We start from the raw sequence: 144,179 nt of genomic DNA, 5'->3' as shown, positions 1-144,179 counted from the left end.
TTCATGTAATATCAAATATTGAGATGACTCACAAGAAAACCAGGATGCATGTCACTGCCACATTGGTATACATTTTAACATTTAATCTAAATGAAATCAATGTCTCAACCAACTGGATAGAACTTAATAAAACAGACTATAAGTACATAAATACCAAATCAAACTCTCTTAAGGCATGCCTCTTTTTTTATTACCAATACATAAAGCACATTGTCATGACTCATGGCCATGATCATTAGGTTATGATTGATCAAGTTTTAGCGGGAGCATCAGGAGTACTTCTTTAGCACTAATGCCAGAGATAGTTATTGTAGAATTAGTGCCTAGCTGGTAGAAGTAGTTATGGGAAGGAATAATTCTGTTGGAGATGTAATTACTTGCGCAATCAATAAGTCAAGTAATTGTATAAATAGGCAAGTGAATGTAGGAAGATGTAGCTGAAGTTGATTGCAATTCTTCTTTTTTCAATAATATTATACCTCTCTAGTTTCTTCCTTCAAAACCTCTCATATCTGTTCTTCTCTTCCTTTCCTTTGTTTCAATTTTCTATGATTCTTCCTTTAATAGTTACAACCAATACATTTGATATCAAAGCTTCTGATCCTTGGACTGGGAATCTTGATCCAAAAAACATGGCAGAAGGAACAAGGATGACATATTTTAAGGAGCAGCTATGCAAACAAGAATCAAGAATACAGGTGATTCTTGACTCTACTGCTGAGGACAAGCAAGCCTTGAAGGACAAAATGGAGACCAATTATCAAGACATGAAGGCACTTCTGGAGGCTAATCAATCAGAAATGAAGGCATTCATGGCTGATATGAACCTTTATGAGGAGCATGCATAGTGATGGAGGAATATTACGAAATCTTGGCTCTTCTGTAGAAAGGACTTCAGCGAATTAAAGTCAAGGATATCTCCAAGGAAAGAATGGATAATTTAGAAATTCTCCTAAGGAGAGAAGCATCACTTATCAATGGGTACTTCTAAGCTCGATTTTCTAGGTTTCAATAGGAATAACCCCAAGGAGTAGGTATGAAAATGTGATAAGTTCTTTCAGTTGTTTCAAACTTCTAAGGAAAATCGAATGGACTTGGCTGAATTACATCTTGAGAAAGGGCTAATCTCTAGTACCGAAACTTCAAAAGGGATAAAGAGGTGATTTCTTGGAAGGAGTTCAAGATAGAAGTATGCAGGAGATTTCATGAAGTGGGAGAGGAAGATGCAGTTGAGAAATTTAGTAAATTGCATCAGTCTTCTTATGTATTGGCTTACCAATAGAGATTTGGGGAGTTAAGAGCTTTGGTGATGTTAAAAGTGCCAGAATTGTCAAAATCTTACCACATGTTTTGTTTCTTGAATGGACTGAAGGAAGAAATCAAATCAACATTAAAAATACATGGACGAGATACCTTGCAATCTGCCTTTGAGATGGTCAGATGGCAAGAACATCTCCCGGGTATAATGTCCAAACAAATTAAATCTGCCTTCAAGAGCACATTGCCTTCATTTTCTAGGTCAACTTTTGGTGGGAGTACAAGGTGGGCATCCAGTAGTTAGGATATTGCCAAGAAACCGGTTACTCAGTGTGAGGACTCATGTTTTTATTCATAAAATAGTATTTTTATAATTATTTACTCTAAAATTAGTTAATTATATTATCGTTACATGAATTGTATTTAAATTTCGCTTTATCGCGCGCGAGTCGAAAGTTCACATATTGCGCGTAGGAACGACTAAGTGGAGATTTGAAAAAGTTATACTAGACTCATAAGAGTGAGTAAATACAGTGTTAAAAGAATACATTGGAGGATTAGTGCACAAGTGAATCAAACAAGAGAGAAAAGTGATAGTACGAAACACTATTCGAGCACTATTCAAAGTTGACTTTGGCTAGCTTTTATTTCATTTTTCCCTCCAATCTTCCAAGGGAAGCTTCACACAAATAAACACTCTCTCTCTCTTCTCTCCTTGCTCCGCCGAACCTCAAGAGGAAAAGGAAGAAGATAACTCCATTTCCTTTGGCTCCAATCTTGTTCCAAAACTTCATCTAATCTTCTAGTTCTTGGAGATTCATCTTAACTTGAAGAAAGACAACTTCTTGTGGTGTTTCTTGGAGAGTTTTTGGGTGAAAATTTCTGGTTTCATCAAGGGTTAGGAGGTAACCTTTCATCACCTTTAATCTTTTCATTTTCTTTAAGATTCATGGTTAGTTTTGCATGGGTTTGAAACACTAAGCAAGAAATAGGCTAGAGGACTTGAGGGGTTTCATTTCTTGCTTTAATCTCTAGGCTAGTGGTCTTGAGGTGAATTATAGGTAGCTGACTTAAGGATTAAAATGCTTGATTGTTGTGGTTATGTGTTAGATGAAAGGATTACGGTTGGAAAATGGAAAAAAAAGTTGAGAAAAGTGTGAGGGTAGAGCTGGCCGAAACTGTCCTGTTGTTGTCTTGCTTGTATTTCGAATATTCGATGCTTGTTTCCCTGTGAAATTGAGTAATATATGTTGTATATTATGTGTAGAATGTGCCTTTCAAAAATTGTTTCAATTGGTTGCTTAAAACTAGGGTTTTCGAAAATGGAAGAAATCTGGAATTTGTGATCAGGATGTCCGGACAGTAGCTCTTTGTTTGAACGTAACTCTTTGTACAGAGTCAAAATCGAGTGCCATTTGAGAAATTTGAAACTAGACATTTTTACCTTTTTAACGATATAAAAATCACCTGTTAGTTCATTTTGAATCAACCGTAATGATTCGGCAAAGTTGACTGCCCTGTTGTGACTGTCTGTCCGAGAGGAATGGAGAAGCTGCATCTTGTGGCTTTTTTTTCTCTCACTTGTGAATTAATTTTGGAAACATTTTCTTCTGATGAAAAGTGGCATTTTGAACCTAGTTTCCAACGCCATAAACCATTCTTAATTTGAACTTGTATTGAGTGAGATGTTGTCTAATTTTGAAAGTGCGACAAAACTAGAAACTGAAAAGTTTTTCCCTTCTTGCTGGCCGAATGGTCAGGTTTGTTGTGGGATGTTTTGCTTCAAAAATTTTGATGTCAATTACCCACCAATTGCTTATTAGATGTTTATAGGACCCTGGTTTCAAAAATGGATAGAATTGGGGCTGATTTCATTGTGCAAAACGTTTGAAAAAGAAAGAAAGGCAAGAGGGCAGATTAGCCTTAAAACATTTCACGAACTTTAGTCATTTTGTTAACTGCTTTTCCACGTGATTTTTTGGGTGCAATTTGATAAAGAGGTAGTCCACCTAAGGAAGTTTAAGTGTACCAAATTTGGTGTAATTTCAATACCATTTCGATACCCAAATGATATCCCAAATATTACTCGTTAAATCTGGAAATTTCTGATCAGTGTACAAAATCCAGCCGATTTTCCACTGTTATATCTTGATGCTCAAAACTCCGAATTTAATTTTGCTTGTTATGTTTGAAACCTCGTTTGGAACTCTTATTGTGTTACAAATTTCAGAGCATGATTCGCTTTCTATGAATTATGCCGAATTCCCAAAATTGCTGAAAAACCAAGATTGGTCCAAACCTGTCTTCTTGGAACTGAAATTTTGAGTTGAAAATCGAATGCTTTCCGTTTAGAATCTTGGAAAAGTATCTTCTAGGAACTTTTAGTACTTTGGATCTAGTTTTCAACGGTTAGAGTTTTCCATTTTTGGACCTACTGAGTGCAAGATCTGATTTTTCTAAGTTTGACGCGCAAAACTGAAATTTTTTTGATTTCTTAGAAAATGAATTTTTAGAACTGGTCACTCTCTCTCAATATCGATAGACTATTTTAAACCTCGATTGCATGGAAGAGGCAAGTCTCTCTTGGGACTCTAAACCCTCACTTTTGAACCCCGATTTCGAGAGATCTACAGTTCTCTTTCATGACATTGTCTTACTATTGCAAGTGTACATTCTTCCTTGTTAGCAAGGAGTTTGTAAGTAATTGTGAGTGATAGTCAATTATTATTTCTTCAGGCGCTCGAGAGGATCTTCAAGAGAATCTCGGGGCAGACGTCTAAAAACTTACTTGCTCATTTACTCACTTTTGACTTGGTGAGTGTCAAGTATATGAATAGTTGCCAATATGCGAATTGCTTCTTATAGATTAAATTATTTATGAATGTCGAGTCGAGTGTGTACATTAGCGCACTCGTTCTCTTTTAATTGATTGTATAACCGAACTACTCATAATTGAATTGTATGTGGTTGATTGAATGCCGAGTGGAGCGAATCTCATCGGTCTATAACAGTATTAGTCGATTAGAGTGAATTTCATCGACTCATAACGGTAACTGGGGGATGCCCAAATCTCAATTGACCGACCTGCGACTCGAGCCAGCAAGGACTTAGTCAAGAAGCTCGGTGAACCATGAGATAATAAAAAACTTGATCTATTAAGAGATCTCGCTTGGTCTACTCGAGAAGTAGTACCTTTTATAGAAGAGCGGGTCTGGAACTGAGGATTGTAACGGTGAACGGGAACTGTGAAATAAGTGGAGTTCTACGGATCTAATACCGACCCGGTTGACGGAGTGTCATCGCGGGGAAGTATGTGATCGAGTTTTGACGAAGCAAGTGGAACCTAACTCCTGAGAGCTCCTGTATCCTTATTGAGTGTATTTTATTTTAAATTGTGAATTATTTGAATATTATAGATTTATTTCCTGCATAAGTGATATTACTACTTGTACTATGTGCTTGCATGTTTTTTTTTTCCTCACTGAGTATTAGCTCAACCCATTAGCTTTGTTTTCCTTAACAGGAGCTGAAATGGGATGAATTATGGAGAAGCCAACTTGATGGACTTTTGATTAGGATTTTGAATGTAATGATTTAGACGACTTTTTGGAGGTTGTATATTTTGAGAATGGTGATGTATTTTGGATAACTTGTGATGCAAGATTGAACATTTTGGATAATTTTGGATAACTTTTCTTCACTCTGACTTTTATTTACTCGGTCATTTATCCTTAAATTTGAATTAAAATTGGATCGAGTCCTGGCGAGAGTTTGGCAGGCGTCCCGTCAATACCCTTTGGTTTGCCTTAGGGAGAAGTGGGGGCGTCACAGTTGGTATCAAAACACTAAATTTAGAGATCTTTTTGGAAGATATATTAGAGACTTTACCCTCAAAAATAGGAATGAGATAACTTTGTTATATCTTAAGTGATGTTTGAGCGAGTTAGTGACTTTAAGTTTATAACCCGAAAATTGTGATTGTTTTGTAGGGATGGAGAATGGTAATGGGAGTCACCCTGCTAATGGTAATGGTCACGCTAATGGTCACGTGGAGTCTCTTAGACCTATCTACTATCGAGCACTTGGTGGAGGAGCTCGCGTTCGATTCTCGCCCGCTTCTAGGTTTTCCTGTTGTCCTTGTAGGGCAACGCACGCGTACCCTAATGACTTGGTACTATCCCTTGACGATGAGTGTCGTCAGTTGGTGCATACAAACCGAGCTTTACTCCAGGAGATAGAGGAGTTGAGCGCCATGGTTGATGCTTAGGGTGCTAGGATTGAGGAGTTGGAGGGGACGGTAGTGGACGAGTTGGCTAGAACTGAGGCCGTTCGTGATGAGTTTCAGAGGGTTAGGGCCCGACTCACTAGGATAGGTGAGGAGGTCCGGGATCGAGTTTCTGGGATTCTGGCTGACACCACTATATTAATCGAGGAGGTGATGGATGTTGTTCAGATTCCGGTTCCTGAGAGCACTCCTGATGAGGAGCCTTTCGAGGAGGATCTGGAGGAGAGGTCTTGCCTGATAGTCCTACTGAAAATTAGACTAGAAGTGATAAATCTTTTGACTTTTGTTGTTGGAATTAGTTGGGGTGGTACTAGTTCAAAGGCCATTGTATTTTGCTTAACTGTGTGGCCTACTTTTGAGACACTTGGATCTACTTTTGACGTGCATGACTAATTGCACTTTTGTGACGCCTGTGTGCTATATTTTTGTAAATGCCCCATGACTTGTTAATTGTATGAACCTTAAAGCGTTAATATATACTAGTTATTGTTATTTCTAATGTTTTCATGTTGGCTCTTATTTTAAGTATTTTCTGGCATAATTATTTTATTTCTTGCATTAGACATAACTAGGATTATGGATGGACGAAAGAGTGGTAGAGGTCGTGGGTATGGGATTAGGTAAACCCAATCTCAAGAGGATGATCAAGGATCAGCAACTGGGCCAACCCAGGGACAAGAAAATATATAGGGTAACCAAGTGGCTACTGCCATTAATCGGAGGACTGATATCCTAAAACGATTAGCAGAGCGACAGGGTCCAGTGCGAATTAACCAACCCGGAGCTCAGGATAAAGGGGAGGATACAGCCTTGGAGAGGGTTTTGAAATTTGCTCCGCTAAATTCACTGGAAAACCTGATCCCGAATTAGCGGAGAATTGGTTGGAGAGAATGACCAACATATTCGCCGCCTTAGATTATATCGAAAATAGGCGAGTGAACTTTGCTGCCTTTCAATTTGAGGGCGTTGCACGTGTTTGGTGAGACGGGATAAGGGAAAAGTGGGAAAGAGCGCAGACCCCTTGGATTTGAAAAAACTTCACGAGGGAATTCAATGAGAAGTTTCTTCTACCCTTAATTTAGGAGAAACGGGAGAACGAATTCATAAATTTGAGACAAGGAACTTCTAGTATAGCCGAATATGAAGGGAAGTTCACTAAACTTTCTGAATACGCTCCATAATTGGTGATTAATGAGCGAAAAAGGATAAGACGTTTTGTGCAAAGATTTAATGTGGAGATTTAGGAGGGGTTGGCAACAGCCCAAATCTCTACGTTCACTGAAACTCTGGAGAAAGCGCAGAGAGTTGAAAGTGCAAGGCTGCATGTTAGGAATTTTCATACTAAGAAAAGGAACATTTCTAGTTATTTCTCTGGACAAGCCAATAAAAGTGCCCCACCTCATAAGATGGGTAGAGGAACGGGAGAAGTAAGGACCGCTGAAACTCCAAGAGGGGTTTTATCAAGAGGAGATCATAGTGGACAAGGTCAAGTGAGAGGAATACCTTCCAGTGGTCAGGCCGTAACTCCTCAAATTAGTTGTGGCTACTATGACAAGTCAAATCACTTGGAGAATGATTGTTGGAGAAAGTCAAAAAAGTGCTTGTACTGTGGCAGTGCCGAGCACCAACTTGCGAGTTGTCCAAGTAAGCCGAAGGTAGGAGGTAGCACTCAAAGGCCAGAAAAGTCAACCTCTAAGCAGACTAGTGCTGGAGGGAGTCGACCTAAAGTACCTGTTAGGGTTTACGCATTGAATTATCAGCAGATTCCCGATACTACTGAAGTTGTTGAAAGTACGATCCCTATTTTCCACTGTTTAGCTAAAGTTTTGATTGATTCAGGTACAACACATTCTTTTGTGAATTCTAACTTTATAAGTGGAATAGATGTGAAGCCAATTAAATTACCTTATGATTTGAAGGTTAGAACACCTATTGGAGAACAAACTTTAATCGCTAAGTTGGTGTATAAGGATTGCGAGATATGGGTCGGAGAACGAAAATTAATGACCGATTTGATGAGTTTAGCTCTTAAGGGGTATGATGTCATCCTAGAAATGGACTGGTTAGCACGCTACCATGCTCAGCTGAATTGTAAGACGAAAACGGTAGAATTGTGCATTCAGGAGAGGCAACCCTAAAATTGGATGTAAGGGGTAGATTAGTCTCATCTGCTCTTATTTCGGGAATTCGAACTAGAAAAATGTTGAGTAAGGGAGATCAAGGATATTTGACTTTTCTTATAAATATTCCTAGTGATAAAGTAAAATTGGAAGATATGCCTGTAGTGAAGGAGTATCCGAATGTTTTTACTGAAAAATTAGAGTCATTGTCTCCGGAAAGGAAGATAACTTTTAAGATTGATGTGATTCCAGGGGTAGCATCTATCTCTAAGACGCCGTATAGAATGGCTCCGACTGAATTGAAAGAGTTAAAATTACAATTATAAGACCTTCTAGAGCGAGGTTTTATAAAGGAAAGTGATTCACCGTGGGGAGCACCGGTGTTATTTGTCAAAAAGAAGAATGGGAGTTTAAGCTTGTGTATAGACTACCGAGACTTGAACGATGTTACTATTAAGAACAAGTACCCTTTGCACCACATTTATGAGTTATTTGATCAATTGCAAGGGGCGATAATATTTTCAAAATTAGACTTAAGACAGGGTTATTATCAGTTGAGGATTTTGAAAAAAAATATACATAAAACTGCCTTTAACTCGAGGTACGGACACTTTGAGTTTGCAGTAATGCCGTTCGGATTGACTAATGTACTTGAGGCTTTTATGGATTTAATGCATAGAATCTTTAAGTCTTATCTGGACCAGTTTGTAGTGGTATTCATTGATGATATACTGGTATATTCCAAAATCTGGAGGATTATGAGAAACATTTGAGAGTTATTTTACAAAATTTGAGGGAACATCAGTTATATGTTAAGTTTAACAAATATGAGTTTTGGTTAAAGGAAGTAACTTTCTTAGGTCATATAATTTTCAAGGAAGGAATTAAGGTGGATCCGACCAAAGTGGAAGCAGTTTCTAAGTGGAAACAACCGAAAAATTCTACTGAAGTTCAAAATTTTATAAGGTTAGCTGGGTACTATCGGAGGTTTATCAAATATTTTTCTAAGATTGCGGGACCCATGACTGAATTGACTAAGAAAAGTGAGAAATTTATATGGAACCCGAAATGTGAAAATTTTTTTCAGGAGTTAAAGAAACGGTTGACGAGAGCACATGTATTGACTTTACTTAATGAAAAGGATAACTTTGTAGTATATACAGATGCTTCCAAAGAAGGTTTGGGGTGTGTATTGATGCAAAATGATAACGTGATAGCGTATGCCTTTAGGAAATTAAAACCGTACGAGAGAAACTACCCAACTCATGATTTGGAGTTAGCGGCTGCAGTGTTTGCATTGAAGAAGTGGATGCATTACCTCTATGGAGTAGCATTTGAGATTTTCACGGACCACATGAGTCTTAAATATTTGTTTTCTCAAAAGGAGTAAAATTTGAGGCAACGTAGATGGATGAAATTTTTAGAGGACTATGATTGCACGTTAAATTATCATCCGGAAAAAGCCAATGTAGTGGCTGATGCTTTAAGTCGTCGTGCAGGTGGGGGGATTGATGATTAAAGAATTGCACTTGTTGGAAGAGCTCAGTTGTTAGAATTCTCGTCTCGAACCGAAAAAAGTGATTCTTGAAAATACTGTCGTGAAATCCACTTTATTGGAACATATCAAGGAAGTATAAGGAAAGGATCCTGAAGTGCAAAAGTGGTTGGAAAAAGTCAAAAAGGGGGAAAAGTCAAATTTTAACTTGAGAACAAACAGTATATTAAAATTTCGGAATCATATAGTTGTGCCAAAAAATGAAGGGCTTAAGAAGGAAATCTTGGAAGAAACACACTGATCTAAGTATACGGTATATCGTGGTGGGAATAAAATGTACCAAAATTTTAAAAATTTGTACTGGTGGGAGAACATGAAAAAGTAAATTATTCGGTTCGTTCAAACTTGTTTGGTTTGCCAGCGAGTTAAAGCCGAACATCAGAAACCATCTGAACTATTGCAACCCTTATAGGTATCCAAGGGGAAGTGGAAAAATATTATTATGAATTTTGTATCTGGATTGCCAAGAATACAAAGAGGTCATGATGCAATTTGGGTGACAGTAGATAGATTGACCAAATCTGCTCACTTTCTGCCGATTAGTATGCAGTATCCGTTGGAGAAATTGGCTAAGTTATATTTGGATGAAATTATAAGGTTACATGGGATACCAGTAAGTATTGTGTCCGATCGAGATTCTAGGTTTGTCTCTCGGTTCTGGCAAAAAATGCAAGAGATGCTAGGAACCAAGTTGAGTTTTAGTACTACTTACCATTCTCAGACTGATGGACAGTCTGAGAGAACAATTCAGACTCTCGAGAACATGTATTTTGAATTTTGGAGAGGATTGGAGTAAGTATTTGATATTGGTAGAATTTACTTATAATAATAGTTTCCATTCATCCATTCAAATGGCTCCGTATGAAGCACTTTATGACCGAAAGTGTAGATTTCTGATTTGTTGGGATGAAGTAGGTGAAGAAAGATTTTAGACCCAACTACAGTGCCTTGGATTGAAGAGGCACAAGAAAAAGTGATGTTAATACGCCAGAGAATTCAAACCGCACAGAGTTGTCAGAAGAGCTATGCAGACAATCGAAATAAGGATTTAGAGTTTGCAGTTGGAGACCAAGTTTTTCTTAAGATTACCCCTCTCAAAGCAAGTTTGATGGCAGGAAAGGGAAAGAAGTTGCAACCTAGATTCGTAGGGCCTTATAAAATTCCTCAACGCGTGAGAAACGTGGCCTATAAGTTGGAATTGCCACCAAGTTTATCTCGAATTCACAATATTTTTCACGTATCTATACTCAAGAAATATCATCCAGATCCGTCCCATGTCCTGCAACTAGAGAATATTGAAATTGATGAGGCACTGACTTATGAGGAAAGACCCGTGAAGCTTCTAGATCGTAAGGTGAAAGAACTAAGGAATAAGCGAATCCCATTGGTGAAAGTTCTTTGGAGAAACCACAGACTAGAGGAAGCAACTTGGGAAGTAGAAGAAGAAATTCGAGAAAAATATCCAAATCTATTTCCAAATCAAGGTATGAATTTCGTGGACGAAATTCTCTTAAGGGGGAGAGGATGTGAGGACTCATGTTTTTATTCTTAAAATAGTATTTTTATAATTATTTACTCTAGAATTAGTTAATTATATTATCGTTACATGAACGAGTCAAAAGTTCGCGTATTGCACGTAGAAACGACTAAGTGGAGATTTAAAAAAGTTATACTAGACTGATAAGAGTGAGTAAATATAGTGTTAAAGGAATACATTGGAGGATTAGTGCACAAGTGAATCAAACAAAAGAAAAAAGTGGTAGTACGAAACACTATTTGAGCACTATTCAAAGTTGACTTTGGCTAGCTTTTATTTCCTTTTTTCCTCCAATCTTCCAAAGGAAGGTTCACACAAACAAACTCTCTCTCTCTTCTCCCCTTGCTCGGCCGAACCTCAAGAGGAAAAGGAAGAAGACAACTTCATTTCCTTTGGCTCCAATCTTGTTCCAAAACTTCATCTAATCTTCTAGTTCTTGGAGATTCATCTTAACTTGAAGAAAGACAACTTCTTGTGGTGTTTCTTGGAGAGTTTTTGGGTGAAAATTTCTGGTTTCATCAAGGGTTAGGAGGTAACCTTTCATCACCTTTAATCTTTCCATTTTCTTTAAGATTCATGGTTAGTTTTGCATGGGTTTGAAACCCTAAGCAAGAAATAGGCTAGAGGACTTGAGGGGTTTCATTTCTTGCTTTAATCTCTAGGCTAGCGGTCTTGAGGTGAATTATAGGTAGCTGACTTGAGGATTAAAATGCTTGATTGTTGTGTTTATGTGTTAGACGAATGGATTAAGGTTGGAAAATGGAAAAAAAAGTTGAGAAAAGTGTGAGGGTAGAGCTGGCCGAAACTGTCCTGTTGTTGTCTTGCTTGTATTTCGAATATTCGATGCTTGTTTGGCTGTGAAATTGAGTAATATATGTTGTATATTATGTGTAGAATGTGCCTTCCAAAAATTGTTTCAATTGGTTGTTTAAAACTAGGGTTTTCGAAAATGGAAGAAATCTGGAATTTGTGATCAGGATGTCCGGACAGTAGCTCTTTGTTTGAACGTAACTCTTTGTACAAAAATCAAAATCTAGTACCATTTGCGGCATTTGAAACTAGACATTTGTAGATTTTTAACGGTATAAAAATCACCTGCTAGTTCATTTTGAATCAACTGTAGTGATTTGGCAAAGTTGACTGCCCTGTTGTGACTCTCTGTCCGAGAGGAATGGAGAAGCTGCATATTGTGGCTTTATTTTCTCTCACTTGTGAACTGATTTTGGAAATGTTTCCTTCTGATGAAAAGTGGAATTTTGAACCTAGTTTCCAACGCCATACACCATTCTTAATTTGAACTTGTATTGAGTGAGATGTGGTCTGATTTTAAAAGTGCGACAAAACTGGAAACTGGAAAGTTTTTCCCTTCTTGCTGGCCGAATGGTCAGGTTTGTTGTGGGATGTTTTGCTTCAAAAATTTTGATGTCAATTACCCACAAATTGCTCATTAGATGTTTATAGGACCTTGGTTTCAAAAATGAATCGAATTGGGGCTGATTTTATTGTGCAAAACGTTTGAAAAAGAAAGAAAGGCAAGAGGGCAGATTAGCCTGAAAATATTTCACGAACTTTAGTCGTTTTGTTAACTACCTTCCCACGTGAGTTTAAGGAAGTTTAAGTGTACCAAATTTGGTGTAATTTCAATACCATTTCGATACCCAAATGATGTCCCAAAGATTACTCGTCAAATCTTCTTCATTTCCTTCTTGTGTTGGCCGAAAATTGGGAGAGAAAAAGAGAGAGGAAACCACCAACTACAACCTTGAATCTTGCCTTGTTTGAATTGAAACCACAAAACTAAACCGATTAAACTAGCACGAAGGAGTTAAGGAAGCGTGTTGGAGTGTACAAAATCCAGCCGATTTTCCACTATTATATCTTGATACTCAAAACTCCAAATTTAATTCCGCTTATTGTGTTTGAAACTCTTATTGTGTTACAAATTTCAGAGCATGATTCGCTTTTTGTGAATTGTGTCGAATTCCCAAAGTTGCAGAAAAACCAAAACTGGTCCAAACCTGTCTTTTTCGAACTGAAACTTTGAGCTGAAAATCGAATGCTTTCCGTTTAGAATATTGGAAAAGTATCTTCTAAGAACTTTTAGTATTTTGGATCTAGTTTCCAACGGTACAGAGTTTTCCATTTTTGGATATACTGAGTGTAAGATCTAATTTTTCTAAGTTTGCAATACTGAAATTTTTCCGATTTCTTAGGAAATGAATTTTTAGAACTGGTCACTTTCTCTCGATATCGATAGACTGTTTTAAACCTCGATTGTATGGAAGAGGCAAGTCTCTCTTGGGACTCTAAACCCTCACTTTTGAATCTCGATTTCGAGAGATCTAAGGTTCTCTTTCATGACATTGTCTTATTATTGCAAGTGTACATTCTTTCTTGTTAGCAAGGGATTTATAAGTAATTATGAGTGATAGTCAATTATTATTTCTTCAGGCGCTCAAGAGGATTTTCAAGAGAATCTCGGGATGGACGCCTAAAAATTTACTTGCTCATTTACTCACTTTTGACTTGGTGAGTGTCAAGTGCATGAATAGTTGTCAATTATGTGAATTGTTTCTTATAGATTAAATGATTTATAAATGTCAAGTCGAGTGTATACATTAGCGCACTCGTTCTGTTTTAATTGATTGTATAACCGAACTGCTCATAATTGAATTATGTGTGATTGATTGAATACCGAGTGGAGTGAATCTCATCGGCCTATAATGGTATTAGTCGATTGGAGTGAATCTCATCGACTCATAACAGTAACTGGGGGACACCCAAATCTAAATTGGCCGACCTTGCGATTCGAGCCAGCAAGGGCTTGATCGAGAAGTTCGGTGAACCATGAGATAATCAAAAGCTTGATCTATTAAGAGATCTCGCTTGGTCTACTCAAGAAGTAGTACCTTTTATAGAAGAGCGGGCCTGGGACTGGGGATTGTAACGGTGAACGGGAACTGTAAAATAAGTGGAGTTCTACGGATCTAATACCGATCCGGTTGACGGAGTGTCATCGCGGGGAAGTATGTGATCGAGTTTTGACGAAACAAGTGGAATCTAACTCCTGAGAGCTCCTGTATCTTTATTGAGTGTGTTTTATTTTAAATTGTGAATTATTTGAATATTATAGCTTTATTTCCCGTATAAGTGATATTACTACTTGTACTATGTGCTTGCATGTTTTTCTTGGTCTCACTGAGTATTAACTCATCCCTTTAGTTTTGTTTTTCTTAACAGGAGCCGAAATGGGATGAATTATGGAGAAGCCAACTTGATGGACTTTTGATTAGGATTTTGAATGTAATTGTTTAGACAACTTTTTGGAGGTTGTATATTTTGGGAATGTTGATGTATTTTGGATAACTTGTGATACAAGATTGAACATTCTTAAGGATGCGACTTTTCTTCACTCCGACTTTTATTTACTCGGTCATTTATCCTTAAGTTTGAATTGAAATTGTATCGAGTCCTGGCGAGAGTTGGGCAGGCGTCCCGCCAATACCCTTTGGTTCGCCTTAGGGAGAAGTGAGGGCGTCACACTCAAACTTTAGGGGGGGAACAAGAAATCAAATTCTCAGCAGACCTTTAAGAAGATCACTCTTGAGGAATTTCAGTATAGAAAAGACCACAACTTGTGCTTCATGTTTAGAGACAAGTTCACACCTAGTTATGTCTATAAAAACAAAGAACTTCACTTATTGTTGGTTGAGGAAGAAGAGGCTGTTGAGAGCCCATTGGAGGCTAAGGAACAGGATATCATAGAGTATAAGGGTACCGGTGCAATTCATGATATTATGTTGACTTTACATTCTGTATCTGAAGAGTTATCTACCAATATTATCAAGTTGCTAGGACTTTATAGGAAGCATCAGCTATAAATCCTTCTTGATGGTGGTAGCACTAACTATTTTATCAAGCCTATAATTGCATAATTGTACCTTGAAAAAATCAAGAAGCATAAGCCTTTCAAGGTTAAGATAGTAGATGGGGTGGTTCTGCAATGTGATCAGTGGATATCTAGAATGCAATGGGAGATTCAATGGCACAAGTTTACACACAATACATTCATACTAGAATTGGAGCCCTATGACACGATCATTGGGATTGACTGGATGAAATCTTAGTCCCTTGACCTTTGATTTCAAGGAATTGCACTTGTCTTTTGAGAAAACAGGTAAATGGATAGTGCTCAAAGGAGATTCTCACACTACTCCGGTAAAACTGAAGCAAGGATCAGTTGCTCAGATGTACATCAGACACATGGTCAAGGAAGCTTTGCAATAGTCTTGTATGGTGAAAGTTCACAACTCACATGTAACTTCTGTGCCACAATCTATTACTTAGTTATTGGCCAAGTATGAAAGACTTTTTGATGAACCTAAAATCTGACCCCCATCAAGAATTCAAGACCACCAAATTTCCCTTGAACTAGATGCCAAACCATTCAAAATTGTGCCATACAGATATCTTCACTTACAGAAGACAAATTCATAGACAAGTGCAAGAAATTGTCTTTTGAAATTATACAAAAATGCCACAGTCTTTTGCATCACTAGCTCTTTTAGTCGAAAAGAAAGATGGGAGTTAGAGACTTTGCATTGAACATCAAAGACAAATCTCTCATAAGATTTACTGGATGAACTAGATGGTGCAAAAGTCTTTAAAAAATAGACTTAAGGTCAAGACACCACCAAATAAAAATGTATCTTGTTGACATTCAAAAACTGCATCTAGAACTCATTCTGGTTTATATGAATTTCTTGTTATGCCCTTAGGCTTGATAAATGCACTGCCACCTTTTAAGCTTTTGATGAATTATGTATTTGAGCCATACATCAAAAAATTTGTTCTTGTATTTTTTGATGATATCTTGACCTACAGCTTGATTATCAAACTCATTTGTACCATTTATCCATTATCCTTGAAACTTTTAGAACCCATTCTCTGTAAGCAAAGATGTATAAACGTTCATGTGGCCAAGACAAGGTAGAGCATTTGGGGCATATAGTTACCAGTGCAGGTGTGTGTGTTGATCCAAATAAGACTAAGGCAATGATGACTTGGCCTTCTCCTACAAGTATAAAAACTCTTAGAGGTTTTCTTAGGTTGACTAGTTACTGTAGGAGGTTTGTGAAGCGGCATGGTGTATGTCAAAAACACTTACTAATTTATTGAAAAAGGGGCAATTCAGTTGGGTTTTTGCAGCAGAGATAGCATTTGAGAAACTTAAAGTTACTGATTTACTTAAAGTATGAGGACCAAAAAATGATTCTGTTAAAAAAGTTGAAGGACTATTTCAATAATTTCTTCTTTTGTTTCTTTCTTTAAATGTTACATCAGTGAAAAAACAATGTTCTTGTGAACTATAGTTCGAAAAGATGAATACCTAACTCCTAACTAATCAAATAGTTGTAGAGATACATAGGGCTGTTAAACATAACAAGTAGCTCGAAAGCTCGTTAGAACTCCACTCGATAAGGCTCGAGCTCGGCTCATTAGTTGTGGTAAACGAGCCTAGCTTGAGCTAGAAATGTGCTCATTTAATTAACGAGGCGAGTTGGTATCTAGGTAGCTCGTTAGAACTCGTTAATAAAGGGCATATTTGTCATTTTAGAAGTCAAAATATAACACTTGTGATTAGGGTTCTCACTTCTCCGTCTCTGTATAATTTTTCTTCTTCTTCTTTGATTTCGTGGTTTCGCCTCTGTGCCTCTCCATCACAACCAAGTGGAGGTTCATTTCGTGGCTTTAATTCCACGATCCACCATCTCCTCCTCTCTGCCTCTCCGCCACACCCTACCTCTCCATTAGCAATTTAGCACCATAAAGGCCTTCATTTTTCACTGCTGCATCTTTAGTTCAGTCTATTTGGTTACCTCCAGCTCCAGCCATCTCTGCTCCAGTCATCTCTAACAAAAATCACCGCAAGCATTCAAGCAACCACTGACTAGTCCAATTTGACTGGTTTCTCCAAACCACCGTGAATTTTGGTAAGTAAAAATACCTACTATTACTTCGTTGGCAAGCTGCTTTAATTCTTGATGAATTTCTAAAATCTAATGAAGCAGGTTGGATGGTACTTGCTTAACATATCTTTTTTTTTATCTATAACAACCCCACCACCCACCAAAATTGAAAAAAAAAAAACACTCCCCTTCTTTCTCATTGTTGTCTACTCGTCTGGTTCAAAGGCTCATTTATTAGGATTTCTGAATTCTTCAACTTTGTTTCTTTATCTTAACATCAAGAATCCATTTATGCTCTTCAGATAACTGATGCTATAGTTGTTGCATGGATTCTTAATGCTACTTTAGTTGTACTAAAATTGGATCATCAATCTTTTTGGAAGGATGATAGGTAGGCTGAGATTTCAATTAAATACCATAGCAGGAGAATATGTAATCTAGTCCTTTAGGGGATTTCCATGTGTTTGAATTGCATTGATATTAGTCATGTGAGTATGCTTGTGGTAATGTGTTTATTTGTTAATTGACTTAACATGTAGTGACTTCTTAAATATTTTCGATGTTGACTGGTTCATCTCTTATCTTGGGAATGACACCGGCTACCTAAACTCAACACAAGGGCAGAGAGGGATCTGCCAAACTCAACATCCCCGATTTTTATATGTAGCCATAGGAAGCAAGAATAATAGTAGTGATCAAATTCAATGCCAATAAAAAAAACACAAACATGGAATTATTATAAAAACAATACGGTAATTGCCAATATAGTAATGTAATATTTTCTTTACTAGACTAGTAAATTTCTGATATGGTAATGTTTGCTTTAGTCATCTAGTTTAGTTTTTTGTAGTACCCTTGATACATATTTTTTAGTGTCTAAGTAGCAATAGCAATATACCATACCTTTGTTGTTATGTTCTTCTTTGTATTCTTTTTGTTAGACTTCACGGATGTTGAAGTTTTTGTTGATGTCTTCTTCTTTGAACTTCAAATTTTGGGGCACATGAACTTATCTAAGCTTTAAGGCTATGGCTAGTTAATTAAGTCTTTAAATATTGATATAGAAAGACATAAACAAAGTTATTAATTAAGTTTTAAATTCATATAGCGTATACTCAACTACTGACACTATTAACAATATTTGTGATAGGCTGTTTGACATATATGAGTGCAATTAAATACCTATTTTTATCTGTCTTCTTTTTCATTCTTTTTCTGTCATTTTTTCTTTCTATTTTGGATCATGCTAACAGCAACATTGATTGATTTTTTTCCCTTTCAAAAAACAAGTACGTACAGTCCTCCATTTCATTCATACCAAGGATCATCATCAAGTCCTATTATGGAGGTTGAAAATGAAGTTGTCGATCAAGAACTTGAGGTAGAGGAAAATACTGATGAGATGAGCTAAGAAGAGCTGGATTTAGATATGTTAGAGCAGCCGAATGAAGGAGCAGAAACAGGGCAAAAAAATGATAATGAAGGAGCAAAACCGTTTGAAAAAAAAATAAAAGAAAAAGAAGTCAACAATATGGGAGGATATGAAAATAGTAAAGCAGGCCGATGGAACAATGAAAGTGCAGTGCAATCACTGCAAAGAACTGTTTGCCAAAAGTGCATCTGGAGCCACTTCTCAACACAAGCGTCACCAAAAAAATTGTCTACAAAAGAAGTTGGCTCTTGGGGAAGAAAATAGAAAAAGACAGCAAGTCTTATCCTTCACCGAAAGATTCTCGGATGGTATAATTTATATAACTAATTTTTCCTATGATCATGCCAAGGCCCGAGAGTTAGCAGCTCATATGGTTCTTGTACATGAATATCCTTTCTCTATGTTGGATCATGTTGTTTTTAACAAATTTATGAAATCTGCATACCCGTTTTATAAAAAGATTAACCTACAAACAATAAAGGAAGATTGTGTGACTACTTACATGCTTGACATGAGAAGACTGAGAAATACATCAAAAGGCATCAACATGGTTAGTATAACTACAAATTTGTGAATATCTGATCAAAAAATTCAATACATGGTTGTGACGGGGCATTTTGTTGATAGTGATTGGTATTACAAAAACGGGTCCTAAATTTTTATAATGTCTCACCTCTTCACATAGGAGTAATTATTGCCAATGCTTTAAGTAAGTGTTTTCTTGAGTGGGGGATTGAGAATAAGGTTTCTATTATAACCGTAGACAATGCTTCTTACAATGATGTATGCATTAGGAGTCTTAAAGAGGATTTTTCTCTTAAAAAAGGTTAAACATTGAAGGAAAAATTTTCATGTTAGGTGTTGTGCATATATACTTAATTTGCTTATTCAAGATGGGTTGAATCAAATTATTGATGTGATTGATGTTGTTCGAGAGGGGATTAAGTATTTGAAAAATTCAGAGTCTCGTTTCAATGACTTTGCCAAAATAAAAAACAGCTTTAATTGCCTTCTAAAAAACTTATTTTGGACTGTCCAACGAGGTGGAACAACACCTATTTGATGTTGGCGTCGGCTCTAGAGTTTAGAGATGCATTTCCAAGATATGGGGACACTGATCCGGGGTTTCACTATGTCCCAAGTGAGTATGAGTGGATGAAAGTTGAAGAAGTTTGTAAATTTTTTTGGGTATTTTTTATGAGATCATTAATAGCATTTCTGGATCAGATTACCCAACTGCTAACCTTTTTCTTGTTGAGTTGTATAGGATTAAGGAACTGTTAAATGAAAAAACTCTTGATTTTTCTGATCATATTAGATCTATGGCTGAAAGTATGGCACAAAAATTTGACAAGTATTGGGGAAAAAGTAATGTTTTGATGTCTTTGGGTGCTATTCTTGATCCGAGATATAAAATAGTCCTTGTTAATCATATTTTTCGAGTTATTTATGGCAAGGATACAACCCCTAGGTCTATTGATGAGATTAGACACATTTTTTATGAACTCTATAATGAATATGTAGATGCTCACATCTTATCTCATGGTGAGGAACCACAAAGGGAAGCTGGAAAACGAAAACATGCAGAAATTACAAGTAAATCTACCCAAGGGGCTGCTAAAAATCTTGGAGTTAATGTTCTAATTGGAAAAGAAAATTTTCAAATGATTGTTAGTGAAATTAACAAGGCTCCACTTGAAAAATCATATTTAGATGTCTATTTAAAAGAGGGCATGCATGTTTGTGATGCAAATACAAATCTTGAAGTCTTGAGTTGGTGGAAAGGGGAAAGGTGGAGGTTTCCTGTATTGTCAAGGATGGCAAGTGATGTACTCGCTATTCCAGTTACAACCACGGCTTTCGAATCTACTTTCAGTGTTGGTGGTAGAATAATCGATGATCGGCGTGCTTCTATGTCAGTTGAAATAGTGCAAATGTTGCTTTGTGGCAATGATTGGATCCTCAATTTTCATGGGTAAAAAAACAAGTCTCGTGTAAATAAAATATATCTTTTACTACCGGTTTATTTGGTACCTCATTTTACTTTGTTAGGAGTCGTAACTTTCTTGTTTTCGTTTTGTAGGAACCGCTTGATGTTCCCGAATCATCTACAATTGAAGAAATTGATCTTCCAGACATCTGAAGGCTGTTTTCTGGGATATGTAATGCTGTTTGTTGTTGAATTTGTTTGTGTAAAGATGAAATTTTCTTGTGATTGATTATGGAGCTGGATTTGTGAAGCTGGACCTTTCTACAGATTTGTAAAGCTGGATAAATTTTTAGTTATCTAGCATTGTTTTATATAGTTATTTGGCTGCGGTTTGTGTATTTGTTCAGTTGAATCAAATCCTTGGTCTTATGGTTGTTGTCTCCAATGGAATTTGGTTGGAGTTTGTGTAGTTGTTTACTTTTATTCCTGGAGTTTGTGTTTTCTGGATGTTATGGTCTTGTATGTTTGTCTCGGATGGAATTTGGCATTGCATTTGGCATTCCTAGATGTTATGGCATTGAATTTCGCATTGTATTTGGCTTATACGTTGTCTCAGACTCTCAGTTGAATCACTGTGAATTTGGTTAAGTTTTGTTGAGTCAAGTTTTGTTGAATTTTGGTTCTGGATAGGGTGTAGCATTTGTTTGCATTTGTTCACTGTTTGACAGAAATTTTGTGAGAACCCGTAATTTTTCCCTTTTCTAGGTTTTATTATATTCAATGGCATGTTTTTCTGCATTTTCTTTATTAGGAAAGTTTCTAGATAATTTTTATGAGTAAATATAGTTTTTAGGTGAGTTTTCTAGTATTGGTTAGTTTTTAAGAAATTAAGAGCGTATACCGGACGTGGGATCCACTAAGACGAAAAGTTCGGAAAAATTCGGCCAGTTAGGTTAAGTTTTGGACACTGGATTTAAATTATCGGGTGCTAAGAGATAATTAGAGGTTACCCAAGTGGATTGGTGTGAGAGGAAACAAAGTGATAGCTATGCATTTAATGAAGTGACAAGTGTCACTTAGAGATTGGTTGTACTTTATGACTACTATTCACCTTTTACCATTTGACCAAATAAATCAAAAAAATTACCAAAAACGTACCATTTTCTTCTTCTTCTTGGCCGGTCACTTCAAGCAAAAAGAAGGGGAAAAGCTCTTCAAATACTTGCTTCCATCTTGCTCAAATTCAACAAATCAACCATTTGATCTTGCATTTGTTCCATAAAACCCCTTCACTTAGTGATTGTGAGGTGTTTAGTGGAGTTGTTTGGAAGGCTAAGGTGATTAGTTGCTCCCCCTCTTGTGTTGCTAAGGTGAGTAGTGAAGGAACCCCTCTCCTCCATCTAATGATGTTTAATTCATGATTTGTGGTAGTTTAAGATGTAATTTTATGGATTATATCTTGATTTTGGTTGAATTGGTGAAGTTTTAGAATTATTGGTGATTTTTCTGTTTTTCTATGATTATTATTATGTGGTCATGTATGATGATTGGAAATGATATTTAAGGAAGCTAGAAGGTGGGAAAGGTGGTTAATTACAAGAAATTTCTGCTTTGGAAAGAAATTTGGAAAGTTAGGGTTTCATGTTCTTACATTCTGCCCGGCACTGTACCTCATAGTTAAGGGCTGAATTGGCCTTGGGTTAAAACATAAAAGTTGTAGGCAATGACATTTTAGAGATGTCTGTAAAATTTCAGGTCAATCGGAGCAACGTAACTTGAGAAAAGACTGAAATACCCCTGCTACCCTGGTTCTACCGGAATTTGATAATTGCGTCTGTAATTGGTTAATTTGGTTGGGAATGCTTCTGATTTGATTGTTGGTGCCTTCTGATGAATTGTAGCCTTGTATCGTATCTTTCGGATGGCTTTGGAATCACTTGATTTGGACTTAGGTAGCCTGACTTATGATGTTTGAACCAGAATGCGGTTTGTGAACCTATTTTTGCGATTCTAGTGTAGTATATTGTATTTTTGACCTGGTTACACTCGAAACTGGACAGAATAGCCTTCTTCAACATTGTAGCCCTATCTCTTAGCTTCGAAACAGTGTATCTTGTACCTCCATCCGATAACCGTAGTGCCAATGGTACTAAAACCGCAAAATGATGTCAAAAACTATTTTTTTTTTGGTAGAGCTTAATTCCATTTCCGAATTTTCCTGGTTTACTCTAGTGCTTATGTATTCTTATGGAGCCCTATTTTGGTGGTATTTGGATTTGGTTTATGACCGGTAATCGAGTCTTATTGTGCTTATTTGAATGTTTTAGGACGTGACGGTGGTCCAAGACGCTCTTAGGCGGAAGTGCATGAAATATCATTTGCTTGAGTGGTGAGTGTACTACTCACTTGTTGTTTACAATGTGGCTTTGGTATGTGTGAACTTGATGCCTTGAAGGCTTATTCGCTCCGTTGAACTTAATTGAGTGAGGGTGTACTTGATTGCCCTCACCCATTTGGTATATCATATGACCGTCTACTGTTTTACTGTATTGATTGAATGATACATGAAATACTGAATTGGTTCATGAATTTGGTGTCGCTTGGACGAGTATCCAACGACCATTACTGATACGACTGAGCTCAACCCCATTGGTAGTCGATTGGATCGAACCGGCGAGGGCTTTGTCGAGAAAATTGACGAGCCATGGGGACTGTTATATGGAATCTTGTAGTAGTGAGACTCTTGATTCCGTTATACTCGAGTATTACCAAATTTCTACTGTTTGGAGTTCGGGTCCGGTAGGGGTATGTTGGGTGGAAGGAATGGAAGTAAAGTGGAGCCTACGGTTGGTTACTCTTAAACATTAACGGAGGGTCAATGAGGTTCGATCAAGAATGCAAACGAGGAAAAGGGCTCTTGAGAACCGCCCGTATCCTTTTATCACCACTATTGATGTGTGCATTTGCTTACTTTTGATGAATTGGAATGAAAAACTTTATGCTTATGTGAACTTTCCTGCTTGAGTGGAATTATCTCACTGGGCGTAAGCTCACTCTATTCCCTTTTATTTTCCTTACAGGAAAATAAATACTTTTGGATTGGATTTGATAGTTGGTTGCCGAATTGAGCTAGATAGACATATCTTTGTATAGCTCCTTGATTGAAACCCTAAATGTCCTTTTAGGTCCGTTTCTCTTTTGATTTGGCAAACCGTACATGTATCCACTTTTGAATAACTTTTGTATGCTACTTTGGATTGTATATACTTAATTTCAACATGTAAATATTTGCTTGATGTTTGGTTGGGTTTTGACGTGTCGGTTACTATTCATGGCCGACTCCGGTTTCTTTTTTTTTATTTTGACATTGTTAATTGTTTACACGCGTTTGTATGTTCCAGAACGTATTAGATCGCTCTAAACTGAACCGTTAGTCCTGGCGAGAGTTGGGCAGGCAGTCCGCTAATCCCTTTGGTTCGCCTTAGAGGAAGGTAGGGCTGTCACAGGTGGTATCAGAGCCTAGGTTTGAATTGGCCTGGGCGTATTAGAAAGGCTCGACTTGAGGATTATGTTAAGTATGTTCCTTAAGGTTATTTTCCTTTATTTTTCCTTTTGGTGTAGGATGGACGGACGGGGTGAGCCTAGTGATAGCCCTCCGGGCGAGCGACCTTGTGGAGCGCTCCCAGTGATTCCATACCAGATCCGGTCCAGAGGGGCCATTGTGCGTTGGAGCCCGGCTAACCACCTCCGACGTTGCGAGTGTCGTCACACATACGCCTACCCTAATGCCTTAGTGTGGGCCGTGGCTGAGGAGCGTAAGGACTTGGCCGCGGAGAATACTAGACTTGAGGCCGAGGTGACCCAGCTTAGGGCGGCCAATGAGAAACAGGCTGAGCGCATAAAGGGGCTGGAGTACGACGTGCTTGAGGTAGAGGATAGGATTGATGACCTCTGCACTCAGTTTAGGGAGACACGTGAGCGCGAGTCTAAGCAAGCTCGAAAGGTTAAGGTTCGAGCCGCATCGATCCTAAACCTCTGCGCCGACGTGGTCGAGGGAGTGAGCGACGAGGACTCCTGTGTGGGGCCCGAGGCTGGGGTTGGATCCACCCCGTCAGGTGGGTCTACTAGCCCGTCGACGGACTAGGTCGCGACTCCTAGGATTTTTGGGGATAGTTTTATTTTCTGTATATAGGGTGGATAGGGAGAAGAGCCTTAACTAATCGTTTTGTACGTTTGGGTTAGCTATGTGTATATTTCTTTTGATGGTGCCTTTCCCTCGTGGATTGTCCATGTTTGTACTTGACTTGACTGTACTTGACTTGACTGGTTGTTGATATGTGTGTTGTTGTCTTGTTTGGAATGTATATATATATTTGTAAACGTTTTTGGGTTTTACATACATTGTGCTTATATGGGTTTAGTACATTTGCCTAGACCAAGTAGAGTTCATGGAAGGTACACATAGTGGACGGGGACGTGGGCGCGGAAATAGACAACCTACACCGGACAGGGGTACTGGGGAACCCTCATCTGGACCTAATCCTGACCCCAACGTGCAAATCACTGCTGCTATGCAGCAAATGACCAATTTGCTGGCACAAGTGGTGCAGCAACAGGGCCAAAACCCAAACCCTAATCCTGGAAACCCTGGCAACCACGTCGAGAGCGAAGACAGAGCTCTCGAACGATTTTAAAAGTTTGCTCCACCCAAGTTCATTGGGGGGCCCGATCCGGATGTCGCTGAAAGGTGGCTCGAGAAGATGGTCGATATTTTTGCGGCCTTGCATTACACCAAAGAACGGCATGTGACTTTTGCCGTTTTTCAGTTGGAAGGGGCGGCCCGTTCCTGGTGAAACGTAATACGGTAAAAATGGGAACGGGAACAAACGCCCAGGAATTGGGTGAATTTCATAAGGGAATTCAACGCGAAATTTTTTCCTCCTCTAGTTCAGGAGAGGAAGGAAGATGAGTTCATCCGACTCCGCCAAGGGACTCAATTTGTGGCGGAATACGAGAGTCAATTTACCTGCCTGTCCAAATTTGCGCCTGAGCTGATCATGACCGAGCAACGGCGGATCAGGCGCTTTATCCAGGGCTTGAATGTCGAAATCCAGAAAGATCTCGCAGTGGCTCAAATCAATGCTTTTAGCGAGGTCGTGGAAAAGGCCCAACGAGTAGAGAGTGCTAGATTGCAAGTCCGGAACTTCCAGGCAAAGAAGCGGGGTTTTCCTGGGAGTAGTTCAGGACAGGGTGAGAAGAGTACCCCCTCCAAGTTTGGACGAGAAATGGGAGGTGGACGACAGTCGGGTACAGGCAGAGGGACTCCGTCTAGGGGTGGCCAAGTTGGGCGAGGCCAAAGAGGAAAATTTCGGGGAGGCTCAGTTTCAGCACCTCGCGGTCCCTGTGGGCATTGTGGGAAGCCAAACCACACGGAAGATAACTGTTGGAGGAAGGAGGGCAAATGTCTGCGATGTGGAAGCGCAGACCACCAGTTGGCTACTTGCCCAATCCTAAAACAAGACGAAAATGGGAGTCAACCACCGTCGAGGACCAATGCTGGACCAACTAAGGGAGATGGGTCCAAACCTAAGGTGCCAGCTAGAGTGTATTCGTTAGAACCCCAACAGGTCTCAGATTCCTCAGAGGTCGTAGAAGGTACGATCCCTATTTTCCACCATTTTGCCAAAGTTTTAATTGATCCTGGTGCCACTCATTCCTTTGTTAACCCTGATTTCATGTGTGGCATCGATATAAAACCTGCTAGTTTACCATACGACCTAGAAGTTAGTACACCTACGGGGAATCAACGTTTGGTTACTAGTATGGTTGATAGGGTAGGAGAGAAGAAATTGTTAGGGGATTTAATTAGTCTGGCCATCAAAGAGTATGATGTAATTTTGGGTATGGACTGGCTAGCCAAATATAATGCCCAACTGGATTGTAAAACGAAAGTGGTAGCATTCCGCATTCCGGGTGAGGCAACCTTAAGGTTGGATATAAGGGGTAGGTTAGCCTCATCTGCTTTGATTTCGGGCATTCGGGCTAGGAAACTGCTAAGTAGAGGGGCGCAAGGATTTTTAGCCTTTCTGATTAACACCCCCTCGGATAAGTTAAAAGTGGAGGACGTGGCCATAGTAAAGGAATTTTTGGATGTATTTCCTGATGAATTAGTAGCCCTACCTCCGGAAAGAAAGATAGAATTCAAGATAGACCTGCTACCTGAAACTTCACCCATCTCAAAAACACCATACCGAATGGCCCCTGCAGAGCTCAAGGAGCTAAAGTTGCAATTACAGGACCTTCTGGAGCGGGGATTCATTCAAGAGAGTGGGTCTCCTTGGAGAGCTCCTGTCCTGTTTGTCAAGAAAAAGAACGGAAGTTTGAGAATATGTATTGATTACCGGGGCCTGAACAACGTCACGGTTAAGAATAAGTATCCATTGCCCCACATTGATGAATTGTTCGACCAGCTGCAAGGAGCAGTGGTCTTCTCGAAATTGGACCTCCGACAAGGGTACTACCAATTGTTGATTAGGATAGAGGATATTTCGAAAACCGCCTTCAACTCGAAATATTGGGCATTACGAGTTTGCAGTTATGCCCTTTGGATTAACCAATGCTCCTGCCGCCTTCATGGACCTAATGCATAGGGTTTATAAGCCCTATTTAGACCAATTCGTCGTTGTTTTTCTTGATGACATTTTGGTCTACTCCAAAACTCGCGAGGAGCATGAGCAGCATCTAAGAGTGGTGTTGCAGACTTTAAGGGAACATCAGCTATACGCCAAGTTCAGTAAGTGCGAGTTTTGGCTGGAGAAAATTTCTTTCCTAGGGCATGTAATCTCCCACGAAAGTATCTCGGTTGACCCAGCGAAAGTAGAGGCCGTGACGAATTGGAAGAGGCCAGGAAACCCTACAGAGATCCGCAGTTTTCTAGGGTTAGCTGGGTATTACCGACGTTTCATTAAAGACTTCTCCAAATTAGCAGGTCCTTTAACTGACCTGACGAAGAAACATGGTCGATTTTTATGGAATGCCCGATGTGAGACGAGTTTTCAAGAATTAAAGAAAAGATTGACCATGACTCCAGTGCTAGTCTTACCAAATGGGGTGGACGGATTTGCTGTGTATATTGACGCGTCACGAGAAGGCCTGGGTTGTGTATTAATGCAGAACCGTAATGTGATCTCTTTTGCCTCTAGGAAGTTGAAACTTCATGAACAAAATTACCCAACGCATGATCTGGAGCTAGCTGCCGTTGTTTTCGCTCTTAAAAAGTGGAGACACTACCTATATGGGGTAACTTTCGAGGTTTACTCCGATCACAAAAGCCTTAGGTATCTCTTCTCACAGAAGGAATTAAACATGAGGCAGCGACGGTGGATGGAATTATTGGAAGATTACAACTGTACTATCAACTACCATCCGGAAAAAGCGAACGTGGTGGCCGATGCCCTAAGTCGTAAAGCTCAGGTAGCAAGCTTAATGATCAAAGAATGGGATATATTAGACTCCGTGTGTGAGTGGAAACCCTGCCTTGGGAGTCATAAAGTGATTTTTGGTAACATTAAGGTAACCTCCACCCTCTTGGAGCGGATTAAAGAAACGCAAAAAGAGGATGCTATGGTATGGAAATGGGGAGAGAAAGTAAAAAAAGGAGAAACGACTGATTTCAATTTTAGTTCTGAGGGTATTTTAAAATACCGAAACCGAATAGTGGTGCCGAAAGATGAAGCGTTGAAAACGGAGATTTTAGCGGAAGCTCATCGGTCCAAGTATACAATCCATCCGGGTAGTAGTAAGATATATCAGAATCTGAAATGAACCTATTGGTGGGATAATATGAAGAAGGAAATCGCTCTGTACGTGCAAAAATGTCTTGTTTGCCAACAGGTTAAGGCGGAACATCAAAAACCATCGGGTTTGTTACAACCCCTTGAGATACCCGAGTGGAAGTGGAAAAATATCACAATGGACTTCGTTTCAGGTTTGCCACGAACGCAACGACGACACGATGCCGTTTGGATGATCGTCGATCGATTAACCAAGTCGGCCAATTTCTTGCTGGTAAACATGAAATATTCCATGGACAAGTTGGCCTAACTGTACATGGACGAGATAGTGAAACTACATGGTGTTCCGATCAGTATATCTCCGATCGAGATCCACTTTTCGTATCTAGGTTTTGACAGAAATTTCAAGAAATGCTAGGGACGAAACTCAACTTGAGCACGACCTATCACCCTCAGACGGATGGACAATCGGAGCGAACCATCCAAACTCTCGAGGATATGCTACGGACTTGCATTCTGGATTTTGGAGGCAACTGAGGTCAACATATGATCTTAGTAGAGTTTGCGTACAACAACAGCTACCATTCGTCGATTCAAATGGACCCATACGAGGCACTATATGGACGAAAATGCCGATCACCGATCTACTGGGACGAAGTTGGCGAGAGAAAGGCATTAGATCCAACCACTATTCCATGGATGGAAGAGGCTCGAGAAAAGGTCAAGTTGATACGGCAACGACTCCAAACAACTCAAAGCCGACAAAAAAGCTACGCAGATAATCGAAGAAAAGACTTGAAATTCGAAGTTGGAGACCATGTGTTTCTCAAGATCACACCCTTACGGAGTGTCACAACAGGCAAAGGAAAGAAGCTCCAACCGAGGTTCGTTGGACCCTACAAGATTCTCCAGAGGGTAGGAACGGTAACGTATCGCTTAGAGCTGCCATCCAGTCTCTCTAAAATTCACAACGTTTTTCACGTTTCGATGCTCAAAAAGTACTATCCCGACCCATCCCATATCTTACAACCAGAGGAGATCGACATAGACGAATCGCTTGCTTACGAAGAAAAACCTGTCCAAGTGTTTGACCGGAAAGTCAAAGAACTAAGAAACAAGCAGATTCCGTTGATTAAAATATTGTGGAGAAACCATGGGGTAGAAAAAGCTACTTGGGAAATGGAAGAAGAAATGCGAAAGAAATACCCTGAACTTTTCGTGAGTTAAGGTGAGAAATTTCGAGGGCGAAATTCTTTTAAGGGGGAGAGAGTGTGAGAACCCGTAATTTTTCCCTTTTCTAGGTTTTATTATATTCAATGGCATGTTTTTCTGCATTTTCTTTATTAGGAAAGTTTCTAGATAATTTTTATGAGTAAATATAGTTTTTAGATGAGTTTTCTAGTATTGGTTAGTTTTTAAGAAATTAAGAGCGTATACCGGACGTGGGACCCACTAAGGCGAAAAGTTTGAAAAAATTCGGCCAGTTAGGTTAAGTTTTGGACATTGGGTTTAAATTATCGGGTGTTAAGAGATAATTAGAGGTTACCCAAGTTGATTGGTGTGAGAGGAAACAAAGTGATAGCTATGCATTTAATGAAGTGACAAGTGTCACTTAGAGATTGGTTGTACTTTATGACTACTATTCACCTTTTACCATTTGACCAAATAAATCAAAAAAATTACCAAAAATGTACCATTTTCTTCTTCTTCTTGGCCGGCCACTTGAAGCAAAAAGAAAGGGAAAAGCTCTTCAAATATTTGCTTCCATCTTATTCAAATTCAACAAATCAACCATTTGATCTTGCATTTGTTCCATAAAACCCCTTCATTTAGTGATTGTGAGGTGTTTAGTGGAGTTGTTTGGAAGGCTAAGGTGATTAGTTGCTCCCCCTCTTGTGTTGCTAAGGTGAGTAGTGAAGGAACCCCTCTCCTCCATCTAATGATGTTTAATTCATGATTTGTGATAGTTTAAGATGTAATTTTATGGATTATATCTTGATTTTGGTTGAATTGGTGAAGTTTTAGAATTATTGGTGATTTTTCTGTTTTCCTATGATTATTATTATGTGGTCATGTATGATGATTGAAAATGATATTTAAGAAAGCTAGAAGGTGGGAAAGGTGGTTAATTACAAGAAATTTCTGCTTTGGAAAGAAATTTGGAAAGTTAGGGTTTCATGTTCTTACATTCTGCCCGGCACTGTACCTCATAGTTAGGGGTCGAATTGATCTTGGGTTAAAACATGAAAGTTGTAGGAAATAATATTTTAGAGATGCCTGCAAAATTTCAGGTCAATCGGAGCAACGTAGCTTGAGAAAAGACTGAAATACCCCTGTTGTCCTGGTTCTACCCGAATTTGATAATTGCGTCTGTAATTGGTTAATTTGGTTGGGAATGCTTTTGATTTGGTTGTTGGTGCCTTCTGATGAATTGTAGCCTTGTATCTTATATTTCGGATGGCTTTGGAATCACTTGGTTTGGACTTAGGTAGCCTAACTTATGATGTTTGAACCAGAATGCGGTTTGTGAACCTGTTTTTGTGGTTCTGGTGTAGTATATTACATTTTTGACCTGGTTACACTAGAAACTGGATAGAGTAGCCTTCTTCAACATTGTATCCCTATCTCTTAGCTTCGCAACGGTGTGTCTTGCACCTCCATCCGATAATCGTAGTGCCAATGGTGTCAAAACCGCAAAATGATGTCAAAAACTATTTTTTTTTTTGTAGAGCTTAATTCCATTTTCGGATTTTGTTGGTTTACTCTAGTGCTTATGTATTCTTATGGAGCCCTATTTTGGTGGTATTTGGACTTTGTTTATGACCGGTAATCGAGTTTTATTGTGCTTATTTGAATGTTTTAGGACGTGACGGTGGTCCAAGACGATCTTAGGCGGAAGTGCATGAAATATCATTTGTTTGAGTGATGAGTGATAGGGTGCACTTTAGTGGGGTATTTTGGGCGTTATTGCACAATTGTATGACGAAATATTTCATTAATTGGGTGGATTCTACTGATATTTCGTTTTGGTGCCAATTGCAGGATTTGATGCTGAAAAGTGTTTAAAATCGAAGTTCAGAAGAGTCGTCGCACGTGGGGCCCGCTTGAGAAGCTGAAGAGACTAATTTGTAATAGACTTTATATTATCTTACTTTTGAGGGAGTCTTGTTGCAAATTCTGAAAAAAATAACATTTGGCGATAGGGAAAAATCCCTTCCCGGAACTTCGGACGAGAACAGAGGGAAGTATTAGACTTCCGTAGGTAGGCAAAACAGAGAGTTTTTTAATTTGTTTAGTTGGCATTTAATTCCAAAAACCCCCTATTCATCTTGAATTGAAAAGAAACAAATTTTTCGCTAGTCCCTGAGGAGACGACCCTGCTTACCACTGTCTACTAATTAGTGAATTCAGTTAAATAATTAATTCAAGTATATCGGATTAAGCAAACTCTTCGGGAACAGGGTGAATCAAGTAACCTATTGCACACCTAGAGTCCCTACTCCAGTACTAGAATTGATTATTGACTGTTTCAGGTGGTATTTAGGTTTTATTTATTATTATTGCACAGGTTCGGCACCTGTCAATTTTTGGCGCCATTGCCGGGGACTTGCGTCTGAATTATTTGTTTCTTTTTGAATTCAATTTTTATTTTATTTTATTTTATTTTTCTTGGTATTTTTGCTAGTTTATGCCCCGTTTTTCTAGCACAAGTGAATTGGTATACGATCCTGAGGTTGAGAAGGCAGCGCGTAGGCGAAGGCAAGAGACCAAGAAACGAAAAGAAGGGCATTTATCTACTGCAAACGATTCAGCAGAAGACGAATTTAGCATGGTCAACACGCAAACATTAAGGGAACTGGCTGCCCCGGAGTTGACTCACCAGCCCTTGTGCATCACATTCCCCACTTTGGCTGAGAATACCGCATTCGAACTGAAGTCGGGGTTGATTCGCCTCCTACCTTCGTTCCACGGTCTTTCTGGGGAAGAACCCCACAAACATGTCAAGGAGTTCGAGGTGGTTTGCTCTAGCATGAAACCTCTTGGGGTCACTGAGGAGCAAATAAGACTTAGAACTTTCCCTTTCTCTCTCAAGGATCCAGCGAAGGATTGGATATACTACCTCCCTGCTGGTAGTATCACCACGTGGGCACAGTTGAAAAAGAAATTCCTAGAGAAATTCTTCCCAGTATCTCGGGCTGCGAGTTTGAGGAAGGAGATCTGCAGCATTAAACAGTATCCCGGTGAGTCCTTGTATGAATACTGGGAAAGGTTTAACAAGTTGTGCACTAGATGCCCGTAGCATCAAATTAGTGAACAACTGTTAATCCAATACTTCTATGAAGGGCTCCAATCAACTGATAGGAGTATCATTGACGCTGCGAGTGGGGGAACACTGGCAAACAAGACACCGAAGGAAGCGTGGGAGCTCATCGAAGCCATGGCAGAGAACTCCCAGCAATTTGGCTTTCGTGAGAGCAACCCCACCCGTAGAGTAACGAGGTAGAGACTTCATCCATACAGCAGCAACTGTCAGAGTTGACGTCTGCTGTTAGGCAATTAGCCATGAGAGACACGCCGCGAGCGAAGGTGTATGGAATCTGCACTAGCATGGACCAATGCACGGACACGTGCCCCATTTTGCAAGAGGACGGGACGGAACAGGTAAATATGGCCGGAGGCGTGCCAGCGCCCCGCAGGCAGTATGACCCGTACTCCAACACATACAACCCCGGTTGGAGAGACCATCCCAATTTCAGTTATGGGAACCGACCGTAAAACTTACTCTCAAATTGTCCACCAGGGTTTCAGCAACCATGGCAACCGAAACCCCAACCTTCATCCTCCAACATAGGGAGTTCTTTGGAGGATATTATCAAAAGTCTGGCTACTACTACCTCCCAGATCCAGCAAGAGACTAGACAGCTTCAGCAGGAGACCAGATTATTGACATCGAATATGGCTCAGTTCCAGCAGGAGACCAGATCAGGCATGAAAGATATGGATGCTCGAATAAGCCAATTGGCAACTGCCATCAATCGCCTGGAGTCCCACGCTCATGAAAAATTGCCATCTCAACCCGAGGTAAATCCCAGAAATGTAAGTGCCATGACACTGAGGAGTGGCAAGGAATTGGATGGGCCTAAAGTGGAAAGTTCAAAAAGCAAAAGTGAGGAGGAGATAGAAAAGAAAATCGAAGAGGAAGGACGTATTCGCGAGGATCCTAAGGTACCATTCACTTCTCCACCCACTATTAAATCTAGCTTACCTCCTTTTCCTTGCAGGTTGGAAAAGACAAGGAAAGTAGAGAAGGAAAAAGAGCTTTTGAATGTGTTCCGAAAAGTGGAGATTAACATCCCCTTACTGGATGCAATCAAGCAAATACCGAAATATGCTAAATTTTTAAAGAATTTGTGCACCCACAAGAGGAAGCTAAGGGGAGATGAATGAATGGCGGTGGGAGAAAACGTGTCCGCTATACTTCAAAGGAAACTCCCACCAAAATGTGGAAACCCAAGTATGTTCACCATCCCTTGCAAGATAGGGGGTACCTCGATTAGGAAAGCAATGTTGGATTTAGGGGCGTTAATCAATGTAATGCCTAAAACAATTTATACGTCCCTTAATCTTGGTCCGTTAAAAGGCACATGCATTATAATCCAACTTGCAGACCGTACCAATGCTTATCCAGAGGGGTTAGTTGAAGATGTTTTGGTACAGGTCAATGAGTTAGTCTTTCATACAGATTTTTATGTCCTAGATATGGGAGATGAAATGGCACTAAATCCGTCACCTATTTTGTTAGGGAGGCCATTTTTAAGCACTGCTAGGACGAAAATAGATGTAAATGAGGGTACCTTGTCAATGGAGTTTGATGGGGAAGTTGTAAATTTTAATATCTTTGATGCGATAAAGTACCCGGATGAGACTAACTCCGTTTTTGCTTTAAGTGTTGTTGAGCCCCTTGTACAGGAAATGTTTGAATTGGATGGGGACGATGCACTTGAGGTGGCATTAGCCAAACATCTTGAGTTGGAAGCAACTTTTGATGTGGAATTAAGTGAGGAGTTATACCGTGCAGTTGAAGCACTGCATTCGCTTCCACCAATTACTCCAAGGTATGAGCTTATTTCTCTTTTTGTACCAGAAACTCAGACGAAATTGTTGCCTTCTATTGTGCAGGCACCTGAGTTGGAACTCAAGCCTCTCCCAAGGCATTTGAAGTATGCTTTTCTCGGAGATAATGAGACGCTACCAGTTATCATATATGCTCATCTATCACCAAGACAAGAAGACAACCTTATTCGTCTTCTTCGAGACCATAAGGAAGCGATTGGGTGGAGCGTAGCAGACATCAAGGGAATTAACCCCTCCTTGTGCATGCATCGGATCCGGCTTGAGGATGATGCAAAGCCGGTTAGGCTGGCGCAACGGAGATTGAATCCACTAATGATGGAAGTGGTGAAGAAAGAGATACTGAAACTCCTAGAAGTGGGAATCATCTTCGCCATCTCGGATAGTCCTTGGGTGAGTCCAGTGCAAGTAGTTCCGAAAAAGGCAGGAGTAACAGTTGAAGAGAACCAAGAGGGTGAGATGGTCCCGGTGAGGAAACCCATAGGATGGCGTCAGTGCATTGATTACCGACGTCTGAATGCTGTAACCAAGAAGGACCACTTCCCTCTACCTTTTATTGATCAGATGATAGAAAGGTTAGCTGGTCGTGTCTATTACTGCTTTCTTGACGGTTTCTCAGGTTACTTCCAGATCGCAATAGCACCGGAGGATCAGGAGAAAACTACCTTCACCTGCCCCTTTGGTACATTTGCCTACCGGAGGATGCCGTTCGGCCTCTGCAATGCTCCGGCGACTTTTCAGAGGTGTATGGTAAGTATATTTTCTGAATATGTAGAAAAGATTATTGAGGTGTTTATGGATGATTTTAGTGTATATGGAGATAGTTTTGATGAATGCCTGGATAATTTAGCTTTAATTTTGAAGAGATGCATTGAGACAAATTTAGTTCTAAATTGGGAAAAATGTCATTTCATGATGGATCATGGCATTGTTTTAGGGCATGTAGTGTTGGCCAAGGGTATAGAAGTGGATAAAGCAAAGGTCGATATTATTTCTGCTTTGCCTTACCCCGTAAGTATACGGGAGGTGCGTTCCTTTTTGGGTCACGCATGGTTCTACAGGAGATTCATCAAAGATTTCTCCAAAATTGGAGCGCCCCTGTTCAAACTGTTGCAGAAGGATGTAGCATTTGACTTCACTGAGGAGTGCAAGGTGGCATTTGACAGGTTGAGGGAGTCATTGACATTACCACCTGTTATCCAACCTCCAAACTGGAACCTCCCATTTGAGATAATGTGTGACGCGAGTGACTATGCAGTGGGAGCGGTGTTGGGGCAACGGATTGGCAGAGCTGCACATGCAATCTATTATGCATCAAAAGCGTTGAATGGAGCTCAGCTCAACTACTCTACAACAGAGAAAGAATTGCTAGCTGTGGTTTTCGTATTAGAAAAATTTAGACCTTATTTGTTAGGTGCGAAAATAACAGTTTTCTCTGATCATGCAGCCTTAAGGTACTTGATGACGAAGAAAGATGCTAAACCAAGACTCATCAGATGGATCCTGCTCCTTCAGGAGTTCAACTTGGAGATTAAAGATAAAAGTGGGGCAGAAAATTTAGTTGCTGATCACTTGAGCTATTTGCTTGCTCATAAGGAGGAGCAACCATTGAGGGAGGCATTTCCAGAGGAGCAACTACTTGCCCTTAACTCGTCTACACCCTGGTATGCTGATATAGTGAATTTTCTAGTGACTAATCAATTGCCTGCAGGGTGGCCAAAGGCTAAGAGGGACAAGTTGAGGAGTGATGCCAAGTACTACATTTGGGAAGACCCCTACTTGTGGAGACAATGCTCGGACCAGATACTAAGAAGATGTGTAAGTGCAGGTGAATTCCACTCCATTTTGAATTTCTGTCATTCGTTTGCATGTGGAGGGCATTTCGGGCCCAAGCGGACAGTTCGCAAAGTGTTGGAGAATGGTTTTTACTGGCCTACCCTTTTTAAAGATGCTTACTTATTTTGCAAATCTTGTGATAGGTGTCAAAGGGTGGGAAATATTTTTCGTAAGGACCAAATGCTTCAAACCCCCATGTTGTTTGTTGAAATTTTTGATGTTTGGGGAATAGATTTTATGGGTCCTTTTCCATCATCTTTTGGTTTCTTATATATCTTGCTCGCGGTTGATTATGTTTCTAAGTGGGTGGAAGCCAAAGCCACCCGTACTAACGATTCCAGGGTGGTTGCAGAGTTCTTAAAATCTAATATCTTTATCCGCTTTGGAATGCCAAGAGCTGTGGTAAGTGATAGAGGGACACATTTCTGTAACAAGACCATCACTGTCTTGTTTCGAAAATACGGCGTGCTCCATAAGGTATCCACACCGTATCACCCGCAGACAAACGGTCAAGCCGAAGTGTCAAACAGGGAAATCAAATCAATCTTGGAGAAGATGGTGCGCCCAGATAGGAAGGATTGGAGTTTAAAGTTAGAAGATGTACTATGGGCGTACCGCACCGCGTATAAGACGCCGATTGGGATGTCCCCGTATAGACTTGTCTTCGGTAAGGCTTGCCATCTTCCCGTGGAGTTCGAACACAAGACGTTTTGGGCAGTGAAACAGTGTAACATGGGATTAGACGAAGCAGAGGTCCAAAGGAAATTGCAACTACAAGAGCAGGAGGAGATAAGAAATGAAGCGTATGAGAATGCCACGATCTATAAGGAAAAGAATAAAATCTTCCATGATCAGCAAGTTGCGAGGAAATTTTTTGTAGTGGGGCAAAAAGTCCTCTTGTATCACTCGAGACTTAAACTCTTTCCTGGTAAGTTACGTTCTTGTTGGATTGGTCCATTTGTCGTTTCTAATGTATTTCATTATGGTGCAGTGGAGATCCAAAGTTTAAAAACGGAGAAAAATTTCGTGGTGAACGGCCATCGTCTCAAGCCTTATTATGAGGGGTTCTCTATTGAAGAAGTAGAAGTTGTTCACCTCCAAGATCCACTTTATCTTGCTTGAGGGTTTCGGCCATGTCTAGCCAAAGACATTAAAGAAAGGCGCTACTTGGGAGGCAACCCAAGACTATTTGTTTCAGTTTTCGTACATTTTTGAAGTTTTAGTTGAGTGTTAGTGTCATTTAATCGTTTGATGTTTGGTGGCAGGAAGTTGGCAGTTAGACGTGCCCACGCCAACTGGTCACGTCTAAGGAATGGAGTTGGAAGGCGACGGCCAGAAAACTCTATAGCAGTTAAGCGTGCCCACGCCAGGTGGTCACATTTAAGGGAAGAAAATTTTCGTCCGCGGACAGAAGACTCTGTAGTAGTTAGGCGTGCTCACGCTAGGTGGTCATGCTGAAGGATAAAAAAAAATTTTCAGAAGGATGGTAAAAAAGCCTAGAGAGCAGTTAGGCGTGCCTACGCCTAAAACAGGGGCCCCTTGTACAAAAAAAAAAAGGGGCGAAAAGACGAAATTGTCCTTGTCAAAAAAAAGAAAGAACAAAAAAAAAATTTTCAAAGAACCCGAAGCCCTACTCTTTTTCTTTCTTCTTCTTCCTTCTTTTCTTTCTTTTTCTTCTTCCCCGCACGCCGCACGATCCGCCGCCACTGCTCGCCGCACGCCGCCGCCCCACGCCACAGCCACGACCTGCGCGCCTGCCATCCCAGCACCAGGATAGCGCGAGCCCAGCAACTCGCGCCCAGCCACAACGCGTTTCTCCGCGCGCGCGCGACCAGAGCAGGGACCACCAGCCGCAACAGCCATCAGCAGCCTGCCGCGTGCAACTCCAACTCCTCTCCAGGCACAACCCACGCAGCACGCGCAGCACCGCGCTCAGTCGTCGCACCAGCCCCGCGCGAGCCACTAGCCGCGCGCGAATCGCCCCTGCGCCGCCTCAGCGCGCCTGTCACTTGCCCATCTCGGGCAAGCAACGCACGACTCCAGTTCGCGCGAACCCAGCTCTAGGCCCAGCAGTAGCTGCACACGGCGCGCAGTCATCCACCAGCCGCACTCACGTGACGCCATCATCTTCATTGGCCATCCGCTGCCAGCGCGCAACCAGCGCGCGACGCCCTCTCCTCCACGGCGTGCGCCAGTAGCGCGAAAGAAAGCCAGTGCGTGTCCCCTTGGTGCAACTCGTAGCAGCAGCCGCCATCTCCATCGCGCCAGCCGTCACCTCTGCTCTAGCGCGTGCGACGCACGCGCGTTGCCTTCCTCCACCTCTTTGCCGCCTCTGCTCCCCACTTCATCCACTGCATACTCCATACCTTCGGTGATTTCTTTCTTTATTTTTTTGTCGCTAATTAGCTGAGGTCAGATTACTAGTTTTTATTAGCTGATGCCAGAATTTTACCTTCTTAGCTGAGGCCAGATTGTCGATTTTCTTACTTGATTTTGGTGCTGCGATATATCTGTGGTTGATTGTTGATTATTTGGTAAATTTTGAGCTCAACCAGTGATATTTGGGGAAATTTTTTATTCTAGTTGCCTGTTTAATTAGTTTTTGGGGAAGTTTGCTGTGTTTGTCTAATTAATTAGTTTTTGGGTTAAATTGGTAGTATTTGGGGAGTATTTTGCTGTCCACAGGATTAATTAGTTTTTGGGATGAGTGTATTGTCCGTTTCTGCACTTGTTTGTGATTGAGAGCTGTGACTGGGGATTATTTGCTTTGTTGGCTGTTTGTTGACATATTTTGGACACCATTACCCCGTCTTTGTCTGGTCTACTGATACCCAATGACTAAACCCAAAAACAAAGGCAAGAGCAAACCTTCCACCTCCACCCCTCAGCCTACAGTCCCCTTAGGGGGACCTGCCCATCGACTGGTCCGGGAGGGCCCCGGACCCGTCTTGGGCGGAATAGGGAGGTTCATATATCCTCTCCGGCCCACTTTGACGGCAATTTGACGTTCACCCGGGCTGCCGACAAGGAGCGGTACGCCTCAGCGTGCACAAGGAAGATAATTCCTTATAAATACATCCACGGCCCTACACTTGATCTCCTGAATCTTAAGGATGAGGTCACACAGCACTTAGCTGACATTGGTTGGACCCGCTATGCTACTATCATACTACCTGCTTTTACTGAACTGACGTGGGAATTTTATGCTACTTTTGAGTTCAATATCCCTGATGAATTCTCCGTTACAACTCCTGGGGTAGTGAGATTTAGGTTAATGGGTAGAGAGCTCAACCAATCTATTACTGAATTTAATTTGGCCCTTGGGTTCATTGATATTCCCTACTCCCAGAGTGAGGAATATATGCACAGTGCGTGCGAGTATACGGAGTCATTTTTCTCTCATAACATTGGTTATTGGAGAGAATTGTCGGTTGACCGGCACAACTATGACCCCAGTCAGTCTAAGGCATCTTATCTTAAGAGCGCCGCCTACCGTTATTTACATAGATTTATGGCCTACAGTTTCTCAGGTAGGAAGGATAGTTCGGGTACTTTGACCAAACCCGAGTTCTTTTTCATTTGGTGCATGGTTACTCGGACTAAGGCCAATTTGGGTAGTTGGTTTGCCCTCCACCTCCGCACTGTGCTAAGTAAGAAAAATAAGCCATTAATCTTAGGCTCATTTATCACTCAATTGGCTGTAAATCTTGGGATTTTGGACTTAAATAATCATAAGTTGCATCGTGCTTGTACTATGGAACCCCTCGATTTGGTTTGTTTGGAGAAAATGGGTCTTGTGCAACAGGTGCATGGCATTTTCCAGTTTGCCCCCCTGGGGCCGATTTCTGTTCCTCCGAAGCGCAGAGCTTCAAAACCCACCGGCCCGGAGGCCGGTGGTCCTTCCACGGATGCCCCCGGACTGTCTTCTTCGGCACCTCCACCGTCTTCCTCTGCCGATAGTCAGTTAACTGCCCTTCGGTTCCAGATGCAGCACATGGACACTCGCATGGAGCGGATGGACCGTCAAATGGCCGGAATGGCTCAGAATTTAGCACAATACCTCCACCACGTGGGTTTCCGCCCACCGTGCCCTCCACAGCCTTAGTTCACCTCTGCCCTCCTCCGTATTAAGGGCAGTGTTGTTGCTCCAATCGCTTTATTTTCATCTTTATCGGCTTCCATTGAGGGCAATGAAAGGTTTAGGTGTGGGGGAGGATTAATTATGCATTAGTTGTGCTTTAAGCTGTTTTATGTGCATTTTCCTTGCCTTAGTAGTTCTCTTCTTTAAACTGTGATGAATGCATTTGAGATATGAGTATAAGTAGCAAGTTCATGCCATGGGGTGCTCTATTTTTCTCGATGGTGAATTGATTGATGAATATGCTGAACTTGACATCAATTTGCTCACTTGTGTAATTTTTTAGCCTAATTTTTCGTTTGTTGAGTGATTAGTGCACATGGTTTGTCATTTTAGAACTTGCTCGGCTATGCATGTCAAGACCATATTTAAATGAGTTTAATGCATTGAAATATAGGGCACCTAGGATTAAGCCATTTTGGACTTATTATTAAAAAACAAAAAAAAAACCCAATCCTTATGTTCATTTACCAATAGGGAGCCAAGTTGAGCCTTAACCCTTATTCTTTGCTTGAGACCCTAGTTTCAGCTGTAAAACCTCTTTTTAGACTTTCTTTTTGAACCCCGTGTGAAGAAGTGCTTTGATTTTAGTACATGAAAATTTGGAGTATTATTTGAGAGGCAATACACATATCTATGGAAAGAAAGAAAAAGAGGGAGAAAAAGAAAAAAAAAAGGTGAACAGAAGACAAAGTGCAAGAAATCAATGAACAAAGTTGACTTTTATGGTGCTGGTTGAAAGAAAAAAAAAGAGGGAAAAAAAAGGAAAAAACGAAAAAAAAAAGAAAAAAGTGAAAAAAAAGGAAAAAAAGAGAGAGGAAGTAGATGAATGAAAAGAGGAGAAAGAGAAAATCGAAGGCTGTGGCAAGTGCTGATCTACTTCACTTGTGTGATGGTCGAGAATGCCTTGAAGTTTCAAATGTGAAAAAACCTGTGTAATGAATTTCTGAGCACTTTCTTTATACTTTTACACCCTTTTGATTCCTTTCTATCCTACCTTCTCACCCTAACCCCATTACAACCTTGAAAAGTCCCTTGATTGTTGCATTTAAATTCATAAGTAAGTGGTGGCGATATGATATATGAGCAAGCTTATGGTAGTGTCATTCTATTGTGTTGATTTGAGAGCCATCCTATATACATATCCTATACACTTGGAGTGAATGAGTGCATTTTAACTGCGAGAATTGTCGATTTGGTATTCTGATTTCGATGAGGTTATTGGGGAATTTGGAATGCCATTTTTGGTATGAACTGCTGTAAAATACTTGGTATCTCGATCGCACTTCTGAGTTGAAGTATGCTTGAGGGCAAGTATAGTTCAGGTGTGGGGGAGATTGATAGGGTGCACTTTAGTGGGGTATTTTGGGCGTTATTGCACAATTGTTTGACTAAATATTTCATTAATTGGGTGGATTCTACTGATATTTCGTTTTGGTGCCAATTGCAGGATTTGATGCTGAAAAGTGCTTAAAATCGAAGTTCAGAAGAGTCGTCGCACGTGGGGCCCGCTTGAGAAGCTGAAGAGACTAATTTGTAATAGACTTTATATTATCTTACTTTTGAGGGAGTCTTGTTGCAAATTCTGAAAAAAATAACAATTGGCAATAGGGAAAAATCCCTTCCCGGAACTTCGGACGAGAACAGAGGGAAGTATTAGACTTCCGTAGGTAGGCAAAACAGAGAGTTTTTTAACTTTTCGTCGGGTTTTCTTTAGGTTTTTTTATGTTTTTCCCTGGCTCTGAAGGGGGTTGCCCGTAGCTTTTGTAAGAGGAACAAAAAGCAAGTGAGCCACCATTGTTGACTTTGTATTGTTCTTTCATCTCTTGTTGACTTTGGAATTCTTTGGTTTTTCCCAATTGCATTGACCGAAGTGGGAAATCAGGCAATTGAAACCCTTTCTCTCGTATGTCGCTTGGCAAATAAAGAAAAAGGAAGCAAGAGAGCCGCCATTGTGGACCAATTGAATTTGCTCTTTCAATTCTGCCTTTGATCGAAAATAGAAAGAGAGCCTCAGACTCTCTGCACGATTCGCCGTGGACAACAGTTTACAGCCATTGACGTCGGTTGACCAATTTGGAAAAAAAAAACAAGGATTGATGGCTCCTGTCAAATACAATCGCTCGGGCCGTCCTCTAATTATGGGGAACTAAACCCCTATTTCTAGTCAAGGGGGCAACTGATGAATTGGTTCAACTAATACTGTGAGATCTAAACCATTTTAATTGTTTTCTTCATTTATTGATATTTATATGTTCCTTGTTTTTAATCGCTATAGCCTTGTGTATGATTGATTAGTGCGCAATAATTAGTTATTCATATAGGCTATTTTGCTAAATAGGGGGAATTGAATCCGTAATTGTTCGTTACCTCTGTGTTAGTAGCAACTGGCGTAATTGGGTTTATGTCAGGGGAACATATGATCTATGTTAAATAAACCCTCGTAGCGTGTTTGTTAGTTAGGATTGGGCCTTTCTAATTATTAATGCAATCTAGAAATTAAATCCTACGGTCGTACCTAGGGTTGTTTTTGGGTTAGAGAAATAGCTAACCGTCGTACCTTAGCTATCGAGAAATTAAGGAAAGGTTGGTTGTTTATCGCGTGCATGACAACTATAACTAATCTGTTGATAAATGTTGGAATTATTTCTGCATCAATGATTAGTGCATGAACCATTTCTGAAGTGTACCCTTGGCTAGAGCTTCTCTTAATTATTTCTTCGAATTAATTACTTTCTGCATTTAATTTGTTTAGTTGGCATTTAATTCCAAAAACCCCCTATTCATCTTGAATTGAAAAGAAACAAATTTTTCGTTAGTCCCTGAGGAGACGACCCTGCTTACCACGGTCTACTAATTAGTGAATTCAGTTAAATAATTAATTCAAGTATATCAGATTAAGCAAACTCTTCGGGAACAGGGTGAATCAAGTAACCCATTGCACACCTAGAGTCCCTGCTCCAGTACTAGAATTGATTATTGACTGCTTCAGGTGGTATTTAGGTTTTATTTATTATTATTGCACAGGTTCGGCACCTGTTAGTGAGTGTACTACTCACTTGTTGTTTACAATGTGGCTTTGGTATGTGTGAACTTGATACCTTGAAGGCTTATTCGCTCCGTTGAACTTAATTGAGTGAGGGTGTACTTGATCGCCCTCACCTATTTGGTATCTCATATGACCGTCTACTGTTTTACTGTATTGATTGAATGATACATAAAATATTGAATTGGTTCATGAATTTGGTGTCGCTTGGACGAGTATCCAACGACCATTACTGATACGACTGAACTCAACCCCATTGGTAGTCGATTGGATCGAGCCGGCGAGGGCTTGGTCGTGAAAATTGACGAGCCATGGGGACTGTTATATGGAATCTTGTAGTAGTGAGACTCTTGATTCCGGTATACTCGAATATTACCAAATTTCTACTGTTTGGAGTTCGGGCCCGGTAGGGGTATGTTGGGTGGAAGGAATGGAAGTAAAGTGGAGCCTACGGTTGGTTACTCTTAAACATTGACGGAGGGTCAATGAGGTTCGATCAAGAATGCAAACGAGGAAAAGGGCTCTTGAGAGCCGCCCGTATCCTTTTATCACCACTATTGATGTGTGCCTTTGCTTACTTTTGATGAATTGGAATGAAAAGCTTTATGCTTATGTGAACTTTGCTGCTTGAGTGGTATTATCTCACTAGGCGTAAGCTCACTCTATTCCCTTTTGTTTTCCTTACAGGAAAATAAATACTTTTGGACTGGATTTGATAGTTGGTTGCCGAATTGAGCTAGATGGACATATCTTTTGTATAGCTCCTTGATTGAAACCCTAAATGTCCTTTTGGGTCCGTTTCTCTTTTGATTTGGCAAACCGTACATGTATCCACTTTTGAATAACTTTTGTATGCTACTTTGGATTGTATATGCTTAATTTCAACATGTAAATATTTGCTTGATGTTGGTTGGGTTTTGACGTGTCGGTTACTATTCATGACCGACTCCTGTTTCATTTTTTTTTTATTTTGACATTGTGAATTGTTTACGCGCGTTTGTATGTTCCGGAACGTATTAGATCGCTCTAAACTGAACCGTTAGTTCTGGCGAGAGTTGGGCAGGCAGTCCGCTAACCCCTTTGGTTCGCCTTAGGGAAAGGTGGGGCTGTCACAAATTTTGAGTTCGAGTTCGAACTTGTGCGAGTTAGATCTCGATCGCTCGATCTCGGCTCGTTTGTGGTAAATGAGTCGAGTACGAGCTCAATCTCGAGTCCCATATCCCCTTGACGAGTCGAGTTTGAGCCCAATTTAAGGCTCGTTTTTGTAGTCGAGCGAGCTCAAGCTAGACTCGAGCTAAGTCTGAGTCGAGTTCACCAGCCCAATACTTGGCTCGACTCGACTTGATTAATAGCTCTAGAAATACAAAATCCATGAACAATTGTTTCATATTTTTAATTATTATTAAGTTTTGTCAAATATCTCACAATCCAAATTTAAACCAAAAACCTATAAACACTTCATGACAAGCATGAGTTTACAATAAATTACAATTTTGTTTAACAGTATTACTGTTACTGTCCTTTCTAGTAAGGGAAAGGGTAGGAATGGTTATGGTTCTAAAGAGTATAACATGTTACATTAATTACTTGTTTTGGTGGCCTTCATGACCACATAAATGTAATACACAAGCAAATCTAACATTGTATATTTCATCTCGCATGTGCGAGAGGACAAATTAAGTACATATATACATAGTCGTGTACCTAATTAATGAATTATATATAATCAAAGTCATCAATCTAAATTAAGTGATTAATGAACTTATCTTTTACATATATGGAAAATTCACATAAATAAAGTATATATATTTTTTATACTATGTACATTTTGAAACAAGTGATTCATGATAAGATTTATCTTATCAAGGAGGAAGATTCAATGAGTTTTTATCAATAATTAATGATGGAAAAGGTCATTTAAACCTCTATAAATAGGTTTTTAGTTCCTCTCTTCACAAGTTTATGCATTATTTCATGATTAGAGCAAACGTAAGTGAGAGTAGAAGAGAGCATAAGGTCTGTTTCAATTACGTATTCATAATTTACAATTCATGGGTGAAAATCTTAACCTTATACGCAACATTGTTTTAATAAATTGTGATATTTTGTAAATATTTATATCCATCTCAGCATAATAAATACATCTTTTTTATGAGATTTTAAAAGTAGTTAACCATAAATTAGAACTTACTAGGCTTGGTGCCCCGCGGGTTCCGCGGGGTGTCCATTATTGACTATCTTAGAGTAATATAAGATTTATTTACTAACATAGACTTAGAGTATTTTGTATGATAATGGAGTTGGAATAGTAGATAGAAGAGTGATATATTGGATTGATTGATTTATAAATAGATATAGTAAAATTGATGTGATTTGTATTGTGTTTTTTAAAATTAATATGATTTGAAAATTTGATGGGTAATATTGGTTTCAAAAAATTTTATTTTTTTATTTTAATTTAGTGATAAGTAAATATTATTTAGATTAATTAATGGAATATACATTATTTTTTAAAGTTGATAGGATGAAAAATTAGGTGGAGAATTACATTAAGAGTGTTATAATTTATTGTACTTTGGGCATTGGTAGTTTATGTATTTTAGGATGATGATATTTTCATAATTTGGATAGCTAGGATGAGAGTGTGCATTGTTGCGGTGGAAAAGTCTATGGAAAGGATATAAAAGAATGATAAGTTTGTTAAAAATTAAATGGATAATAGATTTTTTTTTGGCAAATTTTGATATAGTATTGGTGTTGTGTGATGAGATAAATTAATAATTTGGAATAATTTGATATTATAGCTTGGTAAAATATGTGTTTATTAATTAAGTAGGTTTTTTTCAATAAGTAAAGATGATATTGATTTAGTTATGAATGAATGTGATTGAAATAGATGGAAGTTGTATTTTTTTTTAATTAATAGAATATGAATAAGTAAAGAATAATATTAATTTTGAGAGCTAGGAGATTTTATATTAATAGTTTATTGATATATGGATATTATTGAAAGTAAGGTGATGCGTACAAATTTTTTTTATAAGAAATAGAAATGATTGCACATTAAAATTATAGAGTTTAATCACTGTAATTTGCAGTAGAATTTTTAAATATTTATTGTTTGATGTTTATGTGACTTATTTTAGGTTACTCAAAGTTGTAGTGAATTTTGTATTAATATATAGATATAGGTATACAATATATTTTGTAATATGTATGTGTATATATATATGCATGTGTGTGTGTGTGTTTAGTATTTTATTTTACGTGATATAGTGGTTTAATTTTTTTTTTAGTGTTTATATATTTTGTGGTTTTGTTTGTTTGTTATATTTTTATTATTTATTTATTTATCTGTGTATATATATATATATGTATATTCAATATTTTATTTGTGCTTGTATGATTGTTTAATATTGTTTTAGCGTGTCTATCTTTTCTAGTTTTGTTTGTTTGTTATATTTGTGGCATTCCTATTTGTCTTGTGATTCATGTGTCAATATGATTTTTTTTTTGAGTTGCATCATGTATATTTTGTCTATATATATATAGGGGTGTGGTTTTAAGTATTTGTATGTAAATTTCTAGTAGTTTGGTTATCTTTATTATAGTTTTAGAGAAAAGTTTGTTTTTTTTTATTTTGGTTTAAAGCGGTATATTTTCTAATTTTTTAATTTTTGAAATATTATCGAAGTAACATTTTTGAAATTTACAAAAAAAATCCTATATTTTTAAAAACAATTAGTCGTATTAATGCAAGCTAATACGAAGCGCACAATTGATTTATACTTATAATCAATATTTCTGTAGATATATATATTTTGCAAAAAATGAATATCTATATATATATATATATATATATATATATAAAAGGGCACACAATTAATTATCACTTTGTATTGACCGCATTTATGTTATGTTACTTAATCTTAAAATGTAAAACCTTTAAATTAATAATTCAGTAGTTAACAAATATTATGGAAGTTACATTTTTTAAATAGAGAGGAATTATCCTATATTTTTAAAAACCATTGGTTGTATTAATGGAAGCTAATACAAAGTGGCACAATTGATTTATTTTTATTAGATACACACAAAATTTCTGTCGATATATATTCTCTAGAAAATCATTATTTTTGTCGACATATATATTTTGGAGAAAATGAATATATATATAAAAGGCACACAAATAGGATGCAACAATATATATATAGATTTGTATAGCCCAAAAAATTCGCATCTGCATTAAGGAATGTAAGGTAGCGGCTGCACAGCTGCAACAAACAAAAGCAAAGAATCAATAATTAAGAGAGAATATCATCTAAGCAACATCTATATTTTTTAAAGCAAGCATAGAGGGAAATAGAGGGAAACTATCCTATATTTTTTAAAGCAAGCATCTAATTAATCGTCATTTTTATAGAGAATAAAAGTGATGTCCTAAAGAAATACTGTCAAATTAACATTTTTGAAATAGAGGGAAATTATCCTATATTTTTCAAAATAGGCATGTAATTAATCATCAATTTTATAGAGAAGCATCCATTTTTATTCGTTTATAGACAAGTATCTAATTAACTATCACTTTGTATTCACTACATCTATGTTACATCACTCAATCTTAAAATGTAAAAGCTTTAAGCTAATAATTAAATAATTAACAAATATTGTTGAAGTAGCATTTTTATAACAATGTAAGCAAATACAAAGTGACACAATTGATTTATATTTATTAGACACAGAGGAAATTTTCGTCCATATATTTATTTTGTTGAGAAAATGAATATGTTTATAGACACAAATTTTCGTCCATATATTTATCTTGCCAAGAAAATCAATATTTTTATCGATATATAAATTTTGCAAAAAATTAATATATATAAAAATGGACACAACTAATATATCTAGATTTGTATAGCCAAAAAAATTTGCGCGTTCATCAGGGAATTGAAGGTAGTAGCTGCGGGCCTAACAAACAAAAGCAAAGAAACAATAATAAAGAGATATGACAGGTTAAAGACCACAAAGTGCAAATTTGAGATATTAATTACAAAGAAACCAGGACAAAAGGGCATAATCAGAATATAAGGTGCAGAGAATCAACTCCACAACCGGCTCAAAAGACACAAAAGTTCAAAATCAGCCACACAATTGCATTGAAACCAGGAAAATTAACTGTAGATGGAGCTCTGCAGCTTTATGTGGTTTAAGAAAGATAAGATAACACTTATTATATGTTAATACGAAGCGGTATAGTTGATTTATATTTATTAGATATGCATAGAATTTTTGTTCATTTATATATATTACATACACAGGATTTTCATTTATTTGCATGTTAATACAAAGTAGTACAATTGATTTATATTGATTAGATACACATAGAATTTTCATTGATTTGTATATATCACATTGATTGATCTATAAGGAAAATTTAAATTATGATTATTTGATATGAATAACACTTATTATATGCTAATATGAAGCGGTACAATTGATTTATATTTATTAGCTACACATAGAATTTTGTTCATTTGTATATATTACATACACATAGGATTTTCATTGGTTTGCATGTTAATACAAAGTAGTACAATTGATTTATATTGATTAGATACACATAGAGCTTTCATTAATTTGTATATATTAGATACACACAGAATTTTCACTAATTTGTATATTTTTTAGAAAATTTTAGAAAATCAATATTTTGGTCAATATACACATTTTTGAGAGAGCTAATAAATATAAAAGGATACGGAAAATTATAAACATAAAAACGCAGACAAAGAAAGTGACTGAAAACCACAGAGCTCTAGCTTAGTGGCCACCACCACTCTTGGTGGAGTGCCCTGACCTCCCACCAAATTGCCACTTTAGGTGGCAGTCTTAGTTGGCTCTCTTCGATGGAGTCTCTACTCACATCGAGTCCCCTCCCCTTCCCCACACATTAGAATAGAAAACCGGCACAATTAACTGTAGGTGAGCCTTCGCGGCTTTATGTAATTTAGATTAGTTTAGATTAGACGTCGTAGATAGTATCCCCTGTCCCTTCCGGAAACTGGACTTTACCACTTCTATAGCACTTTCTAGCATTTTTGCCTTGTCCATTCTAAACTTTCCCTCACCCGTATACTTCTCTACACCTCCACGTGTCCCACAAGAAGTCTGCACATTTTAGAACCGGAAAGAAAAAGAGTAGTTACTTTCCCTACCTTGTCTTGATGTCTGCAGAGTTCTCAAACACGGGGACTCTTTCTCAAACGCTCCTTGACTTGTCCAGGCAAAGATGTACTTACAATCATAATGGTTGATAAAAATGTTATCTTTCCGTGCGTAGCTCCACTCGCTGTAACAACCAGCAAGAATCTTTAAACCACGCAAAACATTATGGTACTACTAATTAGTCCATTATCAATTCAAGAAGTTTGCCTTAGCTATTAATCTTTGTGAATTAATTATTATACAGAGTGTAATTATTTATTGGGGAATAAATCCCAGATGGAAAAAGCACTTCTTTTTAGTACTAAAGCAAGTGGGCCATTGTTTTTGTCCCAAAAAAATCAGTACACGTGTGGGCTCTCTACTGCATGTAGTTGGAGTCTCAATTCAAGAATCTTAAATGGGTCAGTGACGAAACCCAAGTTCTTGCATTGCTTCCACCTAGGCATCTTCTCAAACTCAAACAGGTTAGTTGTTCCCATAAAATTTGATGCCAGTTCATCAGTTCCATAACATGAATCTAGTTGATTTCAGTTTAATTATATGCATCTAAGTTTGTTAAATGGATAGTTGCTTTTTTGATTTTTATACCCTTAAATTTCTCGGAAATTCGTAGACTCAGATGGATTTGGTTGATGGACTGAACTCTTAGTACTTGAATGTGTGAATGAATTAATTTTGGATCATTATTCTTGTGCAAGTGTTTCAACATTTAGATATTTTTAAGTTCACCTGTTTATTTTATGTTGGATTGATCAGGTACAAGTAAACTGATCCTGGTCATGATTTGAGGGTAATCATGTAAAGTACTTTGAATTGATTTTAACTTCTCTAATTTGGTCAATCACAGCAAGGGATTTTGTACTTGAATTCTTTGGCCCATAAAAAGGGAGTAAGGTGTTGTAATATTTTACAAATTGCAAGACATCGGCATGGAGTAAGCGCTCAGGCTTAAGTAATGATGAGCAGCTTTCGTTTAATGAAGTCTCAGATTCTACTGCAAATTTCTTCTGCATGCAATCGATAAAATGCAATCCTTTGTCCTGTGGTATTCATGTAATCGTTATATAAGTCGTCATTTTCTGTTTTAATGATTGGTAATCAGTTTCCCATGATGAGAAGGTTTGATCTAATGATGAAATCTCTTCTTTTACTGATATTTTAGCCATTTGTCAAAGTTTTCCTGGAAATATGTTCTGATATTATCTCATGGAATGTAGAGAAAAGGGTGAAAATAAGAGATTTTTTGGTGCAATCTTAGTTTACTCTCAGATGGCTGGATGTGAGCGGACAGCAGTGACTGGTGATATGAGATCGGGGAATATGATTTTTGAGCCTATCCTGGAGGATGGAGTTTTCCGTTTCGATTGTTCCACAGATGACAGAAATGCTGCATTTCCAAGTGTTTCTTTTGTCAACCCTGTGGATAGAGAGACACCAATATCTAGTGATCATAGAGTTCCATCATATGTTCCTACTTTTGAATGTGTTCTTGGACAACAGATTGTTAAGATTGAGGTAAGTTACGTATTGCAAAATCTTCTGTAAGTTTGCCTTTTCATCCGTGCTCTTTCATGTGATAATTATGTCATTATCCAAAAAAATCAAGAATGACCTAAGTGAATCTTTTCATGATTTAGTTTCCATATGGTACATCTTTCTACGGAACAGGAGAGGTTAGTGGTCAGCTTGAACGAACAGGAAAGCGGGTATGTCAATTTATTTGGTTTTCTTCGGGCTATATTTTTAAATGTACTCTAGATGAAAATTAATCCATGACTTCTAGGTATTTTCGTGGAACACTGATGCATGGGGTTATGGAGCTGGAACCACCTCCTTGTACCAATCACATCCTTGGGTGCTTGCTGTCCTTCCCGATGGAGGGGCAGTTGGGGTACTTGCGGATACCACAAGGCGTTGTGAGGTACTTTCCATTTCTGATGTACTTTCTATATCTATTAATGGATCTCAATTTGATGACCTAGACCTGTTGTTTTAACAGATTGATTTGCGCAAAGAATTTAATGTGAAGTTTATCGCTCAACTCTCTTATCCCATTATCACATTCGGACCATTTGCTTCACCAACTGATGTTCTGATATCCTTCTCCCGCGCAATTGGTAATTTTTCTCACTTATCTCACTTTTGTCTTTCTTGCGTAACTCAAAATTTAGGTGACAATTAATGCTGAATCAATCACCTTGTTTTCCCTGTATCATAATGGATGATGTCAGGAGAGGGATTAATGGATGACCATGCAATAACACAAAAAGCAATACTCCAAATTTTGTCCAATTTATGACCACCCTACATCCCTAGTGTAGCACTTCTTTCCTGTAAATTAGTATTTAGGACTGCATTGCCAGATCAGGAACAAATCTGATGCTTAAAATGGCATACCTTAATGTGCTGCTGCCAACTTGAAGTTTTTAAGTATTAATAAATATCACCAATATGATTACCAATACATCAGATTTATCTTGTCACAAAACAAACAGAAATTAAAATATGGGGATGACCTTGACACTCTCAGTTGACTAGAATTCGAAAAAGTTCCTTCTTTTTACTAGAGAAACTGCGTCATTTTTTTACTACACTTTCAAATTTATCTTGGTCTTCCTTCTCATGCTCTCTTTTGTTGCTAGACTTGTAGACATTTTTCCATGAATATAATTAAATCTTTCCGTCTGATATCTGTGATCTGTGTTCCTTCTTTTAATCTCTTTGTGTTGCAAAATCTTGATATCTGTAGCCTGCACTGCATCACTGTGGGTCAGTGACAATGCAACTGAAGCTATAAAATGATAGTGTGTTAGGTACAATTTGAGGGCCTATTGTAAGAATAAACTATGTTGTCCCACCTGATTGATGTTCAGCTGTTGAAGGAGTGATTATCATTGATGTTCAGCTGTTGAAGGAGTGATTATCATAGAAAGTTCTGGAGTAATATTTAGCTCTAAAATCTTTTATTGAATGGTTTGTGATGCTTTCCATCATATAGGAGTTCCTTGGATTTATAATGTGTTACTATTTCTAACTCTCCTGTAAATGCCACCTTTGGATTTGCCTTAACATGCCTAGACTTTTTTCATGATTCCACTTTATTTATCTTATCAGCTTCTCCTTTTTATTCCTGAAGTATTAGTAAATCAAGTATGCATTTTGCTCATAGGTACTGTATTTATGCCCCCAAAATGGTCGTTGGGTTATCACCAATGCCGTTGGAGCTATGCCTCAGATGCAAGAGTTCGTGAGGTTAGTTTGTTTTACTCTTTCCTAAACTACATGGTTTACCTGTTTGTTCTTGTACAATGTCTTATTTAGCACGTTCCAATACATCTATTTATGTTTGTTTTAGGTATTTAATCAGTGGTTTCCTTATGAAGCTTTATAATCAGTGCAGTGCAAGTTCACATCTGCAGATTTCTTTGCTTTAATCAAATTGGAAGTTGTTATTATTGTGCAAGTTAAATAGTTTCAGACAACTCCTGAACTCTATGGTCCTGTCCTCCTGAACTTTGTGCTCTTTTTTTTTTTTTTTTTACAATACAATGCAGATCGCAAGGACATTCCGGGAGAAAAATATTCCTTGTGACGTAATTTGGATGGATATAGACTACATGGATGGTTTTCGCTGTTTCACTTTTGACAAGGCAAGTCCTCCTTCATTGCTTGTTACAAATGATGGATTCACTGTTTGTTATTTACATTCCTTCATGGTCAACTATAACTTTCTAATACTGCTGTAACTCTGAGATGTATAACTTTCTGGACAGTGGATTATAAGATATTCATTAGTCATAAATCTTATGCTGCATCACTTTTTTCTTTCACCTTCTGCTTTGCTAAATTTCATTGTTGTTCTTGGGATTTAATAATCACAGAGTTGGCAATATTTGTAGATCTTCCGCAGTCTAAAGATAGCCAAAACACAGATACCTATGGGTAGATGGGCTTGTATCTTCTGTGATCTTGCAGAAGAGAATAAAAACATAGAAATGAGTAATGCAAATAGTTGTAGTTATGCTTCATCATCCTGACGTGCATAGACTCATTATTTTGTTATCAAATTTTATTGGAGTCTACCTCGTCCTTCTTCCTAAGTTTGAACTATGTGGACTATTTTGATTTTGGTTCAGGAACAATTCCCTGATCCCAAATGTCTGGTTGACAATCTTCATCAGAATGGTTTCAAAGCGATCTGGATGCTTGATCCAGGGATTAAATTTGAGAAAGGTTATTTTGTCTATGATAGTGGTTCAGAAAAAGATATTTGGATTCAGACTGCAGATGGGAAGCCTTTTGTAGGTAAATATATGAATTTCACCTTGGTTCTTCTTGAAGCTATTGTACCTTTGTTTGGTCTCCCAACTATTTTATCTTTTACGTGCTATGTCTGGTTTTAGGTGAAGTATGGCCTGGCCCTTGTGTATTTCCAGATTTCACTCAGTCAAAAGCCCGCTCATGGTGGGCTAATCTTGTTAGAGATTTCACTGCCAATGGTGTAGATGGCATTTGGAATGATATGAATGAACCGGCTATTTTCAAGGTGAAGTTTGTGATCTCTCAGCATGTCTTCTCATCTTTTGCTTGCCTAATATTTTCGCATTGCAGACGGTAACAAAGACAATGCCTGAGAACAACATTCACAGGGGAGATGATGAACTCGGAGGCTGCCAGATTCACTCACATTATCACAATGTATGATTCCTTGTTCTCCTTATTTTACTCCATGTTACATGAGAGAACTATGCTTCAGAGTCTTATTTAACGTGCTAAAGCTGACATATTTTAACAATTGGATAATCTTTTGAATCTTTTTTGCTTTTTGTTGTCGGCTACTGGTTATTCTGAAGTTTTTGGTTATACTCGTTATGCATTTTAGGTTTATGGCATGCTGATGGCAAGGTCCACATATGAAGGCATGAAATTAGCTGATCAAAATAGACGTCCATTTGTTCTTACCAGAGCTGGATTTGCAGGTAGTCAAAGATATGCTGCTACATGGACAGGAGACAATCTTTCCACCTGGGAACACCTTGACATGAGCATCTCCATGGTTCTTCAATTGGTAATTGACTGAGAAAAATAATCAGGCTTTGGATTCTATGTCTGATACACGCCTGTTTCTTTGTTTGTAAGCACTGTCTGGCTATTGATATGTATTTAACGTGTCAACAAAAAGGAAATTAGAAAGAAACATAATGTTTATCTTAGTAAACATTCTAAATGACGTTTTCTGAATCAATTCTTGTCATTCATTTGATCCACTCGATAGCCCATCTCTTAGCAGGGTTAGGCTGGTCACTGATCTCCCTAGAAATATCAAGCTGCCTAGAGATTTCATAGTGGGAAAATGCATTGCACTTTGCTCTCCCTTCTGAGTAAAGGTTTTCGAGTTTTTGCTTAAAAGGAATCCAATAACCCAACTAAAGAGCTGGTAAACTTGTACATTTGATGCCAAGGTAATAGATCTTAATATTTGGAAATTCATTGTCTCACTGCCTACCATTCTATTTTCATACTAGCTAAGTAGAATTAGACATATGCATGCACATATGCGTAATCCTGCAACTTAGTGGTAAACTTAATCCATTCGCCTAGAATATGTGTTCTTATATTTCATTTCCAGTTTAGTGTGAGTTGTATTCTGATTTTTAAAATTTATAAACCATCTGAGTAGACAACCTTTAGATCTGCACCAAGATGTCACTCCTACTAGTTATAGTTTCAAATGACCTTGTATGTTGTAGATTTAACATAAGTTTGTTATTCTTCTAAATGACACTGTTCCATTTCTTTTTACTAGATGAAAGTTCTTTTTTTTTTTTTTTTTTTTTTTTTAAGCTTGTGTCATGGAGTGGTTCTATCTTCAAATGTTCTATTGTTTGCTAGAGAGAAGAAAATATGTACCATTCAATACTGCTACTCCTTTTATGAATACTCATCCTTGAATTAATACATGCATTCAATATGGATACTATGTTAAATAATTCATCAATAGCTGGCTTTATGAATGTATAGGTAATACTTAGTTCCCTTCTCAAACTCAGACTATTGTTTTATCCTTTCTGATTATGGAGTAAAGTTCAAAGAATGTTACTGCCTTTCTCTTTGTCCTGAATTAGCTGATGTTGATTGAAGTTAGATTTTATGGTTTTGCATATCTGTTTAAACCAATTATGTTTTTATATTTCTTTTCAGTGAAAAGTGGTGATATTTACTTGTCTTATCATGTTTAACTGCTATACCTAAGGCAACTTAAAATACAGGGGCTCAGTGGTCAGCCACTTTCAGGGCCAGATATTGGTGGATTTGCTGGTAATGCAACGCCGAAACTCTTTGGAAGGTGGATGGGTGTTGGGTCCTTGTTTCCATTCTGTCGTGGGCATTCTGAGGCTGATACCAACAATCACGAACCTTGGTCTTTTGGTGAAGAGGTTTGTCCTTGCTTGATATCTCCATAACTCTATTTACTTTAGCAAGGCTTACGTGTGAGTATTCATTCAATTTTAGGGCATTTGTGCATTTTTCAGTGCCCTTTGGTCTTTTGGTGAAGTTTGTCCTTGCTTGATATCTTCAGTACTCAATTTACTTTGGCAAGGTTTAGTGTGAGTTTTCATTCAATTTTTAGGGCAATTTTATGCATTTTTCAGTGCCCTATGAATGAATATGTTGTTGAATTTACCATTATTTTCTTCTCATTTGAAGCATTTGACTGCTGGCTTGCTTCTTAGAATGATACTATTGAATCTCTGCCAAAATAAGAATTTTCCTTTTATTCTGTTGTGAAACAAGGGCTCCATTAACTCTTTCAAGACTTCAAGACCATGATTTATTCATTGGTATACTTACTTCTTTCTACATGGGCATTTTTTAATATTTGTTGAATTAGCCCTGGCCCAATTTCTTACATATATTACTGAAAGCACTGATCTTTTCCATATGGTTGTATACACTTTGAATAGGTGGTGTTCCAAAACTGTAAGAATCTTATCATTTTTCAATTGGACATGGATTGCTACCCTGGCTGCAGTAAATATACTAAGCATATATTGTGTAAGAAAAAGATGAAAGATACCAGCATGATAAAAGTAGAAGCTGATTAATGACAGACCTGGTGGTGACCATGTGAAGTTATGTTGACGATGTGATAGACTCTTATTCTTTTGAGGAGTATCCTTCTGTATTCTGGTGGGAGGTGAAATATATTGGGAGCAAAGACTGATTAGAAAAGAAAAGGGATGCATATACTCAGTCTGTTTCTCAGTCCAATTAGATTTGGACTTTTTTTGCCAAGGAGTTAACTTATATGTGGAGAATGGATTTTGAACCTATACAAACACTACTAGCTTGCGAATCCTGAATTCAGTTTGTTTTTTTGATCGTGAGTTTAGGAATCTCTAATGCTTACTGTGTATTCTGGTGAACTTTTTACTCTCACAGTGCGAAGAAGTTTGCCGTCTAGCACTAAAGAGAAGATACCGCCTTTTGCCACACATATACACCTTGTTTTATGTGTCTCATACAAAGGGTATACCTGTGGCAACTCCCATTCTTTTTGCTGGTAAATTCTTGTTATGATCAGTTATTTCGTCCTCATGTTAGTAAAATATTTATTTTCCTAAGTCTTCTGAGTCATAAATTCTTGCTTTCTATGTGCAGATCCAGAAGACCCCAAGCTAAGAACCCGTGAAGATTCATTTATGCTGGGGCCTCTTCTCATATGTGCAAGGTTTTCTTTTAATTACTTCAGAGTTGCTGTACCATGTGGTTGTACAATTGTCTTTACTTTGTGCTAGTCGTTGTGTTTCTCATACTTGGCTCAGCGTATAATTGTATATCCATAACTTCGGAAATTAATGACCGAAGGAACTTATTGGGTGTGTGGAGCTTAGAACTACGAAAACTTCTAATGCTTTCATACCATGCATAAGAGCCTGCTTAGTCAAAACAAAGAAATGGATTGGGAATTATGGGAAAATAGGTTTTGCCTTTGGTAAGGTTGTGAATTAAGCATGTGGTCAGTGAAATAAGGATAAGAGTTGCAACTAGCCTTGGCAATGCTATGGAACTATTAATGAATTCATTACCACTTGGGTTAAGTTGACCCTTCAGGTTTCTTCTTTTTGGAAATACTCTTTAATTATGCTTATCCCTCTAATATTATCTGGCTGAGGCATGCCTTTCTTTCAGTGCTCAGAGTTTACTTTTCTAGGAGGACTGCATTAATATTAATTTTCGATTATTTATCATCCTTTATCTTCTCTTCTTTAACGGTTAGTCTTTATTTGTAATGTTGGTCAATTACACTGTTCTTTAGTCGTAAAAGAATTTCTAATGTTGAAGTTGATCATATGCAGCACTCAGCGTGACCAGGAATTGGATGATACACAGCCGAGGTTGCCTAAAGGCATTTGGTTGAGTTTTGACTTTGAAGATTCACATCCGGTATTTGTTGTTTGTCACTGGAAACATGTCTGGGCTTTTGATAGTCTGTGATGCGTTGACTCACCACTTGTTTCATTACTTTATGATTTTATTAGGACTTACCAGCGTTGTATCTAAAAGGTGGATCAATCATCCCTGTTGGTCCCCCATATCAACATGTTGGCGAAGCTAATCTTACCGATGACTTGTGCCTTCTTGTCGCCTTGGATGAACATGGTAATTTGCAACTTGTGAAAAAGATTTTGCAAAATACAAATCTTAAGAAGTAATTATTTGATTGGTCTATTTTGTTATGCTTTTGTAGATAGTGGTATGCTTGAGATTCAAACTTCTCTTGATTTACCACCTCAAACAAGAGATGCCTCAACATGGATTTTTAATACTGTCCATGCCTAAGTTTCATGTTCTTTATGGAGTTGGAAACTTTGTGAAGTTGAGCAATTTTCTCATTTTGTTTCTCCATCTTGGGTGTCCTGCCAGACTATCCAGCTATTTAGTTGATCCTTGAAGCAGCTTAGATTTTTTTTCCCTGTTCCCTGTTCCTTGGATAAGATAGTTCTTTTAATTGCAGAGCATTGGCTTTTCAAAACCTGGGTTTTTGGAACATATAAAAAATTGGAGATGGATTTATTTCAGGGTTACCGTGGCAAATGCAGTTGTTTATGTATTGCTTCCATTACAAATTCTTAGAGTCTATAAAATTTGGTTATGCTAAGTAGTTTTATGTCCCCTAGGTTTGTCAAAAAAGTAATATAAAGTAGTTTAGCTCAATTGCAAGGGAGGCAATACTTTGGTTCACTTAATTTTGTAGACAATGACTGAACACTGTTCAAATGGATTGCATTTCCGTCCTCTATAGAACAGTCAAGATTTTACCTTTCTTCCATTTAGATTTTTTTTTTGACAATTTTGATTCTTATGCGAGAGATTATTGGCAAAGAATGTGTGGTTGTTTCTTTGCATTGTTACATGCACTTGCGGTCCCCATAATAATGAGAGAAATTTTATGGTCTGATTATCCTTTGATCCGATTTTCTTTCTCTTTGAAGATTCTTATCATATCCTCCTAAATTTTTGATTGAGAAAGAAATATCATGTTTTTTAGTGAGAAAGGCACACCCTCTGTGTTAAAACTAAAGGAAAATTTTGATTAAAAAAAAGTATAGAAGTTATTGGGAATTATAATGAGTTAATGGGTTATCCTTGGTAGATTTGTAGTAATAAACATTTAATGAGGCAAAAATGGAAGTTTAATACTAAAAGCCCCTTACTCTGGCTTTATTTAAAGATATTGCACCTCATTACTACTTTAATAAAGCATGAAAATCACTCCCAGTGTAGCACTTTTTTATACTTTTTACCGATGCCCTTATGGCTAGTATAACTTCCCACAACTTCCTAATGTCGAATTGGTCATTCTATCATTTTCTTCTCAATTTCAGTTTTTAATTGTTTCTCCAAATAGCGGACACTTAGGTTGTGCATGTATCCTTGGCACTAAAATATGGAAATTTATTGAATCTGATGGTAATGTGGATTTCTCCTATGAAGGAAGTAAACTGTTGCTCCTCTAATGAAACTAAGAATTGACATTGAAGCAGAGTTGATGAAAACTTGACAAGCCTAGAATACTTAAAATGTGAACCAATTGACTCATGAATCTAGGCCTAGCACATAGAGGATTGGTGAAAGATGATTTGCCAACTATGTAACAAGGAATGGAATTCCACTAGTGCTTTTCTGAAGGTTTTATTGAAAGAATCTGAAAATTGGGGTTTTGTGGCTTAAGCATTATATGTGCTGGCAATCTTTCAGGAGCTATATCTTCTTCTGGTTGACCACATAAATCTTCTTAGGTTAATAGAATATAACTCTGTCTCAATATTGGATGCTGGGACAAGTGGAATATGCAGCATATACGTGGAACTTATATCTAGTTTTTGAAACTTTCAGGTAAAGCTGAAGGTGTCCTTTTTGAGGATGCTGGAGATGGCTATGAGTATACTAAAGGAGGATATCTTTTAACGACATATGTTGCCAAACTCCAGTCATCAGTTGTCACAGTTAGTGTTTCCAAAACTGATGGCTTGTGGGAACGGCCAAATCGTCGCTTACAAGTGAAGTTATTGCTTGGTACAGGTGCTATGGTGCGTATCCTGCCTGTTGAACTCAAAGTTACTATGTCATGTTGCTAGGATCTCTTCAATCTGGAATGCTCTTAGAAAATTTATTGTGTATTTGCACGTTCAAGCAGCTTGAAGCGTGGGGCACTGATGGAGAAACTATGCAAATTATGTTGCCTTCAGAAAATGAAGTATCAAATATGGTGTTAGCAAGTGAAAAACAGCACAAAAGTCGCATGGGTAATATTTTAATTTTTCATACAAAATGCACAAGTTTGGTGTTCTTTCTTCTTTATATTTATTCATTCATATTCAGGAGTAGTTTTATGGCTTGGACTGCTTGTTTATGTTGTATGATCGATGCATCTGTTATATTTCACTGAGCTATTTTACAACTTTAGTCTTATATTTCATGAAAGAAGTAAAGCAGATTAAAATGACCAATTGTACCACAATAGTTATATTAGCTTTATCACTAACGCTCATGCTGCTGCCTATACATCATTCCAAGCTTTTGACGACTGGATAGCTGCTAGCATGGCCTGAAAATTTGCTGAATGATTCTGCTAATTGCAAGCCTATTTTGACATTTGAAGTTATTATAATTGCCAAGCTTAGGTTTTGAAATTTACAATCCCCTATCATGAGTGCAATCAGCACCTTTACCATTAAGACAACCTCTTTGGTCTCCTCTACCTCTACACTCTTGTCCTTTTGAAACCGCCTCCTTTAGTATAAGAATCTTTGACTAAGGATGACTTGAATACCTGACTAACATCATCCACCACGGAAAATGCTCAGATCAAAGGTTCTAGAAACACAAAAAAGTGCCTCCTCAAAAGCTGGCAGCTTTGCACCGCCTTAACTGTGAGTTCGTACTTTGTCTGTAGGAAATACAAGAAATCAAATGCTTGACATTTTTCATTTTTTTCCTTTTGGCATCATTTTCAGACAGAGATGAATAGGCGTGACAACCGATAATTCTGTATGGACCTTCTTAAAGACCATGCAGTACTCTGTCTGATGTTACTGTCTGTAAAAATGCACACATGGGAAACTTTTTAACTTTTGAATACTTCGGTCAGGAAGTTCTACACAATTTTTGCACCATCACCCCCCCACCCACCCCCCCCCCCCCCCCCCCCTCCAAAAAAAAGAAGCATACCAACAAATATGAAAATTCTTAAGTTGGCATGTATTTGCTGCAACACACTTGCACATCTATATGACATAGGTAATCAAGATGCAAACATATCATGACCAAATCATTACAAGTAATTGTGTATTTGTTAATTACTTTCTGTGATGAAGTGGGTTGTCAGGGTATTGTCATATCTAATGCATCTCTTTCATTTAACATAATAACAATCAGATATCTTATGGCACTTTTCCATATTTTTGGTTTGAGAAGCTGAAATTAATGTTTGCTACACTCTGATTGGCCTGATAGGTGTTGATGCGTAAATTTAAAAATGTTGTGAATATTTTCTACTGCCATGTGATTTCTGAATTGGTTGTTAAATTTGCAGAGTGTGCTAAAATTATACCAGATGTGGATAATGTTCCTGGACACAAAGGTGTAGAGCTGTCAAGGACTCCTATTGTTCTGCAAAGTGGAGACTGGGTTCTTAAAGTTGTTCCTTGGATTGGTGGTAGAATTATTTCAATGGAGCATGATCCTTCAGGTAGGAATGCTATATCTTCTTGGATTGCAGAAACAGTAAGTGTTAGGAGCCTGGTAGGAAACGACTCTGTTAACTTGGATCTGCTGTGCCTATCCATATTGCTCAACTTCAGAGATAATGCCCATGAGTTGTTAGGTGTAAAAATTCAGCCATCTTATTTTGCTTGGGCTTCATGACAGGAACTCAGTGGCTTCACAGTAGGGTTGAGATTAGCGGCTATGAAGAGTATAGTGGCACTGAATACCGATCTGCTGGATGTACTGAGGAGTACTCTGTCATTGAGTGAGTTAATGAATAATTGTGCAACTGCATTTATAGTTGTACGTGCTGTCATCTATAAAGGTTGTTTCTAGTTTTCCAGTATAATTAAATCCAACAAACTCCATTAGGCTGTGACGAATATTAGGTTCTGTGGCAAACCCTTATTACAGTTTGATTACACAGCAAACAACTGGCTTGAATTGAATCAATCCTGTAGGTCAATTTGGTAAAATAAGCAAAAGCAGAACATAGTAGCCAATGATAATCATTTGCTTTCTTAAGAGAGTAAAAATATAGCTTTATTGGAAACGACAGTTTGACCATTTGCTGATTAAAGAACCAAAGTTGTCATTGACATGTTGGTGCAAGAAAAAGGAAACATTGTCTCAAGGGGAATGACATTGCTTCTAGTGTTGTATTCGCTCCAAGTTTACCTCAAAGCTGAGCTCTAAGATATATATTTCTCCTCCTGATTTGCAGTTTTGAGTGAATTTGTTTGGTAGTTTAGTTTGAATGCAAATTCATGATAGTATCTTTTGTGAGGGTATTTACTTGAATCTCATGTTACATAAGAAATTGCAAAGATCCTATGACGCCTTGTACTTCTATGCTATTCAAAGTTTGTATTTGTCCTGGAAACTGTTTTGCAAAGGGCAGTTTACACTGTATCAATGAATGCTATGCAATACTGGGGTCATGTTATTTTCTCTAGTTATTTTCAAAAATGAATTGAACTACCAGTTATTGCATAAATGATTTTTGGAAATATCGTTCTTTTACAGGCGGGATCTGGAGCAGTCTGGGGAAATTGAATCTCTTAAGCTAGAAGGTGACATCGGTGGTGGATTAGTTCTTCAGAGGGAGATATCCTTCTCAAAAGATGACCCTAAAGTTTTCCGAATTGAGTCTGGAATTGTAGCTCGGAAAGTTGGTGCTGGATCGGGAGGATACTCAAGGTTAGATCTGCTTCACCTATTATTGCTGGGAAGGTGTCCTTTAATTGCATGAGATGAACCTCTTGATGTAATTCACAAAATTTCTTCTGGTCTAATTCTTTTAGATACCTTATCTAAAAATAAAAGATTCTACCCATCTATAAAATAGATGGGGTATATCTCGCTGAAGTGGAAGACAATATGTATTTATTATGATCTAAACTATAAATGTGAATGTTGATTCATATCAATTAATTTATACAAGAGGGACTTGTACAAATTATTCATGTGCCAGGAACCAGATTTGAGCTGGTGACATGAGGATTTTCAGTCCTCTGCTCTACCAGCTGAGCTATCCCAACCAGTCCCAATGTAGCAACCTCATCTTATGAGAAAAAGGGGGCTATATCAATTAAAAGAAGGAAAGGGGATTACAAAGTTTTATCTATGTGCATTTGTCTATTGTTGATAGTAGCAATTGATGTTTTTAAAGTCGAAATAAAGTAAAGTATTTTGATTTTTTTTTATTAATTCTTTCTTGATTTGCTTTATTAATGGATTTATCCATAATTTTTTATTGATTCAATAAAATGTTGTGTATTGAGTCTGGTAATATTAATGATACATAAAAATATATCTATGTATGTTCTTTCAACAAAAAATTTTATAAAAGAATCGAATTTAGAGAATAATCGGGCATTTCTCTTTTTTTTTAATATTTGCATAATGTGTTTTGGCAATCCGAATCTTTTAGTATTACAATTTCTTTTATTAGGACTTGTATATATTCTTGGCGTTGGGGTTTTTTTTCTTTTATAATTCTTTCTATTTGATTTATGATTGTGCTTCAGGCTCCTTGACTGTAATAGTATCTCGATTGTCAGTTTTCGAATAGAGAATACAAGGAAAGAAATTCTGTGCACAGCTTGGGATGCTTAATAATGGTTTAAATAGACCACATCCAGATCTAGTTAATGACTACTTGGAACTTAGATCATTATGAAGACTTGATGGTATCCCTTAAATGGACTAATCTTTGAAAATTTAATTAATAGCCAAAAGATCAAGGTTCAATATGAGATTGACCGGAATTAAGGCCAAATAGACACCAAAGCTTAACAAAAAGATACACTTCAGATCTTGTAATGGAGTATGTATTTTGAATGCAAAGTGAATTACGTTATCAGGGCTTGGCTTGGCATGCTGCAAGCTCTATGCAAAGAGTGGGGATGCCTTTTGTAACTGAATTCCTAGAGGGAAGGGCAAAAAGGCACATGATGTGTATTGGCCCAGCAATTTTTCTGAAGCTTCTTCTTGATATCTCTTTTCGAGAAGTGCTATGCAAAATGTCTCTGTCACTAATTGCATGCTAGTTTGAGTATCCTTGAAGCATTGTGATTTGTGAGCTGGTCATTAGTAATCTATTCTGATGGAAACTTTTGATATGTGATTTTAAGATAACCAAGCAGTTTCATGGAATGTGTTTACTACTTTTAATGTTTTGGATAGTGAGCAATAAACTTCAGTACTCTAAGCAGCCTCTAGTTTCATTTTTCAGGGGATGCATGTAGGGGTAGTGATTGTCCTATTCTGGCAATTGTGTTCTCTGATACTATTGATTTAACAAATTGCCGATTCACCAAGCCAAAACGAATTTTAAATACCATGGTGGCTAGTTGTCTATGAACTTTTAATGCTTGTGGTGCATACTTTCTGCATTATGTGAGTTTTGTCGAAGTATTTGGCAATCTTCTTGTTTGATCGACTTAAAAAGCAATCCAAAGTGAAACTTGAAGCTCTCAACCTTTTAGCTTTCACAATGCATTTTTCTTTCTCTTTGTTTTTTAAAATTGTTTGGGCACTGGGGAAGGGTGGTACAGGTGCACTGTGTTTCAGAAGTTTAAAAGTGCTATTTTCGTGCTTGCTACTTTCTTTCCTTTCCCTGTCTCCTCTTTGTGCTTGCCTTTTCGTATTCTTTTCCAATCACTTATAGCATCTGCAATTACTTTTCTGTAGGCTTGTATGCTTGCGAGTGCATCCTACCTTTTCATTGCTCCATCCAACTGAATCATATGTGGAGTTTACCTCCATCGATGGGTCCAAGCATGAAATCTGGCCAGAGTCTGGGGAGCAATATTTTGAGGGGGATCTTCTCCCAAATGGTAAGAACTTCTGTCCTCTCTGTTACATTCAATGCTTGAATATCAAAAAGGTCAAAATATACAGCTTCGTAGTAGCAATACCAAAAGTATCCATGTGACTTTTCATGTGGATCTTTTACTTCTTGTTTCATCGTCGCTTGTATCTTCAAAATTTAGATTTGCATTCTTTGACACTGAGTTGCCGGATTCACACTCTCCAAAATTTCCTTCTTTTATGCCAGCCAACTTTTGCTCAGCAACACATGCAAATCGAACTAGAAAGTGAACCATCTCAAGTTTTGATGGTGTTATGATTGTTTATCAGTGGATAGAATTGGTAAACGTGAGAAGCCTTTAGGTGGCTGTTCACGTATCAACATACAAAATCTCAAAGCAAGTTTTCACCAATGAATAAATGTTGAGACTTTCATGTCATTTTGGTTATCATTACACATAGTGGTATTGGTTCAAGTTTCTTATGTTCCCTTTTTGTTTTCTGATCTTTTATCATCTCAAGTCAAAGAAGTAATTCTTACCAAGTGAAGACCAGGGAAAGTAGATAATAGGGGAAACTTATGTCAGAATGATCCGAGGTCTGACCAAGTATTTAGTTGTGTTTTCATTTGGCTAATTCGTGTGTCAGGAAAGAAATATGGCTGCATTCTAATGAACTTACTGATATAGGAGCTGAATTTTCAAATCTAGCATCATTTCTGAGTGGGTCTGCAAATGTGTTGTCTCTTGATTAAAGTTATATGGGAAGTTTCACAATTTCTTCATCAATAGAAGCATGCTTTTTGAGTGAGCAAACTGTAGCTAGATTGATTAGGCTATTCAGTTTAGTGGAAGTACAGTTATCAGTTCTGCATCTATAACTATCGAAATTCCTGTAGTACTGCTTATAAATCAAGTTTTTCATCAAACCATTTTGGACCAATTTTGCAGGAGAAACCTGTGGAGAAAATATCAAGCTTCTTCTGACCTGTATTCTGTCACCCTTGGTCTATGTCTAATCTGTCTCTATATTATGGTGTACAGGAGAATGGATGCTTGTAGATAAATGCCTCCGCTTGGCATTAGTCAACCGGTTCAACAAGAATGAAGTCTTCAAGTGTCTCGTACATTGGGGTGCTGGAACTGTTAATCTAGAGCTTTGGTCTGAGCAAAGGCCTGTTTCAAATCAATCACCTCTTCAAATAGCTCATGAATACGAGGTGATAAGCATATGAATTGGAACTGGAAAGCCGTCGAGAATTATTAACCTATGTCTCCAATTGTGCACCTTTGTGGTTGTCTTCAAGCTCTACTTGGTCCTCCTTGTAATATAGAAGTCACTTTTTGTGGGTTGAGAATTGGGAATTTTCTCCCCTCAGCAATCAGCTGTTGGCTGGAATGATCAGTAGCCTTAAAACATGTTGGATGCAACAATAAGTCCAGTTTATCAAACATTCAGTTGAGGAAATAATTGTGGGAATCTAATCAAATTGAAATGCATTGGACAGATGCAGATACAATCTTCAATCCCTAGTCCCTACCTAAGGTAGAAATTGCCCGCGTTGGAGGTCTTGCAAGTACATGATATTACAATTAACGTGAAGCGTGCAAATTAAGTTAAAAAACAACTTTGGTTAGATCTGATTAGTTAAATGATTGCGTTTGAGTCTGCAAGAAAAGGAGTCAATGATAGATTTTTTTTCCCTGAAGGGATAGCTTTTGCGTATAATTGTTTACTCAATTAAATGACTAGGGGTGGCAAACAAGCAAGTAATTCGCGAGCAATTCAATCACAATTAGAGTCGAGCTCGAGCTTCTCAAATATGGTCATAGAATCAAGCTCAAGCCTTTATGTATTTGGTGCCCAAATTTAAGTCAAAATTTAAGTTTGGGTTGGCTAACATGATATTTATATTTATGATTTTTTATGTAAAAGATATTTTTATTTATAGAGTGCATTCAGGATGTATTATATTTATTGATAAGGTACTAAACAGGTTTGACGTATCTTTCATAAAATTTACAAGAGAATAGAGTGTATACCATATTTAAACTAACAATTTCTTATTAACAAAAGAAAAGGATCCAACACGCTTTCATATCTTAAATCTGATTTTTGGTCGACAAAATTCTGATTACCTCCCCGAGAACTTCTTACTTGGGCGTTGCAACCTCCAACGACCAGGTGACTTCCTTTAGTTTTGTATCCTATCTCTAAGCGTACTCAGAGGCAAAGCATAAAAAGTTATGAAGAAAACTTCTTCTTTTATTAATGAAGAGATTGTAATATAAGATAGGTTTGACAGACTACTCTCTCTCTCTTTATTCACTAGACATGAGAGAAAATTTTACAACATAATTTGGTTTCTTCACTAAGTTGAGTTGCCAAAGTTGAATTGAAAGTTGAAAGTTGAATTCCCTTCTTTACATGCCATCTACCTATTTATATAGGTTGGCGGACTTCAATGTTGGACTTTACTTGATGTTTTCCACGGACTTGTTCTAGCTTCAATCCCGCGGACCTGAACAAAATATTTTGAATTTCGGAAATGACGTAAGTGCTTACATCTTATTCCATACTTTGACTGCTTGAGACCGTGTTCTTATCTTTTTTTTTTTTCTTCCTTAGTACAAGCCGGACATGTGTTATTTTTGTGCTTTCTCATCCTACACAAAGTTTTGATAGCTTTGTTGCTGGACTTTATTCAACCGCTTTCAAGTAAGTACATGATATTACAACTAACGTGGAGCGTGAAATTAAGTTAAAAACAATTTTGGTTAGATCTGATTAGTTAAATCATTGCATTTGAGTCTGCAAGGAATGGAGTCAATGATAGATATTTTTTTCCTAAAGGATAGCTTTTGCGTATAATTGTTTATCAATTGAAAGGGGTGGCAAACGAGCAAAGTAATTTGGGAGCAACAATTGGATTCATGCTTGAGCTGCTTGAATGTGGTCATCGAATTGAACTCGAGTCTTAAGGTATTCTGCACGAAAGTTCGTCGAGCTTTTCGAGTTTCATATTCTATTATTTTTTTCATAATTGTTAAATTACCTAAAATTCTATATTTTTAAAAAAATTTATATGTCTTACTATTCGAACTTGAGTATAAACTCAATCTCAATTTGCTTCTTGAGCGCATTCGAGTTTAAATTTGAGCTCCCTATACCTTACACGAGCCCAAGTTCGAGTTTCGATATTGAAAATTAATTGACTGCCTAAGGTACCCATTGGATATACACCCTTACCATGAGAAGAGGGAGAGGGGGTACCGTAAGCAAGGTGTCTTCAAACCAGTCTCTAAGCATGAAAGTCTTATGTTTGATAACACTGAAAATTGTCTCTAGTTATATCCATATGTTACATGAAAACGACTTGATCTGCAATAGATTGGGACTTTAACTAAATTTGATTATGTGGTTGTAAATTGCCAATGAAATCAGACTTGCATATAGGCTTACTCAACATCTATAACAATATGAAAACATGGGAATCTCACGTATCAAATAATTGATGCTCGCACGAAATTAAAGATGAAGTGCACGAGCATTAAGCAGAGAACCAAATAATTGATGACTACCCAAAATTGAAGAAGAAATGCAAGATTAAACGGTTCAAAAAAGAAAAAAGAAAAAACGAGTACCTACCTAATTTGTTTACTCAATATTTATGTGCACTTAAACATAAAATGAAAAGGTCAATCTTCCTTTTTTTTTTTAATTTATTTCCTAGTCCAGGAAGGGTGAAATTTAAGAAATGGGAAAGGAAAGAGAAATTTGAACCCAAGAAATCCAAGTCTTGGGTCAATCTTCGTATTGTTGTCATATTTGTAAATTAATAATAATAATAGAATGGACTGGTTTGGGTAATCATTAAATCTTATGTTGGAACAAATATCTTAACGTCACAATAAATTATGCCCAAAATTCGGATCACTTCAATTAAATTGTAGCAATTGATTAATCATTTTAATTTTCTATTAACCTTGATCTTTTTTCATACTAAAACGGAATATATATGTAAAATGGTTAAACTTTTACTTTCCATTGGTAGGACAAATTTTGCAAATCATTTAAAAATTTTACAAATCATTTAGGAGGGGAAATTTTTTAGAGTATTGCCCAAAAATGAAAAATTGAAAAAATGTGGCTACAATATGGGGCATTTCTCAATATATGTTCCTCGAGTGGGTCAAATTATTAGTTTTAACTTCTTTTTTTTTTTAAAAAAAGGGGTACCCGTTCCAATAGTTATAAATTGACCAATTCATAAAAAGAGCCCGGCGTGTTGTATTAAATTTTTCTTTTTAATCTGCTGTGAGACACAACAACTTAATATGTTTAATTTTTTTACCTCTTTTTTTTTAACTTTTTGGAAGACCTTTTGCAACTAATTATTTAGCAAATTTAAACTATCTAAAATCATCAGAAATATGAGATTTAAATTATGAAACTAATTTTGTTATTTGTTTTAGTTATTAATTCTCGATCAAGTTAATTATGTAACTTTAATTATCTAAGTTTAAGTAAGTATTATGAGTGTCTAATTTAAGTTAGAGTTGTGCATAAGAAATAAAATAGTAGTTAATTGTAGAATAAAATTTTTTGGCAAATAATGCAATTATACTAAATAAAAAAAATGTGTTGAACCTAAAACCTTACGTCCTTACCCCCATCAAGAATTCAAGACCACCAAATTCCCCTTAAACTAGATGCCAAACCATTCAAATTTGCTCCATACACATATCTTCATTTAGAGAAGACTAAAATTCACAGACACGTGAAAAACATTATCTTCTAGAATTATACAGAAATGCCACAGTCTTTTGCATCACCAGCTCTTCTAGTCAAAAAGAAAGATGGGAGCTGGAGGCTTTGCATTGACCAATGACAATTAAGCAGTTCAACCATCAAAGACAAATTTCCCATGTGATATTCTAGATGAACAAAATGGTGCAAATGTCTTTTAAGGAATAGACTTAAGGTCAAGATACCACCAAATAAAAACGGATCCTGCTGGCATTCAAAAAAATGCATCGAGAACTCATTCTGGTTTATATGAATTTCTTGTTATGTCCTTTGGCTTGAAAAATGCACTTGCCCCCTTTCAAACTTTTGATGAATTCTGTATTTCAGCCATACATCAAAAAATTTGTTTTGTATTTTTTGATGATATCTTGATCGACAACCGGATTATCAAACTCATTCGCATCATTTATCTATTGTCCTTGAAACTTTTAGAACACACTCTCTCTAAGCAAAGATGTATGAATCTTCATTTGGCCAAGACAAGGTACAGTATTCCGGGCATATAGTTACTAGTGCAGGTGTGTGTGCTGATCCAGATAAGATTAAGGCAATGCCGACTTTGCCTCCTCCTACTAGTATAAAAGCTCTAAGAGGTTTTCTTAGGTGGACTAGTTATTATAGGAGGTTTGTAGAGGGGCATGGTGTATGGCAAAAACACATTGATTTATTTGAAAGAAAAGCTATTCATTTGGGATTTTGCAGCAGATATAGCATTTCAGAAGCTTAAAGTTACTAATTTACTTAAAGTATGAGGACCAAAAATGATTCTATTAAAAAAGTTGAAGGACTATTTCAATCATTTCTTCTTTTGTTTCTTTCTTTAAATGTTACATCAGTGAACAAACAATAATGTTCCTGTGAACTATAGTTTGAATAGATGAATACCTAACTCCTAACTAATCAAATGGTTGTAGAGATACAAAATCCATGAACAATTGATTTATACTTTTAATGATTCTTAAGTTTTATCAAATATCTCACAATCCAAATTTAAACAAAAAACCTGTAAACACCACATGACAAGCAAGAGTTTACAATAAATTACAGTTTCGTTTAACAGGGTTAAGGTTACTGCCCTTTTTAGTAAGGGAAAGGGCAGGAATGGTTATAGTTCTGAATAGTGTAACATGTTAGATTAATTACTTGTTGACCATATAAATGTAATAAAGTACATATACAGATAATCACGAACCTAATTAATGAATTACATATAACTGACGTCATGAATCTAAATTAAGTGATTAATGAACTTATCTTTTACATATATGGAAAACTTCATATATATAAATAAAGTATATACATTTTTTACTATGTAAGTACATTTTTTGAAACAAGTGATTCATGATAAGAGTTATCTTATCAAGGAGCAAGATTCAATGACCTTTATCAATAATCAATGACGAGAATGGTCATTTGTACCTCTACATATAGGCTTTTGAATCAACCAAGTTTGTGCATTATTCCATCATTAGAGCAAACATAAGTGAGAGTAGGAGAGAGCATATGGTCTGTTTCAATTTCGTATTTATAATTTATAATTCATGGTTGAAAATTCTAATCTTATATGCAACATTGTTTCAATAAAATTGTGATATTTCGTCACTATTTATATCCATCTCCACATAATAAGTACATCTTGTTTATGAGATTTTACAAGTAGTTAACCATAAATTAGAACTTATCTTGTAGACACTATCCAGACTTTACCACTTCTGTGGCACTTTCTAAACTTCCCTCACCCATATATTTCTCTACGCCTCCACGTGTCTTACAAGCCATTATCAGTCCGGCAAGAAGTCAGCACTTTTTAAAACCAGACAGAAAGAGTAGGGACGATCCCTTGTCTTGATGTCTGCAGAGTTTTCAAACACCTCTCCACTTGTCCGGACAAATTTGTACTTAACAATCATAATGGTGGATAAATATATGTTATCCTATCGGCGTAGGTCCGCTCGCTGTAACAACAAGCAAGAATCTTTAAGCCCCACAAAACATTATTATGGTACTACTAATTAACACATTGTCAATTCAAGAAGTTTGCCTTAGCTATTAATCTTTGTGAATTAATTATTATACAGAGTGTAATTATTTATTGGTTCATGAATCCCAGACGGAAAAAGCACTTCTTCTTAGTACTAAAGCAAGTCGGCCATTGCTTTTGTCCCCAAAAAAATCAGTACACGTGTGGGCTTTCTACTGCATGTAGTTGGCGTCTCAATTCAAGAATCTTAAATGGGTCAGTGAGGAAACCCAACTTCTTGCATTGCTTCCACCTAGGCATCTTCTCAAACTCAAACAGGTTAGTTGTTCCCATAAAATTTGATGCCAGTTCATCAGTTCCATAACATGAATCTAGTTGATTTCAGTTTAATTACATGCATATAAGTTTGTTAGGTGGATAGTTGCCTTTTTCATTTTTATACCCTTAAATTTTTAGGAAATTTGTAGACTCAGACGAATTTGGTTGATGGACTGAACTCTTAGTACTTGAATGTGTGGATGAATTAATTTTGGATCATTACTCTTGTGCAAGTGTTTCAACATTTAGATACTTTTAAGTTCACCTGTTTATTTTATGTTGGATTGATCAGGTACAAGTAAACTGATCCTGGTCATGTATTTTTGGGTAATCATGTAAAGTACTCTGAATTGATTTTAACTTCTCTAATTTGGTCAAGCACAGTAAGGGATTTTGTTCATGCATTGTAGAGGTAGTATCTTTGTTGAGTTTGAATTCTTTGGCCTATAAAAAGGGAGTAAGGAGTTGTAATATTTCACAAATTGCAAGACATCGGCATGGAGTAAGCGCTAAGGCTTAAGTAAAGATGAGCAGCTCTCCTTTAATGAAGTCTCAGATTCTACTGCAAATTTCTTCTGCATGCAATTGATAAAATGCAATCCTTTGTCCTGTGGTATTCATGTAATCGATATATAAGTAGTCATTTTCTGTTTTAATGATGGGTAATCAGTTTCCCATGATGAGAAGGTTTGATCTAATGTTGAAATCTCTTGTTTTACTGATATTTTAGTCATTTGTCAATGTTTTCCTGGAAATATGTTCTGATATCATCCCGTGGAATGTAGAAGAAAGGATGAAAATAAGAGATTTATTGATGCAATCTTAGTTTACTCTCAGATGGCTGGACGTGAAGGGACAGCAGTGACTGGTGATATAAGATCGGGGAATATGATATTTGAGCCTATCCTGGAGGATGGAGTTTTCCGTTTCGATTGTTCCACAGATGACAGAAATGCTGCATTTCCAAGTGTTTCTTTTGTCAACCCTGTGGGTAGAGAGACACCAATATCTAGTGATCATAGAGTTCCATCATATATTCCTACTTTTGAATGTGTTCTTGGGCAACAGATTGTTAAGATTGAGGTAAATTACGTATTGCAAAATCTTCTGTAAGTTTGCCTTTTCATCCGTGCTCTTTCATGTGATAATTATGTCATTATCCAAAAAAAAAATCAAGAATGACCTAAGTGAATCTTTTCATGATTTAGTTTCCATATGGTACATCTTTCTACGGAACAGGAGAGGTTAGTGGTCAGCTTGAACGAACAGGAAAGCGGGTATGTCAATTTATTTGGTTTTCTTGAGGCTATATTTTTAAATGTACTTTAGACGAAAATTTATCCATGACTTCTAGGTATTTTTGTGGAACACACCAGCATGGGGTTATGGACCTGGAACCAGCACCTTATACCAATCACATCCTTGGGTGCTTGCTGTCCTTCCCGATGGAGGGGCAATTGGGGTGCTTGCGGATACCACAAGGCGTTGTGAGGTAGTTTCCAATTCTGATGTACTTTCTATATCTATTAATGGATCTCAATTTGATGACCTAGACCTGCTGATGTAACAGATTGATTTGCGCAAAGAATTTAATGTGAAGTTTATCGCTCAACCCTCTTATCCCATTATCACATTTGGACCATTTGCTTCACCAACTGATGTTCTGATATCCTTCTCCCGCGCAATTGGTATTTTTCTCACTTATTGTCTTTCTTGCATAACTCAAAATTTAGGTGACAATTAATGCTGAATCAATCACCTTGTTTTCCCCGTGTCATAATGGATGACGTCAGGAGAGGGATTAATGGATGACCATGCAATAACACGAAAAGCAATACTCCAAATTTTATCCAATTTATGACCACCTTATATCTCTAGTGTAGTGCTTCTTTACTGTAAATTAGTATTTAGGATTGCATTGCCAGTTCAGGAACAAATCTGATGCTTAAAATGGCATACCTTAATGTGCTGCTGCCAGCTCGAAGTTTTTAAGCATTAATAAATATCACCAATATGATTACCAATAGATCACATTTATCTTGTTAGAAAACAAACAAATATTAAAATATGGGGATGAACTTGACACTCTCAGTTGACTAGAATTTGAAAAAGTTCCTCCTTTTTAGTAGAGAAATTGCCTGATTTTTTAGTACACTTTCAACCGTATCTTGGTCTTCCTTCTCTTGCTCTCTTTTGTTTTTAGACTAGTAGAAATTATTCCATGAACATAATCTAAATCTTTCCTTCTGATACCGGTGATCTGTGTTCCTTATCTTAATTTTTTTGTGTTGCAAAATCTTGATCTCCGGAACCTGGACTGCATCACTGTGGTTTAGCGACAATGCAACTGAAGCTATAAATTGATAGTGTGTTAGGTGCAATTTGAGGGCCTATTGTAAGAATAAACTATGTTGTCCCACCTGATTGATGTTCAGCTGTTGAAGGAGTGATTATCATAGAAAGTTCTGTAGTAATATTTAGCTCTAAAATCTTTTAGTGAATGGTTTGTGATGCTTTCCATCATATAGGAGTTCCTTGGATTTATAATGTGTTACTATTTCTAAATCTCCTGTAAATGCCACCTTTGGATTTGCCTTAACATGCCTAGACTTTTTCATGATTCCACTTTATTTATCTTATCATATTCTCCTTCTTATTCCTGAAGTATTAGTAATTCAAGTATGCATTTTGCTCATAGGCACTGTATTTATGCCCCCAAAATGGTCATTGGGTTATCACCAATGCCGTTGGAGCTATGCCTCAGATGCAAGAGTTCGTGAGGTTAGTTTATTTTACTCTTTCCTAAACTACATGGTTTACCTGTTTGTTGTTGTACAATGTTCTTATTTAGCACTTTCCTATACATCTATTTATGTTTGTTTTAGGTATTTAATCAGTGGTTTCCTTATGAATCAGTGCAGTGCAAGTTCACATCTGCAGATTTCTTTGCTTTAATCAAATTGGAAGTTGTTATTATTGTGCGAGTTAAATAGTTGCAGACAGCTTCTGAACTCTACGGTCCTGTCCTCCTGAACTTTGTGCTCCTTGTTTTTTTTCCTTTACAATACACTGCAGATCGCAAGGACATTCCGGGAGAAAAATATTCCTTGTGACGTAATTTGGATGGATATAGACTACATGGATGGTTTTCGCTGTTTCACTTTTGACAAGGTATGTCCTCCTTCATTGCTTGTAACAAAGGATGGATTCACTGTTTATTATTTACATTCCTTCACGGTCAACTGTAACTTTCTAATACTGCTGTTAACCTTCTGGACAGCGGATTATAAGATATTCATTAGTGATAAATCTTATGCTGCATCACTTTCTTCTTTCACCTTCAGCTTTGCTAAATTTCTTGGGTGTTCTTGGGATTTAATAATCACAGATTTGGCAATATTTGTTGTTTCACTTTCTGCAGTCTAAAGATAGCCAAAACACAGATGCTTATGGGCAAATGGACTTAAATGTTCTGTGATCTTACAGAAGAGAATGAAAAAATAGAAATGAGTAGTGCAAATAGGTGTAGTTATGCTTCATCATCCTGACATGCATAGGCTCATTATTTGTTATCAAATTTTATTGGGGTCTACCTCGTTATGCTTCTTAAGATTGAACTATGTGGACTATTTTGATTTTGGTTCAGGAGCAATTTCCTGATCCCAAATGTCTGGTTGACGATCTTCACCGGGATGGTTTCAAAGCGATCTGGATGCTGGATCCAGGGATTAAATTTGAAAAAGGTTATTTTGTCTATGATAGCGGTTCAGAAAAAGATATTTGGGTTCAGACTGCAGATGGGAAGCCTTTTGTAGGTAAATATATGAATTTCACCTTGGTTCTTCTTGAAGCTTTTGTACCTTTATTTGGTCTCCCAACCATTTATCTTTTCATGTGCTATGTCTGGTTTTAGGTGATGTATGGCCTGGCCCTTGTGTATTTCCAGATTTCACTCAGTCAAAAGCCCGCTCATGGTGGGCTAATCTTGTTAGAGATTTCACCGCCAATGGTGTAGATGGTATTTGGAATGATATGAATGAACCAGCTATTTTCAAGGTGAAGTTTGTGATCTCTCAGCATGTCCTCTCATCTTTTGCTTGCCTAATAATTTCTCATTGCAGACTGTAACAAAGACAATGCCTGAGAACAACATTCACAGGGGAGACGATGAACTCGGAGGTTGCCAGATTCACTCACATTATCACAATGTATGATTCCTTGTTCTCCTTATTTTGCTCCATGTTACATGAGAGAACTATGCTTCAGAGTCTTATTTAACGTGCCACAGCTGACATATTTTAACAGTTGGATAATCTTTTGAATCTGTTTGCTTTTTGTTGTCGGCTACTGGTTATTCTGATGTGTTTGATTAGACTTGTCATGCATTTTAGGTTTATGGCATGCTGATGGCAAGGTCCACATATGAAGGCATGAAATTAGCTGATCAAAATAGACGTCCATTTGTTCTTACCAGAGCTGGATTTGTAGGTAGTCAAAGATATGCTGCTACATGGACAGGAGACAATCTTTCCACCTGGGAACACCTTGACATGAGCATCTCCATGGTTCTTCAATTGGTAATTGATTGAGAAAAATAATCAGGCTTTGGATTCTATATCTGATAAATTTATTCCACACGCCTGTTTCTTTGTTTGTAAGCAATGTCTGGCTATTGATACAAATTTACCCTGTTAACAAAAATGCAATTAGCAAGAAACATAGTGTTTATCATAGTAAACATTCTAAATGACGTTTTCTGAATCAATTCTTGTCATGCATTTGATCCCACTCGATAGCCTATCTCTTAGCAGGGTTAGGCTGGTGACTGATCTCCCTAGAGATTTCATAGTGGCAAAATGCATTGCACTTTGCTTTCCCTTCTGAGTAAAGGTTTTCGAATTTTTGCTTAAAAGGAATCCAATAACCCAACTAAAGAGCTGGTAAACTTGTACATTTGATGCCAAGGTAATAGATCTTAATATATGGAAATTCATTGTCTCTGAAAACTAAGAAAAAGGGAGAGAAAATACTCTTTTTCATATCTTTGAACTACACAATGTACAAATATATATATATATATATATATATATATATATATATATATATATATATATATATATATACAAGTGTAACCTAATTTAGATCCTAAAATCATGCTAGCCTAAATCAATCCATTACCTAATTAATATCTGATACTATAATCAAAACAAATCAAATCTAATCTTTCCTAATATTTACAATAGCAAATCTTTCTATAATCACATATCTTCAACACTCCCCCTCAAGATGGAGTATAGATGTTAATCATGCTCATCTTGCCACAAATATAATCAATTCTTGGATCATTTAGAAATTTAGTGAAAATATCAACTAACTGCTCTCCAATAGGGTCACCCGCCCCACTTGGGGCTAATGAGGCGGGGGGAATTTTTTCTCCCCGTTTAGAAACGGGGCGGGGGGCAGGGGAGTGTACCCCCTCCCCATCCCCCGCCCTGCCACCCGCTTTAAAAAATAAATATATAAAATATATATGTATATAATTATATATATAATATATAATTTAATTAGTTATAAACTTATAATAATGATATTATTAGTTATATGTATTATATAATGTCTATTAGTATATATAATATAATTGATATTATTAATTATACTAATAATTATATATGTGTACTAATACAAATTATTAATTGGTTATACTAAATTTACTAATACATTTATACTAAATCCCTAATTACACTTAATACAATAATATTTTTTTCTTAAAAAAAGCACAAGCACAATAATGAATTAGTGATTATATTTGTGCCAAAAGTGAAAACTTGACTACTTTAGCTATATTTATTTCATCATGTTGGATTGTATTCAAATAATTTTTATTTGATTGTTTTTATAAGTTTCAATTGTAAAATTACAATGAATAATAATTTAATGATATGTTGATATTTTAGTACTTGATTATTTGCTAAAATTTAATCATAATAAAATTATATAATAATTTTTTATTAGCCCCGCGGGCCGCGGGGAAAGTGGGGCGGGGCGGGGGGAGCGGGGGACGGGGGATGGGGCGGGGGCGGGGGGAGTTTGTAGGTAACTGGGCGGGGGATGGGGGAGGGGTCCCCCGCCCCAACCCCGCCTGTTGCCATCCCTATTCTCCAGTTCTCACATGACTGGTTGAGATCAAGTTTTGCTGAATTTTTTCACGAACAAAGTGGCAATCAATTTCGATATGCTTTGTTCTCTCATGAAAAACTGGATTTGATGCTATATGAAGGGCAACTTGATTGTCACACCATAATTTCATTGGAAGTGAATTATTGATTCCCACCTCACACAATAATTGGCGTATCCATATAAGCTCACAAGTGGATTGTGCCATAGACCGGTATTCAGACTCTGCACTAGAGCGAGATACTACATTTTGTTTCTTACTTTTCCACGATACCAAATTATCTCCAACGAAGACACAATATCCAGTTGTAGATCTTTGATCAATTTTAGAACCTGCCCAATCTGCATCTAAGAAGTATTCAACATGAGAATGACCATGATTGCCATATAGTATACCACGTCCCGGAACTCCTTTAAGATAACATAAGATTTGCTCTAAAACTGCCCAATGGGTGGTTCTTGGTGAGAACATAAATTGACTCACAATACTAACCGGATATGCAATGTCCGGACGAGTCACAGTAAGATAATTCAATTTTCCGACTAACCTCCGGTATATTTCAGGATCTGAGAATAACTCCCCACCATCTGCTGTAAGTTGCATGTTGGGAATCATTGGTACACTACATGGCTTAGCACCTAGCTTTCCTGTTGCTTTCAAAAGATCAAGGACATACTTCCTTTGGCATAAGAAGATATCTTGTTTACACCTTGTAACCTCAATGCCTAAAAAGTATTTCAACATACCCAAATCTTTTGTCTGGAAGCGCGATTGAAGAAAACTTTTAAGGGCTGCAATACCTGCATTGTTACTACCAGTAATAACAATATCATCAACATAAACCACTAATAGGATAATACCAACTTCAGATTGTTGATAAAAGACAGAATGATCAGAATTACACTTCTTCATGCCAAACTCTTGAACCACCTCACTGAATCTCCCAAACCAAACACGAGGACTCTGTTTTAAACCATATAATGACTTTCGGAATCTACAAACCTTACCAAACTCCCCCTGAGCAACAAATCCAGGTGGTTGCTCCATATAAACTTCCTCTTGCAAATCTCCATGAAGGAATGCATTCTTAACATCTAACTGGTACAAAGGCCAATTATTAGTAGCAGCAAAGGAAATAAATAATCGAACAGAGGTAAGTTTTGCTACTGGAGAAAACGTGTCTGAGTAATTCACTCCATATGTCTGAGCATACCCTTTTGCAACAAGACGAGCTTTGAGGCGAGCAACAGAACCATCAGGATTGACTTTAACAGCAAACACTCATTTACAACCAATAGGTTTCTTACCTGTTGGTAGATGAACCAAGTCCCAGGTATCATTATTATTTAGGGCCATCATTTATTCCTCCATAGCAGCCTGCCAACCAGGATGTTCCAAAGCCTCAGATAAGCGTTGAGGAAGAGATATCAAATCTAAAGAAGCAGTGAAACAACGCAAGGAGGGAGACAAATGGTCATATGAAGCAAATGATGAAACTGGGTAAGTGCATTGTCTTTTACCTTTTCTTAAAGCGATAGGCAAATCAAGACTGGAATCTAGAGACTGAGGAAGCAGTGGATTAGGACTCGGATCTGTAGACAGAGAAGATAGTGGAGGATGTGAGTCTATGTGTTGAGAACGACGAGAATACACTTGAGTGATTGGTGGTCTGGTAGGAACAGTTATTGTAACAGTGTAGACTAGAATATCATCTTCCTCCCCCTGACTACTATAGACATTAGATTCAAGAAAAAATGGATGTGTCTCAAAAAATGTAACATCAGCAGAGACTAAATAACGATTTAAACTTAGAGAATAACATTTATACCCTTTTTGAAGACGTGAATAACCAAAAAACACACACTTGAGAGATTTGAGATCTAATTTAGACACTTGAGGACGTGTATCACGAACAAAACAAGTACACCCAAATATACGTGACTCAACGGGGAATAAAGATTGGGTTGAAAACAAAATTGAATAAGGAATCTCACCAGCAAGCACGGAAGATGACATGCGATTAATTAAAAAACAAGCTGTTGAAACAGCATCTGCCCAAAATTGCTTAGGAACCTTCATATGAAATAGAAGGGCTCTAACAACTTCTAATAAGTGCCTATTTTTCCTTTCAACAACACCATTTTGTGGTGGTGTGTCGAAACATGAAGATTGATGAAGGATTCCATTTTCTGACATATATGAATTAAAAGGTTTAGAAAAGTACTTTTTTATATTATCACTTCGCAAAATGCGGACTGGCACATTGAATTGTGTTTTTATTTCAGTACAAAAGGAACAAAAGATACTAAATAAATCTGAACGATTTCTCATTAAATATAACCAAGTAACACGAGAGTAGTCATCAACAAAAGTGACAAAATACTTAAAACCAGATTTAGATACTATTGAACAAGAGCCCCAAATATTAGAGTGCACTAATTCAAAAGGGGATGTAGCCCGTTCATTGACTCTAGGCAAGTAGGACAAACGATAATGTTTGACAAATTGGCATGACTCACAATCTAAATGGGATAAATTCTGAAAACTTGGACACAACTTCTTCAAGGTGGGTAGAGATGGATGGCCCAAACGACAGTGAATTTCAAGAGGAGTCAAGGTAGAGGAACATGCAACAAGTTTCGGCACTTTCGATGAAGGGGTTTCAAGTGTATACAGGCCGTCAGACTCACGTCCTTTACCAATAATTTTTTCCGTCATAAGATCCTGAAAAACACAATATTCAGGAAAGAATGAGACAGAGCACTTGAGAGCTTTTGTAATTTTACTGACTGAGAGTAGATTAAAAGAAAAATTAGGTAAGCATAAGACTGAATATAAGGGGATAGATGACATTGGAATTGCTACACCAGAACCCACAACTGAAGCTTATGACCCATCAGCCAAAGTAACATTCGGATGATCTTTATTAGGATTAAAAGAGGAGAGGATACCTTTATTACCGGTCATATGATCTGTTGTACTGGAATCGATAACCCATTTATTAGAAGATGACACAAGGCATGTAGTAAGTTTACCTGAGTGATCAATAGAAGGAGGATTGGTACTAGAAGATGGGTTAGCAGATTTTTATGAGGCCTGGAACTCAGTAAAGCGGGCAAACTCATCAGCAGAGATGAGTATGGATTTGTCAGAAGGCACATAATTGTTTTCCTGGGTTGCGAAATTTGCAAACGGGGGCTGCTGTTGAGGTCTACCATGAAGGTCCCAACACGTACGTATGGTATGACCTGGTTTCTTACAGTGATAACAGACTCATTGATTTGAGTTGTATTGTCCATGACCAACAACCCCACCAGTCTCATTTTTGCCACCGTTTCTACCATTATTTCCTCAACCATCTCCACTTCAATTCACGAGAGCACTAGTAACATTGAAAGTAGACAAAAATCCCTCGGTTCTCAACACTCGTGTGAAAGTGTCACGGAGGGAAACAATTTCTGGGCTAGAGAGAATTTGTGTTCGAGCAGCATCAAACTCAACTTGTAATCCTGCAAGAAAACTCATTACAGCCATTTGTTCCCGTTGACACTGTTGAGTTTTTACATCAGTATTAAAAGGAAGGAGAGAATTCAATTTTTCATACACATGTTTAAAATTCATAAAATATTCTGTAAGGGATCTCTGCTGTTTTTTCGAACGGTAAAATTCCTTGCGAACATCATATATATGATTTAAATTACCCTTATCAGAATACAAAAAGGCCAAATAATCCATAAGATCTTTAACAAAGTCACAATGATTGATGAGACTAACTATCTCATTATCAATAGAGTTTCGGATCTGCAAAAATAATTTTGCATCTTCCCTTAGCCAAACCTTCTTTTCTTCCCCATGAACGGGTGGACCATTAGTGAAATGATCATCTCTATCAATGTTGCGCAGATATATCCGAATAGTTTTACTCCAATCCAAAAAAAAATTTCCATTCAGTTTGTGTTCAGTAATCTTTGATGTTATAGGAATAACATCAGTGTTAAGAGAATATAAGTATTCTTTTAAATAATAAATTAGTAAGGGTATTCTTGTAAATAGCTTGTTAGGTTTGTACTCCTATAAATACTAGTTGGTCACTCATAATACAGTGACTAGATGTTTTCCTCCCAAAATACCTTTTAACATGGTATCAGAGCAAAAGTCCTAGGGTTAGGATTTCTAATTTTCAAGAGTCTACTCCCTTTCCTCATGTTATTTTAGCTGATGGAGCTACCACTAAAGTTAAAGGACTAGGCACTGTAGAAATTAATCCATCACTTCCGCTGTCTTCTGTTCTTTACGTACCCAATTTGCCCTTTAATCTAATGTCTGTTAGTAAGTTCACTAAATTTCTACAGTGTACAGTTACTTTTTCTCCTGATTCTGTTGTCATTCAGGATTTGAAGACAAAGAGAACGATTGGTGGAGGGCATGAGCATAATGGTCTTTAGTTTCTCAACTTCAATATGTTTTGTCCTGCTACTGTTTCTCCTCTTGAAATTCACAGTCGTTTAGGTCATCCGTCTTTACAAAATTTGAAAAAGTTGGTTCCTACTTTGAATCAATTATCTTCGTTAGAATGTGAGTTTTATCAATTAGGAAAGTATCATCATGTTTCTTTTGCTCCTAGAGTCAATAAACGGGTTTCTGAACCCTTTCTGTTAGTTCATTCTGATGTTTGGGTTCCTAGTCGAGTCACTTCAAAGTTAGGTTTTAAATATTTTGTAGTTTTTGTTGATGATTTTTCCAGAGTTACATGGTTTTATTTAATGAAAGATCGTTCAGAATTATATTCCATTTTTTGTGCATTTGTTACAGAAATAAAGAATCAATTTGGTGTGCCTGTACATATACTTTACAGTGATAATGCGAAAGAATATTTTTTCATTCCTTTTAATACCTTTATGACTAAGTCTGGTATTATTCATCAATCCTTTTGTCCTCACACTCCACAACAGAATGGAGTTGCTGAAAGAAAAATTGGACATTTAATCGAAATTGCTCGAACACTGTTGTTGCACATGAATGTGCCCAAACAATTTTGGAGTGATGCAGTTCTAATTCCATGTTATTTAATTAATCGCATGCCATCTAATATTCTTGGAGGTCAATTACCTCATTTCATTCTTTTTCCTCATGAATCTGTGTTTAAATTGCCTCCTCGTATTTTTGGATGTGTGTGTTTTGTTCATCAGCTTGCTCTCGGGGTGGATAAATTAGATTCTTGTGCTATTAAGTGTATTTTCTTAAGATACGCACAAGCGCAAAAAGGGTATAGATGTTACAGTCCAATTTTAAATCGATTTTTTACTTGTGCTGATGTTACTTTCTTTGAATCCACTCCATATTTTATCAAACAAAGTATGCCTTGTGAGTTAGACTAGTGTTCCTCTTTTTCCTCTCCTGTTTTACCAGTCCCTTCCCCTTTATTACCTAAGTTATCTAGTCCACCAGATTTCATAACTCGATTATCTCATCCTCATCTTCAAGTTTACTCTCGTCGTTCCATGGTTGAGAAAGTTCCTGATATGCCACGCACTTCACCAATTAACTCTCAATTTTCAAATTCAGGTATGACGCCCTCCTCTGAGTTAAATCTTCCTATTGTTTTACGCAAAGGTAAGAGACATTGTACTTCCCATCCTATTTTTAATTTTGTTTCTTATTCTCGTCTCTCTATGTCATATTCTTCTTTTGTTGCTTCTCTTGATTCTATCTCCATTTCTAAGTCTATTACCTATACTCTTAATCATCCTGGTTGGAGATTAGCTATGCAAGAAGAGATGTCTATTTTGGAACAAAATGGTACTTGGGATATTGTCCCTCGTCCTTCAGGTAAGCCTGTTGTTGGTTGTAAATGGGTGTACACTATAAAAGTACAGTCTAATGGTTCTATTGATAGATTGAAGGCTCGTCTGGTAGTTAGAAGATTTACTCAGGTGTATGGAGTAGACTACTTAGAAACATTTTCTCCTGTTGCAAAGATTACCTATGTTCGTCTTCTTATCTCTTTGGCAGCAACTTATAATTGGCCATTGCATCAGTTGGATGTGAAAAATGCATTTCTGCATGGAGATTTGGAAGAAGAGGTATATATGGAACAATTTCCTGGATTTGTTGTTCAGGGGGAGAATCCACGATTGATTTGTCGTTTGAAAAAATCCTTATATGGATTGAAACAGTCTCCGAGGGCTTGGTTTGGCCGGTTTAGTAGTGTTGTCATGGAGTTCGGTCTGACAAGATGTGGAGTAGATCACTTTGTATTTTATCGACATTCTAATGCTGGTAAAATTTTATTAGTTGTTTATGTGGATGATATTGTGATTACATGTGATGATGTTGTAGGGATCCAGAAACTTAAATTCAATCTACAGGCAAACTTTCAGACAAAGGATTTAGGTCATCTACAGTATTTTCTGAGTATTGAGGTAGCTCGATCTAAATATGGAATTTATTTATGTCAAAGAAAATATGTATTCGATATGTTGAGTGAAGTTGAGATGTTAGGTTGCCGACCTGTGGATACTCCTATGGATCCCAATGTGAAATTAACAGGAGATCAAGGTGCATTACTTGATGATCCTAAGCAATATCGAAAACTTGTGGGTAAATTAAATTATCTCACTGTAACGAGACCTGACATTTTGTTTGCAGTGAGTGTTGTGAGTCAATTTCTTGATACCCCTCGTACTAGTCATTGGGATGCTGTTATACGGATTCTCAGGTATCTTAAGAGTGCTCTTGGAAAAGGGTTGCTGTATCAAAATCATGGACACACTGATATTGAAGGATATAGTGATGCAGATTGGGCTGATTCTGCCTCAGATCGAAGATCGATTACAGGATATTGTGTGTTTGTTGGTGGTAATTTAGTGTCGTGGAAGAGTAAGAAGCAAACAGTTGTATCCAGATCAAGTGCAGAATCTGAATACCGCGTTATGGCTCACACTGTGTGTGAGTTGGTTTGGTTGAAGAGCATGTTACTTGAACTTGAGTTTGAGCATAAACAGTCTATGAATTTAGTGTGTGATAATCAGACGGCTGTTCATATTGCGTCTAATCCAGTGTTTCATGAAAGGACAAAACATATTGAAATTGATTGTCATTTCATTCGAGAGAAATTGCTTGACGGGGTCATCAAAACATCTCATGTACCGTTTGTAGATCAAATTGGCTGATGTGTTTACCAAGAGTTTAGGGGGCTCTAGGGTGAAATACATTTGTAACAAGTTGGGTGCTTATGATATATATGCTCCAACTTGAGAAGGAGTGTTAAGAGAATATAAGTATTCTTGTAGATAATAAATTAGTAAGGGTATTCTTGTAAATAGTTTGTTAGGTTTGTACTCTTATAAATACTAGTTGGTCACTCATAATACAGTGACTAGATGTTTTCCTCCCAAAATACTTATTAACAATCAGAAATTACTGTTTTCATCTCTCTACTACTACCTTTCATATCTGCCATTATAATTCACACAAGAAAGAACTAAAGTGACTCAATAGGATCACGTCAAAAAACAAACTGATAACAGAGTCTAAAGCCCTGATACCATGAAAACTAAGGAAAAAGGGAAAGAAAATACTCTTTTTCATATTTTTGGACTACACAATGTACAAATATATATATACACAAGTGTAACCTAATTTAGATCCTAAAATCATGCTAGCCTAAATTAATCTATTACCTAATTAATATCTGATACAATAATCAAAACAAATTAAATCTGATCTTTCCTAATATTTACAATAGCAAATCTTTCTATAATCACATATCTTCAACAGTCTCAGCGCCCTACCATTCTATTCCATTCTAGCTAAGTAGAATTAGACATAGGCATGCACGTATGCATAATCCTGCAACTTAGTGGTCAACTTAATCCATTTGCCAAAGAATATGTGTGCTTATATTTCATTTCCAGTTTAGTGTGAGCTGTATTCTGATTTTTAAAATTTATAAATCATCTGAACTAGACAACCTTTAGATCTGGACCAAGATGTCACTCCTACCAGTTATAGTTTCAAATGACCTTGTATGTTGGAGATTTAACATAAGTTTGTTATTCTTCTAAATGACACTGTTCCATTTTTTTTTACTAGATGAAAGCTCCTTTTGTTTTTTTTATAACTTGTGTCATGGAGTGGTTCTATCTTCAAATGTCCTCTTGTTTGCTGGAGAGAAAAAAATTATGTACCATTCAATACTGCTGCTCCTTTTATGAATACTCATCCTTGAAATAATAACATGTATTCAATACAGATACTATGTTAAATAAATCATCAATAGCTGGCTTTATGAATATATGTGTAATACTTAGTTCCCTTCTAAAACTCAGACTATTGTTTTATCCTTTGTGATTATGGAGTGAAGTTCAAAGAATGTTACTGCCTTTCTCTTTGTTCTGGATTAGCTGATGCTGATTGTATTTTTATATTTCTTTTCAGTCAAAAGTGGTGATATTTATTTGTCTTATTATGTTTAACTGCTATACCTAAGGCAACCTAAAATACAGGGGCTCAGTGGTCAGCCACTTTCAGGGCCAGATATTGGTGGATTTGGTGGTAATGCAACGCCGAAACTCTTTGGAAGGTGGATGGGTGTTGGGTCCTTGTTTCCATTCTGTCGTGGGCATTCTGAGGATGATACCAACAATCACGAACCTTGGTCTTTTGGTGAAGAGGTTTGTCCTTGCTTGATATCTCCAGAACTCTATTTGCTTTAGCAAGGTTTACGTGTGAGTATTCATTCAATTTTTAGGGCATTTGTGCATTTTTCAGTGCCCTTTGGTCTTTTGGTGAAGTTTGTCCTTGCTTGATATTTTCAGTACTCAATTTACTTTGGCAAGGTTTAGTGTGAGTTTTTGTTCAATTTTTAGGTCAATTTTATGCATTTTTCAGTGCCCTATGAATGAATATGTTGTTGAATTTACCATTATTTTCTTCTCATTTGAAGCATTTGACAGCTGGCTTGCTTCTTAGAATGATACTATTGAATCTCTGCCAAAATAAGAATTTTCCTTTTATTCTGTTGTGAAATAAGGGCTCCATTAGCTCTTTTAAGACTTCAGGACTATGATTTATTCATTCTGGTATACTTAGATCTTTCTACATGGGCATTTTTTAATATTTGTTGAATTAGCCCTGGCCTAATTTCTTACATTTATGACTGAGAGCACAGATCTTTTCCATAACGTGGTTGTAGACACTTTGAATAGTTGGTGTTCCAAAACTGTAAGAATCTTATCATTTTTCAATTGGACATGGATTACTACCCCAGCTGCAGTAAATATACCAAGCATATATTATGTAAGAAAAAGATGAAAGATAACGAGCATGATAAAAGTAGAAGCTGATTAATGACAGACCTGGTGGTGACCGTGTGAAATTATGTTGAAGACGTGGTAGACTCTTATTCTTTTGAGGAGTATCCTTCTGTATTCTGGTGGGAAGTGAAATATATTGGGAGCAAAGACTGATTAAAAGAAAAAGGATGCATATACTCAATCTGTTTCTCAGTCCAGTTAGATTTTGACTTTTTTTACCAAGGAGTTAACTTATATGCGGAGAATGCATTTTGAACCTATACAAACGCTACTTGCTTGCCAATCCTGAATTCAGTTTGTTTTTTTTATGTTGAGTTTAGGAATCTCTAATACTTACCGTGTTTTCTGGTGAACTTTTTACTCTCACAGTGCGAAGAAGTTTGCCGTCTAGCATTAAAGAGAAGATACCGCCTTTTGCCACATATTTACACCTTGTTTTATGTGGCTCACACAAAGGGTATACCTGTGGCAACTCCCATTCTTTTTGCTGGTAAATTCTTGTTATGATCAGTTATTTCGTCCTCATGTAAGTAAAATATTTATTCTCCTAAGTCTTCTGAGCCATAAATTCTTGCATTCTATGTGCAGATCCAGAAGACCCCAAGCTAAGAACCCGTGAAGATTCATTTATGCTGGGGCCTCTTCTCATATGTGCAAGGTTTTCTTTTAATTACTTCACAGTTGCTGTACTATGTGGTTGTACAATTGTCTTTACTTTCTTGTAGTCATTGTGTTTCTTGTAATTGGCTCAGCTTATAATTGCATATCCATAACTCTGGAAATTAGTGACTGAAGGAACTTACTGAATGTGTGGAGCTAAAAACTATGAAAACTTCTAATGCTTCATACCATGCATAAGAGCTTGCTTAGTCAAAAAGAAGAAATGGATTGGGAATTATGGGAAAATAGGTTTTGCCTTTGGTAAGGTTGTGAATTAAGCATGTGGTCAGTGAAATAAGGATAAGAGCTGCAACCAGCCTTGGCAATGCTAGAGTTTAAAGGTGGACTTGACTGGTTGGGAAATTAAAATGGAACTACTAATGAATTCATTACCACTTGTTGATCCTTCAGGTTTCTTCTTTTTGGAAATACTGTTTAATTATGCTTATCCCTCTAATAATATCTAGCTGAGGCATGCCTTTCTTTCATTGCTCAAAGTTTACTTCTTTAAGAGAAGGACTGCATTAATAAGTGTTCTATATTCATCGTCCTTTACCTTCTCTTCTTTAATTGTAATGTTTGTCAATTACACTGTTCTTTAGCTTAATTGTAAAACAATTTCTAACGTTGAAGTTGATTTCATGCAGCACTCAACGTGATAATGAATTAGATCATACACAGCCAGGGTTGCCTAAAGGCATTTGGATGAGTTTTGACTTCGAAGATTCACATCCGGTATTTGTTGCTTGTCATCTGAAACATGCTTGGCCTTTTGCTGCTGTGTGATGCTTTGACTCAACACTTGTTTCATTACTTCATGGTTTTATTAGGACTTACCGGCATTGTATCTAAAAGGTGGATCAATCATCCCTGTTGGTCCTCCATATCAACATGTTGGTGAAGCTAATCCTACAGATGACTTGTGCCTTTTTGTCGCCTTAGATGAACATGGTAATGTGCAACGCGTGAAAAAGATTTTGCCAAATACAATTCTTAGAACTAATTATTTAGTTGGTCTATTTTATTATGCTCTTATAGATAGTGGTATACTTGAATTTCAAAATTTCTTGATTTGCCACCTCAAACAAGAGTAGCTTCGACATGGACTTTTAATGCTGTCCATGTCTCAGTTTCACGTTCTTAGTGAAGTTGGAAACTTTGAAAAGTTGAGCAGTTTCTCATTTTGTTCTCCCTCCTGGGTGTTCTCCCAGACTATCCAGCTATTTAGAATGAGCTGTGAAGCAGCTTAGATTTCTTTTCTATTCCTTCAATATGGTAGTTCTTTTAATTGCAGAGAATTGGTTCTTCAAAACCTAGGGTTTTCGAAATTATTGTATGTTAAAAATTGGAGATGGATTTATTTTACGGTTACCTGTGGCAGATGTAATTATTTATCTATTGATTCCATTACAGATTCTTAGAGTCCAGAGTAATGGGTTAAGATAAGTAGTTCTATGTCCCTTAGATTTGTCAGAAAAGTAATATAAAGTAGTTTAGCTCAATTGCAGAGGAGGCAATCTTTGGGTTCATTTATTTTTGTAGACAAGAACTGAACACTGCAAATGGATTGAATTTGTGTCCACTATAAAACAGTCAAGATTCTATCTTTCTCCCATTAAGATTTTTTTTTTTTTGTGACAATTTTTATTCTTATGGGAGAGCTTATTGGTGAAGAACATACATTAAGGACACACTGCAGCATCTTCTAGTTGTGTGGTTGTTCCTTTGCATTGTCCCATTCACTTGTAGTCTTCATGATAATAAGGGAACCTTTTATGGTCTAATTATCCTCTGACCTGATTTTCCTTTTCTCTTTGAAGGTTCTTACCGTATCCGCCAAAATTTTTGATTGAGAAAGAAATATCATGTTTTACTAGTAAGAAAGGCACACCCTGTGTGCAAAAAAGGAAAATTTTGATTAAAAAAAGAAAAAAGTATGGAAGTTATTGGGACTTATTATGAGATAATGGTTTATCCTTGGTAGATTTGCAGTAATAAACATTGACTGAGGCAAAAGTGAAAATCTAAATAATGACACACAATTTGACACTAAATGCCCCTTACTCCCGCTTTATGTATAGTGAAGATATTGCACATCGTTACTACTTAATAAAGGATGAAAATCGCTCCTGGTGTAACACTTGTTCATACTTTTTGCCAATGCGATTATGGCTAGTATAAATTTCCACAACTTCCTAATGTCAACTTGCAAATGGCTTCCAATTTTCTTTCTCACTTTCATTTTCTTCTCAATTTCCTTTTCTTTCCTGTAATTGTTTCTCCAAATTGCAGACACATATTTTGTGCATGTATCACTGGAATTAAATTATGAAAGTTTATTGCATCTGATGGTAATGTGGATTTCTTCTATGAAGGAAGTAAACTGTTGCTCTATTGAAATTGAGAATTGACATTGAAGCAGAAGTTGATGAAACCTTGACAACCCTAGAATCTTTACAATTTGAACTAAATGACTGGTCAATCTAGACCTAGCACATAAAGGATTGGTGAAGGATGATTTGCCAACTACTTAACAAGGAATGGAATCCCATTTTTGCTTTTCTGAAGGTTTTAATCAAAGAATCTGAAAAATGAGGTTTTATAGCTCAAGCACTATATGTGGTGGCGATCTTTCAGGAGCTATATCTTCTTCTGGTCATCCATTTCAATCTTCTTAGATTAATCAAACATAATACTGTCTGTAATAGTGGATGCTGTGACAAGTGGAATTTGCAGCTGAGACCTACTCTTTGAAAATTTCAGGTAAAGCAGAAGGTGTCCTCTTTGAGGATGCTGGAGATGGCCATGAGTATACTAAAGGTGGATATCTTTCGACAACATATGTTGCTGAACTCCGGTCATCAGTTGTCACAGTTCGTGTTTCCAAAACCGATGGCTTGTGGAAAAGGCCAAACCGCCGCTTACAAGTGAAGTTATTGCTTGGTAAATGTGCTCTGGTGCGTATCCTTCCTGTTGAACTCAAATTTGCCATGTCATGTTGCTAGGATCTCTTCAATCTTGAATACTTTTAGAAAATTCATCGTGTATTTGCGTGTTCAAGCAGCTTGAAGTATGGGGCACCGATGGAGAAGCTATCCAAATTATGTTGCCTTCACAAAGTGAAGTGTCAAATATGGTATTAGCAAGTGAAAAACAGCACAAAAATTGCATGGGTAATATCCTAATTCTTTCTTCTTTATATTTATTCATTCATATTTTGTCATGAGTAGTTTTATGGCTTGGACTGCTTGTTTATCATCTATGATAAATGCATTCACTGAGCTATTTGACAACCTTAATCTTATATTCCATAAAAGAAGTAAAGGAGATTAAAATGACCAAATGTACCATAATATTCCTATTAGTTTATCACTAACACACATGCTGGTGCTTATACATCATTCCAAGCTTGTGACAACTGGATAGCTGCTAGCATGGCCAAACAATTTGCTGAATGATTCTACTAATTGCTAGCCTATTTTGACATTTGACCTTTGCATGATTGTCCAGCTTAGCGTTTGAACTTTATGATCCTCTGCTATGAGCGGAATTGCCACCTTTACCATTAAGACAATCTCTTGGTCTCCTCTACCTCTAAACTCTTCTCCTTTTAAAACCACCTTCTTTAGAATGAGAATCTCTGACTAAGTTTGACTTGTGTACCTGATTAACATCATCAACCATGGAAAAAACTCAGATGGAAGTACAAGAAACACAAAAAGTGTCTCCTGAAAAGCTGACAGCTTTGCACCACCCATATTATAAGTTCATAATTGGTCTGTAGGAAATACGAGAAATCAAATGATTGACATTTTTTTCATCAGTTTTAGATATAGGTTTTTTTTCCAGTTTCAGACATAGATGAATAGGCATGACAACCTTTAATTCTGTATGGACCTTCTTTAAAATCGTATAGTATTCTGTCTGATGTTACTCTCCATTAAAACAGTTTCTTTGCTTATTTCCAGATCATACACATGGGAAACATGTTAACCTTTGAATACAACAGTCAGGCAGTTCTACACGGTTTTGCCAAAAGCAAAGAAAGAAAAAAAAGCATGCAAACAAATTTGAGAATTAATAAGTAGATATGTATGTGCTGTAACACACTTGCATGTCTATATGACATAGGTAATCAAGATCTATGCATATCATGTGCAAATCATTACAAGTCATTATGCATTTGTTAATTACTTTCTGTGTCTTTCATTTAACAAAATAACAATGAGATAGTTAATGCCACTTTTTCATATTTTGGTATGAGAAGCCGAAATTATTGTTTGCTACATTCTGATTGGCCTGATAGGTATTGAAACATAAATTTTTAAATGTAGTTGTGAATATCTTCTACTGCGATGTGATTTCTGATATTCGTTGTTACATTTGCAGAGAGTGCTAAAAAGACACCAGATGCGGACACAAAGGTGTAGGGCTCTCAAGGACTCCTATTGTTATGAAAAGTGGAGACTGGGTTCTTAAAGTTGTTCCTTGGATTGGTGGTAGAATTATTTCAATGGAGCATGTTAGTAGGAATGCCATATCTTCTTGGATTGCTGAAACACTTAGTCCTAGGAGCATGGCACTGCTAGTAGGAAATAACTCTATAAACTTGGATCTGCTGTGCATTTTTATATTGCTCAAGTTCAGAGAGAATATCCGTGAATTGTTAATGTCTGCCATCTTGTTTTGCTTAGGCTTCATGACAGGAACTCAGTGACTTCATAGCAGGTTGAGGTTAGCGTCTATGAAGAATATAGTGGCACTTATTACCAACCTGCTGGATGTCATGTACCGAGGAGTACTATGTTATTGAGTGAGTTAAATGAGTAATTTTGCAACTGCATTTATAGTTTCAAATGCTGTCATCTATAAAGGTTGTTTCCAGTTTTCCAGTGTAACTATCCAACAAACTCCATTAGGCAGTGTCGAATATTAGGTTATGTGGCAAAGCCTTTTAGCAGTTTGATAACAAATGGCTTGAATTGAATCAAGCAAAGAGGTCAATCTGCTAAAACATAGCAGCCAATGCTAATCATTTGCTTTCTTAAGGGTCAAAATATAGCTTCATTGGAAACGATAATTTAAACATTTGCTCAATGAAAAGCCAGAGTTGTCTTTGACATGTTATTGGTGCAATAAAAAGGAATATTGTCTCAAGAGAGGGATGATGTAATCTCAAAAACATCAAGAAGGGCTTTAGCACCCTAAATAAGGTGTTTTTGAGTCAGTTTCAAATATTTTTTTTTGCCGAAACATTAGGTGATTTTATAGATAATAAACCTATACAGATTCAAGTAAAAACTTGAAAGAACTTTACAACCAGTGTACCCTAACACTGAGGAATCCAAAATTCCTGATCTTCTATGAATTCTAGCGCTTGCACGCTAGAATGTTGAGTTGTATCCATATGTTATATGAAAATTTATATGAAAATGACTTGATCTGCAGTAGGCTCAGATTTTAACTGGATTTGGGTTTAAATAAAAAATAAAAAATGGGTTTGAGCTTGTTGTGTTAAATTGCCAACGAAATCAGACTTGTGTACAGGTTTACTCAACATCTATAAACAATATGGAAATATGCGAATGTGACATATCAAATAACTGATGCTTACACGAATTAAAGATGAAATGCATGAGCAACAAGTGGGATTTTTTTTTGGGGAAAGGGGCAAGGTAGAACTTGAAAATCGAATAAGGGATTTCATGAAAACTTTGCTAATGTACCTTTTTGGAATAGATCTTGGGGAAATCTGACATAAAGTCTTGGCTATTAATCAAATATGGTTCGCTCAAGATCGGTCTTCCTTAGATTGTAACGAATTAAAACTGTTTTTGCTTGTTAAAGCTCAAGTTGCTTTTTTGCATTTACTAGTTTTTTTGGGCCTCATCACCCTTTGTACGAGCATGCCCAGGTTCTATTTTTAATAGAATCAAAGAGAAAACATGTAATATTAGCAACATATATTGGTTTGTTTGGATTGCGATTTATTTGCCAAAATATATTTGCTTACATTATCATTACAATTTTCAACACACCTTTTTATCTCACATACATCACATCACAAAAAGTGCTACAGTAAAAATATCTCTAATAATTCACAATCCAAACAAACCGATTGATTATAAACTCTCTTTATCCATAGTACATCGAGCTATTTGAAATCGAAATCACTAACTAGTAAGCACATGATCGGTTACTTCAAGAATCAGCTGTTCAAAGTTCAAGGTTCCAGTGCTAATCAAATTCTAGTACTGAACAAGTTTCCCCTGTTCTCTGCTGCCTCAAATTGCACTCCAAGTCACAAAAAAAAGTGTTGACCTGAGTTTAAATTGCAAAAAAGGTTATTAGATTATTCAAGATACAGTCGTTAACTTGCACAAATTTTTGAATACAAATTTTATGTTCAACTATCTGGCAAAAAAGGGAAAGAAAAAAAAACAGCATCTTAATTGTGATTCAATCAACTGACAACCCTTCGGTATTTCAAACCAAAACTATGCAAATCCACAATTTTAAAACAAGAAACTCTAACTTGGGCACTTGAGACACAAAATGTTCAAGTCATTGGTTCGGTAGTTCCAATGTTTCCACGCATACTCTTTACTGCGTCATTCTTTTCAAATGGCCTATTGTTTGCTGTTGTATTCCACTTGAGAAGTATGTAATACTACAATCTTGTTTGCTGTTGTAATTTGCACAAGATACTCACCATTTGAAAAAGATCCACATTCTTTTTGGCCTATTTTAAGCAAAACAATTATGCACAAAATTCATGGCAAAACTAACAATATTTTGTATGATGTCAAACAGCCAAGACTCAAATTCCACCCCCCCTCCCCCCCAATTAAATTTCATTAACTTTCATTCTTGGCTATAGAAAGTATTGAAAAAGACTTATTAGTGGAAAAGACATGGATTCAATTCCAATGCTTACAACTACTGTTTTTGATTTACTATGGCCTTGTTTGACAAGCAAGTTTTTGGCCAAGTTTGTCTGCTATAAGTTTTTTAATAGTTTTAGCTACAGTAACTTCAAAAAAACTTTTCAAAGTTTTTAAACTATACACTTTAAAATATCTAAAAATTTATATATTTTAAAAAAAATTTCTGCAACTTCTACAGTAAATTACAGTAAAATTTTAGAAAAGTTTTAGACAAACACTCAAAAAACTCATTTATCAAACGGGGCCTGTATTTACCGTGAGGATTTTTGTCCAACATCTTACGTTGGCATTCATTGCTTTTAATCAATCCTTCAAATTTTCATTTAAAATGTCATATTCTTGGAACTTGTGTTTGGGATAAATATATGATGATACCATATATTATACAGCTAAAATCATTATTTCATCCAAAATGGTGCCAACTTGAAGAGTATTGTCCTCTCGACATCTTAATTCTTAACACAAAATACTGCACATCAATATAACTTTTCACCATAAGAAAGAAATTATCAATTGATGGAAGTTTCATGCCTAAGATAACTCTATATGACATATCTAAGATAATCCAAAATCCAGATGATAGTTATATGCATGTGAAGTATAAAGCCATAGGTTGATAATATCAGTTTCGAAACTGAAAACCAAATAAGCTTTAGCATTAAAAAAATTTCAGATTTCAGAAACATATCGCAATAAATTACACAATTTGGCAAATTTAATTACCAATTTTGAAGGTCAAGTAAGAATCACTGAATCACCAAAGGCAGCTTGAAGCACATGCACTTTGAGATTTTTCAAACCCTGCATAGATCATACCAAAATACTTTAGCGCATAAATTGGTCAGAACACAAATCATGGGATTAGACATTCAATCAATTACATACAGGTACATGGGATTAAAGATTCATCTAATCACACACAGGTAAAGCTTCAGCATGTGTTTAGATGGTCATTTTTAGGCACTTATTCTTAAAGCTGCATAATTCCATAGGCAATTCATATCTCTGGCAAAACTGCCTTCGTAGACAAGATGTACTTTTCCAAACCCCAAACTCACAAAAGATGGTAGCCAGGAAGAGAAAGGGATCGAGCAGTATTGAACAGTGGCAAATGATTTTAACCACCAAGAACATGAGATGGTAGAGGAGGAAGAAGGCAAGGAGTGGGTGTATACGAAGCACTTGTGAAGGAAGAGGCAGCTCCTACGCTTATGCGCAAGCGAAGGGTGCCAAGTGTCAAATAATCAACTAACGCCTACTGGGAAAGATGTCCAAATGCTTAAAATTTGCTGGGGCTTGCACCAATATACCTACCGGCTAGAACCTAAGAACAATCAAGCGAAAGTATGCTTAATATTCAAAACAAACAGCTAACATGCACAGTAATTAGTAGACCAAAATCTTCGATCTTACAACCAAGAAGCTACAAGAATAATAATAATATATATATATATAAGTACTCTTAAACAACTACATCAGCGAAATTCATATTCAGCAGAAGATAATTGTAACAAAAACAAAGAGCGATAGTAGCAAACAAGGAATCAAAATTCAGCGTTCAAAATGAAGATTAGATATACAAAAATAGCTCATCAATAGTAAACAGTGAAACCTCTCTAAAACCTTTTGTTTTATGCTGGACCATCCACCGATTGGTTTAACAGAGAAAGCCCATCTATCCCCTCCCTGCGTACCTTGCAAATAAACGGGCATAAATGGAAAAGACAGAAATTCAGGTAGCCTTAGGTCCACCACAAAAGAGAAAGGTGGCGGAGCCGCATGCAAGCAAGTGGAGTCAATTTTGGAAAATTAGTTTCTAGGTTTAGGTAATTTAGAAAATTTTAAAGTTGCATTTTATTTGACCTAACTAAATTTTATTAAATTCTCTTTTCTATATACATCGACCCCAAACAATTGAAATTTCATTATTCTTATTATCACAATAATTTTGAATTTATTTCAAGTTATTTATGGAAGTTAGTTCAAGAATAAATTTATTCAAAGTTTCGAAAAACAAGGGGTTAACTTTTTTGAGTGGAGTGAGAAAACCAATACTTCGAACTTCAAAGTTTCCACAAACAAAAATTTTTCAAGTGGATGATAAATTTTTTATTTATAATAAGAAATTAAGTAATTACAATTTTTATTTATAATACAGTAAAGATGAATTTCTTAAAAGAAATTCGTAGAAGGTTAAGATTCGTAAATTATTTTTAAAAAAATCAAGAGGTTCATTTAGTTACATTAAAAAAGATATATTTAACAAAATTGATAATGAATTGATTTTGTAGCGTTTTAAAAAAAAATGAGTGCCGGCATAGTACAATTTTAACTTGTATGTAGGGTTAATAGTTTTATTTTTTGTAAATAAATAAGTTTTATTGTACTAAAATTTGACCCCACTTAATGTGGGGTCTTGGCTTCGCCCCTCAGAGAAAGCCTGCCGTGGCTAATAAAATGCTCTAGAGTAGGAGTGACAGTGGAGGAAAAGATTAGGTTAAGAGTTAGAGAATGGTGGGTTGGGGGCCAAATTGTGCTGGAGCGGGGCAGGAACGGCAACCGTTCCTAAAAGTTCATGGCCAAGATTTGGCCAAAAAAAGTGTAAGGTCTAAATTTTATCTTGTTCCTCGTTTTTCATACCATGTGTAGGGCCCATCAAATTTTGTTATATAGCTATACATTGTTGAAAGTGAGTTCTACCATGTGCAAACAAAGTTACGCCGTGTGCATTTTGCACAAAACCGTCCCGAATGGTTTTCCTGGTAACCGTTCTGGCCCCTTGTCCGACAGTGCACCGAAAGGTAGGGTGGGGGCCAAATTGTGTTGAAGCAGGGCAAGGGACATGGGGCCTGAACAGTCATTAGAAAAACTATTCTGATTGGTTTTGTGTAAAATGCACAAGATTTAACTTTGTATGCACATAGTGTAACTCACTTTCAATATTGTGTAATTATAGAACAAAATTTTATAGGTTCCACATATAGTGTAAAAAACGATGTACATGATGCAATCTGAACCTTATATTTTTTTAGTCAAATCTTGGCCATCAACCTTTCAGAACGATTACTTCCTACAACCGTTCCTGCCCCTCTTCCCAGGGCAGTGGACCAAAAGTGGAGAAGGAAAGAGATAGAGAGGAAAAAGGGAAAGGGAGAGAGGAGGATGATGTCGCAACTCACAAGGTGATTTTGTGGTCCAAGTAATCAGTGGAGAGGTGAGGGGTGGAGAAAGAAGAGAGAAAGAAAGAGGCAAAGTGAGCTTTGCTCACTGGTCACCAAAAAGGGATTAAATCCCTATTTGAATTATAGGTCGGAGGTTCGGAACTCATCTCTAGTAAAAAGAATTTCAAAGGAGGTGTCAGAACACATTTTTGATCTAATTAAATCTGTATACTTATTAATTCCTTATACAACTTCTTTAAACTCCCCCTCCTTGTACAATAGGATAGATTAAATTTTAGAGTGCTTCTTTTCTGGTTAGTGAATGTTATCGTCGTGCCTCTTTAGACTCCCCTTCTCTGTAGAATAAGATATATTAGAATAGATTAAATTTTAAATTTTTTTTTGGTTGGTGAATGTTATCATTGCATCTCTTTAGATTCCCTTTTTTCTAAAATAGGATAGATTATGTCATAAAAGTATTATCGTTGCGATTAAAAAAAAAAAAAAAAAAGAAAGTAGACTGCTTCTTTTTGGATTGGTATCCACCGGAGGATTGATTGCCTACTTGTCACATATCTGCCCAAAAACCATTCAGCAAACAAATGCCGCCAGACCAAACTCCTAATAAAAAGCCACGAAAATTCCTCAAAATTACCATAAAACCGACCCCACCCCTAACCAAACGCCCCTCAAATTGATCAATATTACAGCAATAACCGATCCAGTGAGAATTGCAACAGTAGCCGAACTTGGTACTTTCATATCCCCCAAGACATGCTCAAGTGGCTACTTCAAGAGAGATTAAAAGGGGGGAAAAAAACTAAAACTATTATTGCTAAAGACTGCATCAACTTTTTAGAGGCTAGGAAAATTTTGCCAGAGTTCTTATAAAGTTTCCACAAACTTTCCTGTTGCATTATACCTCAACTCAAAAGATTGATCTTGTACATAGCGCGGTTGAACAATATCACTTAAATTATTTCTTGACTTTGGGTTTATTCTTTTCATGCAATCCATTGAAAAGATATATGTATAGTTTATGCCTTACAAAGCTCACATGTTTACTTAATGAAAGCGACAAATTTTGCAGCATGGACCTCAGTATGATTTCATTTTTCTTCCTGTCTTTGACTCTTTTTTACCTCACTTGACATGTGAGGCACAATCAAAATCAGTATTGTAGGTAATCTTAATCTACTTGTCTTACAAGAAAGGCTTCAAATAGCTCTTATCCCTCTTTGTTTGTTGCATTTTTTGGTTAACTACTTTTCTTGTAAGAGAGGCGTTGCTTAAGATTGATTTGCTTCACTTTAAATCCTAAAACTTGCCTAGTTTTGAGGTGAGAATTGTTTAACTTGTTTCTTGTTTTATTTCTCAGCTTCATAATCATGTACTTCTTTCCTTGAATTAAGTCACCATCTGCATTTATCAGATTACATCTTTAGCTGAAGTTATACAAGCAACATAACTATTGAGAACTAGCACCACCAAACCATAACCAAGTTGTTCAGCTGAATAAGCAACTCAGATCAACCCTTCTATCTAAAGACATAAATGTCACTTTCCACTAACTACCTCACATACTCAACTTAAATTTTCCTACAACACGCATGGATCTTAAGAGATCTTGCCTCCAAAGCAACTGCCAATTGCTTCCTTCTGCTCCATATCAAGAATTGCAAATTGTGCTATCTATATCCCAAGGAAATTTTCTAAGCATACAAGGGTTATCAAGACTTCGTGACTTTTCTTCTAATACCATCACTAATCATTGTATCACAACTAGATGGCCACAGGGCCATCGCCATTGATCCCATTTCTCCTAGTGGGAACTCTTGGAATCCTCCTCCATGGTCGCAGTCTGATGGATGATATTTCACTAGCCTCAGATGCTGAAAACTCGGCCTTCACTGTGCTATTGGTCGTCCCCGTTGCAGTTCTTCTTCTGGTTTATCAAATCACACAATCATTAGTGCTACCTCTTGCAATTGTTCTGATCATTTACGCAGTAACAAAGATGTTTCTTGGCCCTCTTGTTCTCATACTGGTCATATATTTTTCTAGTATTTATCTACCTTCTTTTGAATTATTTCGAGGAAGTGGTCAAGTATACCATGAAAGAGATAGAGATGAATATGGATGGGGAAGTATACTTCTTTTTGCTGCTTTTCTTTCCCTTCATGGAATGTTTTCTGAAGGATTTAGCCAATGGGGCCTTGTACTAGTGGCTGTGTTGCTCTTTCTCCTGTATAACTTGGTTCATCACATTGATTAATACCTCATTAGAAACTTTATGATTGGTACTTCAATAAAATGTAATTTTTTACTCCTTTCTCATAGCTTTGGATGAAGAAGATTTTGACAGCACCACCTTTCACGTATGTTTAGTAACTAAACAAATTCAGCAGGATTTCTTCACTAAACACTTTTCATGAAAATATGCCTCACACCGTTTATTTTTTTCGGGTTCTTTAATTTCTTGTTCTTTCCTTGAATCGCTATAAAGAACTCGAAGTTAGAAATAAATTTGGTAAATATGGCTTGGCTTTGAGGGGGAAAAAAAGGCAATGTGAAAATTGAGAAGAAAGATTTGTGCTGGAGCATGATAAATTGATGACTAATATCAACTCTACAATTTCATTACAGGTGCTTAATAAACTTTCCCGGCAGAAAAATAAGTGTCAAAAAGGTTGAGACTCGAGAACTCAATGTGCTATTCTGTGAATTTCATTTTCTAATGTTTTCGAGTTGCTCCTCAGCAACTCTTTTTTTTTTTTTTCTTGGTTGACTAGAAATGTATTGTACCAGAAAAAAGTACTGATTATAAATTCTTTCCAGCTCGATGCCTCTATCTTAATTACATGGTAAATAGGAGAACCAAAAGTATTCATAGCACATGTATAACCTCTTAATTTGTTCAACAAAATCTTACACTGCCATTAAATGAAAGACTACTGCAAAGGAAATATACGTTTAAGAAATCAAAGTACTCAAATAATTGAAGAAAAGATCAAAAGAAAGCAAATTTAATTTTTAGGAAGTGATAAGTGATTTATTAATTATAAGATTTTTATCTAGTCTAATTTTGTTGGCTTGTGTTTGCATCTAGGGATCCTAAACGTTGTTTCCGTTTAAGCAAAATGATTGAAATTATTTGGTGCTACCTAAAGTGTTTTGTATAAATATATCCAGTCTTAGAGCAGTGGACGTTATATTTATACTCGCTACTCTACTCTCTGGGCTTCAGCAAGGCATCTCTGCTCAATTCTTGGACTAGAGCTGTTGAGAGCTTCAAAAAAAAAAAAATTTCTAGTAAGGGAAAAATGAAATTTAAAAAGTGAAGAAGAGGAAAGAAGGAATTTGAACTCAAACCTCTAAAAGTTTTGAGGTCTCAATATTAGCCAATAGACCAAGACCTCTTTGGCAAATCAAAACTCATTAATTTGAATATATCTTAAGATGAATTTTTTCCCTAGTTTACAAATCTTAATCAAAGTTCTGCCCTCTAACATTTCCCAATCTTTCTTCGTTTCCTTTTGAACTAGTTTTGAAAAATCCATAATATGAATTTACCTTTTCACCCCTATTTCCTAAGTTTACCTTTTTTAGCTTTTTAAACTATCTGTAATATTTTACTTCAGCTGCTGTTAATGCGTAAGCAATTATGACAAAATTGTCCTTGACAATCAACTCAAACGTTTCCATGTATTCTTCTTACACTCTCTTATTCCTTTCCTATTTTTCCATGATATTAACTACAGTCATTCCCTTACCTATTTGAATAAAATTCACAACAAAATCAGATTTTGCATTAGAAAAATTGAACAAGATTTTTTTTTTGAGAAAAAAGTATCAAAGCACATGAATATGAAACTAGAGAAGAAGGGGACAAAAGAAAAAGGAAAGGAGTAAGATAAATACTGGCGGAATAGCGAGAATCAATTTTTGTTGTCAAGCATCCACACTTTTTTCCTTTTAATTTTTTTCTAGTCGGGGAAATGTGAGATTTAAGTGCTAGAAGGAGGAAAAGGGAATTTGAATCTAAGTTCTCTATTTTAGCTGTTACCCCAAGGCTTGCTCAGCCCTTAAGGATCCAAACTTAAATTTGGTTTTGGTATTCATTCTCTCAACCTTCACTTATCGTTCTGAAAAAAAAAATTCATTCTCTCAACCTAATAAACATGGTTTTTCTGTACAGATTTGGGACCTAGCTGATCTAGGTTTGGATGTTAGAGTAGTTAATGCTTCATGTCTTAAAGACAAAATGCAGGTGATATTGCGAAGAGGCGAAGAGAAGGAGAAAGAACTCTTTGTTATCATCATGTGGATGATCTGATATGCAAGAAATAGCATAATATTTGAAGGAAAGATACTGAAACCCTACATGATAGTTGAATAGGCAAAATCATATTTACTGGAGTTTATCCAAGGCCAAGAAACTAGTAAGATGACTAGCACAAATGAATTCACCAGATGGTAGCATCCACTAGAGTAAGGTTTTTGAAAGGTTAATGTAAATGCAACATAGACTTTAAAGGAAGCAGGAATTGGTGTTCTTGTTAGAGATAGTGAAGGACAACTTATGGCAGCCTTTGCGGAAAGAATTGGTAAAGCTACATCTCCAGAATTTGGTGAGATTGTAGCTATCATCAAAGGTTTGGAATGGGCAAAAGAAGTGGGAATTGAGACTTTAATTCTTGAAAGTGATGCTATTAATGTTGTTTAGAAAATGAATTCGAATGAAGTGGATTTTTTTTTATTTTGACAATCTGTTAGACAAGACCGAATGCTCGTAAAATGTTTCAAGGACGTAAAATCTTCCATGTACGTAGAACTAGAAATTTGCCAACCCATATTTTAGCATAACTTCTCTTGGTTTGGAATGTAGAACTATCGGGTAGGATGACATCCCGTTTCATTAATCAAAGTTGTAATTTATTATTTTTGAACGAATGAAAACTTTGTTTTACTCTCAAAAAAGAAAAAAAAATCTTTGGCTGACGTGGCCTTTTCATAGTGCTTTAATGAATGCCCACCACTAAGATGAGTTTGAATGACCAAAAGAGAACATGTTAGTTTTTTCTCATTAATCCAATGTTTTGAAATTCGAATCAGTGATTGAACTGATAAAGTGGTCAGGTCAAAATTTAACCGGTTTAACCCCAGTTCATTGATTGATTTATTTATTTATTATTTTTAAAAATAAGAAAATAGCAAATAAGCAGAAACGTGTAAAATCAACACAAAAATCCCAAATTTTGTAATATCTTCTGTAGAAGATTTATTGATCTAGTACCTTCTAATTCATTTATGAACAAATAAAATAAAAGAAAAAGTATTTCATAAAAAATAAAGAAACAACAAAATTATGAACAAATCTCTCTAATATCTTAAAATAGACAAAGTCGAGTTTAACTTTCCCAACTCAAAAACAAATCTGATAGGATTTGTGAAATTAACTCCAAAAGAAAGGTAGAAAAATCATGAATATGAAAACCAAAGATAGAAGAAGAAAGGGAAAACAAGTGTGCTTCTTTATCTACCAAGTTCAATTTCATTATCACTTTCACCATCAATAATGTAAAAGAAAAGATAGAAAAGAAGAGAAAAAAGAAAATAAAATAAAAGAGGAGATGAGTGAAACTTGTAGAGCGTTTCCGGAGATAAAGATTCTTGAAGGAAGAGGATTTCTTTAGTTTTAAGTTGGAGTAGTTATTTTGTTTTTAAGTTGGGCCACCTAAAGTTTTTTTTTTTTTTCTCAATTTGAGAAAAAAATGACTGATCAATAATTGTAGTAGCAGACAATTAATTGTAGTTGTTGAGTTTTGATAAAACCCAAAAGTTCAAAAAAGTGGGTAGCCCATAAAAAGGGTCCAAGTCCTAAATCAAAATTCAAAATAGAACTTGATCGGTTTCATTTATTGAATTGATTTTCATTAATTTTTTTAACTTTTCGACTTTCTTGTAGAATTAGATTGATACCATGATTAATTCGCGGTCCAACTGATCGATCCGATCCCATTCTTTTTTTGAAGGATTCGATTCTTAAAACACATCATTAACCATAAGACTATCACGTGAAGTAACAGCAGCTAATCCAGCAACATCGTTACAGGGGCTGGACGAATCAGCTTTGCATATAATCGGCTTCTAGCCGGTTACATGGCCTACGAGTTTCTCTAACGGATTGGAGTGTTTGGTAAGAAATTTGACCCGGCCAGAGCCGAGGCTGTGCCGATTCAGTCAGCTGGCTCCCACTCAATGAAAGTAGACAGGAGCCGGAGAAGTAGAATGGAAGCCGTAGCCACATAATGGGAAGCCAAATAAACCAGATTTATGTCGACGTGGCCAGCCTATTAAAGAGCCATGGGACCCAGATTCCTGGATTGACTATGATGCTAAAGAGTCAATCCTACGGAACTAGCTCGATGGTTCCAACTACCAACTATGATGTTAACGACAATCTTTAAAAAGGGAGTTTAATAATTAGATTCATTCAAGTTCTTGTTATTTGTCTCTTTTCTTCATTATTTTTTTTAGATTTAAATTTAAATTTAAATTAGGTATCATACACCTAATGATAAAAATATATATAATATCAAAGTGTAGAAATTTAATTCAATTAACATTTGTCTTCTTAGTTGTGTTGCAGTGTTTATGATGTTGATCCTTGACTTAATTTCATAATACGACCATACGGTTTATTGTTGAGATATTTGTCTAGAAGAATCCACAAAATTTTATGAACATTCATTTGATAGATTATGTTTCCAGCAGGTGAAAAACTTCAACACTGTGTACTAAAAATAATTTATAAAAGGGTTAATTTCAGAAACCTCCCCCAAGACTCATTCTAACATCAGCTAGCACTTTCAAAATTTCAAAAATCTCACTTACCTTTCCTATCACTATAACGTGACTAGATGTTCCAATTAGAGGTGTTGAAATGACATTCATACCCCCAATATTTTCCTACTTTTTCAAGTAGCAAAAGGTTGAGAAAAAAAATCCTACAAGCTAAAATATCTAACAACAAATAACAAGAATACCATCTAAAATATTTTTCTCCCTCTTTGTTGCAAAAATTTCTATTTTTAATGTCCGTCTTTGCTATAATTGATCATCTGAAATTTTCACTCTAATTTCCGTCTTTGTGGCAAATTTTATGTGTTTCTTTGCTCTTATTCCTCCTTGTTCTGACCAATCTCTTAAAGTTTTTTCCTTTTATAATATTAAAATAGTTTCAAAAGTTACCCTTGTACACAATGGTGTTCTCTAGTTAAGAAACAACTAAATTTATTACTTATTATACTTACATTTCTCGTATTCTAAATTTAATACTCCACCTTATTTGTCTTTTGTTCATATTTGAAAATTCATAAATCAAATTGTATAAGGGTAAAAGTGAAAAGATAATAAATAATCTCTTTCCTCCAAGGGCAACGATGTTACATAAATTGTCATTCAAAGAGAACTATGTGAGATTTTTGAAATTTCAGAGGTACTAGATGATATTAGGATAAACCTCAAGAAAGGATTCTAAAATTAACCCTTTATAAAATAGAGATCAATCATGCTCCTTCAAAAGTCCAACAAGCTTAAGACAAATACAACAACAAACTACACTAGCTTGTTATATAAAGATATTACACGAACGTTCCCAAAACCCAACCTAGTTCACGGTGTCTGGCCTTTTCTGAATTTTTTCTTCTTTGGTTAGAGTGGGAGCAAGAGAAGTAGGGAACGATGAATAGTAGTGATCTAAAATGGGATTAAGATAGGTACGATCAGGTTTGATATAGTTGAGTATGATTGTTATATTTGTTTTACAAATACAGTTATATTTATATATTGAAATAGCATACACTAATAAAATTTATAAGTATAACAAAGTTATACAAGTGTACAATATATTGTGTAAAACAAATATAATAATTGAATCGTTATATGAAAATTCCAACCACAGTTGCCCCAAGTTGGTCTAAAATGAAGCCGAAATGGAAGAAACCTTTTGAAGGCTTTTAATACTCAATTTTCAGTATAGAAGTGCCAGGGACAAGATTAATCTGTAAATCAAACAATTTGAAGGCTTTGTGGTTCAAGGATAGGTTAATTTAGAACCCTGTTAAGCAGATTAAAGACTTAAACTGAAATAAGTTAATCTTTTTCTATGCTGTCACTTTTTTTCTAATTTTTTGCAAATTAATTTTTGTTGGATTGGTCCATAGGGATATAACAGGGACTTTAGAAACCTAGTCTCTATGACACAAATTTGAGAAACAGCAGACCAAACATAGCCTACGATACTGTCTGAAAGACTAGATAGGATTCGTATGTACTTCTCTCGAGAAATGGTAAAGAAGATCATCACTGTATTTGTTAAATCTTCACCTTTTCATGATCTAGTAATAATCATGAAAATAAAAACTCAACAAATTGCTAGCAGTCTGAAACTTAAACCGAAGTTAAAGTTCAAATCTTAGCATATCTAGGTGATCAATATTCCATCTTAAAATGATCCATTTTTAAGCAGCATGATTTTAATGAATGCCGTAGATATTAGTTTAAGTTAATTGGTCCATGTTTGTTCATTAATATGAACCATATGGCACATTTAGGTTGTTCAGACCAAGTATGACCATACTACAAGATTGTTCAATTGTATGAACCACATCACTAGTACTCTTTCACCCGTTATAGTCATTTTCCTTAAATCCCTCCATTCGAAAATGTAAATCCAGACAGCCTAGGAGGTTTATAATTTTAATAGCATGATGAACGATGATGACAATAAACATTACAGCTCATTGTTGGGGTGCAAGAATATTGGCTAAGGAAAAACTAACCTTGGTTAGGCTGGCCTCTCAATGCCTTACTCTGCAGAAGCTCCTAGCTTTCAGCATTGGTTAACAATCTTGGTTCATAGTGGAAGCCATTTGGACCAATGCGCATTGCCACATTTTTGTTCCGAGTTGTGAGCAATATCTTGTTGCCCTTCCTTCCAATTGGAAATGCAACTTGTGGACCAGATATCATTAAGAACGACAAGGCATTTTTTATTTTGCTGAACTCGAAGAAGTTGCTCGACTAGTTCATCATCTCTCCATTTCTAAATCTCCCCTCTTCTGTTCGGGAGAAAACTGACCAAAATCCCTTGCAAGATCTCTCTTGTCTGCCATTTTTGGGATATACCAACCCAAACAAAACTGTTAAAAGGATGCTTCACATTAGGATGATTGTATACCTTTCTTGTCTTGCCTGAGCCTCCCATGCCGTAGATGGAAACAACTCCATAAGAGCCAAGAAATGCATCTTCATTCACCAAGATCTGCACTAGCACGGTTCGAAGACTCGGCCGAGTCGTCACCGTCTCGGTCTAGTCCGAGACGAGACCGCGACGAAATGATGTCGAGATACGTGACTCGCCAAGACGTCACCGTGAAGAGTTGAAACGGCCGAATCTCACCGAGTCATCCCGAATCAACTCGAATTTTTATTATTTTTACTAATTTTTAAATTATTTTTGTTTATCATATTTTTTTACAATTTTTAGAATATTAAATATTTTAAAAATTCGCGTCTCGCCGAGACCGCGATCGATATGCCGAGACCGATGTGGAACGGTCCAGGACACAACCGCAACCGCGACTGCGACTTTGAACCATGCTAGCACCTCAACATAAGGTCTAAATCTAACAAAATCTTCATTATCAGCAACATACGAGTATGTCATCCTCAGTTGTTGCTGCAGAGAACTTATTCCATATTCTTGAAAACGTCGAGTTAGATTAGAGATTCTGGTATTAAGACTTTGAATCTCTAATCCAACTCTGTGACGAATACAATATTCATTCAAAATACAAGCGTATCTTCGAATGACATTCCTAGTGCCTCTTGCGCTCTGTCTTGATGCAAGCTTGAAAGCGTGAGCCTCAAGCACGTTTTCAGCTTCATAAGCTAGATCGCTGCATTGTGAAAGCCATTCTTTAACAATTGCAGCCTCATGTTGCTTTTCATCATTATCTTTTAACAGAGACCGCTTAATCTTTAGCTCTGAATGAAGCTGCTCAGCTTCTTCGGTCAACCCACTTAAGAATGTCCTTCTTCAACCAACAATTTGCCGATGGTTTCGATAAGAAATGATACAATAGGCTCGGCCATTTGTGATTGTTGACGTAAGGATGAAAATGAAAGAGAATTAGACATAATTAGCGTCGCGCGAGGCGCGAGGTTGTCCGGATATTGCACGACGTTGTCCGTTGAAATACGGTGTTGTTGTGATTATAAATATGTAAAAGTAGTATAAAATAAAGTAGTTAAAAACTAAGATTCGAAATAGCTCAGTTTGTACGCACCAAAAACCATCTTTTCTAGCTAGGAAATCAGATCCTAATGAAAACTGAGATTTTTTTTCCTTTCTTACCTTTAGAGTTTGTACACACCAAAAACCAAATTTAATCACAACAAAGCATTTAAATTAGCTTGCAAGCAGTTAAACCCTTCGCACATGGTAATCTAAAGGATGATAATACAATCATAGCTTGCACAACCAAAGTGTAAAACTCTCGCACCGTACATGCAATGATTTAAGACCTATGTAATGACACTCCATCATCCCAAATGTATATATCAATATGGCACGAATCGAGCCACAATTATAACTACTTTCACAAAGTAAGGATACTGCCCCAAAGAATTTAGTGGCAATAAAATTTCTTGTTTCGCTATTTTTAGGACTTTTTATGGAAAAATGTATAGTTAAATGTTAACTCAGAGATTAAGAATTATAAAAGTCAAGAACACTCAGGGAATTATGTTTATTTAGGCTGTCATTCGTTTACTACTTTTCACCAATAGTGTGTCTACAATTGTATATAAAATCAAGTTTTATTCATAGGCAAATGAAATAAATAAGAAATTGGAACATGGTAAGTCAGGAAACCATGGCAACTTCAATAGATAGGTAGATATTATCTTCAAGATCTAAGTAATCAGTGACAATTGCACTAAAAATATATATAAAATTTAAAGTAATATATATATATATAGAGAGAGAGAGAGAGAGATGGAAAAGTGCAAGTATGTTTAATGTGTAAGTAATAGCTTAACGCATCATTATAGATCCCACCAAGTTTTTGGATTGGAACTTGAGCCATGTCATAATACAGCTGCCGAAAGAGGTGGATCAAGGCAAGAGACCACAAAGCTAGCCACATTTGTTGTGGATAATTACTCCATGCTGGGTAGAAATGGAATCCAAGGGTAGGATGGTCAGCAAAAAGACACCAACCAATTGTAGCCAAAAATACGAGCAACCCATCACCGTAAAATGCGTGCGAAATGACCAAAAAAACCCACACACTAATGGTGTTGACAGGGGATGAAAATCACTATGCATTGCTAGGATTCGCACTTTTCTATTGTTAAGATTAGGTACACTGATTCTATTCTTTGCTTTGAGTTTGAGCAATCCCAAATGCGATCAACTTTATTCATTTCTTGCTTCTTAAAATTATGAACTAAGTTTCGAATTTATTCTTAGTTGTTTGTTACAGGTTGTGCATAACTTCTAACGGGTGCTTTTCTATTCTGTGCTGATAATAAACTTTGCAGTGATGTCACGTTGGCCTAATAGGGGAAATGAGAAAAAACAACCAGCATCTTTTGATTCTTTCCCCACCAAAGTCAGTTAAATGTTTAATTCCAGATTTATATTTCGCTCACACCACTGCTTTGTCATTTTGGAAAATAGTAGATTGAAGGGCTACTTCTTTCTTTATTTTCATGCTAGCTATTCCTCTTCATTTGGAAATTCAACCTCTCATTTCATCATGTGTTACTCTCTTCCTCCGCTGTGGACTTCTGCTTTATATGATAATAGATTCTGTTCCTGAATGGTGTTCCCTGATATAATCCAGATCCCCCTCCCCTACTCTAGTCCATGAAAATTTCGCATGCTCAAGTTTCACATGAAGCAAGTAATCAAGTTCATTGAAGATCCGAAATTGTTTAAACTTAATTCATGTTGTCTCTTTGTTTAGTTAATTTTCAGCATTGTTAGTTGATAAATTAGAGTTAGTTTAAGAGTTAGTTGAGTCGTTAAGTTAAGAAAATAAAGCCAGGTCATGTTGACCAATGACAAGGCTGAATTAGGATTTTAAGAAAGTAGTAATTTGTTTCCAAATTTGAGTAGATTTCTTAAGACTTATAAAGGCTATAAATAGGGCCTTATACCAACGTTATTTTGATAGATTAATACGATTGAAAATTTTCAGCAAACACACGTGTGTTTCGCAACTCTCTTGTCTAAGAGACCTTCAATTGAATACTTTTAGAATTATTCTTAAGTGTTTTTTGACTTATCAACCAATAAACCATAATTGGTTGTCACGTGATCTATCAAAAATATTGGTTCACTATCTTGTTAAGTTGTGAGTTGAGATTAAATTCAAGATTTGCAATTTCGTGGGTTAGAAAGGCCAAGAGTTTCCGCAACTCCAACTTAGTTATTCATCTAGATCAGGGGCTTTGCGGGATACAAGTTCTTCCAATTGCGGTTGGATTCATATCATTCCCTCATTCCTTTTCTCCACGCATATGCCCAGTGGTCTAAAAATTCAAAATCAGGCCCCTAATATGCATCAACAAACCTTTTGTTATCATCCTGGTCATAATGTTTCAAGTATTTATCTACCTTCTCTTGGATTTTTCCAAGAGAGCGGTCCAGTATACCGTGAGAGAGGCAGAGATGAATATGGATGGAGATGTGTATTGCTTTTTGCTGTATTTCTTGCCAGCCCTTCATGGCATGTTTTCTGAAGGATACTTAAGAGTAGTAGCTGTAATGTTATTTCTCGTGTATAAGTTACCAATCTTAATCACATTGATTCTTGGTACCTCATTTGAACTTTTTGAGTAGTGCTCCCAACAAAATGTATTTTCTGGACTCCTTTCTAATAGCTTTGGATGCAAATAATTCTGACAGCACCATCTTTCATGCATGTTTAGTAACAAAAGAAATTCAACAATATTCCTTTACTTGAAGTTTTTTATGGAAGTATGCATCAAATATTTTTGATTTTATCGAGTTCATCTCATTTCTTGTTCTTTCCTTGAATTAATCATATAAAAAACTAGTAGAAGTTAGAAATATATTTTGTTAATGTGGCTTGGAATTTGACTGAAAATTGTGAAGAAAGATTTTATGCTGGATCATGATAAACAGATCACAATTATCAACTCTCCATGAAAGCTGCCTAATAAACTTTCCCGCCAGAAAAATAATTGCTAAGAAAGTTGACAATGAGCTCTATGCTATGGATTTCATCTTCTCATGTTTAGGAGTAGCTGTTTAGCAACTTTAAAAAAAAGAAAGAAAAATCTTGTCCGACTAGAAATATATTGTACCATATGAACTGATAGTAAATGTTTTCCATTTCGATCCCTCTATTTTAATTACATAATAAATAGGAGAACCAAAGGAATTCATGGCACATGTATATAACCTCTAAGTTTGTTGAACAAAATCTTACACTGGCATTAACTGAAAGACTAATCCCAACAGAAAAAATTTATGAAATTAAAGTATTCAATTAAATGAAAAAAAAAGATTAAAAGAAAGCAAATTTGGTCTTTAGTAGGTGCTAATTTATTCTTGATTATAAGATGTTTCTTTATACTATATAAAATGAGTTGTGGTCAAAAGAAGTTTTCAATTTCAATCGCATGGATAGGGGCTTTCTGGAAATGTGGAATGTTATGTAATTTTTTTAAACCTTTTGGTACAACTGAGGACAGCATGTGTTTGGGTATGTTGACTAAAATGCTCTTATTTTTATACATTTAAAGCTTTGATTTATGGAGACAACTGGGTATTTATGGAATGTGTAATTACTTTGCTACAACTCATGTAAGTTTATGCATTGGTGTAATTGCTAAAATGGTATTATAGATACATTTAATTGAAGTGTGGCTTTTAAAACAAAGATAACTGTTTGAGGATATTCGTTTGTCTGAAATAACTTATGTCTAATCACTTGCACAACTCCCAACAATGTTAAAGCTCAGGTCGGAAACAACCCATTTCTCTGCCATTTACATCTCAATTTAACAGCCATAAATGTGGGTATGTTAATGAATTAATGTTTGAGCATCGGTTTCCGGGATTGGATTTTTTTTTTTGTTGCCTTTTTACTCAGCATTCAAGCATGGTCTTCAGTTGCAGCTATTCGTGGTGGTTCAGCTTGTGGTGAGTTTTGAACCTTAATTTTGTTGTTTATATGGGTGGTTCTTCTGGTGTGTAGCAGCAGTGTTAGCTCATATCCTTAAATTTGAGATTGTGGTTGTTCGTAAATCTGCAAAATCTTTGTAGGTGTCTTAATTTTGTTCCTTTCAGGTTATAAAGGCACCATACCGCCGCTACAAAGTCTCAAATTGCCTATAGTACAAACATTTGAATGCACCAAACCTAATCTCAAAATCCACCGAACTTAAACATTTAATCTACTGTATTACTATTTGTTTTGTTTGATCACATCTACTTTCTTTTGTTTCTAATGGAACTTGACTTGCTGTGTTTAGCAGTTGCTGTGGTGAAGAGAAGGATCAGAGGATGAAGTGATACTGCAAACGAACATGGACAAAGGCAATAACCATGATGGCGTTAGGATCTGATGGTTCTACAAAGTTTACCACTACCTAGCTGTTAAGAATCTCACCCAATGACTACTTGTTTTGCTCTTTGTATTTCTTCTTAATTTCAAAGATTGGGGGCCTATTGTTAGTTGAGCTGTGAAAAAGGAAAAAAAATTTGTAAACTACATATGTTGAGAATGGGGGAATTTAATTATTTGGTGAACTGTTAAGACATTGAAACATATAGGAAAGCAAAGGGTTTTGCTAGATTTGTCACGCTTTCATTAAAGAAGGAGACTCTTGTGGGTGTCCCAGATTCCTAGGTATTTCTTCATACTTGATTCTTCTGACCTTTAGGACTTCATAAGTACGATGCGCGGACAAATACTCATGCTTAGAGGTGTCAAAATGGGTGACTTAGGCGGGTTTAGGTTGGGTAAAATGGATAATGGGTAAAAGTGAGTCAACTCATTTATACCTATTTAATTAGATGGGTATAAATGAGTAAGTCAAAAAATGAATTGGGTAACCCAATTACCCATTTATAACCCATTTATTTTAACTTTTTGTAAACTCATTAAAATTCATTTTTGCAAACTAAGTTATCAATTTATACCACTCTTTGTACCCGTCATTAATTTTAAATATTTATTTATAATGTTCAATACACTTAATTACCAATTTTTTTTCATTTATACTCTATGTCACAAAATTACCTATTATTTAATAATTGAATAATAAGAATATAAAATTTTGAACTAAGTACTATAAAAATTAATATAAAACTTAATCCAAAAATTTTGAACCCCTAAATTTTTTTTCATATATAAATTTAAATTTTCATTTTAGAAAGATAAGAAAATAGGCTAAAATTTATCATAAATTAGTAATGCTGAAAAATGAGCAAGTTAACAAACTAAGAGAAAAGAAAATAATAAGATAAAACCAACAAATAATAATAATAATAATAATAATAATAATAACAATAATAATAATGAAATAAAAGTAGTTAACATCATGACAAAATGAAAATTTTGAAAAAAAAAATGGGTGGGGGAAAAGAAGAGACTTGGGGGGAAGAGAATTCTAAATGGGTTAATTGGATTTGATGGGTTACCCAATAATACCCATTTAGTATTATTGGGTAACCTATTTATACCCATATACAAAAATTTAAGATACCCATACCCATTTATTCATGGGCGGGTATGGGTAAATTTAATTAAGTGAGTTGATTTGCCACCTCTACTCATGCTATATACTGATGTTGAACACATTTTACATAAAAGCATCAGATTCTAGCTTCTTTAGAGTTGGACAATAAATTCCAAACTTGTTTTGTCATATTTGATGACTGTTTCTTTGCAAAATATACTATTATTTGTTCAATGAAAAATCTTTTTCAACTACAGTCACCAAACACCCGCGCAATGTGCGGGCACTCACCCCTTAGTATCTAACCTAAATTTGTTGCCTTTGTTGCATTCTAGTCATCCAAACCTTTTTTCTTTTAAGCAAATTATTTAAAAACAATTTGGTGCTACCAAAAGTCTTTTTTTCTATAAATAAATCTGAATTGAATGTGGAGGCTATCAAAACCATAGTTATTAAACCCAACCCGTCTTCTGGTTGAACTTGTTGGCCTAGTGACCTAAGCATCACGCTAAGTTGCATCTCTAGTTGATCAGACAAGGAGTTGATCCGATTAAATCTGGTCAAATCCATTTGACCCGCTGGCTCATTTGAGAACTAGTTCGGTTTTCAAATTGACCTCTTTTTAATACAATTAGAATAACTTTTAGTGTATAATTTTTGTTATATTAGCAGGTTTAGATCAGACCATATAATATGAATTTAAATTTGAAATTTAAATCATGCACATGTGACATTCATCCAAAAATGTTAATATAAAAAAATCACTATACTGTTAGTGTATAAAAAATTAATGCATACAATTATGGAGTCTTTATTGTTGAAACAAAATGTATATATATTTTTGGTAAGACTTGTACATTGGATCTTCATTTAAATGTGCATAAGACTTTGCCACTTGCTTACTTTTTATTTGATAACTGAATAATTTTTAAATAAACTTATTTACTTTTTGTCATAGATTAATCCTTTTAATTTTCAAAATGGCAATATTTGAGTAGTTGGAAAATTATTTTATTTTTAAATAAAAAATAAAATAAAATAAAATAATGATGCTATGTCTTTAAAACCAAGTGACACATTTTTATTTTATATTTGACTATATTATTTTTTATGTAAAAGTATAATAAAATGAAATTAAATCTTGTATTAATATTTATATGTTCATTATATATCTTTCTGAGTGGTATCTAAAAGCACTTTATTAGATATTTTACGTATATTAAAATTATTATTTTATATTTATAAATATTAAATTAATGTCCACAGGTTGACCCAACCAGTGACGTCGTTGACCTTATCTCTGTGCCACGTTCCTTGTCGCCCGAGTTTAATAACCACGGTCAAATTTGTATTCACTTCTCTGGGCTTCAGCCAGGCCGATCTCTCGGCCAATTCTTGGACTAGAAGGCTATAACTTTTCAGCCTTGACTCTGCCTCACGAGGTCAGAATATAAGCCAATTATTTGATCTTACACCAACCGCAAATTTGAGAAACAGCCAGCCAACATCATTTTCTGTTTCTCCTTTTCAGCTCAAGCCATTGCTTCTTCATTTTGGGAACAGTCAACTGAATTAGGGGCTACTGCTTTGGGTATTTTCCTGCCAACTGTTCCTCTTCCTTTGGAAATTCAACCTCTCATGTCTTCATATGTTAAAACTGTTCCCCTGCTATGGACTTGCTGCCTAATATAATGATCAAAATCTAGAATATAATTGCTCCCATATACACTTTTGTTCCTGCATGGTGTACCCTGTTTTCTCTCCTCCAGGCACAAGCTCAGTTGCCTATAAAAGCCCAGAAATCAAGCTCCTAATATGTATCACCAAACAAGATTCACATATGCCAAGACAGGATGTTATAACATCCTTTCACTTCCCTTGATATATTGCAAAAAAACCAGCCTGCATGACTTGATCAAGCCCCTGATCTTTATCAACAAGCAAGATTCCAATATGTCAAAGTGTGTCATGCAACCCTTTCCCTGTCCCTGACATTAGTAATTACTAATAGTTTCTATAAAACTATTAGCTAGTAGTATGGCAAAGCTCCTCATGCTTTAGGCTCAGGTTAATAGAAACGAGTCATCTGATAGATGTTAAGACAGAACTATTCTGTCCAGTCAACTTTGTCTCCCCTCAGAACTTATCAGGAAGCTTGAAAAGTTCTTTGCAACATTTTTTTTTATGATAATCCTATTGAAATTCCATATAACGTGCTCAAATTGGTCAAACAACCTCAAATTCAAGAATCTTCCATGTGGAAAAAGTCTGCCAATTTTGCAAAACTTCTGTGCCTTGGAAAAGTGAAGTACACCTGGGAATGCTCCAGGTAATTAACGGCTCAAACATTTGGTCTATGAATATTTCCAAATGCTCTGATTCTTTCAATACTTGTGACATATATTGCAAGCAAGCTTCCTTCCAGTTCTCTTACCAGATACAATTATCGGCGGAAGAAGCAGTAATTGATGTTAATTGTTTGGAAACATACTGAGCCTCTGTAGTTTTCCAAACATTTTGAAATTGTAAGCAGGGCATCACCCTGCCATTTGGAGACAAGAAGAACAATGGAAGACCATATTAGCATCTAATAGTAAAATACAACTCCAAAGATGCATAAAACTGAAAATAATAGCAAAACCACAATAGTATACTTTTTATAACAACTTTACTGCCCAAAAATCTTAAATCCAACCGGGAAAAGAAGTTATCAAACAACTCAGACTCTGGCTCGTGCTGTATTGTAATATATACATCTAGAAAACTAAGTCAGGATTGTAGTTCAGTATAATATCATTATTTCTCAGCCTTTTATGCCAGAAGATAAACACCATCTGCTTGTGTATCATCACCAGACCTGCGCTTCCTTCAGTGATAACCAAGTGGTGCTGGAGCCTTCCTCAGCTCATGTCCTTGATAATGAATGTCCTGCGTCAAAATCCAATCCAAAATCAAGCATCAAGAAAAGGCCTAACACTGCCCTGCAGGCAACAAAATCTGACGAGCATGACTATAACGGATCATGAAATAACACAATTCTGAGTGCCCTTACCGATGCAAAGTGGTTAACATCGCGGTGATGAGCCTCATCAGCCCTGACAACCATAACAACATCGCGCAAAGTCGAATCAGGAGGCATGCGCCAGTAATCAATAGCAATAGCAGGAGCAGGAACATTTTCAATGGTGCCCTTATCCAATTCCTTGAGGAATTCAGTATAGGAATGAATTGCTTCCTCTTCCAAGTACCCCACGATGCGATGAGCCAATTTGGGTGAGAGAATGTATGTTAAAAAGTATGCGTTGAAGAAAACTCCCTGGACCGCGAAAACGAGTGCACGTTCGTACCATCTTGGTTTTGAAACCTCCATGAAGGTCATGAGGTGCATCCTTTCATTCTCGGCTTCTTCAAGTAAAGCCTTGATCCAGCCTCCACTATGTTCAAATCGCCTCAATGACTTGCAGTGAAGCAGCATCCCTCCAACCATGCCGGGGACTGCTGCCACAGTTTCCAACATCATTGCTCGACATCCATACCTCCTCTGTTTCAATTTGCAACAAGTTAGGTCCAACTCTGAGATTATTGCAGGTCCCTACTGCCTAATGTCTTGATCCTTTTTTTTTTCCTTTTTTTTCCCTTTTATCCTTTTCAATTTCTTTGTTTGTTTTATGGTAGACCATCAAGAAACAATCAAGCAATTTGCACGTAATTGTTACCACTGCAACTCTGAACTATCAATTGTATGCCATTTGACTTGGACAATTGCAACTGATTAACATGCCATCAATTCAAAATTCTGGTTTTTGAAGATCCAATCGCCCAACAATTATGACACTTTATGACACACACACACTCTTTATGTATTTCTTCATTTTTTTCTACGTTGTGAAAGATATACAAAATGTCCCTTAGAAAAATATATGAGAATAACGAAATATATTTCCTTTTTCTTCTAATCTTTTTTTTCTCTTAGTTCAATAAGGGAATTAGATCTAGATTAGCAATTGAGATTTACAAATTTCTTGGAACAGTTAAGAGAAAAATAAGAAAATCAAGCTAAAAAAATTCAAAAATTTATCAGAAAATACCTGAAAGAATAAATCGGTGGGCCACCTAAGGGTCTTGACGGTCCAAAGTGCAAACTTGTCCAAGAATGTCACTGGCACATGTTTTTTCTCCAGATCTATTGTCAGGTCTGCCTTGTAGGTCTCCCAGGGCTTCATACAAATATTATTTTCAATCAAAAATCAAAATAAATCCAACATAAAAAACCCAAAGAACAAAAATATAAAAAAAAAGTCAAATTCATCCCTTGTTAACATTTTTTTTTTGGCTCATACATACCCTAAAGCAATTCCAGCTCCACTCAGAACCATCTTCTTTGGTAACTTTAGGCGGCTCAACACCCCAATAACTCACAACCTCCTTATTCCCATTTCCACCGTCACCCGCCGCGGCCGTGGCACCACCAGCTGCACCACTTTTCACCGCCTTCACCTCCTCCTCATCCTCCACCTTCTTATCACCCAAAGCCAACGTGCTCGCCTGGCGTGAACCAATTCCTCCATACCCAAACCACGCCACCATCACGTTCTCCGACGGCTTAGCTGGATTGCCATGCAAGAAACCCGTGGCTCCACATGCAAAAAGTTTCCCCAAGCTGGTGTCGTGCGGACCCATGGCTGCACCGGAAAAATAACGCGGCCCCATGTGGCCGATCACCGACCGGGCAACCCTTGTTGCACCACGGCTCATCATCTTTCTTTCAAGAGAGAAAGAAGAACAAGATTTCTTGATGTTTTTAAGGTTTACGAGATCTTTGGAAAGAAATTTTTGAGGCGCAGAATTTTCTTGTTTTTTCCCCCCTTGTGTGATGAAGGGGGATTTTATAGTATGGTTTTATGGGTCACGTGCATGAGTTGGTTTATGGTAATTTGTATGGCGGTGGAAAATGGTATTATTATTTTGTTGCTATTATTGTTTTCTTTTTCTCCTTTTTGTCTGTGGAAAATGACCATATATTTAATTGTCTACCCTCTTTGACTATAGTCTAGAGATGCAACAAAGGACTAAATTGCCTAGAAGGTTTTGAGGATTAACATATGTATATCATCACAAAGAGGGTTTGGTAAAGGTCAAAATGGTCTTTTAATTTATGATGACCAAAACTTCTAAAACTTCTCTCTAGAAATGTATCATAATATGAGATCAATTTTGACTTTGGATACTAGTAAAATCTGTCCCCTAAAAAGGAGAAAAGAGAAGAAAATAATAAAATAATAATAATAAAAAAAGAAATCTCGTGAAACTCTCCGTGTATCTAATGTTGTCTAACAATGTACATTGGACACTTGAGAGTCCTCTCGTGTTGAATTTTTTTGAAAATATAAAACTAGATTTGGAAAAGCTTATGTACGAGTGTTTATAATCAAATGATAAATTATACGGAAATTAGGGTGTATTAATGAGTTGACATGAATTGGGGCACTCATTAAAAAGTTTCTACTTTGAATTTGAACAAAAAAATATATTTGCGTGAGAATATAACCTAGTTGAAATGCAAAGTTAATCAAATCAATATCATGGACCTTTTTTTTTAATGCATTTGGAATTTGGACCAAAGAAAGAGTAAATATCTTAAACATAGAAGGTGGGCTTTTTTTGTTATCATCTTAATCCGTAACTTAATTTGACTAGAATATTCAAAAAAGATAAGCTGGGGAGAATTTAGGAATATTCCGAAGTTTCTAGGAGAGCAAGAAATGTTTCTTTAATAATAAAAGCTCAAAAGAATGCCGATTCAGTTTTTCTTGGGGAGCAAGTTGGGGAAGGTTGCGTGAGGCCCAAGAGTTGGTTCGAAGCGTTGAACCTGTCATAATTCTTTAACAGAAAGAAAAAAGGAAAATAATGAAAACAACCTGTAATTATCCAACTAGGCAATATTAATTACTAATTATGCAAATAAGCAAGTAACGTGTCTGAGCCTGCAACTACTGGGTCCCAAGGGCCTATGTGCTAAGTGATGGCTCAAAATATACCACATCCTCTGGGGAACATTTTAAAAAAATGACATTTGAAATATATATATCTTAAAAAATGTCCAGTACAGATCCTTATTTATTTATTGTGTTTGTGCTTTCAAACTAATTTTTTCCCTTTTTTTATTTTTAAGATTAAAGTAATGGGATATAAAATGTTCGATGTATTCAATTAGGTATCTTCGTCCTCCGCTAGATTTATGTTTCTTTGGTCAAATTTAACTTTATGCTAATTTTTTTTTTATCAATTTTTAAGATTAAAGTAATGGGATATTAAATGATTGGTGTGGTGTATTCAATTAGGTTTCTTCATCCCCCGTCGGATTTATATTTCTTTGGTCAAATTTAACTTTATGTTGAAATTTATTGAAATTATCACATAGTGGTGTTTATTTATGTTATTTTTCTGGCTTGAAGGGAGATACCTTGTAATCACAAGAAATTTATGTCGATCCAAACTACCTACTAGACTGGACTAGCAAGTGCAAGTCTAGTAATTGGTCTCTGACCAGTCTAGTATTATCAATTAGACAAAGAAATATCTAACTAGTAGGATTGAAAATAAACCAATCCATTCGATACTCGAACCGATTTTGATTTGGTAAGAGTTCGTTCAAAATTGGTTTGCTAATTAGTCAAGTTAAATTTGAAAAGCATTATACATTTAATAGCATTCAAATTCGATAAAAAGTTCGGTCAAATTCAGTTCAACAAATAAATAAGTCAAATTTGAACAAAATTTTAAATTTATTAAAATAATCAAGTATGTTTAAACACTATGGTGTTTGGCTTAATTAGTCTCATTTGTAGCCCTGCCAACTAGAGAGATGAGACTTCAAGTTTTACAAGAAAGAGAGAAAGGGGAGAGTTTGAGAGTTGAAACACGGATATCAATGTTGTCATATTGACTAAATTAGGTCTTAGGTTTTTCACGAGGAATTGTTGATTTACTTTCAAGTATCAAAACTATTTTGGGCAAATACTCCGTTTCAAATTTCTCTATCTAGTATTTATAGCATTAAATGGGGTTTTCCATTTTCTCTGATTAGACATTGCACCAAATTGAGGCCTTGCTGATTCAAGAAATAAGTAGACATGGGACATCTGAAGAACCAAGTAGACGAATTTAAGAATTCTTATTATACATTCAAAGAAAATTCTTTCAATAGGTTAGAGTTTTGGTGTAATTAACCCAAAAAAAGTTTGCCCTCTACCCGATCGAACTCTTGGCTATTCAATTGATCAACAATCTAATCCGCGACTATTTATTGCTCAATCAATATTTTGAGAAAGAAATAAGTGAATCTAAGTTTACATCCTTTCATCCAAATATGTCAACTCAATACTCTTGAATTTATGGAATTCAATAATTCCATGTACTTAATTTTTATGTTCTTCTTTAGAGTGTTAAAGTTTAAGGAGATTCTAAATCTTGTAAAGAGAAAGGGACAAAGAGGACTTGAGAGTAGAATTAGAAAAGTTATCATCATCCAATTATCCAATTGCAGTTGCTATCAATACTGAGTTGAATTTTTTTAAGACAATGCACCTTTGCTTAGAAACATTTCAAAAAAAAAATTGGATTGTTGCTCTTTTTATAATTTTTTTGAGTTTTTTGAAAATATTTCTTAAACACAATTTTTAACTATCTTTTTATATTATATCCATCACATCTTAAGAAAGTGTTAAGAGTTTACTTCTAAAAAATACAATCCAAACTTTATGTACCCCACTTTGTAGAAGGGTTATTAGTCAAATATACATGACAAGTAGGAAAATTTCTGTCCAAAAGGCATGCATTGTGCACCTCACCACTAGAACAGCTAAAACCAAATACGCAATAGGCAAGGAGGCATTACAGGATAACTAACAGGACAGCAACGTTTACTTGAATATCAATCATCATTATCAGACACCTAGACTAGGACACTCATTCTTGATGAACAGTGTAACACTGTCTAAATAAGTTGTAACTCCTTTTTAATTATTTGCATAATCTTACAATATAATTATGATATAATATTTTGTTACGATTCGTTCGTGTGAGTACCATACATAATAATTGCATGTCTTTTACAAAATTTTACAAGTAGTTCACGTAGACTTACAAGTTGTTCAAAGTGTGTTATATTATTCGTGAACAGTTGTAATGACAACTGTTCCTATCCTACTACCCATACTGCTGCACTGCTTAACAAGTGTCAAATCTTAACTTTACATTCGACTGTAAGGAAGATTCTTCCACTTTACTATAGGAAAACAGCAGATATAGCCCTCACATTTGAACTTGTACTTTTTAATTCCTTACTTTTAAAGCAACAGGAATGTATCTCTTATATTTTAATTTGTACATTTTTAATGCCTCACTTTTAAAATGACGACCTTAGTCCCTCCCCCTTACATACACAAAAATATACCATTTTCATCCCAAAAATCAATTTTGATAAAATTTTCACTTGAAATAACAAAAACCAATATGCCAAAATATTGTTATTGTATGTGTAAAATCATGAAAAAAATCACAAAAACTAGCACTATTACCATTTGAAGCTAATTGCAGTAGGAATTGCCTTAGTTTATGTGCAACATTTAGACAAAAACTTCAAAATATTTAAAAACAAAAGAAAATAGGTTAGAAAACTCTTGAAAATCACTCAAAATTTGTTATTGTGAAGAAATTTTCTTGTTGTGCCTTGAAAACACCTCAAATAAATTTTAAATACTAAATTAAATATTTTACCTTTGCTTAGTTTAAAGGGATTATTTCAGAAACCACCGCTGAAATTAGTTTCTAACTATTTCACTAGCCTCTCTCTAGGTTTCAAAAATTACACTAACCTTCCTTGAGATTAATTATCTTGTAACATTTAACTCCATTCAATATTTTAAAAGTACTATTAGGAGAGAGAAAATAATATGATTTCATCATTGCTCTCATCTACTACATTATTTAATTAATTTAATATCAACCCACACATTAAAGAAAAACACTAAAATTTGTTGTTCAGCATTAGGGATCAAATCATGTATAATATTAAAAAATAGTATATCAATTTATAATTTTCACTTGATACAAGAACCAAATTACTTCCTTCAGTTATATGTCATTGTTAAACATGATCAACAACAAATAATTAAAAAATTTGCAACCAAATATTACACAGAACAAACTTTAACATCATAACTATTCTTGTCAGCATATTAAGGTTAGTTATTGAGATTTTATGTTATTAATCGCTCTTTGTAATATTTTGGTTACAAATTTTTTTGATTATTTGTTGTTAATCATGTTTGACAATGGGTTTGTAATTGAAAAGAGTAATTTAGATTTTACATTAAGTGAAATATATAGAATGATATACTATTTTTGTTTCCATATGTCATTTATTCCTTGATGATAAACAACAAATTTTAGTGTTTTCTTTAATGTTTGGGTTGATATTAGATTAATTAAACAATTTAGTAGATGAGGGGCAATGGTGGAATCATATCATCTTCTCTCTCCTAATATCATTTTTTAATTATTGGTTAGACCTAGATATTATAAGACAATAAACTTCAAGGGAGGTTAGTGTAGTTTTTAAAACCTGAAGGGTAGCCAGTGAAATAGTCATAAACCTAAGGGGAGCTTTTTGAAATTATCCCTAGTTTACACTTGATCTTAAGAACTTTCAATTCTTAAAATAATAATCTAGAATTTGTAGAACAAATTTAGGTATCTCCATAATATTTTTTTTTTTAACTTAGGTTCAATATAGATCAAAATTAGAATTGTAGATGCAAATATAACTAAAATAGAATGGGGATGAAAATGGTGCATTTCACATATGTAAAGAATCAAATTATTCCATTTTTCAAAAAATGTACCATTTTAAAACTGAGAGATAAAAAATTATAAAGGCTTGAACATTGTAGAGAAGTTATTGGGTTATACACATTAAAAGTTTCATATGCAAGATTAAAAGATATTCATGTAGAGGCTTGAACGATAAGTTTTTAAAATTTATAATTTAATTTGTGAAACAAATTAAACCTAAAAAATTTATTATGTAAATGAGAGTAATTCTTCTAAAACAAGAGTAGTATTAGAAAATAGAAACTAAATTCTTTTCAAAATTGATAGGCATTTTCTACAGGAACTGGAACACCTAATTTGTTTATATATAATCTCATACTCATAATTTAATCTTGAAAGACATAGTACCAATTCAAATTATGTGAGATTTTAGTAAAAACCTAGAGAGAGAAAGTGGAGAAAATTCGGCCTAAGAAAGAGAGCAAAAATCCTCTCTCTCTCTCTCTCTCTCTCTCTATTCTATTTGGTAAAACTATATAGGTTCTCACAAATTAGGGTCTTCTTCTTCTATTCTTCTATCAACTTGTGCATGGTGAGAACTTGGTACAAGGTTAACACTTCACTAGTTTAAGCAAATCTAGCCAGAGAAGTTTCTTACACAGAGGCTTGTATGGATGACTATTAGAAGTTGGATTCATGGATAATTTTAAGTAGATAGCTTGTACTTCACAAATCATCTGTTGCAAATTAAGAAGATCTCCGGCCTTTAAATGTAATCTTCTTAACTACTTCTAATCATGTAGAATTTAAACAAAGTAAATTTATTTGAAGGAACCAAAAATTTTAGATTGTGTATATTTGCTTGATTTCTTGCAATATGATGATTATTCGTCATAAATACCATACTTATCTACTTTATATGCATATTTTTGTGTACCAGCATGCATAACTAGTCTACAATGTTACATGATTGCATGGATGTGTTAATAAAGATTTTTTGTAAATGAATAAATACATGGAAAATAAGTCTCAGTGGTCCTTGAACTTTTAGTCCTCCAACAATTAGAAGTAAACTTTTGATCCCCGATCTATCAGAAGTGCAAAATATTGGTCATTCCATCAATTCCATCGGTTAAGAATGACAGAAAACAACCTCACATGTGATGCACGACGAATTAGCAGGGGCATTCTCGTTTGCCCATGAGATTCTACCGAAAATTCCAACGAGGAGAACGAGAAGAAGAAGCGGAATCATCACCACCATCGTCGAACTAAGAAGATGATTGTCATCCATAGAAGATGTGCACCATTTGCCTAGACCACATAGATTTGAAACTCAAGGTGAGGTAGCTTTCCAGGTGCACTCATGTATTCCACTGAGATTGCCTAGATAAATGGTCGATTTCAGTTAGGTTACTTGCCCACTCAATAGATCTTTGTTGCTGTCGCCACCAATCTCAACAGATGCGCTCTTGCCACTACCACCGGAGATCCACCTCTAGCCCCACTCCAGAACAATGCTTCCTTAATTACCAGTTGACTTTCTTTATTTCCTTTTTATTTTTTTGGGAAATTTTAAACCTCTATTTCTTAGACGTCATCCACACATGGAAAGACAAGGTAGTTTTAGATCTGTAACTAATTGTTACTGATATGACTTAGTACTAGGCCCCCATTTTTCCTTTTTCTCCCTATTCAAAATATCTTCATTTTTCTGGTTTTTCTTCTTCACTATAATTTTTTGGCAAAAAAGTTCCGGTGCCAACCATTAGTGAACCCATTATAGAGGAATCATTCAAAGGGATTATTGAAGAAAAAGAGGAACCAAAAACCTTTAATGAAACCATTAGCCAAGACACGTGTGAAGGAATTGCATAAGGAATAGATGAAGCGAAATCCGTCAGCTCACCTAATAGTTGTTGTATGTCTAATGGAATTGACAATGATATGATGAAAGCAAGACCTTGGTTCTTCATAAAATTTCAGTCTATTTCATTTCTGCTGGTACTCATGATTGCTTGTATATCAATCTAGGGCATTGATTCTCCTTTGATGGAGTCATCATCCATCAATCTCTAACATCTTGAAATCCTTAAAGCTTCCTGAACCATCACAACTTCTTGTTTTGGCAAAAGCCAATTTAAATGGGCTTGGTGAGATTGAAGCAGCTTTCATTTGACTCAATTTCCCATCTTTTTTTTATGGCAACGATAACGTATCTACAACCTAATCTATCCTAATCTAGAGGGAGGGAAACCTAAAGAGGTCATGTATAAAAAGAGATTTCGATTTCCCATCTGTCCCTATTGATTAAAAATATTGGCAGAGTAGATGATATTCATGAGTCTAACTGATCTGCAAAGTGGCGTGTTGGTTTCTAGCTTTTAGGGTGGACTAAAATGCCCTTCATATTTCCTCATGCATCACACGTAATAATGGTTTCCATCACTCATAACTGTTGAACTTGATAGAAAGACCAATAATTTACACTTTTGATTAGAGCTGTTAAACGAACCGAGCTGTTCGGTAGTTCAGTTTATTTCGATTCGTTCGTGTTCGTGAAAGACTCGTTCGAAACCTTAAACAAATCGAGTTGGAATGAACTTTTTGGTTCGATTAATAATCGAGCGAACACGAGCATGTTCGCAAGTTTTAATGAACGTTCGCGAACATGGACATAATTATCATTTGACAAATTTTAGGGTTAATTTTATGGTTGGATTTTATATTTGGAGGACAAATTGCTTTGTTTTATTTGTTGTTTTTACGTTAATGTTAGTTATATAGTTAATGAATAATAGAATTTAGTCACTTAGTGTTTTAATTATTTTTTAGAATGATTAATGATTTGCATGGCATATTTAAGGCTTAAAATAATTTGGATTCGAGCATTTCGAGCATGTTCGCGAACAACTCGTTTATATTAAATGAGCCGAACACGAACTCGAACTCGAACACGAACTTTGCTTAACGAGTCGAACACGAACACATGTTTGGAGTTCGAAAATTAACGAACGAACACAAACGTTGTTCGAATTGCTTAATTAACAGAGCTCAAACATGAGATACTCGGTTCGATTCAACTCGTTTACAGCTCTACGTTTTGATAGACCAAAGGCCAAAAGTTTACTTTTAATTGTTAGAGGGTCAAAAGTTCATCCGATTAAAAGTTGGAGGGCTACTGAGACTTTTTTCCCTAAATACATCGACCATAACAAACCATTCTTGGGCTTCAATCATAGTGTCCGTCTTTAAGAAAGAAAATGAAAGTGATGCATGCATGGGTATATTAGTAAATAAGAACGTAATTTATATTTAATGCCCAACGTACTTACATAAATACAAGAGTTATTGATTGACTAGTTTGACGCTGTAATTACTTACATACAAATCTTGCCAAGACAATCTAGTCTTAAAATTGATTATCATTGTATTTCACATTTTAATTACTAAATAGTATTGCCAAAAGTTTTTAGTCCCAACATTGATTGCATTGAATTTCAATTTCTATCTGCTAAATGATATTGCCCCAACCAGGGCTTATGTAGTAACATATATAGGTAGGCATGTCAATGGGTTGGATTTTATCCAAATTCAATTCAAACCTAATATATTTGGAAAGAGTTTGAATTTAATTCATCAATTCTAGATCCTACCTAAACCCAATCCCTGTAAGAGAGTCATGGATTTGGGTAGGGTTTGGTTTTGGATGATCCAAACACAAATCCAAATCCAAATCCAAACAAGACACTACCCAGACCCACTTATAAAAAATATATATAAAGTAAATTTATAAATTAACCTAATATTGTATGTCATAGTTACTAATACAAATGTTTTCAAGAAAAAGAGAAAAAATAAAAACAAGTAAATGAAAGATTGAATGTAGATGTAGATGAATCTTTGAAAATAAATAGTTTTAGTTGATAATAGTTCTTTCTTTGAGTTTATAATATTAAATTCAACATCTTGAATGCTAATTTTATTTTTTGAAAATAAAAATTGGATGACATTTATGTTATTTTTTAACTCTATATATTTTCAAAATATTTTTACTTTAGTTCTTCAGTGTATGTTCAGAAAAATATCCACGAATACCAAAACCTATGAGGATCCAGGTCTAGATTTACTTTTTCAAACCAATAAGGGTTTGGATTTGGGTCTGGACCTAACAAAATTTAATTGGTTTAGAACTGGATCAAAGGGATGCAACTCAAACCTTGTCTATTGACATGTCTATATATAGGGATGCAAAATATGTATCAATTTGCAAAAGCAACATGTTTCTTTAGAACATCTTCATATTTTCACAAGGGATTTTGTTGCCCCAACCCGGAAATTTTGCTATTAATCTATCTCAAAATTTTCTCCCAATTGTCTTGAGCAACTTGGTGTCAATTGTTTTGGAACAAAGGCATTAGAGATCACAATTTTGCAGCTAGTTTAGTGGTATTAAATCTAAATGTTGGTTTATAGGGGTACATAATCTCCTTGGTTTGTTACAAAAGCAGCGGAGGAACCAAAAGGCAACAAAGCAGGTGTTTTTACCAAGAGATATATTGACTAAGCGGCGTTCTTGTTTCTGTTTAATTGGTTTCATGCTTTTGCTTGCTTATTGTACTCGATGCGTACATGATGCGTTGCTTTTCCAAGTCCGGGTCCTCTCTCTCTCTTTTTTTTTTTTTTTACTTTTAAGAGACTTGTAGATACATGTTGAGATTACCTGCCTATGCAGGAGAATTCAAATGACCATAAACAATAAAGATAAGAGAAGGCTGCGATTATGGACTGGGGCAAAATTGAACGAGTCATCTCTCGTAAGTTAGCCTCAGCTTCGTGAAGGTGAAGGTTGTTAAAAGTCAAGACATCCGTTCGTCTATAAATTTGTTGAAATTGCAACAATTGGATGGGAATGTCATCTACTCTAGAAACATTTCTCCCCCGCAAGGTATTAGTATCTATTGTTAAAGAATGGGATACTGCGGCTATTAAGCATTAAGTTCACCAACAGAAATGTTCAATTCAATTCGGTTAATCATATTGTCCTCTTGGGTTACACGCAATAGCACTAAATAAATATACAATCTATCACCCCTCCCCCCATCCCCACTAAAAGAAAAAGAATAATAATAATAATAATAATACTTCATAAATAAATAATTATAAAAAAAGCAAAATTCTGTGTACCTATTTTAGAACTTTTCAGCGGTTTAGATCACGGAAGAAATAGAGCTGCTTTAATATATAATCATTGAACAAAGTGTAGCTTTCACAACCAAATAGCAGACTGATTATCCATGTACATTTGGAATATCACGATCAAAAACAGAATATGAAGGACAGATAGTACTGCTTCTTTACCAAGATAGAGTAACAAGTGAAGGTTGTGTGGTGTACAAGGAATATGAGGTGAGTTACAGTCTTCTGATGCATCAAAACATTTCACATAGAATTGGGGATGAGAAAATGATATAATAACTAGTGCATGTTTGGCATTCAAAACAAAAGCTTTGTTTCAGAGGTTCATCCTGGAGAATTGGGTTGGCTACCATTAGCAAATGTCAAGTTTCCAAGTTGCTACAGTTTTTATTATCAAAAGATATTTGTAATTTTTTTTTCCCAAAAGAACAAAGAAATCTGCTTGCCAATTATGGAAGCAACAAACCAGGAGACAGGTGAGGTAACAAACTCTACCAAATATGAGCTGAAAAACGGTGAGAACGAGGGAGAGAGAGTGAATCCAACAATACCAATGGGAGCTGATGTTAGTGGCTGCTTTCTATTATTGATTGCATAGAAAAGTAATAGTTTTAATATAAATGGACTTACAAGAATATTGAGTGAGAGTAGACAACGGAAGCTTGATAGATGCAAAACCTTGAATCTTCTTTATTGAATATAAAAAGTAGAGATGATTGAATACAAAGGAGTGGTTGAACTTGAAAAGGATGATTACAAAGTAGGGAGATTTTAACTGATCTATGGTCGATGATTTCGCTGATGCCTTTCTTCTGAATTTTGATTCTATTTATAGAGGCTCGGGAGTTCTCATTTCATCTTCATTTGAATTTCATTTGTCTTTTGGGTCGACACTTTATTTGTGGCCGACATCTTTTTCAAAAGTCATTTGGATCTTGTCCGCATGGTCCTCCGAAAGGATCGAAAGTAGATTCGGATGATTCTGCTGACTCGTCAATTTTGTTGGTTTCTTCTTTCTTATCCTGCTTTTGCAAATAGTCCAAATATTCTTTGAGTAGTCTTGGATCTTGAATCATCTTTTTCATCAGAAAGTCATTTGAACTTGCCTCGGATACCATCTCGGTATCTTTTTCTTTTTCTTTCTTTATTGGAGTAGTGGTTGGAGTTGGTGTCATAGTGGTTGGAGTTGGTGGAGAAGTTGTTGTAGTAGGTATTGTAGTAGTTGGAGTAGTTAGCTGTTTTGTCCATTTGAGTTTGTCTCCTGTGGTTAGAAATCTGATGACGTTAACTTGATCTCCAAATTCTTGATTGAATCCTGTCCACCATTTAATTTTGAATTCTCTGACCAATGACATTGGAAGTGATTTTTCTAACTCTTGATGAATTTTGAAACTCCAGCAAAAGATCCATGGAACTTTGAACTCCATATGAAATAAAATTGGTCTTGTATATTCTTCCCCCTTTGCTCTTTTTAGGTATGTCTGAAATCCCATGAGCACGTTTGGAGGTAGAATTTCTGGTTGAGGTCCAAACCATTTCCACCAATGATTGAACCAAATTGGAAATTCTCTACTGCAACTTTCTTTAAATATGAAGAACCAGGAATGATTGAATGGTCTAAAAAGGAAAGCACGATACCATGCCATTTTGTAATCTTGATATGTAAATCCATCTGGAATGAATCTTACTGAAAAGGATTTTTTAGAATAAAGAGAAGTCCATTCATTGGGAGAACAAACTTTCTTTATTATACATTTTGAATGGCTGACTATATTTGGATTTTTTCTATCTGGAATAGGAAATATTTCTATAGATTGAGTATCTGTAAGAATTAATTCGTAGTAATCCAAATTTTTTGAGGGATCATCTGGTTGCCAAAAATATTTCTGAGGAAAGATTCTTTGGGTAATTTGATTGAGTGTAGAGTATAGAGGTATTTCTTGAAATCTGGTTAGAGTAATATGTTGAGTAAATGGCTTGGTAAAATAGGTATTTTCATTGGATTTTTCTGAAGGTTTTGGAATTTGTTGTAAAGGTTTTATTTGAGAAGGAGTAGGAGTACAGGCAGCTTGACTATATGTCAGTGCTGGGAAGTCCTGTAATATTTGAAATCTATTTTGGGTTACAGGAGTTAGACTCATCTCATAATCTTGAGGAGTCTTTGGACTGGAATTCCCTGCTTTTGAATCCATATTCCTGCAATATTAATAAACAATATCTTTAAGCTGGTCAGATAATTGCTTATTTTGTTCTTTGTAGTACTGAATAAATTCTTCATTTCTTTCAACTCTTCTCAGGACTTGAATGCGGATAGTATTTCGCTGAATCTCTCTTTGAATAAGAAAAGCTCTTTCTTGTGAGGTAATTGTAGCATAAGGGCTTTTTTGGATGTATATGGTATCATGTTTGGGAATTTGATAGGCTGGAATACTTTGCCTACCCTGGCTAGTTTGAACAAAATATTGATATCCTCGGGATTGGATAGCCTTTTCTTTGTTTTGAAGTTTGGGAGAATCTCTCTGAGCTCTCAAATAATTGGTATATTCTCGATCTGTTCTTTGCTTCCTCATTTCTTGATCCATGTCCTTGTAAAAATTCTCTAGTAAGAAAATCTGGTAATGAATTATTTTCTCCTTTGATGAATTCTATTTCAAAATAAAAAACAGATAAAATAGCTTGCCATCTAGCAAATATTTGTTTTGAAACTATATTTTGAACATCTTTTTGTAAAATCTCTTTTGCAGATTTACAATCTATTCTGATTAAAAATTTCTTATTGTATAAATCATCCTGAAATTTTGATATACATAAGACTATTGATAAAATTTCTTTTTTAATTGTTGAATAATTCTTTTGAGGATCTGACCATGTTCCTGAATGGAATCTAACTAATTCTTCTTTTGACTCTTCTAATTTTTGTTTTAATATCCCCCCATATCCTAATTCTGATGCATCTGTTTCAACTATCATGAATGCTTTAGGATGTGGTAAACATAAACATGGTAATGATTTAATTTTTTCTTTTAGATATTTTATTTTTTGAGTATGTTCATCTGTCCATGGTTTTGGATTCTTTTTTAATCTATTAAATAATATAGAGCATTCTTGTCTTAATTTGGGAAAGAAATCTGCTATATAATTTAAGCATCCTAAAAATCTTTGTAATTGATTTTTATCTTTTATTTCATCTGGAAATTTAGTAGTAAATTCTAAAGCTCTATTGATTGGTTTTATTGTTCCTTGATATATATCATGTCCTAAAAATCTTATTTTTGTTTGAAATAATTTCATTTTTGGGGCAGAAACTACTAATCCATTTTTCTTGACTGTTTTTAAAAATATATTCAAATGTTTAAAATGTTGTTCTAATGATTCAGAAAATATTAACACATCATCTATATAAACAATACTGAAGGAACTATAAGGATTAAAAATGTCATTCATTATATTTTGAAATTCTGATGGTGCATTTTTTAATCCAAATGGCATTACATTCCATTCATAATGTCCAAAGGGTGTTGTGAATGCTGTTTTATATCTATCTTTTGGTATTATTAGTATTTGCCAGTATCCTGATTTTAAATCAAATTTTGAAAATATCTTTGCTTTAAATAATCTATTGAGCAAATCTTTTTTATTGGGAATTGGATACCTAATCCATTGCAATACTTTATTTAATGGTTTATAATTTATTACTAGTCTTGGAACTCCTCTTTCTTTTTCAGCTTGATTCATTACATAAAAAGCAGCACAACTCCATGGTGATTTTGAAGGGGTTATTAATTTCTTATCTATTAAAGCTTTTATTTCTTTTTTACAAAATTCTAATAATTCAAAATTCATTTGTATTGGTCTAGCTTTAGTTGGAATATTTTTTTCATCAAATCCTGCTTCATAGGGTAATTCTACCATATGTTGTTTTCTATCCCAAAAAGCATTAGGAATATCAGCACATATTTCCTTTTGTAATAATTTTTCTATTTCTAAAATTATTTTTTGTATTCTTTCTTCTTTTAATTGTTCTTCAATTCTTAAATAAGATTTTTCTTCTTTTATATAATTTATTTGTTGTTGTACTTTAGTAATACTATTTATCGTTTTATAAATAGAAGATGTTTGTAATATCTGTAATTCTCTTTGTCTTATTGGAGTTAAGAATTTAAAAATAATAGTTTTTCCCATTATATTTATTGAAATTCCTTCATGGTTTACTGCAAATGGGTAAATTTGAATTAAAAAAGGTGTTCCTAATATGATATCATGATTTATATTTTTTACGATTATAAAATTATGTCTTATACAATATTCATTATTACATATTGATCCTTTTGTAAATTTATATTTTACTTGTAAATTTTCTTCATTTGCTGCCATCAATGTTTCATTTGTTCTTTCACAATATTTAGTAGGAATTATTCCTTCTTTAATACAACTTGAATCAGCTCCACTATCTATTAGAGCTACATGTGTTTCTTTGAAATCTTCTACAGTAATGGTTACTAAAGCATACCATTTTTGAAATGTCATTTTTTCTATTGTATTTAAATATTGATCTTCATCTACTGGTTTTTCAGATATACATATTTCTTCTGTTTTGGAATTAGAAGTTGATGGTTGATTATTTATTAAGGTTATTTTTGCTTCTATTTCTAAATCTTTTGTTTTTAATTCTATAATCTCTTGTTGTAATTGTTTTATCTGTATTTTAAGATTATTGATTTCTGTTTGAAGATCTTTAGTTGTTTCTTTTTTCATTATATTTATATTTGGATATTTATCTATTAATTTTGAAATACTAAAAGGTTCTATTATCTTTGGCATTTTGTCTTCTTGAATAATTAGACTTTTTAATCTTTCTAAATATTCTTTCTTAGCTACTGGATCTTCAATTTTTTCTATTATGTCTAATAAGAATTCTTTATCTTCTTTTTTAGTTATAACATTTATATATTTTGGAATACAATTACAATTTTCTTCACTTTCTGAACTAGGTATATCATCATAATAATCGTCTTCAGAACTTTGATCTTTTTCATTTATTAATAGGTTTATTAATTTATTTTTAATTTCTTCTTCATTAACACAGATTTCTGTAATTTTTTCCCTTAATCTACATTTGTTTGCTTTATGTCCTATTTTTCCACATTTGTAACAAACTATTTTTCTTTTAATAAATTTTCTCTTTCTTTCTGATTTATCTTCTTTAGGTCTTTTATATTTTATTTTCTTAGTATATTTTTTAATTTTCTTTTTGTATGCTGATGGTGATTTTATTCTTTTTATTCCAAATGCATCACAAAATGATCCTACTTCTTTTGTTTTAGAACCATATTTTATTTGTAATCTTAATTCTGAACATAACATTAATCCTTCTTTTTTGACAAATGCAAATAATTGTCCAAAAGTAATATTTTCAAATGAAATTACATCTGTTCCCATTTTTTTTTGTAAACTATCCATTATTCTTTGTGAAAATAAACTTGGTAATCCTGTTATGAATCTTTCTTTCCAGAATGAAGCATTACAATCTGGTCTTCGTAATACATTTGTTAAAAACATATCTTTATACCATCTAAAGTCTGATAATGTAGGACATCTTAAATTTGTTAAAAATGTTTTATTACAATTTAATTCTTCTTTTGGATTCCCTATGAAATACATTACTATTGTTACTATTAAAAATTCTGCAGCATCTGATTGTATCTGAATATTTCCTTGATCATCTTCAGTTTCTTGGGTATGTTCTAATATTGATAATTTATCTTGTAATGTTAAGGCATTATCCCACCAATTTTTTAATTGTCCAGTGAATCTTGAGACTAATAATGTTGCAATATTTCTTTCTTGAATATTTTTGATTTTATAAGCTAGTCTGGCCATTCCCATTTCTTGTAAGTTATTTAACACTTCATATTCAGCTTTGCCATCTATATTCCATTCATAAATTGAATCTCCATCATATTTTGTGGTACGAAATTTAGATCTTTCTTCATATTGAATATCTGGAGGACTTGGTCTTGGATAATAATTTTTTGAACTTACCATTTTCCAATCTTTGTTATTATTGTTATAAATTCTTTTTCTTCTTATTCTATTTATTTGATCATCTTGTTCTTCAAATTGGTTTTCTATAGGTAATACTAAATTTTCTCCTAGATCTGAACTTATTGATTCTTCTTCTGAGTTTTCGGATTCTTCAGTTGAATTTTCTTTTATAATTTTGTCTAAAGTATTTATTTTGGGTGTTGAAGGTTTTATTTCCATAATATTTTGTAATGCATGTGATATTTTATTTAATAAATTGTCTGTATTATTTATTTTCTGATTATTGATATTTTGTATTAAATCTTTTTCCTTTTCTCTTGTCAAACTTCTAGGTTGGAAATGAGGTGCTGAAATATCATTGGGGAATTTTAAATCTGGTTTCTTTAATGTATCTATTTTTGTATTTAATACTTCCATATGCTGAGATATTGTATGTAAGATTTGATTTGTATAATTATTCTGTTGATAAATTTTTTTAATATCTTCTAAATTTACTGAATTATTATTTGTACTTGATTCAGCTTCTCTTCCCTTTTTAAAAGGTGAAACAATTACTTCTCCTTGTCCTATATTTATTTTTACTTCTTGTAATGGAGGATGTATGGATGTTATTATTTGTTCGTCTTTTAATTTCCATTTTTTATATAAATTAGTTTGGACATTTATTTGAGATGTATTATATATATCATTTATTCCTAATTTTGACATATAAAATGTTAGCCATGTAAAGAAAGGAAAATCAAATTTTTTCTTATCTAATTCATTTTTCCATTCTATAATTAATTTGTTCTTATATTCAGATTCTAATTGAAAGAACCAAATTCTTTTTTCTGTATTTTCCTCATCTTCAAAATCTTCTTGCAAATATTTATGATTTATTATATATGGTTTATTTATTACATTTATTTCTCCTCTCATTTGTGACTGGGTTGGAGAATATTCTGATTGAGTCTGATTTATAACTTCTGGAATAGGAGTTTTATATTTAAAATTTGAGGTACTTTCTAAGGGAAAATTAATTTCAGTAGATTCATAATTTGAATGTCTAGCTGGTAACCATGAATAACTTGAACTAGGTCTTTCTCTTAATGAAGCAAATCTTATTAAAGTATTTCCATCAGGTTTTTCTATAATATCTTCTGCAGTAGTTTGTTCTATATTTCTTGCTATTTGTGGATTTTTTATTTCAAATTCACTAGGTATAGTTATCTCATTCCATTTTAATCTTTTTGGAGTATAGGTTGTAGGTCTATCTGCGTCTACTTGTAATAAAGTTGTTTCTTCTTTAAGAGTGGGAGTCATTATAAATTTTGGATTTAGATGTGAAGATAAAGGTCTATAATATATTCTATATATTATTGCAAAATTCTTTGTATGTTTTTCAAATTTATTTCCTTGTAAATGTATATCTAGTATTACTGAATTAAGAATATGTGGGTCTGTTAAGTCTATTGAAAAATTTGGAGCACAGTTAAAATATATGGGTCCATTACAAACATTTGTTTGAATCATAGAGAGTAAAGAAGTTTTATATCTTTTGAGTCTTGTATCTCTTAATGCTAAATATATTGGAGCATCTACTCCTAGATGGAATAAAGGTTTTACAGAAATTTGTATTAAACCTATATGAATATATCGATATCCTTTACTTAAATATTTTTGAATTGTACTATTATTTAGTAATGGTATTGATTGATATTCTTCTTGAATAGATATTGTTTCTTCATGTGTTTTAACTGATAAAGCTGTTTTGAAATCTAAAGGGCCTATTCTATAAATATGTTATATTTTTTCTTCTGGAATAGTCCAATCTGAATTATTTATAGGCATATGATATTCATGACTTTGTACTATATTAGCTTGCTTTGAATTAGATCCTATTTTAAACTGTCTAAGAAATGCAGCCATGTTTTATATTTAATTAAATTTTTACTTAAACTGGAACAACCGAGCACTATGCCTGGAACATCCTAACCTGGACTTACCAACGGTCTTACAAGGCATCAAGTCTTACCAACGATTTTAGTAAAAGTTTAATAAAATAGATAAACATAAATGCATGAATTAGCCAAATTGAAATAGAAACGTAATTCAAATAAAGTAATAAATTCAAAGTTAGAACTTTTCAGCGGTTTAGATCACGGAAGAAATAGAGCTGCTTTAATATATAATCATCGAACAAAGTGTAGCTTTCACAACCAAATAGCAGACTGATTATCCATGTACATTTGGAATATCACGATCAAAAATGGAATATGAAGGACAGATAGTACTGCTTCTTTACCAAGATAGAGTAACAAGTGAAGGTTGTGTGGTGTACAAGGAATATGAGGTGAGTTACAGTCTTCTGATGCATCAAAACATTTCACATAGAATTGGGGATGAGAAAATGATATAATAACTAGTGCATGTTTGGCATTCAAAACAAAAGCTTTGTTTCAGAGGTTCATCCTGGAGAATTGGGTTGGCTACCATTAGCAAATGTCAAGTTGCCAAGTTGCTACAGTTTTTATTATCAAAAGATATTTGTAATTTTTTTTTCCCAAAAGAACAAAGAAATCTGCTTGCCAATTATGGAAGCAACAAACCAGGAGACAGGTGAGGTAACAAACTCTACCAAATATGAGCTGAAAAACGGTGAGAACGAGGGAGAGAGAGTGAATCTAACAATACCAATGGGAGCTGATGTTAGTGAAAGCAGTAGCAATGCTATTGTTACAGCTGCTGCTGCAATTTCTGCAACTCCCCTTGCGAAAGAAGGTTATGCTAATGGTGCATCCTCACGGGTGAGAGCCCCACCTCCCTTCTTGCTCAAGGTTTATGACATAGTGAAGAACCCTGAGACAGATTCCATTATATCCTGGAGTTCCAGTGGCACCAGCTTCGTTGTGTGGGATCCTCACAGGTTTGCTGCTGAGGTTCTTGGAAAATACTTCAGGCACAACAACTTTTCGAGCTTCATTTGCCAACTCAACACATACGTGAGTATCCTTCAATCATACCACTTGCTTTGTCTCCTGTTTTCCCATCTTCATGTAGACTTCTTTAATTATTTTAATAATGTTTTGCCTAGTGTATGTGACTTTTGCGAATTGTTTCCTTTTGAAGTGGCACTTTTTACTGTTATATTAAGAGTTCTCACTCTTCTTATGTGCACTGTAGTACATAAGTTGCAAATCAAAGCAAGAAAACTTGAATACCAAATGAACTTGCCTACCAGTATTAGTATAGATGTATGTGAGTTATCATATTCTGCATATCTTCTAAAATCTCCTCTTTGCTCTTGCCGCGTGATCTGATATAATAGTTCTTTCTTTGTCAATCTGTTTTTCCTTTACTGACATGGGATGAATAACTAGAATTTTGACATTAGAAAAGATTGAGACATAACTGATTTGTGCTGTTATGAGATTTTAGGGGTTCATAAAGATCAATTGGGATAGATTGGAATTCCAGAATGCGTGGTTTCAAAAAGGGAAGAAGAGTTGGCTAAAGAAAATTAAGAGAAGAATTCAAGGAACTCAAATAGCACATCTACGTAAGCCATTAGAAACTGAAAGACAATTGAGTTTGTCTGGAGAGCAAAAGAAATTTGAAAGTCTAATGCAAGAACATGATGCGTTGAAGGTGGAAACGATGAAGCTGAAAGACATGGAAGCAAATTTAGTGAAAGAAACAGAAATCCTTGAGAAACAAGCCCAATGTATTACATCCAAGCGACAAAATATGCTGAAGTATATGATCCATGAAGTTCTGATAAGAAAAAAAGAGCTGCAGAGCAATGATGCTGCAAATGATCAAGGATCAGGTGGACGACAAAGCATTGAGAGCTCAGTAGAGCTCCTAGAAGAAGGCGGAACATCTCATGGAAGCCGGAAAAACTCTCCTAGGGCACAATCAGGTACGGGAAAGACATTTTCAAATGTTGACTTGAGCACTGCTGTTCAGGAGGAGGAGGATTGTACTGTTTCCATGGGAAAATTTTCTGATTTCTATACAGCAGTATACTCATCGCTAGAGAAGCAGCTAATGGATGATATAAGCTGTGAGAATGTGCCTGAAGAAGAAAGAGAAAATCTTCAGCAAAATGATGTCATCCCTTTGGAGGATTTGATTGAAGGACCGGCAGATTGGAATGAGTTTGCTAAAGGGATAGGTAACAAAGCCAAGAGTTAGGAGTTCAAGAGTTGATTTTACTGGTATTACCTGGACTTGTAATTTCTTTTGCACAATTGAGATATCAGTTTCTCTTAATCACATTTATCAGCTATTCTATGTCAGGTACCTCATCATGGTGTTTCACGGGATTGCCATAGCTCTTGCAAAACCAGTTCAGGAGCAATTCCCTCTATGAATATCAGATGATGTCCAACTTTTATTCTATCTTTCTTTTTCTTTTTTTCTTTGTCCATCAGACTATTTCAACTCATTCACTACTGACTTTGTCAGACTTCTTGAGACTTATATTACTTCAATGTGTTTTAAAGGTAAAAGATGTCTTGATCAATTGAACTACATTTCTTTCTAGTTTGTTTGGATGCCTTGCTACTGCAAAGGTTTGAACTCAGCAACGACCTCTAAACATGGTTTCAGAGTGCCTTTTATTTGGAACAAATTTGCTTCCATTAGTCTGTTTACAATCTGGTCTGGGTTTTATTTTTCACCACAATAACACCAGTAAATGAAACCAGAACTTTACTTCAAGTGTTAAAGCTACTAAGCTTGCACTTGTCCTATGCGGAAAGAGGTATTGCACTGTAATTATCACTTATTCTCTTTGGAGGAACTAAGTTGTTTTGAATTGAGAAATCCTCATGTTTCTATCTGTTGCTTTACTGCTATTGTAAAAGCTCCCATTTGACAAACAAGGAAATGTTCCAAATGCAAGGTTTATTCCCTACTGCAGTAAACATTCTGAAACAAGATTTTCTGGGAAATGGGCCAAATTCTCAAGTTAACTGTGATTATCTCTCATTATCAATTAGGAATGGAGGTAATCACTGTAAATGGATAAATGATTTTATCTCTTTTCCTATACAGAAATGGTTGTTAATCTTCCGCAGTTTTTTCTGTCACACTAACAGAAGTTGTACTCATTTGCCAAAACAAATAACAGGAGTTTCACTTATCATCCTTCCTCCTTGTCTTAATTGTATATCGATGTGCCTTGGATTATGAAAAAGACAACCAATTCATCCTTAAAACTAAATAATGATTAGATGGATCAAATTTCATACCATATGTCTCCTTTCTTTTCTTCAATTTGTTTCCCCTCAGATTCCAAAATGCTTCAATCTTGTAATTACATCAAAGTTAATTTACATGACACGTTAAGGAACAAGGCTGGTTATGGCACAAAACTTAGCTACATCCTAGTCGCCTGTTTTCGAATGATACTTGGAAAGGAAAGCAAAGTAGACGAGGTAGATTGCTGATCTATATAAGTCTAGAGTACACTAATGCAGCTTCTATTAACAACTCATTTCGAAGTACAAGGACACCAGAAACATGCTTTAAAAATGATGTTGTCCTCCCCCTACTTTGATTCTTAGGTGAACAATCAAGGCCACTCAAATATGGAGATAAAAATCAGATTGTGCTTTGTTTACGAAATAAGTTGCAAGAGGAATATATTCTTGGTGAATAAGGCAGTAATAGAACAGTATTAGACTCGTTCTTGCTAAGGTTGGTAATTGAAAGATAGTGGATTGAAAGTCATGATTTCACCAGAGAAGGACTAACCTTTTTGATGGAATTTTACTTAAGAACAGCCACTGCATGTAGGGGCAGTTTGTTTAGCCCATCTAAACATCTTTAAACTTAAAACGGTCTTGACTACTACCTCATGGAATGCAAAACAACTCGTCAAGATACAATGGAAGTACGTGGTGGAGGAATAGCCGGAAATGGTGGGATTGTTAGGCCATCTTCGCTACCCTCCAAGCAGGCCTCAGAGAAGATGGAATTCATGAAGGGAGTGCGTGGTTTCACTCCGCCCCCCTTCTTGACGAAGACCTTTCAAATGGTGGAGGATACAGAGACAAACAACATGATTTCTTGGAATTCTGAAGGTACCAGCCTAATAGTCCTGGACCATCTCAAAATTGCTGCAGAGGTTCTACCAAAATATTTCAAGCACAACAATTTCTCAAGCTTCATCTACCAACTCAACAACTATGTGATTTTATGCATTTTAGATTAGTACATACCTTTTAGAGTAAATCCTTTTTTATAGCATGGATATCGTATTCTTTAGATAATTTTTTTATCATCATTAGAAAGTCTCTGCAAGAATTTGTTATGTCTATCACAACTCATGAACCTAGGTAAATGCCTTTTTCCTGTACTTATGCTTACTACTTTTGCTCATGCTTTGTGTTTGCAGTTTGAATGTCAAATAAATTCCTCGTTGAGACTCGAATTCAACAGCAATTGGGATCCTCCCCCACTAATTTCTGATTGTTTGCTTTCTAAACTTAATAGGGATTCAGGAAGATTGGACTGAGGCAATATGAATACGAGAATAAATGGTTTCAGAGAAGGCAGGAACATTTGCTAATGAACATTAGAAGGCGAAATGATGAAGGTCCAACAACCAGGAAAAGACGAGGATCGAGGGAACAACACGTAACGGCTGCAAGGCCTTCAATGGAGGCAGAGCTGGAAATTTTTGAGGATCACATGAATACACTGAAGAAAGACATCACAAGATCAAAATATAATATGGGGAAACTTGAGAGTAGCATAGCCACCTTCAAGAAAAATATGAAAAGAATGGAGGCTAAGTCAAAAGCATTGATCAAGGTCTTAGCCAGAATATTCAGCCCCGCCTTAGTTGAGAAGATAATTTAGTGTGTGGAGGAAGAACCAGAACTTGAAATCCTTCAGACCATGAAAAGAAGAAGAGTGATTCTACCACAAAGCTCTAAAACCACAACAAAGTCCACGGATGATGAAGCTTGTGGCATGGACCAAGATGATCAGGAGGCAAACACTTCAATGGCAGAATCAAAAAAAACTGCTGATCAGAAACTATGGAAGAAGTTCATGGGAGATGATTCAGTTAGCGAGGATGAGTCGGAGCAACAACTGTTGAAGCAACACTCGAGGACTGATATGGGATTCGATGATTTGATGGTATCCAAGATTATGAATGCCAAGGAGCCTAATTTGGACGTGGAGGATGAAGTTGCTGTTGACCTCTGGACGTGATTATTGTTTCGCAATCGTGTGATCTTCTTGCCTTGCTTTCTATTTTCCGTCTCACAGTTGACTTACTTTTCAAGTTGTTGAATCGTTAAACAAAGCTTCATCAATGTTCTGCAGGGTTTCACTTGGTGCAGCATCAAGAAGAGGAGAGAGAGCAGCTGCTAGAAGATTTGATACAACAGAATTCTCTGCTTCTTTTGGCTACTTTTATTTGCAAGGTGTACATTTGATATTTGTAGATTGGGGTATCGCTGTTTCGACCTGTGTTTGCAGCTTTTATTTGGAGACATTTACTGGTTTGTAAAACTAATTAGTTACGTTGGAAAACATCTGTAGTGATATAATGCTAGCTACTATTATTTTTTAGTGTAATCAGCAGGTATTGATGCTTGCTACTGCTAAATTTGAAAAATTCTGAGTCTCAAATTCTTTCAATCAGCAGAGATGGCTATCTAGTACTTATTATTACTGGATGATGTCGATGCTTGATGCTTCTAATCTTGTGCAGTTTTGAATCTGAAGTTTTTTTTTAGGTTATTATTTCAAGCAAAAGGCTGGTTTTGGGGCCTTTTTGGCTGATAAGGTATATATTGCATCAAAATTTTTGTATGTTTCGAAAATGTACAATACACAAAACAGTAATCCCAGCAGAGTGATAGATAGTATTTGGGTATTACGTGTAAGTCCCCCTACCCCTAAAAAAACTTGGAGTAAGTGGGAAAGTGGGATTGCTAAGAAGTCATCCTCTTCCAGCATGAAAAGATTAGTTAGGCACAGACACTAGACAGACACATAGAAATTGAAGAAAAAGTTAAGTCTGTTCGTTGGTTGGTGGGCTGGTGGTAACATGGGGTTCTTAAAGCTTTGGAGACAAAAGATGAGAGAGTATCTCTATTCTAATCAAATGATGCATAAGAACAGCCATCTACTTCAGGTTCTTGAGAAATTGTTCATTAGTGATGTCAAATCCCCCCTTTTTTGGTCAAGTACTAGGCTTCATAGACTGGTTGATCTTATCCTCCATATTCAATATGGGATGAGAAGTGGCATACTATATCTTTACCTCATGCCTCCCCCCCCACACACTCACACAGAGATTTGCTAAATTTTTTAGGAAGGGCTGCATAGGTCCAAAATTTGTTGACTTTGGACGAGAAAACTGAAAGTGTTAATTCATCTGTTTTAGAATTTGTCAGTAGCACCAAATTAAGGTTCTTTCTTTTTCAAGAAAATCAATTCGTATAAAGCAAAGCCCCAATGACTAGCTTTTGGTGGAGATCATAGGAGGTATATTGAGGGGTTCTAAGTAGAATTTCTCCATACAAAAAAAAATGTCGATTTTGTCAAAAGTGAGATTAATTTCTGCTTAATCATTTGGTTTTTCCTCAAGTTTTTTGAGGAAAAATGACAACTCAGCTCACATATAATTTGTAAATTAATGTTAACCTTTGCTGTACATTAGCAAGCATTCATGTTATCATTACTTTATATGTGATTCTGTTGAAGATTTCGTCATATAAATCATAGGTGCACTTTGACCCCACTAACAACTAGGTCATCTTTGTCTTCCTTACCCTGAAATTTGATCTCGTAATTAATTCCACATAATGCAAAATTAGTTTATGATTACATTCTTGAATTGATGAAACAATTGTTGCTTTGAAAGAATAAGTATCATCATCTTTTACATCATTTATCCATCAAAAAAACTTGGAAACTAGAGGGAAGGTTGGTGTAATTTACCCTTCTAATTAAGATTTATGCAATTCTTGGCCAAATGATTTATGCTAGTATATCTTTAGAGAAAATTCCCTATATCACTAACAACAGATTTTCACTCTACCTTTCACTTTTCTCACTTTTCACTTTTCTAAAGTAAAAAGAAGAATCAA

General features: G+C 35.8%; 4 protein-coding genes, 1 long non-coding RNA gene, 1 other non-coding gene and 1 pseudogene across 9 annotated transcripts; 4 read left to right on the top strand and 3 right to left on the bottom strand.

Annotated features, from left to right (window-relative positions):
• Positions 1 to 6,948: 6,948 nt before the first annotated feature.
• On the top strand, positions 6,949 to 7,680 carry LOC140012629 (uncharacterized). Its single transcript, XM_072060902.1, has one exon. The coding sequence runs from the start codon at positions 6,949 to 6,951 to the stop codon at positions 7,678 to 7,680; it is 732 nt and encodes a 243-aa protein (XP_071917003.1).
• A 24,399-nt stretch (positions 7,681 to 32,079) lies between these two features.
• On the bottom strand, positions 32,080 to 32,186 carry LOC113705125 (small nucleolar RNA R71). The gene has a single exon (XR_003451773.1). It is a non-coding gene; the product is annotated as a small nucleolar RNA R71 (small nucleolar RNA).
• A 17,096-nt stretch (positions 32,187 to 49,282) lies between these two features.
• LOC113703775 (uncharacterized) lies at positions 49,283 to 66,369 on the top strand. 4 transcript variants are annotated; one of them, XM_072061292.1, is made up of 24 exons: positions 49,283 to 49,423; positions 49,598 to 49,719; positions 50,473 to 50,770; positions 50,893 to 50,961; positions 51,039 to 51,176; positions 51,255 to 51,372; positions 52,425 to 52,507; positions 52,810 to 52,905; positions 53,392 to 53,560; positions 53,659 to 53,801; positions 53,867 to 53,953; positions 54,138 to 54,323; positions 55,525 to 55,692; positions 56,699 to 56,819; positions 56,918 to 56,987; positions 57,616 to 57,703; positions 57,799 to 57,919; positions 59,657 to 59,850; positions 59,958 to 60,066; positions 61,356 to 61,511; positions 61,691 to 61,793; positions 62,555 to 62,728; positions 64,724 to 64,869; positions 65,887 to 66,369. In XM_072061292.1, the coding sequence occupies exons 1-24, from the start codon at positions 49,421 to 49,423 to the stop codon at positions 66,075 to 66,077; spliced, it is 3,153 nt and encodes a 1,050-aa protein (XP_071917393.1). In that variant the 5' UTR covers positions 49,283 to 49,420; the 3' UTR covers positions 66,078 to 66,369. The 4 variants fall into 4 exon arrangements, with proteins under 4 accessions (XP_071917393.1, XP_071917392.1, XP_071917394.1 ...); XM_072061291.1 differs by lacking the exon at positions 49,283 to 49,423 and having other exon boundaries at positions 49,441 to 49,719; XM_072061293.1 differs by lacking the exon at positions 49,283 to 49,423 and having other exon boundaries at positions 49,532 to 49,719; positions 65,794 to 66,028.
• A 5,438-nt stretch (positions 66,370 to 71,807) lies between these two features.
• LOC113704377 (uncharacterized) lies at positions 71,808 to 93,001 on the top strand (annotated as a pseudogene).
• A 1,102-nt stretch (positions 93,002 to 94,103) lies between these two features.
• Positions 94,104 to 96,858, bottom strand: LOC140012596 (uncharacterized). The gene is made up of 3 exons (XR_011819774.1): positions 96,674 to 96,858; positions 95,774 to 95,851; positions 94,104 to 94,424 (listed from the first exon to the last, which is right to left on the bottom strand). It is a non-coding gene; the product is annotated as an uncharacterized lncRNA (long non-coding RNA).
• A 19,771-nt stretch (positions 96,859 to 116,629) lies between these two features.
• Positions 116,630 to 118,874, bottom strand: LOC113703440 (ubiquinol oxidase 2, mitochondrial). The gene is made up of 4 exons (XM_027224805.2): positions 118,345 to 118,874; positions 118,089 to 118,217; positions 117,053 to 117,541; positions 116,630 to 116,928 (listed from the first exon to the last, which is right to left on the bottom strand). Exons 1-4 carry the CDS (start codon positions 118,756 to 118,758, stop codon positions 116,869 to 116,871), a joined length of 1,092 nt encoding a protein of 363 aa, XP_027080606.1. The 5' UTR covers positions 118,759 to 118,874; the 3' UTR covers positions 116,630 to 116,868.
• A 22,079-nt stretch (positions 118,875 to 140,953) lies between these two features.
• Positions 140,954 to 141,930, top strand: LOC113704467 (heat stress transcription factor A-6b-like). The gene is made up of 2 exons (XM_027226370.2): positions 140,954 to 141,193; positions 141,562 to 141,930. The coding sequence occupies exons 1-2, from the start codon at positions 140,954 to 140,956 to the stop codon at positions 141,928 to 141,930; spliced, it is 609 nt and encodes a 202-aa protein (XP_027082171.2).
• The last annotated feature ends 2,249 nt before the right edge of the window (positions 141,931 to 144,179 follow it).

Source organism: Coffea arabica, chromosome 8e (genome assembly GCF_036785885.1).
Source record: "Coffea arabica cultivar ET-39 chromosome 8e, Coffea Arabica ET-39 HiFi, whole genome shotgun sequence".
NCBI classification, from domain to species: Eukaryota; Viridiplantae; Streptophyta; class Magnoliopsida; order Gentianales; family Rubiaceae; genus Coffea; species Coffea arabica.
Note: the sequence above shows the minus strand (reverse complement) of the source record. Positions and strands in the feature narration are given on the sequence as shown.

Excerpts from the sequence above, each read along its gene's own strand:
- LOC140012629 (XM_072060902.1), top strand. The coding sequence starts at position 6,949 with ATGGGTAGAGGAACGGGAGAAGTAAGGACCGCTGAAACTCCAAGAGGG.
- LOC113703775 (XM_072061291.1), top strand. The coding sequence starts at position 49,532 with ATGGAAAAAGCACTTCTTTTTAGTACTAAAGCAAGTGGGCCATTGTTT. Across the intron at positions 56,820-56,917 it reads AACTCCCATTCTTTTTGCTG|ATCCAGAAGACCCCAAGCTA; the intron begins GTAAATTCTTGT and ends TTCTATGTGCAG. Across the intron at positions 62,729-64,723 it reads GGATCGGGAGGATACTCAAG|GCTTGTATGCTTGCGAGTGC; the intron begins GTTAGATCTGCT and ends ACTTTTCTGTAG.
- LOC113703440 (XM_027224805.2), bottom strand. The coding sequence starts at position 118,758 with ATGATGAGCCGTGGTGCAACAAGGGTTGCCCGGTCGGTGATCGGCCAC. Across the intron at positions 117,542-118,088 it reads CCACCGATTTATTCTTTCAG|AGGAGGTATGGATGTCGAGC; the intron begins GTATTTTCTGAT and ends AAATTGAAACAG. Across the intron at positions 116,929-117,052 it reads ATGTTAACCACTTTGCATCG|GACATTCATTATCAAGGACA; the intron begins GTAAGGGCACTC and ends ATTTTGACGCAG.
- LOC113704467 (XM_027226370.2), top strand. The coding sequence starts at position 140,954 with ATGGAAGTACGTGGTGGAGGAATAGCCGGAAATGGTGGGATTGTTAGG. Across the intron at positions 141,194-141,561 it reads ATCTCAAAATTGCTGCAGAG|GGATTCAGGAAGATTGGACT; the intron begins GTTCTACCAAAA and ends TAAACTTAATAG.